Consider the following 144,179-nt stretch of genomic DNA (forward strand, 5'->3'; position numbering starts at 1 on the left):
ATGGGAAGGGCTCTGAAAATATATAGGAGTTTCTCTTTTGTGAGAAACTCCATTTTAAGGGGAATCTCCATTTTTAAGGGCAACTGTCTGTCTGTACCTGGAAGAGAAGGATGACCAATTCTCTAGAAACTGATCAATGGAGAAGGCAATGACCTAAATCCATATATCTTGTCCCTGTTTACTGTGCTTTTCCTGGTCACCTCCCATAACTGACTCTCCCCAACCTCCACATCCTCCTGCTGTTCAAGGTGAGGGTTTCAGCCATTTTGATGAGTTATTAATTTTTCCCAGTTTCTCTCACATACCTATGTTATTAAACTAAAATTTATTTATTTTTAATTGGCAGATAATGGCTTTACAATAGTTGTGTTGGTTTCTGTCATATCTCTTATTATTAAACTTTTATTTGATTTTTCCTCTGTTAACCTCTCCAATCTCAATTCAATTCTTAGACCAGCACGAAGAACCTAGAAGGGCAGAGTAAAAGACCTTCCTCCCCAGCACCACTCTTTGGGCATCTCCTGACACAGGTCTGGTTTTTATCAGTTTCAACCCAAAATACTGCACCTCTCCAGACTCCAAACTCAAGTTCTGATACGTCCCGCCTCAGCTCCACAGGGACTAGGTCCCCAGGTGACGCAACAATCCTACCACTTCAACTCCACAGACTCACAATCTCAGAGCAGCAATACAGCTCAGAAGTCATCACATCTTTACAGTCTTTGAATTTCTTCTGCCATAATGGAGGGTGACCTCCTTGAAAAGAAGTGTAGCCCCCACAGTCCCAGGGGGAACCAACCAACCACCCTTGCTGGACAGAAATGAGTCCCCCTGATATCCCATGTCATCCTTTGGATGACACGTTGTCCCTCAGTCCCCTCCTCCTCCTGAAGCAGCCTGTCCAGTGTCCAAGTGCTTACCTGCCTTCTCCTGTTCTTTCTCCTCTCCTCCTGGCTCCACATCCTCAATTTGTTTCACACCTGCTCAGATGCCTGTTTTGAATCCCCTCATTAGCTTCATTTCTCTTTAAATATACCCTGAGCTCCACATGCTTCTTGCACCTTGACTACATGAAAATCACCTGGCATCTCCCTAGCATTCCTGCTTGGGTTCCAAGGTCTGGGATCTCACTTGGGATGTTTCTACTCAGAATCAGCTGAAGCTTGTTAGAAATGTAACTCCCTGGCCCCATCCATACCTTTTGAATCAGGATCTGCATTTTAACAAGATCCAAATATGTATAGTATGCCATTAAGATTATGAAAAAAATATACGCTGGTAGCCATGACTGAACATTTCACTCATTGGAGAAACTGGAAAACCATCCCATGGTCCAGCAGTACCACAGACCACTTACATCAGAGGCTGGAATCCAGGCATCAATGATTTTAAACCTCCCCAAGTGATTGTAACATGCAGCAAGGATTGATAACTCTGCTATTGAGTATGTTAAAGTGCAGACCCTCTCTTTGGGACCACTGTCAGGGAATGCCAGGATGTGCTCTGCAACCTTGAACTCTTCAGATCCTGGCCAGAGGTCCCATTTGGTCAGGGCAGCCCTCCACACTAAGAGAGCAGGACCCCATGGTCCTTCCTCCCTATGTCCTCTGCCTGCCTTTTGTCTACAAAAGAATTAGTCGAAAATAATTTAATCAGAGAAATGAGAAAATGCAGAAGCAAAGGAAACAGGCAAACAAGACCAAGTAATAAAAGTTTATTCATTAAGCAAAGTCAAGGACCTTTAGTTCTTCCTCAACGGCCCTAGGTAGATAATATTCTGAGCAATATGCTTTGAGCTGTTCAGTAGATGATGAAACTCACACCAGGCAGAAGTTAACTACATGATAACCAAACTGTAGCCATGATGTAATCTGAGAACTACTACATAACTACTTTGTAATTAGTAGTTATTATAACTACTATGTAGTTATAACTACATGTAACTGAATACCTGTAATGTAATATAACTACTATGTAATCTGAATCATGCTACAAACTGAGAACTGGCTTCAAGGAAATGGAAACCAGTTAACTCTGGAACTAATGATTAACTGTACTTTAAAAAATCAAGATAATACTGATTAGACCATTGGATGATCAGTTTCAAGATGACCATCAGAGTTAACTGTGCTGTTTCTGAATGTAGCTCCCTCCCTCTGCCTACAACCTTGAGACTCTCCTTTAAAAGCTCTTGCCCACTGATTGTCAGGGGGAAACTAGCCGTTGGACATGAGTCTGCCATCCTCCCCATCTGTCCACCTCTGAAATAAAGCAACCCTGACTCTTAAGTATTGGCTTCTGAGGAGCGAGCAGATGGACCCAGTTTTGGTAACAACAATGCTGACTCTTTTTGAGGCAGTACAGAGAAATGATTAGGAGCACTATTCTGGAGTCAGGCAGACCTGGAATGAATCCGGAGTCCAACTTAATTAGCTGCATGATCTCAGAAAATGTACCTAATTTCTCTGGGCCTCATTTCTTTGTGAGTAAAGTGGAGCCAAGACAACTACCAACTAAAGTTGAATTAAATGAGAAGAGGCATGCACAGTTCTTAGCAGAGCACCAGCCCCACAAGTGATAGGCAGTGCTTCACTGCAGTTACTAACACTGATGCTAAAACTCTTAATATTTTGCATGTGTAGCTGCTACACCACAGGGACTCAAGGTATCCATGGAGGTTTCCATTCACAAGGAACTCCAGTTTAACCAATTCTGGCTAACCTAGGCAGAAGAGAAGTGTATCACAAGACATGCCCAAAACTAAACATGGGAATGGAGCCAGCTCCAGGGGTCTCACTGGGAAACTTTCAGTGGTGTCCTGGGAAGGATTCAGTCTCAACAGCATCCATGAGCCACTCAACCCGGGGTTCAGGTTTTCAAGCCAGTGTCTGCTCTGGTCAGCCAGGGTCACCTGCCCTCTATGTGGTAAGCAAGGGTCCCTGTAACTTAGACTCCCAACAGGACCACCAATAGGAAGCTCATTCTCCAGAGAAATCAGAGACTGTCACCTAGAGAAGTGGAGGCTGGCCAGACAAAAGGAGATGTACACTTCATCCCATTAAATCTTGGATCCAAAGGCAGGACCACACATTTATTCTTACTATATTTTTATATTATTTTAATATTTATTTTGTTATAGTTTTTTGGCTGTGGAGCATTTGGGATCTTAGTTGCCCAACCAGGAATTGAACTCATGTCCCCTGCAGTGGAAACTCAGAGTCTTAAATACTACACTATCAGGGAATTCCCACTACATTTTAAAAAATATTTTTTACTTATTTTTCTTTGTGCTGGGTCTTGGTTGCTGCATGAGGGCTTTCTCTAGTTGCAGAGAGCAGGGACTACTCTCTAGTTGCCATTCAGGGGCTTCCCACTGTGGTGGTTTCTCTTGTTATGGAGCACAGTCCCTAGGCTCACCAGCTTTTGTACCTGCAGCACGTCAGCTCAGTAGCTGTGACCTGTGGACTCCAGAGCAGGTGCTCAATCGTTCTGGCCCACAGAGCTAGCTGCTCTGCAGCCTGTGTTATCTTCCTGGACTAGGGATCAAACCCTTGTTCCCTGTACCAGCAGGAGGATTCTTATTCACTGAGCCGCCAAGGAAGTCACCCACTACATTTTTTAATGAAAGTATTTCTTTCTTCTTTGAGTGTTTTCTAGTGACAGCTTTCCTGAGATCTAATTCACTCTTAAAGTGTACAATTCAGGGGACTTCCCTGGCAGTCCAGTGGTTCCACTACAAGCGGCATGGGTTTAATCCCTTCTTGGGGGAACAAAGATAATGCAAGTTTTGTGGCACAGACAAAAAAAGAGAATGAAATGACAATTCAGTAGCTATTAATATATTTACTGAGTATCACCACCATCCAATTCCAGATCATTTCATCACCCCCCAAAAAAATCCCACCCCATTAGCCATCACTCCTCATTCCTTCTTCCCCACATACCCTGACAACCACCAATTTATTTTCTATCTCTAAAGATTTGCCTACTCAGGACATTTCATAGAGTGGAATCATATTTGTTTGTCCCTTTGAGTATCAAAATTTCATTCCATTTTTATGGCCAAACAATATCCCATTGTATCAATATACCACATTTTCTTTATCCATTCATCACTGGATGACCATTTGGATGTTTCCAAATTTTGTCTTTTATTAATAGTACTGTTATAGGGGACTTCCCTGGTGGTCCAGTGGTTAAGACTTTGCCTTCCAATGCAGGGGGTGCAGGTTCGATCCCTGGTCAGGGAGCTATGATCCCACATGCCTCATGGCCAATGCCAAACAGAAACAGTATTGTAACGAATTCAGTAAAGACTTTAAAAATGGTCCACATTAAAAAAAAAGAATCTTAAAAAAAAAATTAATAGTACTGTTATGAACATTATTGTACAGATTATTGTACAATAGAATGTACACTAAGCAACTATAAATATCCACATAAGACAGATATTAATTTATGTCAATCTTATTTCACCACCTCATCCCCTAGCAAGTGGAAGGGATTACGTGCAAGTTTACATAGCTATAGACCCAATTCAGCTTTTTGTACATATGAGTGGCTGTCTTTGATAGCGTGTCCACCTTTGTCCTATCAGCTGTGACCAGGGGCATAAACCATCGGGGCAGAAGATTGTGGGCAGAACCGTATCATGTAAAGAGTTGTGGCAAAGACGACACCCAAACTGACATTTCTAGAGTAATTCAGAGGTGATCAAGCTACAGAAGGACTCCTGAATGTAAATTTTTCAATAATGAGTGTTTCATATATTTAGTGTTGTTAATTTGCTGATGCTTCAAATAGAAACACCACCATCCACTTTTATATTTCAATACACGTTCAGTGGGCAAAGGCCCATCTAATCAAGGCAATGGTTTTTCCAGTAGTCATGTATGGATGTGAGAATTGGACTATAAAGAAAACTGAGCACCAAAGAATTGATGCTTTTGAACTGTGGTGTTGGAGAAGACTCTTGAGAGTCCCTTAGACTGCAAGGAGATCCAACCAGTCCATCCTAAAGGAGATCAGTCCTGGGTGTTCATTGAAAGGACTGATGTTGAAGCTGAAACTCCAATACTTTGGCCACCTGATGCGAAGAGTTGACTCATTGGAAAAAGCCCCGATGCTGGGAAAGATTGAAGGCGGAAGGAGAAGAGGACGACGGAGGATGAGATGGTTGCATGGCATCACCGACTCAATGGACATGAGTTTGAGTAAGCTCTGGGAGTTGGTGATGGACAGGGAGGCCTGGCGTGCTGCAGTACATGGGGTTGCAAAGAGTCAGACATGACTGAGCGACTGAACAACGATTTATCCAATAATACTTACTGATTACCTATTAATTACTTGTCCTTTTTTAGGCATTAGAACAAATTTATATTTTAAGAGGGATTCAGGGGGCTTCCCGGGTGGTTCAGTGGCTAAGACTCACAGCTTACAATGTAAGAGCCTCAGGTTCAATCCCTGATCAGGGAACTAGATCCCACATGCGGCAACTAAGAGTTCGCATGCTACAATTAAAGAATCCCTCATGTCCCAACTAACACTCAGTGTAGTCAAATAAATAAATAAATATTTCCTTAAAAAAATAAGGGAGTCAGGACTAAGGGGATGGGGAGGATCACCAGAAAGAAAGGACTTCTTACTATTAAAAAGCATTTTCAATCTGAGACTAATGACTACCTGCGAGGCTTTATTCAAAGGGCCAAGCACCTACAATGAGCTTCCCAGGTGGTTCAGTGGTAGAGAATTTGCCTGCCAAGCAGGAGACTTGGGTTAGATCCCTGGATTGGGAAGATCCCTGGAGAAGGAAATTACAACCCACTCCAGTATCTTGCCTGTGAAATCCCATGAACAGAGGGGCCTGGCGGGCTACATTCCATGGAGTCTCAAAGAGTCAGACACAACTTAGTGACTAAAAACAACAACAAAGAGTTTTCCTGTTTGTGTATAGCTCAGCAAAGTCCCCTCAAGGTCTCATGTAGAAGACCGAAGAGGGAGGGCTCAGGCCACAGCCACCTGGACACAGGATCCCCACCCTCTGCAGCCTCTGTCCTGTGTAGTTCTTGGCCTCACTCCCAGATACCGCCCAGGCTGGTAGAAGCCAGATTTGACTGGCAGACACCAGATCCACACCAGGACAGAAAGGGGAACAAAATAGGTGGAAAGAACGAGTGTAAGAAATAAGATCCAGAGAGCCAAGCTGCCAACACCTGTGAAGCTGCCCAGAGCCCAAACCTCTCCTTCCCAAATCTCCCTGCGTGGCTTCCCTCAGCTTCTCTTGCTCACTTCACAGGAGCAATGAACCCACACTGCTTGAAACAATGGACTCTAGTCCTTCCACACAAGGTCGTCATGGTGCTACCGTGCCCCTCCCCTTTCTAGAGCTGTTTCTATCTGAAGCACCAGGACACTCCAATCCGAGCTCCCCTTCTCTGGCTGGTGTGACATAACCACCTCGCAACTTCATTCCAGTCTTGGCCCCACCTCCCATATCTTGCTCCTCACGTTCACACATCATGCCCCAGAGCACAGCAGGACGGGCCTCAGGACTTTGGGAGTGGCTTAGAGGGTAAAGCGTCTGCCTGCAATGCAGGAGACCCGGGTTCAATCCGTGAGTTCGGGAAGATTCCCCTGCAGAAGGAAATGGCAACCCACTCCAGTACTCTTGCCTGGAGAAGGAAATGGCAACTCACTCCAGTACTCTTGCCTGGAAAATCCCATGGACAGAGGAGCCTGGGAGGCTGCAGTCCATGGGATCCCAAAGACTCGGACACGACTGAGCGACTTCACTTTGTGCTGGATTTGGAGGTGTCCAGAGTCTCCTCTCACACACTCCTGTGTGAAATGTGTCTCCCCTGTACGGAAGCTGAATTTGCCACCCTGTAATACATCTCTTTGACATATTAATTGTTCTAAGCTGCTCATTTTCTGAGAAATAACATGGGAAGGGCTCTGAAAAACAAATAGGAGTTGCTCTTTTGTGAGAAACACCGTTGTAAGAGAAATCCCCATTTTTATGGGCAACTGTCTGTCGGTACCTGGAAGAGGATGACCAATTCTCTAGAAACTGATCAATGGAGAAGGCAATGACCTAAGTCCATATACCTTGCCCCTGTTTACTGTGCTTTTCCTGGTCACTTCCCATAACTGACTCTCCCCACCCTCCACATCCTCCTGTGTCTTCAGCTGAAGATGCTACTCAAGGTGAGGGTTTCAGCCATTTTGATGAGTTACTCAATTTTCCCCAGTCTCTGCCACTTACACGTGTTACTAAACTTTTGTTTGATTTTTCTCCTGTTAATCTCTCCAATGACAATTCAATCCTTAGACCAGCCTGAAGAACCTAGAAGAGCAGAGTAAAAGGCCTTCCTCCCCAACACTGCTCTTTGGGCATCTCCTGACATAGGTTTGGTTTTTATCAGTTTCAACCCAAAACACTGCACTCCTCCAGACCCCAAACTCAGGTTCTGACATGTCTCATCTCAGTTTCACAGACACTAGGTCCCCAGGTGACCTAACAATCCTACCCACTTCAGCTCCACACTGACAATCTCAGAGCAGCAAGACAGCTCAGAAGTCATCACATCTTTACAGTCTTTGAATTCCTTCTGCCATAATGGAGGTTGACCACTTTGACAAGGGTAGCCCCCACAGTTACAGAGGAAACCAACCAACCACCCCCACTGGACAGAAATGAGTCCCTCTGACCTCCCAGGTCATACTTTGATGACACGTTGTCCCTCAGTACCCAGCCCCCCCCAAAGCAGTCTCTCCAGGATTGAAGTGTGCACCTGCCTCCTCCTGTTCTCTCTCCTCTCTTCCTGGCTCCACATCCTCAATTCCTTTCACACCTGCTCAGATGCCTCAGTTTTGAATCCCCTCATTAGCCTCATTGCTCTCTATTTAAATACACCCTGAGCTCCGCATGCTTCCCACTCCTTAACACGCATGAAATTCACCTGGCCTCTCCATGGTGTTCCTGCTGGGGTTCCATAGGTTTGGGTGGGGCCCAGGAGTCTAAATTACTAACAAGCTCCAGGCGAGTCTGCTGCTGCTGCTCACCACTCTGATTAAGAAGACTTCTACTTGGGATGGCATTTCTACTTGGAATTATCTGGCACTTGTTCGAAACCTGACTCCTGGACCCCATCCAGATCTCCTGAAGCAGAATCTGCATTTTAACAAGATCTACGCGTGTACATTATGCCCTTCAAATTTTGAGAAAATAGAAGTCAGCAACCACGCCTGCATAGTAGAATCACAGGAGAAATTGGAAAACCATCCGTGGCGCAGGAGTACTGCTGACACATTACATCAGTGTGTGGGATCCAGCCATCAGTGGTTTTAAACCTCCTCGGGTGGTTGTAACATACAGCCAGGATTGATAACTCTGCCATCGGGTGTCCTAAAGTGCAGGCTCTCCCTTGAGACCACTGCCAGGGAAAGGCTGGAAGTGCTCTGCCACCATGAACTTCTTGGGTCACAGCCTGAGGTCCCATTTGACTAGGGCAGCCCTCCACACTGAAACAGAACAAGACCCAGTGGTCCTTCCTCCCCAGTCCTCTGCCTGCCTTTTGCCTATGGAAAAGTGTTAATCAAAATAATTTAATCAGAGAAATGAGAAAGTGCAGAAGCAAAGCAAACAGTCAAACAAGACCAAATAATAAAAGTTTAGTCATTAAGCAAAGTATAGGATCTTTAGTTCTTCTACAAGGGCCCTAGATAATATTCTGTGCCATACGCTTTGAGCTATTTAGTAGATACTGAAAGCAGGCAGAAGTTAACTACATGATAACAAAACTGTATCCATGATGTGTAATTCTCAAAACTCCAACAAGTTGGGCTCCAGCAGTACGTGAATCGAGAACTCAACAGACATATAGGTTTAGTTTAGAAAAGACAGAGGAGCCAGAGATCAAATTGCCAACATTCACTGGATCATAGAGAAAGCAAGCATATTCCAGAAAAACATCTGCTTCTGCTTCATTGACTACAGATATGCCTTTAACTGTGTGGATCACAACAAATGGTGGAAAATTCTTCAAGAGATGGGAATACCAAACCACCTTACCTGCCTCCTGAGAATCTGTATGTGGGTCAAGAAGCTACAGTTAGAACTTTACAAGGAACAACTGACTGGTTTAAAATTAGGAAAGGAGTACAGTAAGCCTTCATATTGTCACATTGTTTATTTAACTTTTATGCAGGGTACATCATGCAAAATGCCAGGCTGGAGAATCACAAGCTGGAATAAAGATTACTGGGAGAAATATCAACAACCTCAGATACGCAGATGATATCACCCTGATGGTAGAAAGTGAAGAGGAACTAAAGAGCCTCTTGATGGGGGTGAAAGAGGAGAGCGAAAAAGTTGGCTTAAAACCCAACATTCAAAAAACTAAGATCATGGCATCTGGTCCCATCACTTCATGACAAGTAGAAGGGGAAAAGGTGAAAGCAGAGACAAATTTCATCTTCTGCGGCTCAAAAATCACTGTGGATAGTGGCTGTAGCCATGAAATTAAAAGATACTTGCTCCTTGGAAGAAAATATATGACAAACCTAGACAGTGTATTAAAAAGCAGAGACCACTTTGCCAACAAAGGTCTATATAGTCAAAACTATGGTTTTTACAGTAGTCATGCATGGATATGACAGCTGGACCATAAAGAAGGCTGAGCGTTGAAGAATTGATGTTTTTGAACTGTGGTGCTGGAGAAGACTCTTGAGAGTCCCTTGGACTGCAAGGAGATCAAACCAGTCAATCCTAGAGGAAGTCAACTCTGAATATTCATTGGAAGGACGGATGCTGAAGCTGAAGCTCCAATACTTTGGCTACCTGATGGGAGTGAAGAGTAAAAGTTAAAATTTGACATAACCTCCTGCTCATTCTGCCTCTGTAACTCAGCTTGCTCCTTGCAAAGTCTGGATCACGTAGGTCACATAGTCTCAGAAAGCAGGGACTTACAATACTAGGAACTGGAGTTTATCTCACTCACCCTTGTCCTGTTCTTTACAATTGCCCAGCCCCTGCAAACCTGCTTAATCATGACTGTTCATGTAAAGGTCAGGCATCCCCCTCTGCAATTTGACTGCTTTTCCCGCATGCATGAAACCCCTTAGTTTAAACCAGTGTATTAGCAGCTAGTGTTGCCCACTATAGTCTGTCTATAAGAACTGTTAACCCCTTTGTTCAGGGCTCACAGCTTACAGTGTTAACTCCTCTGGGCCCACCAGCGTAATAAACCTGAGTTCTCCAACTCTCCGAGTGTAGTGCTTGGTTTCTCAACTACTGGTTTCTACAACAGGAGGGCCAACCTACGGGAAAAGACCCTGATGCTGGGAAAGATCGAAGCCAAAGGAGAAGAGGGTGGTAGAGGATGAGATGGTTAAATAACATCACCAACTCAATGGACATGAATTTGAGCAAACTCTGGGAGGTAGTTCATAACAGGGAAGCCTGGCGTGCTGCAGTCCATGTGGTCACAAAAGAGTCAGACATGACTTAGTAACTGAACAACAAAAACAACAAAAAAGCTGCAACAGTTCTGAGAACTGTCTTCAAGGAAATGAAAAGAAATTGACTCTGGAACTTATGATTAACTAAACTTTAAAAAATCAAGATGACACTGATCTGACCATTGCACGATCAATTTCAAGATGACTGTCAGAGCTGACTCTGCTGTTTCTGTATGTAGTCACCTCCTGTCTACACCCCTTGTGGATGCGTGCCAGGTAGCTTCAGTCGTGTCCCACTGTGACCCCATGAACTATAGCCTGCAACCTCCAGTCTCCTCTGTCTATGGGATTCTCCCAGCAAGAATACTGGGGTGGGTTGCTGTGCCCTCCTCTAGGGGATCTTCCTGACCCAGGGATCGAACCCGAGTCTCTAATGTCTACTGCACTGGCGGGTGGGTTCTTTACCACTAGCGCCACCTGGGAAGCCCTCTACACTCCTGAGTCTCCCCTTTAAAAGCTCTTGTCCATTGATTATCAGGGAAAGTTAACCTTTGACATGAGTCTGCTGTCCGCCCCATCGGACTGACCGTCTCTGAAAAAAAGCAAACCTTCCTTTCTACCAAGCCTGCCTCTCAAGTATTGGCCTCTGAGCAGTGAGCAGCCAGACCCCACTTTCCATAACAACAATGCTGATTCTTTTTGAGGCAGTACAAAGAAGTGGTTAGGTGCACTACTCTGGAGTCAGACAGACCTGGATTGGATCCGGAGTTCAACATTAATTAGCTGCATGATCTCAGAAAAATGTACCTAATTTCTCTGGGCCTTATTTCCTCGTTGGTAAACTAGAGCTAAGACAGTACCTACCAACTAAAATCATTGTGAATGCTGAATTAAATGAGAAGAAGCAAGCACAGTTCTTAGCAGAGCACCAGCCCCACATGTGATAAGCAATGGTTCACTGCAGTTACTAACACTGATGCTAAAACTCCTGGTATTTTGCATGTGCAGCTGTTACACCACAAGGACTCAAGGTATCCATCGAGGTTTCCATTCACAAGGAACTCCAGTTTAACCAAATTTGGCTGATCTAGGCAGAAGAGAAGTGCATCATAAGACATGCCCAAAACTAAACACAGGAATGGAGCCAGCTCCAGGGGTCTCACTGGGAAACTTTCAGTGGTGTCCTGGGAAGGATTCAGCCTCAACGGCATCCATGAGCCACTCAGCTCGGGATTCAGGTTTCCAAGTCACAGACTGCTCTGGTCAGGGACAGAGGGAAGGGGCCCTGTAACTCAGGCTCCCAACAGGACCATCAGAAGGAAGCTCATTCTCCAGAGAAATCAGAGACTGTCACCTAGAGAAGGCGGAGGCTGGTCAGACAAAAGGAGATGTCTACTTTATCTCATTAATTCTTGGACCCGAAGGCAGGACCACACATTTACTCTTACTGCATATTTATATTATTTTTATTATTGTTTTTTTGACTGTGGGGCATTTGGGATCCTAGTTCCCCAACCAGGGATTAAACTCATGCCCCTGCAGTGGAAGCTCAGAGTCTTAACCACTGAACCACCTGGGAAGTCCCACTACATGTAGGAGGGAGGGCTGTGTTGGGTTAGCTGGGGCACATGGGCTCTTCTGTTGCTGTGAGCTGATCAGTAGTTGTGGCTTGAGGGCTTAGTTCCCCCTCGGTATGTGGGATCTTAGTTTCCCAACCTGGGATCAAACCCACATCCCCTGCATAGGAAGATGGATTTTTAACCAGTGCATCTCCAGAGAAGTCCCCCCACTACATTTTTTAATGGAAGCTATTATTTCTTTGAATGTTTTTTTAAATGACATATTTATTGAGGTCTAATTCACTCTTAAAGTTTACAATTCAGGGCACTTCCGTGGCAGTCCAGTGGTTAGGACTCTGTGCTTCCACCACAGTGGGCACAGGTTTCATCCCTGATTGGGGAACTAACTCCTGTTTGCCAAGTGGCACTGCCAAAAAAAAAAAAGTGTAGAATTCAGTGTTTTAATATATTTACTGAGTATCACCACCATCCAATTCCAGAACATTTCATCACCCCAAAAAGAAACCCCATTCCCATTAGCCATCACTCCTCATTCCTTCTCCCCAACAGCCCCTGACAACCACCCTACTCTGGACATTTCATATGAATAGAATAAGAATATTTGTCCTTTCATGTATCAAAATTCTGTTCCTATTTTATGGCTAAACAATGTCCCATTGTACGGATACACCACATTTTGTTTATCCATTCAGCACTGGACAGCCATTTGGGTTTTTGTCCACCTTCTGGCTATTATGACTAATACTGCAATGAATATTCTTGTACAGATTTCTATACAATAGAATCTATACTAAGCAGCTGTAAATATCCATATAACCCAGATATTAGCTAATTTATGTCAATCTTTCTTCACCACTTCATCCCCTAGCAAGCGGAAGGGATTACATGCAAGTTTAAATAGCTATAGACTCAACTCAGCTTTGTTCACCTGTGGTTGACTGTCTTTGATAGGGTGTCCATCTTTGGTCCAATCGGCTATGACCAGGGGCACAAGTTATCTGGGCAAAATATTGTGTGCAGAATTATTTCATTTAAAGAGTTGTGGTCAAAGTACTCACCAAAACTGACATTTCTAGAATAATTCAGAAGGTGACCAAGTCACATAAAGATTCCTGATTGTAAACTTTAGGATAATGAGTGTTCCATATATTTAGTGTTATTTGTTAATTTGCTGATGCTTCAAATAGAAACACTACCATCCAGTCTTATATTTCAGTATGTGTTCATTTATCCAACAGTGCTTACTGAGTGTCACTTGTCCTTTTTCTAGGCATTAGAATACGTTTATATTAAGAGGGATCTTCCCTGATGGTCCAGTGGCTATGCTTTGAATGCTTTGAATGTAGGGGGTCCTGGTTCAATCCCAGGTCAGGGAGCAAGATCACATATGCTGCAACTAAGAGTTCATATGCCATAACTAAAGATCCCCTATGCTGCAACTAAGACCCAGTGTAGTCAAATAAATAAATAAATATTAAAAAAAAGGTATTCAGGACTACGGGAGTGGGGAGGATCACCATGTAAAGAAAGGACTTCTTACTACCAAAAAGCATTTTCAATCTGAGAGTAATGAGCACCCACGAGGTTTTATTCAAGGAGTCAAGCCACCTACAGCTACCTACAACTGGCAGGAGAAAACTAGCAAAAGGAGGTGTTACAAAAATATCTGAGAAAGGCAGCAGGAAAAGTGAGACAAAGGGAGAGGAATTTTTTTTCAGGCTGAACCACCTGTGTTTTTCACACTGATGCTATAACGGAAACTTCTCCTTTTTCATTCTCCCTTCCTCCCCTCTACATGTTTGCAGGGCTGTGAGATGCAGAGCTAAGTGAATCTGTGCAGAAGGCTCTGACACACGAATTCCTCCCCCAGAAGCTTGAGGGATGTAATAGGTTGTAGTAGGAAATGCATTAAACCTGGCATCAAAGAATGTATGGGTGCTCAGCCTTCCTCTGCCAGCTGTATGACCTTGACCAAACTTCTCTGAGGTTTATTAACAGGTTCCCTATTTGTGAGATGGAAATAGTAATCTCTTACTCATTAGATTGTGGTCATAATAAATGCGACAAACAATTTTAAAGTGTCCAGCACATAGCAGATGTTCAATTAAAATGACCAACTTTGCTCTTTTTTAAATCTAAGAATGAGGATAATAATAGTAACAGTAATACAGGGGAATTATGAGGGCTAAGTATTTTAGACAGTGTTTTGTAAATTACGAAGTCCTACACATGTAATCAGGTCATCATTCTTTAAGAAATTTGACAGTTGGGGTGGTAGTTATGGGGTGTTAGTTTTTCTTTGTTGCTTCTTTAAAATCTACCTTATTGCTCCATCTAGTAATAGATTTTACAGCTCTATAATTTCTATAGTTTAGAAAAAGAGCCAAAATGAGGTTGAGCTGAAATGATTTCTTGAGTCTTGAGCCAGAGAAATTTATACTGTCTGGCTTTCAGAATGCCTGTTTAAGACAGGTCTGCCATAAAATTTATTTTTCACAGTGTTCAGAAATAACAGTAAATGAGATAATGTTCAAAAGTCACTTTCCATAGAGCAAGTGCTCAATGAATGACTAACACAGTTGATCCCCCAAATTTTTGCCTTCCATTTAGAATTTTACCCCAGACACAGACCCTTTAGAAAGACTAGGTTTTTAAAAGTTCATTAGTGTCCAGTGGTAAAGAATCTACTGCCAATGCAGGGGACACAAGTTCAATCCCTGGTCCAGGAAGATGACACATGCCTCAGGACAACTAGGCCCATATGCTGCCAACTAGAGAAAACCCACGCAGAGCAACAAAGATCCAGTGCAGCCAAAAATAAATAAATGTTTTTTGAAAAAAGAAAGATGATTTTAAAAGTACATTAATTAAAGTTAATTCATTTCACTTTTCATTCATCAAAGACCCTAGCCCATCTGGAACTATTCATTGGAATTTCTTAACTAGTCTATAGCAGGAAGCTGCCCTACAAGGAGCTGTTATAATGGGAGACAATATAAGAAAGCCGAAAAAGTTAGTAAATCCACACATCTTCTCATAATTAGCATCTGACTTCTCTCAGACATTTTGAGGTATCTGGGGAAATGTGACAATGCCTTCAAGTAGATCAAAGTCTGGAGTATATCCAGGTATATGTAATGGGATAATACTCTGAAATAAGCTAATTTACTAACTGTGTCATTTGCATATCCTTACATTTCACCTGTCCCCTCTTCTACAGAAGTATCCATTGGCCAAAGAGGGAACTGGGACAGTGATAGCAAGGATGCCAAGAGAAAGCAGTCCACATTGAGTTTTGAGACCCAGAATAGCTATCTCGAACACCCAGACAACTCTCAAAAACCAGGCTTTGTTATGAGAAAGAGTTTTCTAAATTTAACTCTTAGTAGGAGCATGGGCCATGGACTTGGTCATAAAGCAAACTGGCCTCCATGGCACAGAAAGAATATGCCTTCTACCATCTGGCCTGGAGTGAGGAAGATGAGGCTGAGTGGGGACCCGGTCCGGATAGGAAGCAGATACAGGAAGCGCAGCGCTCTCTTTCATCCCAGGGTTGGGGGGTGGTGTGAGGAGGAAAGGGGACAGCTAACAAACATGCCATCCCTTTTCTCCCTCTTGGGGTGAAACCTAGAGGTGGAAAACTGGCCCAAATGCCCACATGTGTTTGAGGAAGCTGAGAACACTGTGGTGATAGCAGACGAGACTGAGGTCTGTGAACTGAAAAAAAAAACCCACAACCTAAAATTTATGTTTTTAAGTGTTGATTTATTTACTTATTTTTGGTGTGCTGGATCTTCATGCTGCATGGGCTTTTCTCTAGCTGTGGTGAGCCAGCTTCTCATCACAGTGGCTTCTCTCGTTGTGGAGCACGGGCTCTAGGACATGCGGGCTTCAGTGGGTGTAACACAGGCGCTCAGGACTTGAGCTTCCCCGGCTCTAGAGCACAGGCTCAGTAGTTGTGGCACAGAGCTTAGCTGCCTCACAGCACATGGGACCTTCCTGCATCAGGGGCTGAGCCGTGTCCCCTGCACTGGCAGGAGAAATACCACTCAGCCACCAGGAAGCCCAAGAGTTACGTTTTACTTGGTGGACAAAACTGAGGACTTAAGCCTGGGACATAACATCTCAGATAACTGAGAGACTGTTCCAAAGAGGCAAGGAGGGGAGCCAGGATATATAGGAGTTTTTGACCAGGTAATCAGAACATCAAAACATTACTGTAAGTTAAGGAAAACCAGGTATCTCAAAGGAATTTAGCACTTTTCTATGTATGGGAAGACACAGAGCCTGGGCTTTTTGAAACCTTTCCTTTGCTGTGCACCTCAGCTCTCTGCAGCCAGGATTCTGTTCGTATCCAGACTCTCCTCGGGGTGCACTGACAAGGACACCCCCAGTGGCCGACTGCTAGACGGGGCTGGGGGGCGGGGGGATCGTGCCTCCTTCCCGAGTCCCGTCAGGGCTCTCCTTCTGGGTGGATGCAATGTAAAGGTTTGGTGGCTGCAACATTCTGACATGGCAGGCAATATTTTTCATTCACAGGTTCTTCCATAAGAAACTCATCATGTGGCCCTGTCCAACATGGTTTGGGAAGCAACAGAGCAGCTGTTGGACAGCTCCTGGCTAGATGCTAGAGTGCTCAGCTGAGGGAACTGCTGGGAGACCTGCCGCGGGGGGCAGGGACATAGGGACTGCTCTGTCCAGACTTCTGGGCAGATACAAGCATCAGCCTGATGTGGGACACACCCAAACAATCTTAGCTAATAGAGGTGGTGTTGGCTTATCAGCAAGCACAAGCCCGGAAGTTCCAAACGTCGATGCAAATACTCAATCGACGATCTATGAAAGAAACAGAAGAAAAGAGTTTCATTCAGCCTGACTGAGGACTACAGCCCAGGAGTGCAGGCTCTACCTAGAAAGACAGCCCTCTGGAGAAGCATGGTTTTCTGTAGAGCTTTATATCTTGTCAGAATGAAGAACATCAACGATGGTAGAGGTATTAACATATTCTTTAAAGGTTTCAAATGAAACAGATTAGCACATATACAGCAAGTCAGTGTGATCTCGATACCTGGGAAAGGAATCTTGTCTTTGAAGGAGTACTAGCCTGGACACTGTCTGGGGGGCATTCATCCTTACCTTCACAGTGGACATACTTTAGTTCCAGATCACGCATTCTTCTCTGAATGGCTAAAGCAGATGTAGAATGCATTATAAAAAGGCTATAAGACAGGCCATTCTCAATACCCGAATTCAATGGTAAACATTTCTTCCATCACAAAGATCTTCATGGCACTGGAGGAGAAGCATACCTGAATTCAAGCCAGACCATGTGTAAACCAGAATGAATTCCCCATACCTCACTGGGTGAACATTTCTTCCATCGCAAAGATCCTCATGGCACTGCAGAAGCACATCCAAATTCAAGCCAAACCATGTATAATCCAGAATGAATTCCCCATATCTTCAATGCGTGAACACTTCTTCCTTCACAAAGATCTTCATGGCACTGGAGGAAAAACACACGTATGATGGGGCAGAGCACGTAATGATCCCAGGTGCAATTTACTCCTTACGCATTACGTCAGCGTGGCACCATTTGGGAAGACAGAAGCCTGCCTAGGATATATATTTCATGCACAGAATTTACTACAGAGAACTGGTCATCCATGGTATGGAAACTGAGAGGCCAAAATAGGGAACAATGAGGCAATCAGAGATGATAAAGCATGAAAAATAAAAAAGCTACTATTTAGCCAGAAGGCCAACACATTAGTAGCTAGATGGGTATGGAATGCCCGAATTGTATAAAAATAAGAAGATATAGGTGAATTCTTCCCCTGGGTAGCTGCCTGGCTTCCTGCTTATTTCCATCAGGCCTTTGCATCTGAGCAAGGCCTTCCCTGGCCATCCTCTTTTAACTGGCATCTCCCTTCCTGGAACTCCCTATTCCCAGCCGCTGCTTTATTTCCCTCCAAAGTGCTCACCATCAACCGACCAGCTTGGCATTCACTTGCCTGTTGTTTTTTTTCTCCCCAGCCTCACCACACACTAGGCTTGAAACTTTATAAGGGCAGAATTTTTGGTCTGTCGCATCCACTGCCACATCCCAGCAAGTGCAGAGTTGGCCCTGAGTCACCATTAAGGTTACAGCTTGTCTACAGGAGTCATGTGTCCTCACCTGCAAAGCCTACTTCTAATTTCTCTGGTTTCCTGTTCTAGAAAATGAGCGCTGAGCTCAAGGATCTCCAAGGGCTCCTCCACAGAGGCATTCCTTGGTTCTGGGTTCTTCCGATTGGAACACATTCCCTACGTGTGGAATCTAAAAAATAAAACAAACATGACTATAACAAAGCAGAAACAGACTTACAGATATAGAGAACAAACTAAGCAGTTACTAGTGGTGAGAGAGACCAGGGAATTCCCTGGTGGTCCAGCGGTTATGGCTCCATGCTTTCACTACTGAAGGCCCAGGTTCAATCCCTGGTCAAGGAACTAAGATGGGCTTCCCTGATAGCTCAATTGGTAAAGAATCCGCCTATAATGCAGGAATGTTCGATTCCTGGGTTGGGAAGATCTGCTGGACAAGGGATAGGCTACCCACTTCAGTATTCTTAGGCTTCCCTTGTGGCTCAGCTGGTAAAGAATCCACCTGCAATGCAGGAGACCTGGGTTCGACCCCTGGCTTGGGAAGATTCCCTGGAAAAGGGAAAGGCTGCCCACTCCAGTATTCTGGCCTAGAGAATTCCATGGACTGTATAGTCCATGGGGTTGCAAAGAGTCAGACATGACTGAGCAAGTTTCACTTTCATTTTCAGTGGGGAAAGGGGAAGGGCAAGATAGGGGTAGGGAATTAAGAGGTACAAACTACTATGTACAAAATAAATAAGCTACAGGGATATATTGGACAGCAAGGGAATACAGCCAATGTTTTATAATAAACATAAATGGAGTATAATCTTGAAACATTTTGAAACACTATGTGTACACTTGAAACTAATATTGTAAATAAACTATAGTGAAAGTGAAGTCGCTCAGTTGTGTCCGACTCCTTGCGACCCCATGGACTGTAGCCTACCAGGCTCCTCCGTCCACGGGGTTTTCCAGGCAAGAGTACTGGAGTGGGTTGCCATATACTACAATTTAAAAACAAAGTTTTCCAAAAGTTATTCTATTAGAAAAGACCATGATGCTAGGAAAGACTGAAGGCTAAAGGAGAAGAAGGCAGCTGAGGATGAGATGGTTGGATAGCATTACTGGCTCCATGGGCATGAGTGTGGGCAAACTCCAGGAGATAATGGAGGATGGAGGAGCCTGGCCTGTTGTAGTCCACAAGGTGGCAGGGTCAGACACAATTTATCAACTTATCGGCAACAAGAAGTTTCTATTCCTTCCACATGGAGGCAGCAAAGGACAGTGAAGGGCTGGCCAGGTGGTAAGCTCTGTCTAGGATGCCAGCAAGTGATGAGACAGCAAACATTTTCATCCCCTTCCATCCCGCTCCCCTAGGGCCTCCGGAGTCTCAGAAAGGAGTCAGAGCTTAGCTTTCTTTGTGTCCCCATCCTATCACCAAGGAAACTGGGTCACAAGTTTAAAAATTAGACCAAGCATGACAATTAGGGATAAAAACAGACCAGAGCCCCCTAAAGCAATCAGACGAGCCTGAGATAAGCTAATAACAATCTTTGAGAAGTGAATTTAGCCACAAATTTCTAGACATCTGGGCAGGGCTGGGCTTAGGATGAGGTAAGTGAGCCCTCATCTCACTCACCAAATGTAAGGAGAAGAGCAGCCCAAAGATAATAGTACTTTTGTGCAATATTTCTAAAAATAAAAATTAACCAAAAACAACAAAAACACCATGATGCACAAACGTAAAATATTTAAATAAAACTACATAAAACATGTATATGGGGCACATAATTTTCTTTCTGCCTTGGTTCCAAAATAGCTTCAGACAGCATGGTTTGAGAGGGCTTGAAATTTTGTTCATTGTGCATTTTTTGGCATTATTTTTGACTTTTAAAAAATATTGCATTAACATACTATTTATCTTAATTACAGAGATTTTGGTTTCCCTTTATATTTTCCACTTTGGCTCACCCTAATTCCAGGCCTGCCAGGGGCTTCCCAGATAGTGCTAGTGGTAAGAACTAGCCTGCCATGCAGGAGATGTAAAGAGATGCAGGTTCCATCACTGGGTCAGGAAGATCCCCCTGGAGAAGGAAATGGCAACCCACTCCAGTATTCTTGCCTGGGAAATCTCATGGACAGAGGAGCCTGGAGGACTACAGTCCTCGGGGTCACAAAGAGTTGCAAACGACTAGAGCGACTTAGCATGCATGCAGGTAAGCGAGGCCTGCCAGGGCTGTCTCCCTAGGGGGCATCAGAGTCACTCAAGCCTCCTGGCTGGCAACTCTTGCAGCGCATCCTCCATGCCTGGGATGTCCTGGTGAGGACCTGTCAGAGGCGCAGCACCCAGACGGCAGCCCTGTCCGTTGGCTCACATGCCTTGCCTCTTCCCCTAGAGTCCAGCATCAGCCTCTGGATCCTTCTTGACTCAGTCCAGGCAGCAGTATCTACTGATCAGAATGGCCAGATGAGACAAAACCTTAAAAGGACCTGGGAAATCATCTCTATCAGGGACAACTGACATAACGTTGTAAAGATGAGGCTGGAGGAAAGTTCCAGATCCAAAGCTCATTTCAGGCTGACCAATGAAGGTACAGAGTTGTGGACAGAGATGTCAGTTGAAAAGATGAGGAAATTATTGCTGTAGATCAGGGCTGTCTGATAAAACTTTCTGTGACAATATAAATATTCTATATCTGCACAGGACAATACTACAGCCACTAACAACAGGCGGTTACTGAGCATGTAAAACAGGGCAAGTGCAATTGAACAACTGAGTTTTTAAATTTATTTAATTTGGACTAATTTACACTTAAATTTGGGCTTCCCTTGTGGCTCAGCAGTAAACAATCCACCTGCCAATGCAGGACACTTGGGTTCAATTCCTGGGTCAGGAAGATCCCCTGGAGAAGAAAATGGCAACTCACTCCAGCATTCTTGCTTGGGAAATCCCATGGACAGAGGAGCCTGGTGGGCTACAGTCCATGGGGTCACAAAAGAGTTGCACACAACTTAGCAACTAAACCACAACACATTTAAATTTAAATGGTTGACGTGACTAATGGCTATTGTATTACAGCGCAGTTCTAGAGCAGCGATCCTCAAACTTCACTTGCTTTGGATCTTCTGCAGGACTTTACTTAAAGTAGACTGCTGAGTCCATCTTAGAGTTTCTGATGCAGTAGGAGGTCTGGGGTGGGGCGCCGGAGGTTACATTTCTAACAACTTCCCAGGTGATGCCAGGTGATGCTGCTAGTCTGGAGACACATTGAGACCACAGACCCAGAGAGAATTATGATTCCAATAAGCTATGGGATTATTAAACCAATCACATTATGTTGTGGGTGTTGGCTTGCACATGTGCGTGCTAACTCGCTTCAGTTCAGTCACTCAGTCATGTCCGACTCTTTGCAACCCTATGGACTGCAGCACGCCAGGCCTCCCTGTCCATCACCAATTCTCGGAGTTTACCCAAACTCATGTCCAATAATGGAGAAGGCAATGGCAACCCACTCCAGTACTCTTGCCTGGAAAATCCCATGGATGCAGGAGCCTGGTAGGCTGCAGTCCATGGGGTCGCGAAGAGTCGGACACGACTGAGCAACTTCACTTTCACTTTTCACTTTCATGCATTGGAGAAGGAAACGGCAACCCACTCCAGTGTTCTTACCTGGAGAATCCCAGGGACGTCAGAGCCTGGTGGGCTGCCGTCTATGGGGTCACACAGAGTCAGACACAACTGAAGCGACTTAGCAGCAGCAGCATGTCCAATAAGTCAGTGATGCCATCCAACCATCTCATCCCCCGTTGTCCCCTTCTCCTCCTGCCTTCAATCTTTCCCAGCATCAGGGTCTTTTCAAATGAGTCAGTTCTTCGCATCAGATGGCCAAAGTATCGGGAGTTTCAGCTTCAGCATCAGTCCTTCCAATGAATATTCAGGACTGATTTTCTTTAGGATGGACTGGTTGGATCTCTTCGCAGTTCAAGGGACTCAAGAGTCGCTTCAGTCGTGTCCAATTTTTTTCAACCCTATGGACTGTAGCCCGCCAGGCTCCTCTGTCCATGGGATTCTCCAGGCAAGAATACTAGAGTGGGTTGCCATTTCCTCTTCCAGGGGATCTTCCTGATCCAGGAATCAAACCTGTGTCTCTTACATCTCCTGCACTGGCAAGCGGGTTATTTACCACTAGGGCCACCTTGGAAGCCTTGGAGCAAAATGGCAGCCTGGGCTTTGGAGAAAGATAAGACTCAAATCCCTGCTCCTGCTCTAATAAGCTGTATGACCTTCCATAATCACTCCATCACAAATGGAAATAATAGTACATACCTAATAGGGTAATTACAAAGATTAAACACGATAAGGTATATATGTCATTTGAAGTTTTCAAGGTCATTCCCTGCTCTGAAAGATACTAACAAGATTATATATGTGGACAATGCAATTTGTAACATAATTTGTGACATTTCCACAAAATAATTCTGTCAAGATTTCTGAGTGTTGTTAATTATTGTGTAAAACAAATTACCCTAAAATGCAGTGACTTCAAAAAGCACATATTTATTACCTGGTAGTTTCTGTGGGTCAAAAACTCGGATGTGGTTTAGTTGGGTATTTCTGACTCACTGTCTCCCTTGAGACTGTAATAAAACTGCTAGGGCTGAACTCTTACCTGAAGTCTTTATTCAGTGGTTGAGGAATCCATTTTTTTAAAAAATATTCTTGTGGTAACTATACATAAAATTTACTATTTTAATCAGCTTTAAGGGTACTGTTCTGTGTCATTAAATACATTCACATTGCTGTGTGACCATCTCCACCATCCAACTCCAGAACTTTTTCATATTCCCCACCTGAGACTCTGTGCGGATTAGATATTAACTCTGTTTTCCCCACCGCACCCCTCAGCCCCTGGAAACTATGATGCTACTCTCTGTCCCTTGGACTTTGACTTCTCTAGGTGGCACAGTGGTAAAGAATCCGCCTGCCAACGCAAGAGATACAGGAGACACAGTTTCAATCCCTGGGTAGGGAAGATCCCCGAGAAGGAAATGGCAACCCACTCCAGTATTCTTGCTTGGGGAATCCCCATGGACAAAGGAGCCTGGTGGGCTACAGTCCATGGGGTCACAAAGAGTCTGACATGACTGAGCATGTACACAGGTACCTCAAACAAGTGGGATCATAGGATATTAGCCCTTTTGTGACTGGTTTATTGCAGTTAGCAAAATGTCCATGTGGTAGCATGTGTCAGAACTGTCTCCCTTCTTATGGCTGAATAGTATTTCATTGTCTGCAAACACCAGGTTTTACTTATCCATTCAAGTGTCAGTGGACACTTGGGCTGATACAATCTATATACAAACAAGTCTCAAATGCCAACCAGCCATCTGGGCGCAGCCCCGCCTGTTCTGCTTCTCAATTCCCGACTAGAACTCTGGGCTCTGCACCCTCAGCCTCCCCATCTACCTTCACCCTTCCTCACCTGGAGTGTGTCCTTCCCAAGCTCTGATCCATGGGTAAGACCAACTAACTTAAGGATCTGCCCAGCCCTTCCCTACATTTAGAGATTGTCCCTATGCTGATCCTGGGTACTTAACATCTTCACCCTGGTTGTACTGTTTTTTCCTGTCTCAGGCTAGGATATCACTTTCTTTGGAGATTAATCACTGCCCATACAGTCCCCACAGATAATAGGACACTTTGGACCAAACAGGGATCCCCATATATTTCCTGTCTCACCACCAATATTAATCCCCCAGGCCCATTCTTCACCGCTTGATACCCAATGTTGCATAAATTACTTCAGCATTTTGAAAGTGATAAACCAGCTCCTTCTTTTAAATTATTATAATGCCCACTCTACAGATAAGAAAAATGAGGCTCAGTGAGGTTAAGAGACCTGCCCAAGGTCACATAGCAGTAAGAGAAAAACTCCACATAGTTACCACTGAGTTTCCAGGATGTCCTGAGTGGTATGTGATCTTTTTTTTTTTTTCCAGGCTGAAAGCCTACTGGGATGACCACAATTTACAGGGATCTGTCTTTCTTACTCTGCTCTGTACTCACCCAATACAACCCATCCCCAAATGCACAGAGCCACTACCTAGGACAGCTAAAGACAGGAGATGAAATGCCTGTGATACTATAGTCCTGTGGCATCAACTACCCCACCTTCACTGAAACAACCAGAGGAAGATATCTGACCAAGCAAAGGTAGTAAGACTGCCTCTCTTGTGGGCTCTGCTCTCCGAATCTGTGACCCCCATGGACTGGGGCCCACCAGGCTACTCTGTCCATAGAAATTTTCTAGGTAAGAATATTGGAACAGGTTGCCATTTCCTACTCTACAGGACCTTCCCAACCCAGGGATCAAACCTGTATCTCTTCCATCTCCTGCATTGGCAGGTGGATTCTTTATCACTGAGCCACCTAGGAAGCCCTTGGAATTGGAGCATTAATATGCAAAAGGACTCAGATGGCAGAACTGTAAGGTTACACAGAGATGGGGTTGGAGTTAGGTCTGGCAAGTCCAAGTTATGTGGGAAGCAGGGCTGTATCTTGATAGAGGTACGGGAGTGCACTGGTTAGGTATCCAGACTGTGGAAGTAAGCTGCCTGGTTTGGATCATGGCTCCCACTTACCAGCTGCAGGATTTGGGAGAGGTAGCTTCGCCTTTACATGACTCAGTTTTCTCATCTGTAAAATGGGGAAACAAACAGTATTCAACTCCATGCACTGTTGTTATAATGAAATGAATGAATACCCACCAAGGTCGCAATGTGGGCACACCACACACGCTGGGAACGCCCACTGCCATCATTCCAGAGCTGAGATGGCACCCCGAGCTCCGGAGACCCAAGGATGGAGCAGCTCCCTGCGACTTTCCAGGTCCCAGCAGGTCTGCCAGGACTCAGAGCACTTTATTTCAGCCACCAAAATGTTTCCCCAGAAAGCAAGAGATTTCCTACCATATTTTACCTAATTTACCTCCCACGAAAGGGCTTTTAAGAATCATACACCACATTGATTTGGAAGTTTTATTCTTTTTATTGCAAATTTCTGGTAAAGGAAAGTACAAGGAATCTGATTCTCATTTAAACTTTGGTGAAGAGAGGACATGGAGCTTGGGGACTCAACACGTGAGTCACCTGGGGGCCTCTGACACGTGAGGCTGCCTGCATCCCCTTCCAGAGGTTCTGACTTAGTTGGTCTGGGGGAGCAGCCCAGGCACTGGTAGCTTTTCGAAGTGCCCAGGTGATTTCAATCAGCCAGAGGGGAGAATCCCTGCCGAACTCCCGACATAGGGGGACAGAAGCATCACCCAGTCACGTCACCCCTTGACCTTAGTCCTGCCAGTTCCCCTCCTCCCAGATGTGACATGTGCGAATTCCTCCTCCTCAGGGCCCCCAGAGGAGAGAGATGCTTGAGGAGCCGTGGCTGTCTGTGCTGTGGTCTGTGCTTAAGCCAGGAGAACTATATAAACACGGTTACTCGATCACAAAGAGAAACTCACTTTCTGATTGCAAAAGAGCATTAACCTTTTTGTTTTTTCATTGTTAAGTGGAAGCAGTCTTCCTGAATAGAGATGGGGAGATTTGTGACAAAATAAGGACATATATGTTGGATGACATATTCTTTGTATGACTTCTCAGGTACATATTAAAAAAAAATTTTTGTCAAGCCAATGAGGGTAAACTATTATGTACTTTAGCAGCATAATTTATATGGGTAAACAGTAATAGCCAGTTACAGATTTCATTTACAATTTATTCTAAAATAGAAAATGCTTTAATTTTCCTGAGTCCTTGGCAGACAAAAAAAAGTTTTCAAAATTTTCAAAGTATTCCTGTTTCCTTCTTCTTGGGCACCCTCACAGTTTGGAACGGCATGTGTCTCACTGTTAGTTTTTACATATATAGGTGAACAGATACCACTGGTGCCAATTTCCAACGACTAATCAAATATGGCGACTGAAAATAAAACACCCATCATCTACGAAATTGCTCAAAAGGAACATTTCTTGACATCATTATAAATGCAGTATCAATTTGATTTTCTGGACATACAAAAGTATGAATTTCTATTCCATTAATGATACTGAATGATTAACATCTTAACAGTGATAAAATTTTTAAAACATTTAAAAAATACATAGGATCCCATTTTTACATCATAATTCTGATGTACTATTGTGCCTTCTATTTTGTCTGCAAAACTTCTATAGGGTACAGTGCACTGATGTGATAAAACCAAGGCACAAGAATACAGTTACAATAATTGTATATAAACCTTTAGCACTCTGTGCCAATTTTGGAAAAATTTAGAGAGGAGATCAAAAAGCTTGAAAAATTTTCACATCCCATGTGATTAATGAACAATCAATTACATAATAAACAAGCTATTACCACCATTCCATTATTGAATATATGGCTATCACTATATAGGCTGTGGATAATTGAAAAAAGCTTTCAGTATTAAAACCTGGTATAACTAGGTGGTTGATACAGATAATTGTGCCTTGCATTATCTAGATAACTGTCTTAAGTTTCCATTTTAATTTGTAATCTATATGGCAGTTATCAATTTTTAAACTATTTTCACTGCATAAGTGGTAGATTCTTTTCCCAAATGTTAAATCCCCTCCCTCTACAAAAGACAAAAGATTTACAAGAAGAGAACCAATATAAGAAATGCAAAGACAACAATAATAAAATCCAAATATGGACTCAAAGGTTGAATTCTAATCCATCAAAACATTCTCTTAATTTAGAGTGAGGAGCAACACATTCCCAAGATGATTCATTAGTTTCTTAATTTAAAAAAATCACCATGACATTTTCAAGAGTAAAGTCTTGGCTAGAGAGCATCACGAATCAAAGGGAAACTGTTAAGTCTTTTCATTCATAAAATGAAGGGGATAAAAGCCTTTTAAAATCCAGGGAGGGGAGGCTATTTGCTTGAATTTAGGTAAGTGGAATAAAGTGGTAAAAACTGTATGTAATACTTTTAAAGAAGAGTGTTTTCAAGACTCAAGGTAAACATTTAGACCCATGAAAACACATTTCTTGGCACATGCACGCCATGAACGGAACAATCCTGAATGTAGTGACAGCCTGGCTACAGAGGTATCCAGCTTCTGGCCCCACTGGCAAAACCACCTTTGAAGTCCATGTCCCGAGTCCCTTCACATGGGAGCTTCTGGCTTCTGCATCTGTTGGATTTGCTTCTGTAGCTGGTCCTTGTCCAGCTTCATCTTGGCTTCGAGAACTTGCCTGAGGGATCCTATGCTTTCATAGATGGCGGTAAACCCTTTAAGAAAGGGTAAATTTCACAAGAGTTAATATTAAAAAAAAAAACAAAAAACGCTGTATCAAATCCTATAGCAGATAGCACTGCTTGATTTGGGCAAAAATTATCAATAGATTCTCAAAGTACTGGAATAAAAGGTTAATAGGAAACAGGATAGTTACAGGGTTTCACAGTGTCTCCCTACAGATACAAAGGGAAACATGAAATATTACCATAGGGAAATATGACAGACACCACTTTAACCAAGGGTCAAAGCTATCTTCACCAACACTGGGAGGATCCAACATTATGTACCCCCGATGAGAAAACCCCAGGAAGAAGCCCTGGGCTCTGCACACTAACACAGATCACTTCAGCACTGTCTGCACATAAGTGCTCTCTGACCCAAGAAGCTAAATTCTGTGACTCCATTAGTAGGATGCTCATGGTTTTCTTTCTTCACATTGATTTTGGAGGAGGGATTTCAGTACTACCTCATGACATCATTACTGGAAGCAGAGTCCTTCAGTTTCAATCTGCTAAAAAAGATCAAGTCCTGAGCCTCTGGAGTGGGGGCACTGACTCTAAGACCCTAGACTATCAGAGAACTCCTAACCCTAGCGAGTATCAAATAGTGAGAACTCCCACAAAGGAAACCACTTGAACACAAGACCTGACATCACCCAACCACCAGTAGCACCCTGTGCAGGACGCCTCATCCAAACAACAGACAAGACAAAAATACAAACCCAATCATCAGCAGGCAAGATTACCACCTCACTCAGCCCTGCCCATCACAGAGGGGGAAAAAAAACAACCAACTCAGCACAAATCTCACCCTATGTGAAGCTTACACAAAACACTGGACCAAACTTAGGAGGGGAGAAACCAAAAGGAAGAAAGAATTCAACCTTGAAACCTAGGAAAAAGAGACCTCAAACAATAAGTTTAAAAAAAAAAAAATAATGAAAAGCAGAGAAATACCGCACAATTGAAGGGACAAACATGAAACAGAGAAGTCCAAATAAATGAAGAGGAAACAAGCAAACTCCCTGGAAAAGAACTCAGACTAACGAGGGTAAAGATGATCAGAAACCTTGAAAACAGAAAGGAGAAAAGGCAAGAATCAGTTAACAAAGACCTAGAAGAACTGAAGAACAAGCATACAGAGACAGACAACACAATTACTGAAATTAAAAATTCTCTAGAAGGAATCACTAGCAGACTGTCTGAAGCAGAAGGATGGATCAGTGAGCTGGAAGATAAAATGGTGGAAATAACTGCTGAAGAGCAGAATAAAGTAAAAAGAATGAAAAGAGCTAAGGATAGTCTCAGAGACCTCTGGTAAGATATTAAAGGCACCAACATTCGAATTATAGGGGTCCCAGAAGAAGAAGAGAATAAGAAATTGTATCAGAAAATTTTTGAAGACATTATAGTTAAAAATTTTCCCAACATGGAAAAGGAAATAGTCAATCAAGTCCAAAAAGCCAAAGAGTCCCATACAGGATAAACCCAAGGAGAAACACGCCAAAACACATACTAGTCAAACTAACAAAGGTCAAACACAAAGAAAGAATATTAAAAGCATCAAGGGAAAAGCAACAAGTAACATACAAGGGAAACCCCATACACTTAACAGCTGATCTTTCAGCAGAAACCCTGCAGGCCAGAAGGGAATGGCAGGATATATTTAAAGTACTGAAAGAAAAAACCCTGGGAAGGACATACCACTTCTGCAGCATGTCTGTCCAAAACACACAACCTGAGTCGAATTAAAAAGAAGCAAAAAGACCCAAACGGTGGGACGTTTTACAAAATACTGGCCTCTGTTCTTTAATGATGACAACCTTACTGTGAAACTGATCCAGATTAAAAGAGACTAAATAAGAAACATGGTAACTAAATACAATGCAAGTGATTCTGGATGAGAACCTGGACTGGGGATGGCTTGCTGTAAAGGAAACATGGTGAAATTTGAAAATTTAATATTGAAAAATGTTTCATAAATAGTACATTGTACTATACTTGTTTAGGGCTTCCCCTAGTGGCTCAGTGGTAAAGAATCTGCCTGGCAATGCAGGATATGAAAGTTCCATCCCAGTGTTGGGAAGATCCACTGAAGAAGGAAATGGAAACCCACTCCTGTATTCTTGCCTGAGAAATCCCATGGACAGAGAAAACTGGCAGACTACAGTCCATAGAGTCAGAAAAGAGTCGGATACAACTTAGTGACTGAACAACAACATAGTTGTTTAAGAGAATGTCCTTGGCTGATTTATGTTGATGTATGGCAAAAACCACCACAATATTGTAAAGTAATTATCCCCCAATTAAAATAAATAAATAAACTTTTTAAAAAAGAGAATGTCCTTGTTCTGAGGGTATATACTTTGAAATAGTAAAGGGGTAAAAAGGTATTCTGGTTTCTGCAACTTACTCACAAATGATTCAGGGAAAATTATATTCATTCACATTCACACATACATATACATTAAGCAAATTTCAAAATGTTAACAATTGCTGAATCTCCACTCCAGTGGGAGTGCAACCCACTCCAGTATTCTTGCCTGGAAAATCCCATGGACTGAGGAGCCTGGTAGGCTACAGTCCATGGGGTCGCAAAGAGTCGGACACGACTGAGCTACTTCACTTCACTTTACTACGGTTTTTATAAATTTGAAATTACTTCAAAATAAAAAGCAAAATAGAAAAAAAAATTCTCAATAAAATTTATATTATTCTGTATTTCTATTGCTTTTTAACATCTTATTTACTAGAGAGGTATTAATATGTCTTTTGTTACCCAAATATTACAGACTGAAGACATATCAATATTCACTTACTTAACAAATCACCAGCCACAAGTGTTAGTTTCTGCAAAACACTCCTGGTCAATAATATGTTAAAATAAATGTCAAAATTATCTTGTCTTCCTTAGCAAATTCAGAATTTTCTCTCAGAAAATTTTCTTTATGCAACAATTCAAGAAAAAGAAGTATAAAAATTACTTATTAAATATTCCCTAGCAGACCCGTAGTTAGGACTGGACACTTTCACTGCAGAGGGCCCCAGATTAATCCCTGGTCGGAGAATTAAGGTACCCCAAGTCATGTGGCACAGCCAAAATAATATATATATCCTTTATGTATAGAAAGATAATATACATAAAAAAGACTTCTGGATAATAGAAAGGTTTTTTAAAATACACTTTGTGTTTTAAGATTTTCCACTAAGATATCTGTTTTCATAACAAGAAAATGTTTTTAATTTTTAAAAGGCTCATATGTATTTCTTATCACCATCTCATTAACCACCAATGAAATAGTCAAATATCATATTCTACTAGCCCAAAATACCAAGAAAGAAAATTCACTTTTATCTCCACAAAGTTCTAAAATTCATAAATTTAATGGCAGCTTCTCCTTAAATAAAATAATTAACCTGCAATGGTTAAATAAATATTAGCTGTTTAGTTGTGCCCAACTCTTTGAGACCCCATGGTGGTTACAACAAAATTATTCTTGGGATGGGGCTACTTTTCTTCTTATGGGGCCAAAATAGAACAACTCCATGAAGAAAATTCACAGAACCAGAGGGACAGGAAGGAATCAGGAGATAATTTAGCTCCCCTTCCCACACTACCCAACTGTCTTCTCTTTCCTGACCATGGTCAAATGGCCTTCACTTAAATACTTTCAGTAAAGAACTCCCAGGCTCACAAAGCACCCGTGTCTTTCCAAGACTTCTAATGGTAGATACTTCTGCTTCATAATATGTCTTCAGGTAACTTCTGATTATTGGTCCCAGTTCTGTATTCTAGAGTTCAGAGTATTAATCTAATCCCTCTTGGGACTTCCCTGATGGTGCAGTGGCTAAGACTCCGAACTCCCAATGCAGGTGGCCTGGGTTCAATTCCTTGTCAGGGAACCGTATGCCACAACTAAAAGATACTGCAAGCTGCCACCAAGACTTAGGGCAGCCAAGTAAATACATATTTAAAATGTAAATCTAATCCCTCCTTTATCTGGCAGCACTTTAGAACTTGAAATCAGCTCTGACACTGTCTTCCAAACATGTGTGAAGAATGAGGCCTGTGGGCTTCTGAGCAGAGGAACACCATTCACTGCCATGGTGGGATACTGCCAGCAGTATAAAATAAGCCTTCAAAGGCCTCTCAAAGATATATGCTTATTTCTGAGGCATACTGACCTTGGTTATGATCAGAAAAGAATCTGCAGATGGTACTAAAGCTATGTATGCAAGCTAAGCGATTTTAGGTTTGTTCGCCTGTCTCTCGAGGTCTATCTGTCTTCATGTCCTTGCAGTTGAAGCAACATTTTAGTCCTACTTGGAAAATTACCTAAGGACATTCCATTATCCAGGTCTGTAGGTAGTTATAGGGGGAATACTAATTAGCTGACTTTGAGATGATACAGAAAATGAAGCACGAGAGCTGTTTTCTTATCGACCTACCCGCATCAACCTCGGCTTTCATCTCCTTCAGGTCTTCGGTCATCTGTAACTCAAGCTTGCTGATCCGCCCATGCACCTTCTCCTCCTCCTGTTTTGTCCTCTGTACCTCCATATTTTTCTTCTGACTCTCTTCTATTTTGTCCAGTCTGGCTGACATCTGGCTGAGCTTTTTCTCCATGTCCCTTTCACTGGCTCCCTGAGATCCATGATAAGAATGGCACGTGATTACTCCAAAGAGTCTGTATTGCATTCACATCAGTCATAATATCATTTAAGAGCAATCTGCAGAGAACAGAATCAAAAAGGTTGCTTGATGCTCACCCCAATATCCACTCTCCCCTTTTTCCATAACAGATCTCCAGTTTTCTGCTGGGTATAAGGTCACTCAGAATACAGATTACCTTTTCTATTGTCTCTTGAGTTTGGTGTAGCCATATGATTAAGTTATGGGTAATGAGATATAAGTATAAACATATGTGGCAACTTCTAGGAAAAGTTAAAAAAACACAAATAGCTGAGACATAAATAAAAAACCTCTTTCTTTCTTCTGTTCCTGGAATTCAGATGTAATGGCTGGAGCTCCAGCAGCCATCTTGAACTATGTATGTGAGGGTCACTCTCTAGCACTGGTAGAGACTTAAGCCAGAAAGATCATGGGTCACTGAGGATTGATGAGCTACCATAACAGCCCTGCAATCCCTGTACCCAGACTTCTTTTATGTGAAAGATAAATAAGCTTCTATCATATTAAAGTCACCATTATCCTGGAGTTTGTTAGTTATTAAGCCAACTCAGAAGTAAAAATAGTGAACCAAAGACACGGAAGACTACAAATCAATCAGTAGATCTGACAAAAATATGGAGACATGTAAAGAAATAGTTGAAATAGAACATTTTCTTTCCTTTTCTCTCCATCATGCTTGGTTCTTATGAGAATCTGGGTCTGCAGGCAAGCTTTAGAGGCCAGGACTACAAACACCAAGCTGTAAGTGGGCTAAAGCATAACAAAACTCTCATGATGCGCCCAGTGAACAGTCTGCAATTCAACAGCTCGGCATCAAGAGACAGCAGAGCCAGAGATACAATCTACACCAGTCACTTATGCTCCATCCAAGTCCAAGGGAGAGGAAGCAGTGCAAGAAAAGAGAAGGAGAGGGAGGTCAGGCTAGATAACCAAATCAAAAAACATTTGCTTTCCAAGTACTGACACTGAACACTATAAATGCAAGGCTTTCTCGGTATGGTTTTTGAGGACTTCTGCAAACCTTAGGCCTACAGGAGAGTGGGGTGAGATGAGAAGGAACACAGAAAAGAAAACTGGATTCTGCTTAGATATTGTCCTGTGACACCTCATGCTGGGTTTATTGTGTGATGGAGGGGCCTAGAGGGAGAAATCTAGTCAAAGCGGCTTTTACCAGACCATGAAATTAAAACTAAGATGAAGTATGTAACTGCTATTTTTATTTAGAAATGCAGCTGGACAACTTGGTTCTTTAAGATCTTGATTTGGATTTGTCTTAGTTGAAAGTACTGAAATTTTCTATTATTTTTCTTTGTTAACCAAAACAAGTCAAAGTGCTCTCTCTCTTTTTAACAAAGAATCAGTATGAACCATGGAGAGAGATTATAAGGCAAGAAACAACCATTAACAGCTTAATGTAATGCTAAATAAATCAAACATAAGTTACGAGGTATTATTCAAACATTGCAGGTCTCACCGAATAACTTAACTATGTTATGGTTGAACATCAACACCTACACTGTTTTCCTTAACAACCAAGGAAAGCTGATCGATTTTCTGCAAAAGTTCTTTTTCTATCCGTTCTTGTTCCTGTTGCAACCAATTCCGTGCAGATAAAATCTGGTTACTGAGTTCCTCAACTGTACCTTTAAATCTAAAATAAGAAAAATTAGCTGTTAGATATAAAACAACTTTAAAATGACATCAAACAACCTCAGTATCTATCAAATCTCTTGGAAATATGTAAGCATTAAATTCAGTTCACTCAGAATTACATGTTTACCTTTTTCATAGACTTGCACTTGGCACTAAATTGAGAAGGAAGGAGAAGAGGAGGATGTAACAGAAAAGCACCTGATAATACTCCCACCTATATGGACCTGGTAGCGTGAGTACCAAGGTATCACATACAGAGCCACTCCGAATGCTGACGTTTGCAGTTTAAAAGGTCAGGCTACTCCTGGCTCAAAGGACACAGTAGCCTGGCTCTCTTCTAGGCTCCTCCTTGCCCAGGACTCTTCCTCCTTCTCCGTCTTTTCTCCCAGGACTGGAGTCTGGATCCCTTTCTCTCTTATGTTCTGCAAATTGCTCTTGGCCCATACAGATATTTCTTAGTTTAAATCAAACAGAAACTTTTTTAAAAACTCAAATTTCCATTCCTATAGTCCTCTCCCTTTCCAAATATCTTAAAATAACATCCCACACTTGCTGCCTCCCCATTTAAATTATTTTTATTATGAAAACAATAAAAGTACACAAGAATATATGTGACTTAACAATAAAAATAATAAAATGTACCCCCTCCCCATGGTTCAGTTCAGTTCAATTCAGTCACTCAGTCGTGTCCGACTCTTTGCGACCCCATGAATCGCAGCACGCCAGGCCTCCCTGTCCATCACAAACTCCCGGAGTTTACTCAAACTCATGCCCATAGAGTCAGTGATGCCATCCAGCCATCTTATCCTCTGTCGTCCCCTTCTCCTCCTGCCCCCAATCCCTCCCAGGATCAGGGTCGTTTCCAATGAGTCAACTCTTCGCATGAGGTGGCCAAAGTACTGGAGTTTCAGCTTCAGCATCAGTCCTTCCAATGAACACCCAGGACTGATCTCCTTCAGGATGGACTGGTTGGATCTCCTTGCAGTCCGAGGGACTCTCAGGAGTCTTCAACACCACAGTTCAAAAGCATCAATTTTTCGGCACTCAGCTTTCTTCACAGTCCAACTCTCCCATCCATACATGATCACTGGAAAAACCATAGCCTTGACCAGACGGACCTGTGTTGGCAAAGTAATGTCTCTACTTTTTTTTTTTATGTCTCTGCTTTTTAATATGCTATCTAGGTTGGTCATAACTTTCCTTCCAAGGAGTAAGCGTCTTTTAATTTCATGGCTGCAGTCACTATCTGCAGTGATTATGGTATTAGTCCCCAATTCTCTGCAATATCTGTTCTCCTCTTCTTCCCTACTAAGAAACCCTCAAATGTGATCTGAGTCTGCAACTACCTAGTTAAGACTACACTTTGCCCTCCTGGCAGCTGTGTGTGGCCATATGACTAAGTCAGGCAATGGAACATGTATTAAAGTGATAAGTACACTTTCTGGTCATATCATCAAAAACAAAGCTTCTCAGTCTTACATGGGCAGGAAGTCAAGCCAGCAGCCCTGCCCAACTGTGGAGACCCACCTGACCTAGGGGCCTGACCACAGAGCACAGCAACTTTTATGAATTCATTTATTCTAACAGTTCTTTGAGGGAGTCTTTAGAGTTTTCTCTATAATATCTGCAAGCAGGGATAACTTCGCTTCTTTTTTTGTTTTGAATGTCTTTCATTTCTTTTTCTTACTTAACTGCTCTGGCCAGGACTTCCAGCATGATGTTGAACAGAAGTGCTGACAATGGGTATCCTTGTCTTCTGATATTAGAGAATAACTTTCAGAATATCATCACTGAGTATTATATTAGTTGTGGGCTTGCCATATGTGTCTTTATTATGTTGAGATACGTTCTTTCTATTAATATACTCAAATTGTTGAGAGTCTTTATTATGGTGTTGAATTTTGTCAAATGCTTCTTCTGCATCTGAGATGATATCGTTTTTATCCTTCATTCTGTTAATGTGATGTATCACACTGATTGACCTGTATACATTGAAACATCCTTGCATCTCAGGAATAAATTCCACTTGATCATGGTGTATGATTCTTTTAAAATGCTGTTGAATTGGTTTGTTAGCATTTGCATCTATGTTCATCAGAGATATTGGTCAGTAATTTTCTTTTCTTGTAGTGTCTATCTGGTTTTGTTATCAGAATAATGCTCCTCATAAAATGAGTTTGGAAGTGTTTTCTTCAACTTTTTGGAAGAGTTTGAGAATGATTGGTATTAATTCTTCTTTAAATGTTTGACATAATTCACTCATGAAGCTATCCAGTCCTTGACTTTTTCTTTGTTGAGAGGTTTTAGATTGTTGATTTAATCTCCTTACTCATCATTGGTCTGTTCAGATTTTCTATTTCTTCATGATTCAGTCTTAGAAGGTTGTTTCAGAAGTTTATTCATTTCTTCTAAGTTATCCAGTTTGTTGACATACAATTGTTCATAGCAGTCTCTTATGATCCTCTGTATTTCTGTGTTGTCTGTTGTAGTATTTCCTTTTTCATTTATAATTTTATTTATTTGAACCTTCTTTTTGTTTTGGTTAGTCTAGAGAAAGTTTTGTCTGTTTGGCTTGATCGTTACTTTTTTAAATTTTCCCCCAATTTTTTCCTGTTGTTTACTATTCTCTCATTTATTTCTGGTCTATCTTAATCATTTCCTTCTTCCAGCTATCTTGGGCTTAATTTGTTCTTCTTTTTCTAAAATTCCTTGAGGTATAAAGTCAGGTTGTTTATTCAAGGTCTTTCTTTTTTCTTAATGTAAGGATTTAACACTGCAGATTTCCTCACAGAACTGCCTCTGTGGCATCCCATAAGTTTTGGTGGACTTCCCTGGTAGCTCAGATGCCTGCAACGCAGGAGACCTGGATTCAATCCTGGGGTTGGGAAGATCCCCTGGAGGAGGGAATGGCAACCCACTCCAGTATTCTTGCCTGGAGAATTCCCCTGGTGGGCTACAGTCTATATATGCTGGGTTTCCATTTTCATTTGTTTCAAGATTTTTTAAAATCTCCCTTTTGATCTTCTTTGACCCACTAGTTGTTCAGGAATGTGTTGTTTAATTCCACATATTTGTGAGTTTTTCAAATTTACTCCTGTCATTAATTTTTAGTTTCATACAACTTTAGTTTGAAAAGCTACTTGACATGATTTCAATCTAATTTCTTAAGACTTGTTTTGTTGCCTAATATATTATCTATCCTGGGAATGTTCTATGTGTACTCCAGAAGAATATGTATTCTGCTGCTGTTGGATGAGATGTTCTATATCTGTCTGTTAGGTCTCTAGTTGGGCAGGGCTATTGCCCATGCTCTGAAGTACAGGTGGAAGGAGACTGTTGGCTGGGCTCAATGGTCAAGTGATTCTACTAGCTGGACTCCGAGGGTAGGCAGGGCTGCTGGCTGGGTTGCACAGTCAAATGGAGCCACTAACTGAACTCTGCCATTCCCTCTGGTCAGGTGGGGTCACTGTGTTCCCTGGTAGGGTGGTTGGACCCCCATGATAGGGCTTCAGGCTCCACAATTGGGCAGCCTGCTAGTTGTGCACCACTGGTAAGGAAGGTCACTGGCCAGAAGCCCTGGTCAGGCAGGGCCACCAGCTGTCCTGTGAAGTCAAGTGAATCTGGAGGCTGTGCTTGTGGTCGAGTGGGATTGCTGTCTGGGCTCCCTAGTTAGGCAAGGTCACAGGCTATGCTCTGCTTTTAGGAAGTGTTGTTTGTTGAGTTCCTTGCTAGGGCAAGGCCAAAGGCTCTGCTAAGCAATAAAGTGGGGTAATAGGCTAGGTTCCACTTCTAGGTAGAGTTCTAGGCTGGACTCCAAGGCACCTGGGTCACTGTTAGGCTCCCTGGTCAGGGAAGTTACATTTTATTTTCAATGACTATATTTTCTATAGTCATTTGGTTGTTTGTCAATTCTGACTTTTTATTTTTTGGCCACACCATGTGGCTTGTGGGATTTTAGTTCCCTAACTAGAGATTGAACCCAGGCACTCAGCAGCAAGAGGACAGAGCCCTAAACACTGGGCTACCAAGAAATCGCCCTGACTGTTCATTTTTGGTAAGCTCTTATTCCTTAGCCATATTTTCAAAAAGTGTGTGTGTGAATACTCACACATACACATACATACATATATACACACACATCCATTTTATCCTATAATTCCTATATATGCAGTATTTAAGAGTCTGATTCTGCTTATTGTTGCTTCTTCTCACTCTATTACTTATGTGATTTTTTTTTCCTTGTGTTGGTCTATAATTTCTGATTTACATTTATGTTTCTTAGAACTTAATCTGCCTGTGGGGAGCCTTGAAGACTGCATATTTGTATTTGCTTCTGCCAGGCATCTTAGGCTACTACCAAATAGAGATCATTCTAAGATAAAATATCTATTCTGGTTTCTTCAAGGTGGTTGGGTAATGTGAATTCCAAGTCTAAATCCACATAAAGGTTGTACTGTGGTTTAGAATTTTTTAGAAATATCTCTTATACTTCTACTCAGAATCAAGACTAAGACAGGTAAGCTTCTTTATGAATTCTCTGCAGAATGTTTTTTTCCCCTAGTTCATCCAACCAGGGTTCTATCTTTGGGTCTCTAATCTGTCTTTCTCCCCCACAAAGGCCCCAGGCTTAGTAACCTTTCCTCTGTGAACAGCCTTTGTGTCTAGACTTCTGGACTTTAAATTGTAAGAAGAAAAATGAAGATGTTCATGTCTGCTGACTAGTAATATCTGCTAAGGAGAAAATTCACAGAGAAAAAAAATACTAATATGTTTATTTTCTTCCTGTATGAAGGAAGGAAGGGGACGGGAGATCATTCTGCACTTGGGAAGCTTGTAGGATCTATGAGAAAGAGTGACATAACTCAGGAATGATATAAATACAGACAAATAGAGGAAAGGAAACATGGTTTCTGTAAGGGAATTCCTGTTAAATCATCAATGACCTTGAAGTAGTATTAAGCATGGAGATAATGAGATAGAAGAACCACAGAATGATTAATTTAAAATTTCCAGAGACTTCCCCTGGCAGTGCAGTGGTTAAGACTCTGAGCTTCCACCGCAGAGGTAACAGGTTCGACCCCTGGTCAGGGAGCTAAGGTATCATATGCCGCATGGTGTGGCCATAAGAATAATAATGATAATAAAAAATTGTCACAAATCTCTAACAAAGTCATCTTCTAAAAACTATAATAGTCAAATACAAACACACACAAATAAACATATATGGTCACTAGGGGCTCTGCTTTGGCAGGAAATTTGCCAAGCTTGCGAAGATTCATGACAGGGAAAAGTTTATGGTTCTATGATTGAGCAGAAGAGCAGCAGATGAGTTTCACTGGGGGCAAATCCAGTTTAAAGTGTCACTGAAACACAATGCAAAGTATAACACCATACAGTGTCCTAACTAGACAGCTCAGCTTCCCCGAGCACAGACCTCTCTCATCTAAACGCCTACAGTGCCCCCAGTCCACAACTCGGCTTCAGCCCTTGTGATCCATCTTCCAACTGCAATCAAGACCATTTTAAAAAATAACATAAATTTGACTATATCACCCTACCTGCTTAAAATCCTTCAATGGCTTCTTGTTGCTCTAGGGAAAGAAACAGGAAGTCCTGACTGTGTGAAGTCCTGTATGCTGGCCTGCCTCCTCTCTGGCCTCATTCCCCACCCTCAGGCTCTGTCCCAGCCCCCTCTACACTGTGCATATCCTGCACGTCACACTTCTCCCATGACAGGCTCTTCTGCCTCCTGGGTCCTCACTGCACTGTTCACTTTGTTGTTCAGTCACTAAGTCAAACCCAACTCTTTGCGACCCTATGGACTGTAGCATGCCAGGCTCCTCTGCCCTCCACTGTCTCCTGGAGTTTGCTTAAACTCTGTCCATTGAATTGGTGATGCTATCTAACCATCTCCTCCTCTGCCGCCCCCTTCTCCTTTTGCCTTCAATCCTTCCCAGCATCAGGGTCTTTTCCAGTGAGCTGGCTCTTCACTTCAGGTGGCCAACTACTGGAGCTTCAGCTTCAGCATCAGTCCTTACAATGAATACTCAGGATTGATTTCCTTTAGGATTGACAGGTTTGATCTTGCAGTCCAAGGGCTACTGAATGCCATTCATTCTTCAGCTCTCACTCAGACCACCACCTCCTCAGGAAGGCCCTACAACCAGGCCTCTGTCACTCACCCCAGCAGCACTACTATATTCGTTTCCCCCAGCTGCTGTGACAAATCACCACACACTTGGTGGCTTAAAACAACACATTTATTCCCTTTTGGTTCTGAAGGCCAGAAGTCTAAATTCAGTCTCACTGGACTAAAGTTGGGGTGTGAGCAGAGGTGGTCCCTTCTGAAGGCTCTGAGAGGAGAATCATTCCCTTGCTTTCTTCAGCTTCTAGTGACTGCCTGTCTTCCATGGCTTGTGGCCCTCCCCCATCTTCAAAGCACATCACACTACAATCTCCGCTTTCATTGTCACATGGCCTTCTCTCCTGATTCTGACCCTCCTGCCTCCCTCTTATAGGGACTCTAGAGTTACATCAATAATGATGATATAGATAACATTGTATCATCTACTCATCTTAAGACCCTTAATCACATTTGCAAAGTTCCTATTTGCCATTTAATGTGCCATAATCCAGCAGTGGCCACAGGACTGGAAAAGGTCAGTTTTCATTCCATTCCCAAAGAAGGACAATGGCAAAGAATGTACAAACTACTACACAATTGCACTCATTTCACATACTAGCAAAATAATGCTCAAAATTCTCCAAGCTAGGCTTCATTACTACGTGAACTGAGAATTTCCAGATGTTCAAGCTGGATTTAGAAAAGGCAGAGGAACCAGAGATCAAATTGCCAACATCTGCTGGATCATAGAAAAACCAAGAGAATTCCAGAAAAACATCTACTTCTGCTTCATTGGTAATGCTAAAGTCTTTGACTGTGTGATTCACAACAAACTGTGGAAAATTCTTAAAGAGATGGGAATACGAGACCACCTGACCTGCCTCTTGAGAAATCTGAATGCAGGTCAGGAAGCAACAGTTAGAACTGGACATGGAACAAAAGACCAGTTCCAAATCGGGAAAGGAGTACATCAAGGCTGTATATTGTCACCCTGACTATTTAACTTATATGCAGAGTACATCATGAAAAATGCTGGACTGGATGAAGCACAAGCTGGAATCAAGATTGTGGGAGAAATATCAATAACCTCAGCTATGCAGATGGCACCACCCTTATGGCAGAAAGTGAAGAACTAAAGAACCTCTTGATGAAAGTGAAAGACGAGAGTGAAAAAGCTGGCTTAAAACTCAACATTTAAAAAATAAAGATCATGGCACCTAATCCATCACTTCACGGCAAATAGATGGGAAACAAAGGAAACAGTGACAGACCTGATTTTCTTAGGCTCCAAAAACACTGCAGACGGTGACTACAGCCATGAAATTAAAAGAAGCTTGCTCCTTGGAAGAAAAGCTACAACAAAACTAGACAGCGTATTAAAAAGCAGACATTACTTGCTGACAAAGGTCTGTATAGACAAAGCTATGATTTTTCCAGTAGTTATGTATGGATGTGAGAGCTGGACCATAAAGAAGCTGACGGCAAAGAATTGACACTTTCAAACTGTGGTGTTGTAGAAGACTCTTGAGAGTCCCTACAACTGCAAGGAGATCAAACCAGTCAATCCTAAAGGAAACCAATCCTGAATATTCACTGGAAGGACTGATGCTAAAATTGAAGTTTCAATACTTTGGCACCTGATGTGAAGAACTGACTCATTGGAAAAGACCCTGATGCAGGAAAAGATTGAAGGCAGGAGAAGGGGATGACAGACGATGAGATGGTTGAATGACATCACCAACTCAATGGACATGAGTTTGAGCAAGCTCTGGGAGATGGTGAAGAACAGGGAAGCCTGGTGTGCTGCAGTCCATGGGGTCACAAACAGTTGGAATGGTTGAGTGATGGAACAACAACAATGCCATAACATATTCACAGGAATTAGAACATGGTGATATTTGCAGGAACCATTAATCAGCCTGCCGCAACCATGTACCTTTCCTTTAAAGCATGTATCACCGTTTAGTAATAACATAGCATGCACTCATTTAAGTGATTATTCCATTGCTGCTGCTACTCTAAGTTGCTTCAGTCATGTCCGATTCTGTGCGACCCCATAGACGGCAGCCCACCAGGCTCCCCCATCCCTGGGATTCTCCAGGCAAGAACACTGGAGTGGGTTGCCATTTCCTTCTCCTGATTATTCCATTAACAATCATCAACTCCCTAGACTATCAGCTCCACAAGGGCAAGAACAAAGCCTGTTCTTCTTCAGATTCTTAGCACCCAGGCCATGTTCATCTAGGCCCAGAAATATTTATTGGATGAATAGATGGATTATTATCCAGTCACTAAAAATAATAATTAGGAAGGTAAAGTGGTAACAGGCTACAAGGAAATCTTCCCTGTGAACTTCCATTATGGTTTTCACCTTGTACAATAAATAAAAATCAAAAGGGAAAAAACTATAGTAAAAAGAACATCAACCAAAACAGATTTTTCTAGGTTGATTACTCACTTAGTATCCAAAAGCTGAAGTTGGTGGTTACTATCTCTGTGGGACATCTTCAGTTTGGTGCTCTGCTCTGATATTGACAAGTCCACTCTGTTTAAAAGCTGAGAGATCTGGAAAAGAAACTTTGCTTGTAAATACCACATCAAACCTTTTCAGAGGTAATTCCAGAAAACATTAGTGATGTGTATTCTCATCCATGGCATTAAATTCAATCTAATGTGATATTCATTTAGGAGTCCACCTAATCTCACCACTTCCATTTCTTTATACAAACCCATCAAAAATCAAGACCAGGGGAGTTCCCTGGTGACCTAGTGGTTAAGATTCTGGGCTTTCACTGCTGTGGTCCAGGTTCAATCTTTGGTCAGGAAACTGAGATCCAAACAAGCCACAGGGCACAGCAAAAAAAAAAAATCAAGACCAGAAGCACTGCCAAGCTATTCATCATGCAGTGAGCACTCAACCACAGGTCTCTGTTGAGCAAGCCCAGCTCCTGCCCAGGACCAATACTTCCACCTGCTGGCACAAAATAGAAGTCATTTTTACCTTGGAATTTCTATCATTAGTGTGGCTACTAGTCATAGAGGATGGAATTCTTATCACTTACAAAACCCATTAGGTCTCAGATTTACCTCCAGATGCAGGCTAAGTTATCAGGAAACATAATTTTTCGGCTTTCCAGGTGGAGCTAGTGGTAAAGAACCCACCTGCCAATGTTGCTGGCATTGGCATGTAAGAGATGCAGGTTCAATCCCTGAGTCGGAAAGATCCCCTGGAGGAGCGCATGGCAAACCACTCCAACATTCTTGCCTGCAGAATCCCCATGGACAGAGAAGCCTGGTGGGCTACAGTCCATGGGGTTGCAAAAAGTCAGACATGATTGAGTGACTAACACTTTTTCTTTTTCTTTTTTTTCATTCTAATAAAAGGGGGTACCTAGTCAATTTATTGGATTAGACATATTTGTGTCCTAGCTGCCTCCGATAAGGATCCAAAGCTGTTTCTGTAAAAAAAATTAATTATTATAAAACTATGAAGCGGAATTCTCCAGGCAAGAATACTGGAGTGGTCTCTCTTCAAATGAAGAACAGCAAGTAAAACAGACATTGTAGAGAAAGTCCTAGAAGACAGGCCCCATTATGGCAAAGGAAAACTTCTAAGTAGCCAAAAAACAAACTGTGAAATGCCAAGAGTTTTGCTTTAAGAAATTAACCTGTGAATTGCAAGGTGGAATACTCTGAAATTTATTAGCTAGCCAGTCCTCTAGCTTTGTTCTAATCTTTCCCCGTATACAAACTATGCGATGAGGCAGCCCATAAATCCTATGAGTAAACTATTTTCTGAATCAAAAATTGGGATTAGTGGCCTGTAAAAGCCTGTAAAACAACACTTCTATCACTTACCTGTCTAAGACATGGTTTTGGAGATATAAGTTAGAATTTCTGGAACATATTGTTTGAAGAATGAGGGAAAAGAATACTTAAAATTAGGAGCGTACTGACAAATCTTGGCATTTTGGTTGCATTCTTACAAAGGGCCACTCCAGTGAAATAGAAGGAGGAAGAAGAAGAGGGATGCTTATGCTGAGTGCCCTGACTAGTTTCTCCTGCAGGAAATAATTAAACCCATGTTATTCTTAGATAAGAACAAATACCCACTTTCAAAAAGCTACCTAAAAAAAAGCTACCTGAAACAGGTCATACCTGTCCCTCTGCGTCTTTGATTTTTGTTTCCAAGATAAGTTTGGCAGCTTGCTGCTCTTTGTTCAAGTGCTGGAGGCCCTCATAGGTCGTTTTGTGCTCGGCAGAGAGTCTGGCTATGCTGGCGTCACATCTATCCAGATAAACAACAAAGGAAATTCTTATCAAAGTTTTAAAACATGTGTTGAAGCTTCCTTGCATACTATAAAGTGTATGACCCCACTGAGAGAAACTACACTATGAATCATCCCTTTTAACAGAGATTTGGATGAATTCAGAGAGCTGCTCACATTATGGTTTTTAAGTTAAACCACAGGGATGTTGCTCAATAAGACTAGAGATGTAACCACTAACACAACAAAGGCTTTACGATGCTCATCAGTACAAAATTGAATATGCAGTGAAAGCCCAGTAACAAAAAGCTTACAGAGTGAGCCAGATGCGGTCTGTCCCTCTATAACGCCACCTCCACCTCTCAAGTTCGGGGTCTCTGGATTTTGGAGGCAACTTCTACCACATCTGAAAGTACTATTCCCATTTTACCAAACCACCTATAAGGCTGTGTGCTTTGAGTGTGCTCCAGAGCATGGGAAAGTTCTGCAGCTGGTCCCAGGTGCTCTGCCCTTGAGCCTTATGACTCGGCAGTTCTAAAGGTATGCAAGGTATCTGTGGTAGATAATCTAGGCTATGAAGCCTCTGTCAAACCCTAATAGGGGAGTCACAGAATGACCTCCTAGGAATTGAGAGCAAAGTCATGTCCTGTTCCAACACAATCATTCCTGCTTTGAGAAAGACCTGCCAGCTTGCTACTGGGCTCCAGTAGACACGACACCCCTAAGCAGGGGTCACTGGGGGACCAGGCAATCTGGGCAGCCCATTACGAACACCAAGCCACAGACGTGAGCACATGGGCAGGACGCCATCTTGGAGGGGAAGGGATATGTAGACATCAAGCCTAATGGTCCTAAAGGCAGAAGTAAATTACATGAGCCTGGACTCCTGTGGCTTCTATTCTTACTACTGCCAGTTTTCCTTCAACTCACATGTATGGCCTCGGACCAAATGACCTTAAAATATATACATGTTAGGTACTCAAAAATGAAAAATAGATTAACATCCATCAAGAGAACTCTATTTTTTTTAAGTAGAGATAAAAAAAGAACAAGGGGTTAAGAGAAAAAAATGAGAAATCCTAAAAGTAAGCTAAAATTTTCTTAGTAGACCTGACAAACTCTAGACTAAACATGATTGAAGATAAAATCAGCAAATTATAAGAAAGTAGCAAGGAGCCTGCTCAGAATGAACCAAAGCCAGACAGAGATGCAAAACATGAAAAAATAGTGAAGGAAGATAGAGGAAAAGCAAAGAGATGCTAACATAAGTCAAAGGGAGGTTGAAGAATTTCAAAAGAAAAAATGGAGAGAATGGCAAAGAAGCAATATTTCAGGTGTGAGTGCTGTAGATTTTCTAAGACTGAAGAAAGACATGAGTTTTAAAGTATTCAATGAATACCAAGTGGCATAAGTAAAACTAAACAGACTATGGTGAAATTCATATAACCCAAGATAAAGATAAAATCTTAAAAGCTACCAGATACCAAAGACAAAATGATTTTTTTGACTGACTATAAGATTGATAGCACACAATAGACACCAGAAGACAATAAATATCAGAAGATATTGGAGAAACAGCTTCTAAGGATTGAGGGGAACAAATCTATCATCCAAGGATAAGTGCAAAATAAAGACGTTTCAGACATACAAAGATTAAGAAATGTATCGCCCACACACTCATATTGAAAAAGTCATTAAGTAATGTACTTCAGTAAGAAGAAAAGAACACCCAGAGAGAAGGAGTAGGATGCAAGAAACAACAAACTGAGAAAATTTCTGGAAAATTTAATTTTTTGTAGACTCTGAAAAAAGTAAGCTACCAGCTCAATTACTTCAAACTTGTTGAGATTTTACTTGGTAATGACTCACATTTTCTCCAAGTTGAACAGCCTGTTTAGTAATCATTTGGCTAAAATGCTATAATCCTCTTTGGAAATAACAGAAAATGTATTAGGATAAAAAATTTTTAATATTGATGGAAATATTTTTAATATTTTGAAATACAACCTGAAAAACTGCATATATACATGTGTAAATTTCAACATTCATAATAAAATAGACACAAAGCAGCAATCATGTCACTATCCATCTATACTGGAAATATTTTTAACATTTACTGCCCAACATTGGAGTTTGTAGAATTAAGCTACATCACGGATTGCAGGTGAATAGTGAATTTTACAAGCTTTCTTGAGGGCAACTTGGCAGTATATACTGCAAATCTTGAAACATGAATATATTTCAATGTACCTTGTAATCTAGGTATTAACCCCAAGGAAACAAAAGTGTGAGCAAAGAAAAATCAAACTAAATTCTGTATAAACTCCTTGTACAATTTCCTGCTATTCTAGGATAAAACCAAAATCCTTTAAAATGCTTAGAAAGAGTCGGTCCCAAGCCACCTACCTCTCTGCATCATCTTATATATTCTGTCCCTTTTTCCCTCTGTACTCAGCCACACCATTACACTGCAGGCCTTTGAACTTACTTCACTCCTTCCCCACTTTAAGGCCTTGACCCAGGCTGTTCTCTCTGGATGAAGTCTTCTTCCTTGACCTTGTCACCTGATTAGGTACTATACATCCCTCAAGCTAAGCACAATAGTCACTTCCTTACGGAACCCTTCCTGGAGATCAGGTATAGCAATTAAACACTTTCCAGATACCCCACATTTTTCTTTTGCTGAACTTCTTATAATTAAAATGTATTACTATTACTATTACTACCACTATTATTATCATTTTCTACTTGCTGTTGTTGTCCAGTCATTCAGTTGTGTCTGTCTCTTTGCAACCCCACGGACTGCACCATGCCAGGCTTCCCTGTCCTCCACCAACTCCCAGAGCTTGCTCAAACTCATGTCCATTGAGTCCATGATGCCATCCAACCATCTTATCCTCTGTCATCCCCTTCTCCTCCTACCTTCAATCTTTTCCATCATCAGAGTCTTTTCTAACAAGTCAGGTCTTCGCATCAGGTGGCCAAAGTATTGGAGTTTCAGCTTAAGCATCAGTCCTGCCAATGAATATTCAGGACTGACTTCCTTTAGGATTGACTGGTTTGATCTCCTTGCAGTTCAATGGACTCTCAAGAGTCTTCTCCAACACCACAGTTCAAAAACATAAATTCTTCGGTGCTCAGATTTCTTTATGGTCCAACTCTCACACCCATACATGACTACTGGAAAAAACATAGCTTTGACAAGATAGACTTTTGTCAGCAAAGTAATGTCTCTGCTTTTTAATATGCTGTCTAGGTTGGTCATAGCTTTTCTTCCAAGAAGCAAGTGTCTTTTAATTTCAAGGCTGCAGTCACCATTCATGGTGATTTTGGAGCCCAAGAAAATCAAGTCTATCACTGTTTCCTTTGTTTCCCCATCTATTTGCCATGAAATGATGGGATCAGATGCCATGATCTTTGTTTTTTAAATGTTGAGTTTTAAGCCAGCTTGTTCACTCTCCTCTTTCACCTTCATCAAGAGGCTCTTTAGTTCCTATTCGCTTTCTACCATGAGGGCGGTGTCATCTGCATATCTAAGGTTATTGATATTTCTCCCAGCAATCTTGATTCCAGCTTGTGCTTCATCCAGCCCAGCATTTCCCATGATGTACTCTGCGTATAAGTTAAAGAAGCAGGGTGACAATATACAGCCTTGATGTACTCCTTTCCCAACTTGGAACCAGTTCATTGTTCCACGTCTGGTTCTAACTATTGCTTCTTGACCTGCATACAGGTTTCACAGGAGGCAGGTAAGGTCGTCTGGTATTCCCATCTCTTAAAAGAATTACTATATTATCATTTATCTCTAATTCCTGTTTCATGACATGCACTCATCATTGGCCCCTGTATGGCTCACTTTCAGTTCAGTTCAGTTGCTCAGCCATGTCCAACTCTGCAACCCCATGGACTGCAACATATCAGACCTCCCTGTCCATCAGCAACTCCCGGAGTTTACTCAAACTCATGTCCATTGAGTCGGTGATGCCATCCAACCATCTCATCCTCTATCGTCCCCTTCTCATCCTGCCTTCAATGCTTCCCAGCATCAGGGTCTTTACCAATGAGTCAGTTCTTTGCATGAGGTGGCCAAAGTGTTGTAGTTTCAGCTTTAGCATCAGTCCTTCCAATGAATACTCAGGATTGATTTCCTTTAGGATGGACTGGTTGGATCTCCTTGCAGTCCAAGGGACTCTCAAGAGTCTTCTCCAACACCACAGTTCAAAAGCATCAGTTCTTCGGCACTCAGCTTTCTTTATAGTCCAACTCTCACATCCATACATGACTACTAGAAAAACCATAGCTTTGACTAGACAGACCTTTGTTGGCAAAGTAATGTCTCTGATTTTTAAAATGCTGTCTAGGTTGGTCATAACTTTTCTTCCAAGGAGCAAGCATCTTTTAATTTCATGGCCACAATCACCATCTGCAGCTCACTTTATTCATGGCTCACTTTATTCAGTTAATTATTTTTAAATAACTGCTCCTATTTTAAATCCTGTATCATCATTCCCTTGTTCTCCTTTTAAGACTGTATTGCACACACATATACATGTCTATGTATCAATATATATACACGTATATATTTCTTAAAAGTATGTGTATGTATTAGTTGAATTCAACTTTTACAAAAGCCCTTATGTCATATGTAATATTTTGATACTTATTGTTTTCACTTATTGCTAAGCTTCAACTATATTGTTAAACACTACAGTAATTACTCATTTTAACTACAAAATAACATTCTATTGTTTGTTACAATTTATTTTCCAAACTTCCACTAATGGGCACTTTGGGTTATTGCAAGACTGCTATTTTGAACAATGCTGCTATGAACATACCCTCCTGGGGTACAAGTTCAACAATTTATCTTGGGCATAAACTGATGGATCTCAAAGTATGTGGATGTTCAGCACTGAGAGGCAATATCAGACCTCACTAGTTTATACTCCCACTAACAATAGGTAAGAGATCTTGGGCACCTACACCCTCTCTGATGCTTGGCATTTTCAGATATTTTAGATGCTAATCTACTGGGAGTGAGAAAGCATATATTGCTGCTTTTTAAAATTTTTATTTCAATATCAACCAATGACACTGAATCTCCTCACATGTTTATTGGCCATATCTGTTTCTTCTTTGGTGTCAGTTCATGTCTCTTACCCATTGTTACATTGGATTGTTTGCATTATTCTTAACTTGTACATATATTCTTGATACAACTTTTTACTATACAATGTCTTCCTCCATTTGTAACTTCTCATTTTCTTATTTCAGAATGATGAGCAACACTTTAAATTTTAACATAATCAAACTTCTGAATGCCTTTTATATCAAGAAGAAATCCTCCCCTACCAAAAGGTCTAAAAGATATTTCTCTATATGTTTCTATTAAAAGTTTTAAGTCTTATGTTTAGCATTTAAGTCCTTTAATCATCTGGTATGAGATAGGGAAAAAAATGAATCTTTTTTGAAATGGACAATAAATTTTCTAGCTCCATTTACTTAACAGTCTCTCCTTTCTCCACGGATCTGCTATGCCATCTACGACATATATCAAAGTCCCATACATGTGTGATTCAATTCCTGGACTTTCTATCCTATTCCATTGTTCAATTTCTCTATCACTAAGCCACCAACATAACATCTTAATAACTACAGTTTCATAGCAAGTCTTGGTATCTAGTAGGGTAATTCTCCCCTCTTTGGTCACCTTCATAAGTATCTTGAATGATTCTGACTCTTAACTCTGATCACAAACATTAGGATCATCTTATCAAGTTTCTCTATAACACTCTGGAATCTAATTGGAATTTCATTGATTCTAAAGATTAATTTGTGAAAACTGATATTTTTAAATATATTAAAGACTTTCTAACCTTGAATATAATACCTGTTTCTATTTATTTATGTTTTCTTCTTATTTCTTAACCAATTTTTTTTTAATTTTCAAGAAGTCTTGAACAATTTTTGTTAGATAAATGCCTAGTTATTATACATTCTCTGATTTTATTTTAAATAACATCTTCATTTTAAGTATGTTTTCTAGTTGTTTCCTATTGGTTTATAGTAAGGAAACTGATCTTTGTACCTTAATATAAGTAACCACCTTGCTAAATTTACATTAACAGATTAAGAGAGAAAAATAATCTGTGATTTGAATAGATGCAAAAACATTTGAGAAAACTCAATACAAATTATAAAGATTCTTAGTAAATCTGGAGTGCAATAAAACTTCCTGAATCTGATGAATCCATGATTAATCATCATCCAAAAAATGGAAAAACTCTGGGAGTATTCTCATTAAAGTTGAAAACAAGAGAAAGATGCCTATTGTTACAATTTCTAATTAACTGTACTGAAGATTTTACCTAGTACAAGATGACAAAAAAAAGAGACTAAGGATATGAGGATCAGAAAAGAAGAAATTAAACTGCCAATATATGCAGATGATGTGATTATTTCTATAGAAACGTCCCCAAAATCTACAAACCAGAATCATAAGTGAAATAAATAATTATTTTGCAACAATTTGCTTAATGTCTATCTCTCCTATTAGAAGGAATATAAACCACATTTAAAGAAGAAGGGCAACTGCCTTTTCTATCATTAAAACCCTAGTGCCAAGCACATTGCCTTGCTTGTAGGAGGGGCTCAATAAATACTTGCCAATGTATGACTATAAGGAATATTTACTATGTACCATGCACTGTCCAAGACGCATAATATTATGCATGAATTAAACATGAATTTATGCACGAACTAAATGTTAGTTCATTTAGTCCTCAAAATCATCCCCACTCACAAACGATGCTTAAAAACAACATCAAATACAGACCCCTCTTTTTAATTTTGAGCTCAAAATTTTTAAGCAAAACATTATCTAAATTATATTTGGGGAAATCTGAAGTTTTAAATTACCATGAAACAAAAAAATATTATTTTCCAATTCAAATAGCAGCTTATTGGATGGAAATTCGTCAGGTTGGAAATCTGTCACATGGAAATTTACATCATACCAGTTCATCATCTTCACAAAGCAGTTCAAGGGACAGACTCTGTTTAAAGAAGTTACTTGAAAAGGTCTCAAAATGATCCTAAAGCCCACGGCTCACAGATTTGCACCAGCTTTAGCTTGGCTGCCATATTTTGTCTCACTTGGAAACACAAACACTACAACATTGTTGTCGTTCAGTCACTCAGTCGTGTCCGACTATTTGCAACCCCACGGACTACAGCACACCAGGCTTCCCTGTCCATCATATCCTGGAGCTTGCTCAAACTCATGTCCATTGAGTCGATGATGCCATCCAAGCATCTCATCCTCTGTCTCTCCTTCTCCTCCTGCCCTCAATCTTTCCCAGCATCAGGATCTTTTCCAATGAGTCAGCTCTTCACATCAGGTGGTCAAAGTATCGGAGCTACAACATACATTTCCATTAATACAGGAGTGGCTAAATATCTTAAATTATGATACATACATGGAACAGAATATCCCATATCTAATTAAAAAGTAAGTCAGATCCATGTGCATACTGGAAAGAGGCCCACAATATACTGTCATGAAGAAACAAGTGACAGAATAGTATGTAAAAGTGCAGGTGCAGTAGTTGTGGCACACGAGCTTAGTTGCATGTGGGATCCTCCTGAACCAGGGATCAAACCTGTGTCCCCTTCATACAGCACATTTCACAATTCATATGGAAACACCAAAGACCCCGAATAACCAAAGCAGTCCTGAGAAAGAAGAATGGAGCTGGGGGAATCAAGCTTCCTGACTTCAGATTATACTACAAAGCTACAGTCATCAAGACAGTATGGTACTGAAACAAAACCAGAAATACAGACCAACAGAACAAGATAGAAAGCCCAGAAACAAACCCACACACCTATGGGTACTTTATTTTTGACAAAGGAGGCAAGAATATACAGTGGGTCAAAGACAGCCTCTTCAATAAATGGTGCTGGGAAAACTGGACAGCTACATGTAAAAGAATGAAATTAGAACACTTCCTAACACCACATACAAAGATAAACTCAAAATGGATTAAAGAGCTAAATATAAGACCAGAAACTGTAAAACTCTTGGAGGAAAACATAGGCAGAACACTTGATGACATAAATCAAAAAAAGATCCTCTATGACCCATCTCCTAGAGTAACAGAAATAAAAAGTAAACAAGTGGGATCTGATTAAACTTAAAAGCTTTTGCACAGCAAAGGAAACACTAAGCAAGGTGAAAAGACAACCCTCAGAATGGGAGAAAATAATAGCACATGAAACAACTGACAAAGGATTAATTCCCCAAATATACAAGCAGTTCATACAACTCAATACCAGAAAAACAAACAACCCAATCAAAGAGAGGGAAAAAGACCTAAACAGACATTTCTCCAAAGAAGACATACAGATGGCTAACAAACACATGAAAACATGCTCAACATCACTCATTATTAGAGAAATGCAAATCAAAACTACAATGAGAAATCACCTCACACCGGTCAGAATGGCCATTATCAAAAATAAATGCTACAAACAATAAATGCTGGAGAGGATGTGGAGAAAAGGGAATACTCTTGCACTGTTGGAGGGAATGTAAACTGATACAGCCACTATGGAAGACAGTATGGAGATTCCTTAAAAAATTAGGAATAAAACCACCATATGAGCCAGCAATCTCACCCCTAGGCAGATACCTTGAGGAAACCAAAACTGAAAAAGACACATGTATCCCATTGTTCACTGCAGCACTATTTACAATAGCTAGATGTCCATGGAAGCACGCTAGATGTCCATCAACAGATGAATGGATAAAGAAGTTGTAGTACATATACACAATGGAATATTACTCAGCCATAAAAATGGATGCATTTGAGTCAGTTCTAATGAGGTGGATGAACCTAAAACCTAATATACAGAATGAAGTCAGTCAGAAAGAAAAAGATAAATACCGTATTCTAAGGCATATATATGGAATCTAGAGAAATGGTACTGAAGAATTTATTTACAGGGCAGCAGTGGAGAAACAGACATAGAGAATAGACTTATGGACATGGGGAGAGGGGAGGAGAGGGTGAGGTGTATGGAAAGAGTAACATGGAAACTTACATTACCATACGTAAAATAGATAGCCAATGGGAACTTGCTGTATGGCTCAGGGAACTCAAACAGGGGCTCTGTATCAGCCCAGAGGGGTGGGGTGGGGAGGGAGGTGGGAGGGAGGTTCAGAAGGGAGGGGACATAGGTATACCTAAGGCTGATTCATGTTGAGGTTTGAGAGAAAACAACAAAATTCTGTAAAGCAATTATCCTTCAATTAAAAAATAAATAAATTTTTTTTTTTTTTTTTGATAGTGGAGTGCAGTTTATTACACCGGCGGGCCCCAGGCAGAGTCTCCTCTTAGCCAAGGACCCTGACCAGCATTTGTGAAAATCTTTTATACCCCATGTGTCCAAACCCACTACCCCAATTCCCTTGAGACTTACATAAACAAAGGAAGGGTAAATACAACTACAATAACCCCATCATTCACGTGTTATGTGTTCAAACAGTCAATAATCAATAAGCCCGCAGTTACATTCCAAATAGTTAATAACTGATAAGCCTGTGCTTACATTCTGATAGATAGTGTCCAGAGGCAGGGGTGATTAGTGTCTGTTCTTCAAGATTCCCCTGCCCAGAGCGGGGTCTTATCCTTCCATTGTCATTCCCACAGGCGCTAAGCACAGAGTTCAGAGTCCACTGGAGAAGTGGCCGCGCACGATCAGCACAGACAGGCCTGAGATGGAGTCCAGGCCCTATGAATTCCTTCTTCATTCGCCCCTCTTGATGCTCTTAGTTTCCATAACAAGCATCATTTATTGAGATATGTTGTACCTTAGCCCTCCTGCCACCCACATGAGAGAATGCTGTCAACCTCTGGGTTACAAAATTCACAAGGCATTGTAGGAAGCAGGGCCCACAAAGCAGTATGATCAAGATTGCTATAACAACAGTTCATTAGACACGGCTTTCACTTGATTTTGCATATCCTCCAAGGCAGCAGATACATCTTCAGACAGGTCAGGGATGTACACACCATTCACCAAAGTCCCTCCTTGGGCTGCTGTGAGTATGTCTAATGCCATCCTATTTTGAATTACTGCCTTCCTCATCTGAATCTGTTCTTCGTTCAAAGCTTGAATGGCTTTACTACTGTCTAAGAGGGCCTGTTTAGTAAAATTAGTTAAGGCCTCTACCTTAACCATGATATCCGTTGTCCCTACAGAGGGTATAAACAAGGCAGCAAGATAGTCATACCATTGGAACACAGATCGTGTCCATCTTGCATGCAGATAAGGCAGGTTTACTGGAGGCTGGTGTAGGCTAGGCTTAATTCTGCCATGGGCGAAAGCAAATCGTAATGTGCAACGCCGCACCCAGCCAACTGGTAACCATGGCCATAAGTTAACATTACAGCATACTAACACATATATATGGAATTTAGAAAGATGGTAACGATAACCCTATATGCAAAACAGAAAAAGAGACACAGAAATACAGAACAGACTTTTGAACTCTGTGGGAGAATGTGAGGGTGGGATATTTCAAAAGAACAGCATGTATACTATTTATGGTGAAACAGATCACCAGCCCAGGTGGGATGCATGAGACAAGTGCTCCGGCCTGGTGCACTGGGAAGACCCAGAGGAATCGGGTGGAGAGGGAGGTGGGAGGGGGGATTGGGATGGGGAATACGTGTAAATCCATGGCTGATTCATATCAATGTATGACAAAAAATAAATAAATAAATAAATAAACAAACTTAAATTCCCAGGTGCCCATGAATGCATACATACTGATAGAGTGCTTTGGGTTTTGGGGTTTGGCTTTGCTTTCTGCTAGTTATTAAATTGCAGTGAAAGGCATTTGCATGAGCTCTAGTTCCAGTTTGATCTCTTTCAATCAACAGCAATAAAGCTAATGTAAAGTTGAAAAACAACAAAGGCAATGAAACTTAAAACACTGATTTCCCATCATCCATGTTATGGTAATTATTATATATAATTATTATATGTATACATCATTAGCCCTTAAATGCTGGTGATGATTTAACTGAATCAGACTATACAGCAATTTACATCCTAGGACATTGTCAAAAACAGTAGAGCATAATGGATATATACTACTATATATAAATAGGGCGCCCCTGGGGACTCAGGTGGTAAAGAAACTGCCTGCCAATGCAGGAGACTCAAGAGATGCAGGTTCGATCCCTGGGTAGGGAAGATCCCCTGGAGAAGGAAATGGCAACTTATTCCAATATTCTTGCCTGGGAAATTCTATGGACAGAGGAGCCTGGCAGGCTATATATAGTCCATGGGGGTCACAAAGAATCCCACATGACTGAGCACGCATGCATCGAGATATATAAAATAGATAACCAACAAGACCTACTGTATAGCACAGGGAACTATACTCAATATTTTGTAATAATCTGTAAGGGAAAATAATCTGAAAAATATACATATATATATACACACATATGTATAACTGAATCACTGTGCTATACATTTGAAACAAGCATAATATTATAAATCAATTATACTACAACTTAAAAAAGAAATATATTGGGGATACTGGGTTGTATAATAATACAATAAAAGCAATTTTTAAAATGATTAAATTGCAAAGAAGAAAAAAGTAAGTAACCAAAGGAGAGAAAAAAACAGAGCAATCTGCAAGGAATCAGTGGAGCCTAAGATTTGGGTGTGTTACCAACAGAGGCAGGCAGCTTAAATAAAATGTGAAGGAAAGAGATGGTCACAGAGAGCCTTGTGAAAACTGCTATCATCACAGGCTGACTGTGCAGCCTCTGAGGATCGGCATCAATCCTGATGTGAGAGGCTTCATGTTGTGGGAGAAACAGACATCACTAACATAGTGCAGCTAAGTCACTTAACCAAACAAACAAAAACAAGCCCAAGGGCATCACCTTCCAGGACTGCTACAATATACTACCTAAACGTCCAGTTTTTAGTAAAAGTTATAATATATACAAAGCATATTACTCAACAGCTATACTCCTAGGTATACACATCCACGAGAAATGAAAACATATAACCACACAACCTCACATGTGAATGTTCATAACAGCATTATTTATAACAGCCAAAAAATTTTAACTTGATGATGTCCAATCTGTTTTTTTTTTCTTTGCACCTGGACTTAATCTGAGGGAACCTGCACGCCTGCCTCCGTACACAGGTGTTTTTCCTCTAAAATTCTGATACCATGCAAACAGATCTCAGAGAAGAAAGTGGAGGGAGCCACTGAGTCTTGGACAAATAAAGATGGTAAGCCAAAAAATGGACCAAATGTCCCAGTAGGAACAGAAAAGCTAGACTCCAGGCTTTGGCTTAGGGAAGAATGGGAAACTCTGAGAGAGTCCTGCTCAGGTGTGTTCTGCTTAGTGAAGTAAGGGTGTCTATCATTTCCGTAGAGAATTATCTTTGCTCTTTCCTGTTGGCTCTCCAGGGAGGTTATCAGGGTCTGTTTCGTATCAATTACTTCACCAGTGGATCCATGAACACTATAGACTAAAACCTGAAATAATACTGCAGCCTGGTAATCCAAGACTATCACTTAAAGAGTTCATATCCTTTCAACACCATGACACAATTATAGCAAGAAAGTTAAAACTTTCCCAAGGAATTATTTCACATGAGTTTGTTTCAACAATCAAAGTCTCATTAGCATTCCAGAAGAAAGATGAATAGAGCCACAAAATAAAGCAAAAATATGTGGTGCTCACAACACATTATTTTGACTGTTTCAGAGTAAAAGCATTTGTTACAGAGAAGGAACAAGCTGGGTAGAGATGTTAATAAGAAACTGCAGAGGAAAAATGTAAAATTCCTGAAAGTATTTCAAAACAATTTCTCCATTTTGTAATTAGAACCAGTGTTGCAAGGATAATTTCATGGCCACTGCCCCTGAGACAATAACAAGTCCTATCTGCTCTATATTCACTCCATCTCACGTACACACTAAGCCTCCTCCATATATCACCTCACTCAATCCTTATCTGCAACTCGAGTGACTAGGAAAATTTCTAGAGTTCTGAAGTTCCTACTCTGCCTTGCAGCTCTGAAGCTCTTTAGATCCTCCCAATTCTGAGAGGTATAACTGAGCTGGGGTTTCTTTTCAGCTGATCTCCACAAAAAAAAGCTTCGAGTCCAGTTAACAGTGATTTTCCAAATCTTTAATTCATCCAAATAAACATTTATTGAGTATCTACTGTCTTCCAGAGACTGTTCTATGCACTGAGGTTACAAAAAGATAAAGTACTCCACCCCAAGGTAACAGAGAGACTCAACAGCACAGAGAGTGGTAGGTAAGTTCAGGAGAAAGGGATCTGGGAAAACTTCCTGGAGGAGGTAAAACTCAAGCTGAACTTTAAAGGCTGACTAGAAATTAGAAAAGAAGGGGAGAGGGCAGGTATAAGAACAGCAATCACAAAGGCACAGATGTAGGAGAGCCTGATCCAATCAGGGAATAACAAGCAGTTGATTACTGCTGAAAAATACAGTGCAAGGGGAGAGAGACATAAGGCGGTCAAGGGGGTGTCTGTCACCAAGGGCCTTTACAGAGACTGGAGTTCACCCAGATGAGGAGAGAAATCACACAAAAGTGGCAACCAGGAGCCCTCTGCTATAAGACTGACGTTCATCCAGCAAACCTGAATTCACAGGCCCAATATTCAGAGTCCTTTAAGTTTTGTTGGCACAAATACCCCCTAAAACCCTGCCTGGTCCAAAGAGACCTTGGATCCTTTCCTCCCCACTCTGCAGACCACCCTCACTTTCACGGCAAGCTGATTCAAATTGCCTGTTAACTCCACGGCTCCCGTGTACACTCATGCTTGACTCTTAATATCAGCAGAGGGCAGAAGAGGCCCGAGAATGCTTCAGAGACTGTGCATTTCTGACAAGCCCCCGGTGACAGGGACGCTGCTGGTCAGTCCATGGGGCACTTTTTCAGTAGTGAGTCCCTGGAACAGCACTCTTCCTACTACCTTAGAGGAAACGTCTCTTTTTCAAGTGTACAATCTACCATGGACCAATACTTTCAGAAAAGGTAGTAAAAAAGAATAATGAAAAGATTAAAAATTTTTATTTATTTTTTATTGAAGGATAATTGCTTTACAATATTGTGTTGATTTCTGCCATACCTCAGAGAAAGTGAAATTTTAAAAAGACACACCAACTACTGTAAAGCAACTATAGTCCAATAAAAATTAATTTAAAATAAGAAAAAATAGATGTTAGATTTACTTTATTAATAAAATTTTTTAAATCAGTTAGTCCTGATCATCTTAGCTAATAAATGAGATATGTAAAACGCCCCCCTCCAAAAAAAGACACACAAACTTTAAGTTCCAACACTGTATTATTGGGCTCAATAAATATAACATTAATCTAGCAAATAACACAGGTCAACTGAGCCCTCCGCTCATCACCTCCCATACACACAGCTCCAACTACAGAAGTACAGTTGAATCAGGGCTACTCAAAACAAGGTCTAACTTCCACCAGTAGATTTTATGGGCAAAGGAGACAATGTACTAGAAGACAAAGATTCTGCTTTGGCGCTTCATAAATATATTCCCTATTAAAATGAAGTTGATGGAAAATCACTCTTGATACACAGAGATACAAATACCTGACTACCCACCTGGCCACTCTTCCCCGGAGATCTCCCAGGCCAGAGAGCTGCCTCATCTCCAGGGTCTTTAAGGCAGAATTAGTTCCGTAGCTAATGTTGTCCCGGGCACGGATCTGCTCCTGGAGTACCTGGGCAACACACAAAAACACCAACGAGGTCAGCCGGGAACTCACAAGGTACCACAGACGCATTTGATACTCCTGGCAAAAATAAGAATGTTTATCTCCTTTCAGAAGAGGCTCCTTGGTAAGCATCACCTGATGTACACATCCACAGAGAACCAGGGGCTTAGAAAGAGACCTCAGAGATGTCACTCAGACCAAGGTCCTGCAATTATCAGTAAAAACACTGAGACTCAGATGTCAGGTGACTGGATGGATCTCCCACCATAGGCAGAAGCAAAGCTGAGACTAGGAGCCTGGACTCGTGGAAGGTGGTACAGAGGTCTTACCCCACTCCAGTGTGCTTTTTGATTGTCATTGTTTTAGGCAAACAATCCCTAAATCTGCGAAGTAATAAATCAAGAAAAAGGGGCAAACAGTAACAGCAGACAAAGAAGTTCAAATGTCAGTCCCTCTAGCTGTGTCATCCTGAGCAAGTGTCTAGAGCTTTCTGAGCTTCCTTTTCCTCATCTGTTGATAGTAACGGTGACTATACTCTTAAGGCCACTTTATGGGAAATTACATAAGATAATGCATATAAAGCACTTAGCACAATGCTTACTACACGGTAAATACAACAAATGCTAATGATTCTTTCTAGTACCTATTCGGTAACAATATTTATACTGGAATGGTAGAATGCATCTCAGAGAAAAGACATTAAATGAAAGCAGAACTGCTGAAAGATGGAGTGACCCAGCACAAAAGCATGACTTCAAGGAGCATCCATCCCGGGAAATCTGCAAAGGAATGATGGCGATGAAGAGGACACCCCTGAAGTTTATTGAGCACGTCCTGGGAGGAGCCTGGGGCCGCACTACATGCTGATATGCACAAATCCACACAGAATTATGAGGGAGGTACCCTCAGGATCCCCGTGCTATCCACCAGGAAGTGAGGCACCAACGGCTGAACTGATACATCTGGAGAGCAAGTGGCTAGCTGGGACTGGCCCAGGCCTCCTGGCTCCAGAATCCATGCTCCCAACCATGCTGCAATGCTGCCTGCCAAACCAGCAAAGAATCTGAGACTGAAGCACTAAAGAGAGACAGACAAGAAAACTTGGATCTGAGGGACAGGAGATCCCTCAAAAGCAAAAGCCTCTATCAGATGTTTCTCTGAACATTTCGTTATCCTTTTGCTCATCCCTTTCTTTCCCTTCCCTCCTCCACTCCCCACATTCTGTCCTCCACACTCCCTGCCCCACTAACCACTCTCTTTCTGTCTTTCTAGAGAAAGCTTTTGACTTCTCAGAGTATTCTTCCCCTTTCAGTCATTTTTTAAAAAATTTCCAATTTGTCTGATGTCAGCCTAAGTATTTATGAATTCTCTTTAGCTTTCTTTTTTAACTTTTGGTTTTAAATTTTAAAAGATGAGCACCACGTTCCTTTAACTATTTCTTCCCTAATAATGAAGATATTTTCCCTTTAGTATAGCATTTGCTGTGTGCATAGTTTGGGTGTAAAGTGTTTTTACTCTTTTAATTTCAGTTTTGAATTCCTCTTTGGTCTAAGGATATCTAAGTACCTTTAGAATTACTTAGAATTTCTTCATTTTCAAGTTTTCTTTTCATCACTTTTATTATTTATTTCTAATTGTATTAGTTTATGATCAAAATTATGGTCTGTAATATAACTAATTTTTTAATGTATTAAAATTTTCTTTGTCACATATAACTGATTTTTCAAAAGTTCCAGGCAAAAAAAACTACTCGAAGAACAAAAGTTTCAATATTGCATATTAGACTGAGTTTCCTGATTCCATTACTCATTTTCTTTTTTTGTTTTAAAGCTTTTATTTATGTGGCTGCACCTGGTCTTTGTTGCAGCATGTGAACTTTTGGTTGCAGCATGTGGGATCTGATTCCTTGATCAGGGATGGAACCCAGGCCCCCTGCACTGGGAGCATGGAGTAGTCTTAGCCAGTGGACCACCAAGAAAGTACTCATTATTCATTTTCTCTAAATCTTACCTATTTTTGCCTACTAGATCTTGAATTCTCTCACTGTAAAATGTCTTCCTCATGTTCTCCTTTCATTTGTAATGCCGTTTACTTTATTTAGCTGCCATTTTATTTGGCACATACAGATTTAAGATCAAAGTGGCCATGGCCATTATATAATAACCTTCCTGATCTGATTTAGGTATGCAATATTGCTTCATCTTACCTAATATTAAAATTGCTACTATACTTGATAAATAATAAAGCAAATACTTGCTTGGTCTAATTACACTAGGCACTGTTCTAAGTGCTGTAGGTATGTTAACTCGTTTAATCTTCGCAACACCCTAGGAAGGAGGGACTGTTATTCTCATTTCACAGATGATGAAATCTCTAAGTGGTCAAGTAACTTGCCCAAAGCCACAGTCAACACATGAGGGAGCTGGGATTGGCACCAGGAGTCTGGATCCACTGACTGTGCTCTCCATCATGACGTTACGCTGCTTTCTGTGTTTGTTTGTCCCTCCATCTCACTTAAAAAAAAAAAATTGTAGTTGATTTACAATGTTACATTAATTTCTGTTACACAGCAAAGTGACTCAGTTATACAAACATACATATATACATATTTATACATATTAATACATACACACATATATATAACGTGTTCATATTCTTTTCCATTATGGCTTATCATAGGATATTGAATATAGTTCCCTGTGCTATACAGCAGGACCTTATCGTTACATCTCACTTTATATTTACAATTTACGTTGCTTTTTGTTGTTGTTTCCTTTCTCCTTTCCCCTGTTTGGCCTGGTTTAATCAAGTTACCAAGCATTACCTTTTCTCCCCTTGTTATCTGGGGAGTGTCCCTGGCCATCGATGGTCATGAATGGCTCAGCTCACCTTTCCCAACCTTTGTAACCATATCTGTACCTACTCCTGGCTCCTTCCCTGCACAGCACTGCTCTCCTCCACATAAGGCACACCCACCCTCCTTCACCCTTCACCCAGGATGACTTACGTGGAAGGATTCTTACTTTTGTCCCCTCTTGTTCTTCCCCACACCAACCATTCTTTGCTAAAATAATTCAGTACTTCTAGTTGTGATACAATTAGAATTTTGCTTGAATGGCCCTTCTCTATTATCTTTTTTTTCTTCTTCTTTCTCTTTTTAAGGCTTCTGTTAAATTTATCAATACCCATTTACATGAAGTGATACGGGTTTGGGGTTTTTTTGAGTATAGTTGCTTTACAATGTTAGTTTCAGCAAGATGAATCGGCCACACCACACAGCACTGAGTAGAGTTCCCTGTGCTATACATTTAGTTCTCATTAGAAATGATAGGTCTTTTTCTAAAGATCACCAATTATCTTTCGTGTTTCTCCTTTTCTTTTCCCCCATCTTAGGATCTCTGAGCACCATCAGAGATGTGTTTTGGTTAGAGCCCTTCCTCCAGCATTTTCCTTAGACCAGACACTTGGATGAAAGACCCTCTGGATCCCTGCTGTGTCTGTTCTCTTCCTCCCTCATGGTGAAGGATGGGTGATAAACTGAAAGGGTATGAAATTCTTGACATAAATGCCTTTCCTCCTGGTGAACTGTGAAGCTGACAGGAAGTCTAATGCTTCGTTCCCTAAAAGTACCTTGGCTCCTTATGCCTAGATGCTCGTTTTTCATCTTCGGAGTTGAGGATTTTTATCAGGAAAAAAACTGTGGATTTTTAAAAAAATTCATTTCTACCTAGAACTCATTGAACATTTCAGTTTGTAGTCTCAGATTTACCTTCAACTCAGGTAAACATTCTTCTTCTATTATTGTTTTTTCTCCCTCTGCTTTTTGTCTCATTCTGCAATTCCTATTATTCACATGCTGGCTGTCCTGGATCCGTCCTCCAAGTCTTGTATCTTCCCCCTCATGATTTCTCTCTCCTTGTGTCTGGCACTGATTTTTCAACACTTCATCTACTTTTCCTTGTAGGCAACTAATTCAATTCATAAAAGCAGTATCTGTGTCTCTACTGACTTTTACAAATTTAAGTTCAAGGAAGAAATTTTATGTTGTATTCAGATCTCCTTAATCTCTGTCTTCTTACTCAATTGGGGCTGTTATAACAAAATACCTTATAAATAATAAACAGACTGAGTAACTTATAAATAAACAATAAATATTTTTTTTTTTGCAGTTCTGAAGACTAGGAAGTCTGAGATCTGGGTGCCAGCATGTACTATGAGGGCTCTCTTCCTGGCTTCCTGACAGTTACCTTCTCACTGGGTCCTCACATGCCAGAAAAACGGAGCTCTACTTCTTCTTATAAGAGCACTAATCCCATAAGGGCCCCACACTCATGATCTCATCTTAAACCCAGTTACTGCTCAAAGGCCCCACCTCTAAATACCATCACGCTGAGGTTAGAGCTTCAAACATGAATTTGGTGGGGGCCACAAACATGCCCTGATTATTTTTCACTCAAGATCCACCTGTTTCCTACTTCATTTAGGTCTGTTCTAATGACTGCGCTTATTCTTCCTCCCTCTGGGTGCTGGGCCCCCTTAAGTGTGACATCTCTTTTTGTTCTCCACTCACTGGAGTAAGGTTAGTGCAAGGGTATGGTGGAAGAAGCTGAAGAGCTAGAGGTGCAGCCAGGGCCCTCACAGAGCCAGCATCCAGGTGAGGAGCCAGGAGGAAGCATCTCTGCATCCTCCTCTCCGAAGCCTGCTTAGCCTGTGAGGGCAGAAGACCAGCTCAGTCACAGGGTGCACAAGCCCAGGGAGACTGGCCTTCTCTCTCTGACTCCTAAACCACCGTGTCCAGGACCTCACTCTCGCGCTCTCTCAGGCCAGGTCTCTACTGGCTCCCTCAGGCCTTCCTGCCTGCCCATCCCAGCTGTTCAGGAAGGTGGCCCTAAAATTGGGGATAGGAAAGAAGGCACACCAAGTCACTGACCTTCCTATTACCTCCTGCACCAATCTAGACATTTAAAGATACATTCATGTATAACTACTCGGTTGCTACCATTTCTGGAAATTTGATGGTTTCTGGTATCCTGACAATTTGCAGTCTAATTTGCAAGTAAACAGGCAAGCTTCATTAGAAAATATGTTTATGCCTTGCATAAACTGCTTCTGTGCTCCCTTCTATCAACTATTTTTTAAATTCAATTTATTTATTTATTGGCCACACCATGAGGCATGGGAGATCTTAGTTCCCCAACCAGGGATCAAACCTGTGCTCCCTGAAGTGGAAGCATAGAGTTTAGCCACTGGACCACCAGGGAAGTCCCACTATCAACTATTTTTCAAGTATAACATATATGCAGAAAAGTACACTTACATACATGTTTTTAAGGATTTTCAAACTTCCTTGTAAAAAACAGAAATAAGGAATATAAGGATTCTGCATTTTCTTTATTGGAAATCTGGCTGAAGTCACTATAGACTGAGTAACACTGATAGTGACAGTAAAAAAAATTTTCACTGAAAGGAATTTGGAACTGCTAGACCTATCTTATTTGCTGTAGCTTCCAGCTTTTTCTGAATGAACCTGCTCAACAGAATAGAAGAACGCAAACCCAGTTACAATCACCTGTGAATAATAAAATGTTAGTCATCAGAACACATTCTTGCAAGAAAACTTGAGATCTGACTAATCTGGATCTGACACTCTCCCACTGATGAGAATGTGCTGGTAAGCTCCTTCTCGTTTAAGAGGAAATAATGCTTATTGTTACAGTTAATAGAAAGTTAATACTTATTTTTTGGTACATAATGCTTCAAATCTTTGCTTCTAATAAGGCTTATGACTATGGATTCTCAGCCATCTTTGGGGTGTGTAAGGATGCCCATGTGGCCTGTTAAACACACATGTTTCTGGACCCCACTCCCAGGAAACCAAAGCAAGGGCCCAGAAATGTAGAAGGTCATGGTTCAGAGACCCCTCCTGGAGAAACACTGCTTTAGACACTGTACAAATGACAAAGGCTCCAACCAATAATTTTATTTGTTTCTCAATCAAAAAAGTCACCAAGCAGGGCTTCCCTGGTGGTCCAGTGGCTAAGAATCTGCCTTGCAATGCAAGAGACACAGGTTCAATCCCTGGTCTGGGAAGATCCCATGTGTCACAGAGCAACTAAGCCGCTGTGCCACAACTACTGAAGCCTGTGCTCCACAACAAGAGAAGCCACCGCAAGGAGAAACCTCCACACCACAATGGAGAGTAGCCCCACTAGTCAAAATTAAAGAAAGCCTGTATGCAGCAATGAAGACCCAGCACAGCCAAAAAATAAAACACATAAATAAATCTTTTTTAAAAAATCACTAAGCAAAGAACATGAGTGCAATTCGCAAAACAGGTGCTAAAAATAAATGACACTTTTTTTTTAAACATCCAGTCTTTCCATAAGCAAAGAAACAGGAAATAAAACCATACCATTATCATGCACCACTATGCTGCCGATAAGGACAGTGCAGGAGGCTGTGCTTATGCGGGGACAGGGGGTATGTAAGTCAGAACTCTGCACTTTCTGCTCAAGTTTGCTGTGAACCTAAAGTGGCTCTAAAAAGTGATATCTACTTAAAAATAAAAAAATTTAAATCATACCATTTCCATCTATTAAAGAAGTAAATACTTTAGTAAATTTATAATTTTAAAATGTATATCAAAAATTGAAAATGCACAGTTGGCCCTCATGCTACAACTTTTCCAGAGCACAGTCCTTCAAAAATATATTCATAATGTTCATAATCTTTGACAAGTTCTTGAAATAAATCTTAAAACAAACAATCAGTATTATGACAAAAATGAATGCACAAAGATGTCTTCATGGTGTGATGCACAGACCAAGTACTTTACAAGGTATCTACACGGTATATTATTATGCAACCGGTAAGAGGTTCATGGAGTGCTCTTAGAAACCAGAGAAAATGTGTACAATTTACTATTAAGCAAAAAGAAAGAGTATACATAAATACACAGCATGATTCCTGCTGTGTATAAGGTACATAAAAAATAATACTAGAATATTAACACCTCACTTATCTCTAGGGTTAGATTATGGGTGATTCCTTTTTTTGTGTTTTCCACAATGTGCTTACATTATTTTTATAACCAGAAAAAAAGTGAGTGTATGTGTGTGGGTGTTAATGCTTAGAGTATATGTGTGTGTGCTTTAATGCTTAGAAAAGCCCATTTAACTTTCATAATTCTTATGCAGATGAATGAGATATTATATTAGAAGTGTTTTCTTTGAATAATACAGAGAAGAATTACGTCTGAAATTAACACAATATTCACATTACTGAAAAGTTAAGTGAAAACAGAAGACATTTGAGAGCTTATTACTTAAAAAAATTTTATGATGAAGTCTAAGAGTCAGACATGACTGAACAACTGAGCACCCACACATGATGAAGCCTTAGAAAAACAATCCTTCTGTAAAGCCAGAAACATTCTCTAATTTGTCATTTGGGGACAATATATCATCATGATATGTTTACTTTAAAAAGCATATCATCAGCTCTCCATTATTGCCAATTCAATTCAAGAAACTCTTTTCTGCAGGCCTACTATGTGCTGAGCACCAACCCTGTCTTCAGGAAGCTCAGTTGTAGCAAGTAAGACTACAGGGTGGGAAGTACATGGCCTAAATCCACATGAGTAGAGAGAAGAGGCCAGTCACCTGGAAAAAGTGATGTCCTGAGTCTTCATGTATTTTTTCTAATATGTGGCCTATCTTTAAGGATGATCCCTTGCCAGAGGCAGTAGGAAAGGCCTGCCCTCACAGCATTCTATCATGCCTTTTATGCAAAGGAGATACAGACCCCTGACCAGGGATCTCACCACAGACGGGCTAGGGGTGCCTAGGAATGACCAAGAAGAACAGCCCTCCATGTTTTTCTTTCTTCAACTCTCCTCAGATTTGTGACAACTTGGAAATGAAAATATAACTCCAAAATCCCATGAAGAAGGACCCAATTACAGTAGTACAGAGCCTTATAAGACAGCATCTCCTGACAATGGCTCTTTAATTTTCACACTAGGACTTAAAAATCCCCAGAGTTCCAGCCTCGTATATCAACTGCCTTCTTGGCACGTCCACCCGGATATCTGATGCGTGTGTGCTCAGTCAGTCATGTCTGACTCTTTGTGACCCCCACGGACTGCAGCCCTCTAGGCCTCTCTGTCCATTCTCCAGGCAAGAATACTGGAGCAGGTGCCATTTCCTCCTCCAGGGGATCTTCCCGACCCAGGGACTGAACCTTCATCTCCTGCGACTCCTGCATTGCAGGCGGCTTCTTTACCACTGAGCCACAGGGGAAGCCCTGATGAACCCCTAAAACTTGCCAAGTCCTAAGCAGAAGTCTTTCTAACTCTAATGTACAGGAAGTCCTATCAGCGCCACTTCCAAGACAGACACAGCACCCATCCACTTCTCTCCATCTCTACCCTGGCTCCCTAATCCAAGCCACTCTGGATGCCCCCTGCCCCCATTCTAGCTTCCCTACATTCCCTTCTCCAGGCAGCAGTCAGAGTGATCTTTCTGAAACACAAATTAGTCTGTGAGCAACATGAGGGCAAAGGTTTTTCATCTGTTTTATTCACTAGTGTGTCCTCAGTACCAAACATATGAATGATTTCTCTAAATTCTTTTGTTTAAAATTAAGTAACGGCTTCCCATCACCCACTTCCTCCCACCCCCAGCTCATGACACTCCAGTCCCATTGGTCCTCTTTCTGCTCCTCTAACATGCCAAGCTTCTTACACCTAATGCCTTGGAACCTGCAGCGCCTCCTCTCTGGAACTCCTCTGTGGGTGTCTCCTCCCCCCACCCCATCACCTTGGCTGGGCTGGCTCTCCTGTCAGTCCAGTCTCAGTTCACATGTCACCTCATACCCCCACCTAAAACAGCCCCACCATCACTCTCCACCAAATTACCTTTTCAGAGCCCCAGACTCAGGCTGAAATTACCTTGGCCACTTAGGGTTTACACCTATAAACCCCACTAGAATGTGCAGCAGGCCTAAAAGCAGGGGTCTTGTATGCCTGAGTCACAGTTTTAGCCTTAGTCCCTCACATAAGGCCTGGCTCCCAGTAGATGGCTGAGTAATTTATTAATTATTTTACCTCCATGTTCCAGTATTTGATCATCTACACTGAAGGCTCAAAGACTCTATCTAACTTGTGCCTGGAGCTGATTAGGCCCTCAAAGATGGAGACAGACAAGCTAAAATGTATTACAGACAGGGCAGACACCAAAACACCAATTTGTTAATTTACATGGAAAATCTCTATCAAATATTCAGAACTAAACAAATATTCAAACTCCATTCACTATCTTCTCCCCCTAGAGTCAAGCCACATGACAAGCCAAGTCTAGTGGGTAGAGTTAAAAAAAAAAAAAAAAAGAATTTGGATAATGTGATAGTTAATTATGTCAGCTTAACTAGGCCAAGGGATGCCCAGATAGCTGGATAAACATTATTTCTGGGTGTGTCTGTGAGGGTGTTTCCAGAAGAGATTAGGATTTGGATTGGTGAACTCAGTAAAACAGAAGGTCTTCCCCAACTTGGGGAGGCATTATCCAATCCACTGAGTGTCATAATACAAAAAAAAGGAGAAGGAAGGTGGAATCTGCTTTCTGCCTAACTGAGCTGGGATACTGGCCTGCCCTCAGCACTGCTGACTGTCAGGTCTTCAGACCTGGACTGAAGTGAATCCACACTACTGTCTCTCTGGCTCCCGAGCCTTGGAATTACACCACCATCCTTCCCGTACCCCAGCTTACAGATGGCAGATTGGTGGAACTTCTCAGTCTCCATAATCATGAGAGCCAATACCTTATCATAAATATATGCTACTGGTTCTGTTTCTTTGGAAGTCACATACTAATACACATGACAATCATCAATGCTATTCTACTAATATGTCTGTTCCAATGGGACAAGATGATAGAGCTACAAGCCGAAATTCCCTTTTTAAGTAACTATATGAGGTCCAATGGCCAAGGTTCTCTCCTGTGAGGAGGTACACTAGTGAGGAGACGGTACACTAGATTCACAATGAACCAAGTTCCTGTCTGTTCATCCAACTATACGTTAACATCATTTGTCCACACCTCTGCTGTGACATGTTAATAAGGGCCCCTGTGCACTCATCACTTGACTTTAGCAAACTCTTCAACAGCCCATTTGCAATTTATTAAGACAGAAAATTATGTATCATCTAGTGAATTAAATGAGGGTTTGATACATTTTCCCATTTCCCAACTCAGTCAAAGAGAAACACTCCAAGTCAGCAGGACATTATGAAACCTGGGCACATGGAAACCAGAAGGTCTTCAGATTCTAACCAGCTGGGTAGCAGACCCCACTGCTTGGCTCCCCAAAGGCCAAAGACACAATGAAAGCCCCGAGGGGACACAGGGATCCCAAATACTTCCCTAAGCCATCAAATCAGCAGGAAAGGGAAAGCTCACCCTCCCCTCCCAAAAAAAGGTCCACGGACTGCTTACCAGGACTTGGCTCCCAGGGACTGATTTGAGCTTAAATCAAAAACAGTATAGATAATCCAGACATGTATAATTCATAGTTGACTACATTACCTCTTCTGAATTTATGATGATCATAATTTGTGGAAAGTTTCTGAGGAATACATAATTGATAACATACTCCATATAGCAATGCAAACTGCCAATGGAGACAATGAGTCAGGATGTATTAAAACAATAGATCCTTTTAGTCAATATTTATCAGGCACCCACTAGATACTAGACCACAGGAGTCATCTGTTTTGATATTGGTATCTGCTGAAAGAAAATGGGCAATAACTATAGGGTTCTCAAAGAACCAAGGACCCCAGAGCCTTTGATTATGAAAGATTTCTTGAGCTCCTACAATGTGCTAGACACTATAGAGGTGCTAAAAATAAATTAAGATTCATTTCTAGTTCCTGAGGATCACATAAGCCAGTGGTTTAACAATATATTTTACTTTTCTTCTTGTATATAACTGTGTACAGAGCCACATGATAATCATAAAGACTTATTGAGCCAAACTTACCAAGATAGAGTATTTTCTTAATATTTATTTATTTATTGGGTTGTGCTGGGTCTTGGCTGCAAAACACAGAATCTCAGATCTGCATTGCAGCATGTAGGATCTTTAGTTGTGACATGTGGGATCTAATTTCCTGACCAGGGCCTCTTGCATTGGGAGCACACAGTTATAGCCACTGACCACCAGGGAAGTCCCAGAAGGCAGTATTAACATATCTCAATTCAACTAGCTCCATCAGGAGCCTGAAGTGAGCTGTACCTGTTGAGAATGGTTTCAGCTTTAGTTTTCTAATACAAAATCACTCTGTGGGACATATTTTTACAAAACAAATACCCAGTAGATTTTACTGAGTGAACTGGAAAACCAGTGTGAACCAGTGATGAAAATAACCTAAAAACCAGGCAAGGACTTCCCTGGTAGTCCAGTGGCTAAGAATCTGCCTTCCAATACAGTGGTGGTTGTTGTTAGTCACTAAGTCATGTCTGACTCTTTTGTGACCCCATGGATTGCAGCCCACCAGGCTCTTCTGTCCACAGGATTTCCCAGGCAAGAACACCAGAGTGGGTTGCCAAGCTCTCCTCCAGGGGATCTTCCTGACCCAGGGATCGAACCTGTGCCTCCTGCTTGGCAGGTAGATTCTTCAACACTGGGCCACAGGGGACATGGGTTCAATCCTTGGCCCAGGAAGATCCCACATGCTTGGGGTCAACTAAGCCCATGCACCACAACTACTGAGTCCATGCTCTAGAGCCCAAGCTCTGTAAACAAGCAACTACCGTGAGAAGCCCGTGCAACACAACTCGAGATCTTGTAGCCCCTGTTTGCAACAACTAGAGAAAACCCACACACAGCAATGAAGACCCAGGGAAGCCAAAAGAGTATTTTTTAAAAAGGCAATTTACAGAACAAATTCATTAAGGATCTACAGACAAAAAATATACCTTTCATATCATTTAAATACAATTTGAGTATCTTCACATCTCTTTGCTTTAAATGTGCATATCGCCTTTACATAGCCTCCATGCTTCCAATTTTATGTTGCTTATAAATAAAGACTTACTTTTAGTACTTTAAAAATTTTAATCTACACTATGATTTCATTTTAACAGAGTGTGGCTACAATGTGGCAATTCTGATGTCTCATTAAGCATCTTAATTTTAGTTATGTTTGGGTAAACATGCTTAGGCTCACAATATATAAAAACTATGTAATTAGTGTTTCATATAAAAGTCTATTAAATTTCCAAACTATCTTCTGTTACTTCATAATGATATACAGTTATTACTAGTTATAAAAAAGTAAGTGCTCATATATGCAAAGTAAAATTTTTTTCCAGAAATAGATTATCTTCAGACTTCCCTCTCTAAAATGGAAATCATCTATTCATTTGCAAACTACACACTCCAAAAATATATGTAAATGGAAGAGTGCTGTCTGGTTAAGGAAAGAATAATCATTACTCAAAATGTGTTTCAGATGGAAAAAACAGAAGAACTGAAATTACCATAAACCCCCATTGTAAATTATTTAAAAAATCATCTTAAATACACATTAAAGAAAAATCATGTTAAAAACATATCTTAAAGAAAAACAATTAGCAAAAGCCTAAATGATTGATGATTTTGGATTTCTAGGTATGCTTGCTATTAACTCTAATTATCTAAGCAGTTCAATGAACTCACACCAAAGGAAAGAGAGGGTAGGGTATAACTCAGTGAGAACTTCATCTTTAATTACTTAGATTTATGAAGAAATTCTTCCTGGGGGTGGGAGGGGGAGCCAAGGGTAGAAATACTCAGAAACCAAAAAATGACTGAATAGCACTGCCTGTCACATTTGCGAGTTAGTTACCTAAGATCAGAGTTTTAGAGGAGCTTTCAAGAGGCAAAGTAGAGAAGTGAAAGGAGCTCATTTTTAGAGTTTAACAGTCTGGGTTTAGATCCGGAGATCTAAGAGAAAGAAAGGCAGAGGAACCAGAGACCAAATTGCCAACATCTGCTGGATTATAGAGAAAGCAAGGGGATTCCAGAAAACATCGACCTGTTTCATTGACTACACTAAGGCCTTTGACAGTGTGGATCATGACAAACTGTGGAAAACTCTTGGAGAGATGGGAATACCAGACCATCTTACCTATCTTCTGAGAAACCTGTATGTGGGTCAAGAAGCAACACAGAATCTTATGTGAAACAACTGACTGGTTCAAAATTGAGAAAGCAGTACAACAAGGTTGTTTACTGTCACCCTGCTTACTTAACTTATACACAGAGCACATCATGAGAAATGTCGGGCTGGATGACTTACAAGCTGGAATCAAGGTTTCAGGGAAAAATATCGACAACCTCAGATATGCATATGATACCACTTTAATAGCAAAAAGCGAAGAGGAACTAAAGAACCTCTTGATGAGGGTGAAACAGGAGAATGAGAAAGCCAGCTTAAAACTCAATATTAAAAAAACTAAGATAATGGCATCCAGTCCCATCAGTTCAGTTCAGTTCAGTCGCTCAGTCGTGTCCAACTCTTTGTGACCCCATGAACCACAGCACGCCAGGCCTCCCTATCCATCACCAACTGCCGGAGTTTACCCAAACCCATGTCCATTGAGTCGGTGATGCCATCCAACCATCTCATCCTCTGTCTTCCCCTTCTCCTCCGGCCCTCAATCTTTCCCAACATTAGAGTCTTCTCAAATAAGTCATCTCTTCACATCAGATGGCCAAAGTATTGCAGTTTCAGCTTCAACATCCGGTCCCATCACTTTATGGCAAATACAAGGGGAAAAGGTGGAAGCAGTGACAGATTTCCTCTTCCTGGGCTCTTAAATCACTGTGGATTGTGATTGCAGCCATGAAATTAGAAGATGATTGCTTCTTGGCAGGAAAGCTATGACAAACCTAAACAGTGTATTAAAAAGCAAAGACACCACTTTGCCAACACAGGTCCATAAAGTAAAGGCTGTGGTCTTTCCAGTAGTCATGTATGGATATGAGAGCTGGATCATAAAGAAGGCAGAGTGCTAAAGAATTGATGCTTTCAAACTCTTGAGAGTCCCTTGGACAACAGGGAGATCAAACCAGTCAGTCTTAAAGGAAATCAACCCTGAACACTTAATGGAAGGACTGATGCTGAAGCTCCAATACTTTGGCCGACTGGTTAGAAAAGACCCTGATGCTGGGAAAGAGTGAGGGCAGGAGGAGAAGGGGGTGACAGAGGATGTGATGGTTGGATGGCATCACCAATTTAATGGACATGAACTTGGGCAAACTCTGAGAGATGGTGAGGGACAGCAAGGCCTGACGTGCTGCAGTCCATGGGGTCACAAGAGTCGGACATGACTTGGCAACTGAACAACAACAGAGATCTCAGAGAAGTCTCTTCACTTCCCAGGGCCTTGGATGCATCACTTGAAAAGGACACAGTTTGCACAAAGGACCTCAGGGTCTCTTCTAGTTCTTTTTGCTACCAGAAGATCTGCAATGGGCTTCCATCTGAACTGGGCATTTATTCACTTAAAAAACATTCATGGCATTTTGCTCCAAACATTGTGCTGGACAATGTAAAGATGAGAAAGACAAAGTTCCTTTCTTTTTGAAGGGCTCCCACTCTATCAAGTGATATAGACATGCAAAGAAACAATGCCAGACTTATTCAGTAAATGCTGTGATAACAGTGCCAAGTGCTGCATGCCCAGGGTAAATTAAGGGAAAAAGAATTGAGGCCAGGGAGGGAACTGGTGGTGAAGGCTTCCTAGAATGAAGAAACTATTAAACAGCACCGGGGGCTCAGCTGAGGTTGGAAATTACATATTTGAAATGGTTCTGATTGTTGGATTAGTACACAGCAGCTAACAAAGGGGAAGTTATCCCCCAGATATCCCATAGCTGCAGCTTAAGTACTATCACCTCTTTTGCAGACAGAAAAAATTCTAATGGTAGAGTTATACTCTCTGCTTTTACCTGAGGATAGTACTGCAGAATGGATGGTTTTCAGTCTCTGGTCTGTCCACCACCCACATAAGCAAAGAGAACCAAGCAGAGTACCCACAGCAAAATGAGGGGTATGGGAAGAATGGGGAGGTCACACCATCTTCTAACATGAAACATGAGGGTTTGCAATTTTTTGCAACACATTTCTCACCACTGGTAGAAGGATCAGGGATCTGAGCATCATTGTTTCTCCCCAATCACTTTGATTTTATCCATCACCCTTTATAGAATGGAGTACAGCAGGGCAATCAGCCTCCTAATATATCTCTCTCTTTTCAAAATGGAAATGTTTAAGTTGGGGTTCTTCAATCTTGAGAAGATGCCAACTTGGGCCTGCCAAATTATTCAGTCTCAGGGATAAAACTGCTTTAGCACTCAAATATAATACTGGAAAGATCATTCTAAATATAGACACCACTTTCTGAAAACAAGTAAATTATCTGCAGCAATCTCTTACATGTTCTATGCCTCTTGGATACCATTAGAGTTCTTTGGCTGCCAGCAACTGAACCTGATTCTGGCTTAGGTGAAAAATCTGGAATTTACTGGAAGGCTATAGGGGAGAAGTGCATACAATCAACAGGGCAGCTGGGGATCCAGACTGAGAAAAAGACACAAAAGGCAACTCCTAGGGTCCAGGCAGTAGGACCACTACCTAACATCCTACAGGTACAGCTGCTGGAAAGATACTCATGTCCTTGGAACACTCTGTTCAGGTTTCAGACTCCAGGAAGTGAGAGTCTCAATGCTCTGGTCTGTGTTATGGACTCCAGTCCTCATTATCTAAAAATGTGATAAGGCACTCTGATTAACAGCCATCTTAGCCTGTATCCAATGGAATAAAGGTAAACTCCAAAGGGAAAATAAAATGCTATGATCCAAAGAAATTGAAACGGATGCCATCAGTCACCAAAGCAACAAAGATCAACTCCATCCCCTTATAAAAAAAAAACACATGGTCCTTTTCTTTAAACATCAAAACAAGCATAGACCAGAAATTTTAGAACCCTGAAGACAAATGTACTCCAATAGGATACAACTCTGAGTAAACCTCTGTCTTTAGTAAAGGTGTGCTGTAATCTGCAAAGACAGTAAAAATTGTTAATCATGTGGTACTCTAGGTTCTCCCTTGGGTATAAGCTGAGTGAGACGTCTCAAAAAAGGAAATCAACTATGCACACAATAGTCATAAGGAGTTGGAACAGCTATATTAATATCAGACAAAAGAGACTTGAAGACAAGAAATATTGCTAGAGACATCTTATAATGACAGAAGAATCACTGTATCAGGAAAATGTACACATTATAAATGCATGCACATATAACAACAAAGCCCTGAAATTCCTGAAGCAAAACTGACAGAACTGAAAGGAGTAATAGGCAATTCAACAATAAAAACTGGAAAAAAGTCTCAGGACTTCCCTGGTGGCCCAGTAGCTAAGACTTCACCTTTCAACGCAGGGGGTGCAGGTTTGATCCCAAGTCAGGGAGCTAAGATCTCACATGCCTTGTAGCCAAAAAACCCAAAACATAAAACAGAAGCAATATTGTAACAAATTCAATAAAGACTTAAAAAAAAAAAGAAGATGCACATCAAAAAAATCTCTAAAAAAAAGTCTAAATAAATTTAAAGAGATTAAAGATATACAAAGTTGTTCTCTGCCCACATTAAATTAGAAATCCACAAAATATCCACTAAATATAGGGAAACCCCAAACATTCAGAAATTAAATAACATACTTCTAAGTAACACATGTACTAAAAAAAGAAATCACAAGGTAAATTTTACGATACTTTAAATTGAATGAAAACAAAACCACAAAATACCAAAACTCATGGAAGCAGCCGAATCAGTGCTCAGAGGCCACATTATGGCTTTTAACACCATTATCAGAAAAGAAAGATCTCAAACCAATTCTCTAAGCTTCTACCTGAAGAAACTAGAAAAGCAAACTAACCTAAAATAAGCAGAGAAAAATGAAATAACCTAGAGTTGAAAGCAATGAAATAGAAAACAAAAAAGCAAATATGAAAAAAATAAAACCAAGAGCTAATGCTTTGAAACACTGAAGACAATATTAACACAGCAATTCTCCCCAAACCGATCTATACATTCAAAGCAATCTCTGTCAAAATCTCGGCAGAGTTTTTAATGGAGCTAATCCTGAAATTTATAAGGAAATACAAAGGACCTAAAATAACTGAGACAATTTTGACAAGAGCAAAGTTGGAGGGCTTACACTGTATGATTTCAAAATGTACTCTTAAGCTAAAAATTAAGACAATGTGGTATTGGCATAGGAAAGCCATACAAATCAATGGCATTCAGAAATTAACCTTTAAATTTCATGATCCATTCATTTTTGACAAAGGGGCAAACAGGAAAATGATCGATTTTCCTTGGATACCCATGTGAAAAAAAAAAATTAACTTAGATCTTTAACCTCACTTCATACATGAAAATTAATTCAAAGTAACTCACAGACCTGAAAATAAAAACTAAAATTAACTTTTGAAGAAAACAGAGCACAAAAGCCTTATGACCTTGTGTTAAGCAAACAGTTCTCAAGACACACCACCAAAAACGTAAACCTTTTTTAAAAAAAAACTTGTAAGTTGGACTTCATTAAAATTTGTGCTTCAAAAGACACCATTGGGAGAATGAAAATAGAAGCCACAGAATGGGAGAAAATATTTTGCAAATCTCCTATCTGATATGGGACCTGTATCTGTAATATACAAAGAAATCTTACAATTCAATAATAAAACAAATAACCTAATTTTAAAATGGGTTCTGACAAATGTTACAACATGGATAAATCTGGAAATCATTATGATAAGTGAAATGACCGAGACCAAAAGGACAAATACTGTATGACTGCACTTATGTGATATACCTAGAAAAGGGACAGAAAGCAGAATAGAAGTTACCCAGGGCTGAGGTGAAAGTGCAGTGGAGAGTTATTGTTTATATTTACAGAATAGAGTTTCTGTTTGGGATAATCAAAAAGTTTTGAAAATCAACAGAGGTCATGGTTTGCATATAACATTGTGAATGTAATTAACGTCAGTAAACTGCACACTTTAAAATGGTTAAAACAATAAAAATCTTACCACAATAAAAACTAATTTTAAAAAATGGCAGAAGACTTGGGTAGACACTTCACCAAAGAAGACGCACAAATGACTAATAAGGACATGAAAACATCATTAATTATTAGGGAAATGCAAATTAATAGCACAATGAAATACCACTACACGGCCACCATAATGACTACAATCAAAAACAGAGAAGATAGCAAGTGCTGAGGATGAAATAGGGAAACTGGAATCCTCACACATTCCTGGTGGGATTGTAAAATGGCAGAGCCACTTTGGAAAATTGTTTGGCTACATTTTAAAAAGTTAAACATAAGCTTACTGCAAGACCCAGCAATTCCACACCTAGTCATCTACTGAAGAAAAATTAAAATACATCTCCATACAAAGACATGTTCACATGTTCACAGTACCTTTAGTCACAACAGCTAAAAACTGGAAACAATCCAAATGTCGATCAGCTGATAAGTGGAAAAACAGAAAGCTGTATATCCATATAATAGGATATTATTAGGTAGGTTTAGTCACTAAGTCATTTCCGACTCTTGCAACCCCACAGACTGTAGCCCGCCAGGCTCCTCTGTCCATGGGATTTCCCAGGCAAGAATACTGGAGTGGGTTGCCATTTCCTTCTCCAGGGGATCTTCCTGACCCAGGGATCGAACCCAGATATCGAACCCAGGTCTCCCACATTGCAGGCAGACTCTTTACCATTGAGCCACCAGGGAAGTCCAATAGGATACCACTCAGACATAAAGAGAAACGAAATACATATTTCAGATACATGCTAGAACATGGTTGCACCTCAAAAAGATTATGCTAAGTGAAAGAAGCTGGATGCAAAAGACTTCATATTGTAAGATTCTATTCATAGGAAATGTCCAGAAAAGACAAATTATCTATAGAGACAGAAAGCACACTAGTGGCTGCCTGGGTCTGGGGTAGAAGGAAGGATTACCCGCGAACAGGCTGATAGAAATCTGGGGAGTGATTGAAATGTTCTATAACTGAACTGTGTTGATGGTTGCACAATTCTATTAATTTACTACAAATCATTGAATTGTACACTTACAATGGGTAGACTTCTGTGGCTTTTAAATTGTACTTCAGTAAAGCTCTTAAAATAAATAAATACAAATCTGAAACTGAAAAAAAATCTTGATTTCAGGAAGCATAATTAAAATACTATCTCCATGACATAATACAAAGGTTTTCCTTAATCTAGCCATATAACTTTTATTTGTATATTTTCAAACTACATGTGTAAGATACTGACATTGTTCAGTGATGTTAGCCCGGGCCCTAAATGATCTTAAGCTTTCTGAATTAAATTCTGTGGTCCCTGTGATTGCTCAATAAACAGCAGTAAATTTACAAACTCTAAAAATAGACAATACTGGCCTTTTCTTGGGCTCATTTCAGAGAAAAATAGAGCAATAAAAGCGAGCCTGAGAAGCAATTCAAATCCCCAGATTGTCTGAGTAATCAACTGTATTATATATAATCATTATGACCTAGAAACATTTCATCTGAAGCAGCAAAGGCTGACCCAGTAATTGATTTAATAGCTGTCTTCAACGACATGAAGGGTTTTACAGGGAAACTATCCGACGAGTTCTCCTCTCTTTCCATTGAGAGCCAAACAAAACAAAGTGATTTAGTAATCAGCAAGGTACACAGAGATTAAACACAAATAACACTGACAGTAACTGCTACCAGATACTGGAATATACTTAACATATTTGTTCAAGCTGTTTCCTTGGCAATCATTAAGACTGGACAAGACAGATGGCTGTGGTGTGATGGCAGAAATGCCTGTGAGGGGTCATCAGGTGTGGGCAGATCTGTCTGTGGGAATGCACCATACTTCCGCATGCCATACCTCGATATCCCGATTCAGTTGCTTCACTATGGCAGTGATGTTTCTGATGTGCTCCTCCAAGAAAAGCCTGGCCAAGCGGTCGCCTCCCCCTTTGTTCTGCATTTTCTGCAAGCTGCTGACGATGTCGTCTTTGATCCGGAAGGCGTGCTCCACGAGCGCGGCCGTGGTTTTCTCGTGGCAGAGGATCCTGTCTTCCAGTTGCTCCACTAGGCTAACGGATGAGTAAGGTGCCATGGTCAGGGACTGGCTGTGTCGGGGCATCGTTCGAACTCGCCTACAGAAGGGAGCCCCACATTACTAGGTTGTCAGTTGGGGAAAAAGTCATTTTTAAAGCCAGATTCAAGACTTCCCAGGAAAGGCAGATTATCTATCCTTACAAACTAAATGAAGATTTGCAGCAGAGTTTCTGCCCCAAAGAGTTTTCTTTGTGAGACAGGCAGCATCTTTAATCAACGGTCCACAGAGAGTCAAGTGTGCTGGTAGCAGGCTCCATGCCCTCCCATGCAGCAAGAGGCTGCAGGATCAAAGCTTATTAACAAAATCACTGGACCTGCTTTCCTTCCCCCTTCCCCTAGAGCAGTGGCTACAAACTCAAATGCCTACAAGGGTCAAGCTGTGGATATAAATGAGTGAAGCATACCACACAGGATACACTAGGGCATGGCAGGGACTTTGGAAAACTGAAAGGGGCATTCCTCACCTAAGGGAGCCACAATTCTGTTCCACCTGTGAATAACCATTTGGGAATGCAGATTCATTCTTCCAGATCATCTGATATTTCAAGAAGAACAAGGAAATTTGGGCTTGTATGTGAAGTCACCTGATTTTTATTTTATTTATGTATTTTTGGCCACGCCACAAGGCATGTGGGATCTTAGTTCCCCGACCAGGGATCGAACCCGTGCCCCCTGCATCGGAAGCACAGAGTCTTAACCACTGGACCACCAGGGAAGTCCCCACCTGATTTTTAAAATGTTAACAACTCATTTAAAAAGTATTTAAGATGATCCAGGCCAAAAAATGTACTACTTCTATGAGCCAGTTTTAGCCTATGGACACCCAATTTGCAACTTCTCATTTAAAAGTTTTAGTGGAGATATCAGCCCATAAGCCTCCAGAGGTACATTTTATTGTTAATCAGAAGTACGACCGTAATGCCGGGCTGCCGTGAAATCTCCACCGGTCACAATCACTGAACGGTCCATAGTGTCCTACAAGTCAGAAGCTGGAGAGGGGACACAACAGTACTACTCTTGCCCTTAAGAAAACTCATTCTTGGATATAAAAGAAGCTGCAAGGCTTCTTTTATAATGACCATCATGCCCACTATCAGCCCTCATGGAATTGGTGGAAAGAAAAAGTATACCTTAGATGCATATTTTCCATATATTATACCTTTCCTCGGTGACAAGAGAAGGAAATACAGTGCTCCGTTGGGCCATTTTCTTTTTAATAATTCACATCTGTTGAAAAAATAAGCATTAAATTATTTAACAGTTTATATCTAGAACATAAACGACCTTGGAGATTTCCCTGGTGGCTCAGACAATAAAGAATCTGCCTGCAATGCTGGAGACCCAGGTTCACTTCTTGGGTGGGGAAAATTCCCTGGAGAAGGGAATGACAACCCACTTGCCTGGAGGTATTCCTGCCTGGAGAATTCCATGGACAAAGGAGCCTGGTAGGCTATAGTCCATGGGGTAGCAAAGTGTTGGACATGACTAAGTGACTAACACATACATACACACAAATCTTATTATTAAGTTACTAAAGGCATCAAAAATTATGCTGACATGCTGATCAATTATATTATTAAATATCTTACATATGATAGAAACAGAAGATGTCCTAAAATTAGGAGAAAAGAATCAAGAATCAAAATGCTTTTGAACTTAATACCATAAGCCCTGCTGGACAGATCAACATGCGTGCGTACATGCTAAGTCAAGTTTCCTAAAGTTTTCTCACCCCATATCTGCATCTCAAGTTTGAAAAACCACTTTTATAGATACAAGATAGTTTCTTCAACAGACTTAAGTCAATCTTGTACTTCTCCATAGAGCCATACAGAAAACTATCTTAGGAATTTATCTCAGCAAATTTAGTAAATTCCATAGCAAATTACAAGCATTATTTTAAAAAATAATCTTAATAGAATAATGCATGATCAACGAGGTCTAATTTGGGCGAATTTATCTATCTACTAAGAGGATGAAATGATACTCTTCATTAAAACTTTAAAGCTGTTATAAGATATGATCATTCACATTACATCAGGGGTATAAAAGGAACATTTGATCATCACAATGCATTAGAAATCTGAAAAAATTAGAGGTTTTAAAAATATTTCATTACTTAGGTTTCTCAATACTGCTGTTAATTGCCTTAAAACAGTGAAAGTCTAGTAACTATGATAAGATTCAGTAATTAGTTCTCATTTAGATGCTGGATTGAGAAATGCTTTTCTGATTAAAACCATTGTTTTGGCATCATCTACCCAGTATGTTATTTTTAGAGTTTCAAAATGTGAACTTTTCCCTTTCCTAGACAAATAACTTTGAATTTAAACAAATTACATTTAAGAAAAAAAAGTGTTCAATGCCAAACAAGCTATGATGCCAAAAGAGCTCTTCAGTATTAAAGAAAATAATTTGTCATTTAAACTACAAAAATTAGGCCAGTGTGAAATATGTAGAATCACAGAATCTTTACAATTTTAAAGTTGTAAAATATCTTAGTTGAGATATTAATCTAAAGAATAACCCAACCTAAGAGACATTCATTCATCAGAAGGACTGATGCTGAAGCTCCAATACTCTGGCCACCTGATGCGAAGAGTCAACTCACTGGAAAAGACCTTGATGCTGGGAAAGACTGAAGGCAGGAGGAGAAGGGGATGAAAGAGGATGAGATAGTTAAATGGCATCACTGATTCAGTGGACACGAGTTTGAGCAAGCTCCAGGAAATGGTGAAGGACAGGGAAGCCTGGTGTGCTGTGGTCCATGGGGTCGCAAAGAGTCAGACAAGACTGAGCCACTGAACAACAACAAAAAAGAGACATTTGGCATCTACTATATAGCCAACTAACCTAGATAGAAACAACAAAAATCCCCTCCCCGAAGGGCTGTCTAGGCTACAGAAACAGTAGACATCTAAAGCAACTTGGAAACAAAGAAGCAAGTGGCCAACTAACCACAAGAACAAAAAAGCACAGGTAGAAAACACTTAACTCATAACGTTATATTCAGGGACTTCCCAGGTGTTCTAATGGTTAAGAATCCACCTGCCAATGCAGGGGACATTGGTCGATCCCTGGTCTGGGAAGATCCCACATGCCTTGAGGCAACTAAGTCCATGCAACACAACTACTGAAGCCCATGACCTCTAGGGCCCACAAGCTGCAACTATTAAACCTGTGCACCCTAGAGCCAATACTCTACAACGAGAGAAACCACCGCAATGAGAAACTCACACACCACAACTAGACAGTAGCCCTCGCTCAATACAACTGGAGAAAACCCCCGCAAAGAAGACTCAGCACGACTATAAATAAATATATAAACAAATATTTTTAAGTTATAGTCACCGTCATGTTTAGTTCAGTTCAGTTGCTCAGTTGTGTCTGACTCTGCAACCCCATGAACTGCAGCACACCAGGCCTCCCTGTCCATCACCAACGCCCGGAGTTTACCCAAATTCATGTCCATTGAGTCAGTGATGCCATCCAACCATCTCATCCTCTGTCGTCCCCTTCTCCTGCCCTCAAATCTTTCCCAGCATCAGGGTCTTTTAAAATGAGTCAGTTCTTTGCATCAGGTGGCCAAAGTATTGGAGTTTCAGCTTCAACATCAGTCCTTCCAATGAACACCCAAGACTGATCTCCTTTAGGATGGACTGGTTGGATCTTCTTGCAGTCCAAGGGACTCTCAAGAGTCTTCTCCAACACCACAGTTCAAAAGGATCAATTCTTTGGTGCTCAGCTTTCTTTATAGTCCAACTTTCACATCCATACATGACTACTGGAAAAACCATAGCCTTGACTAGACTGACCTTAGTTGACAAAGTAATGTCTCTGCTTTTTAATATGCTGTCTAGGTTGGTCATAACTTTCCTCCCAAGGAGTAAGGGTCTTTTAATTTCATGGCTGCAGTCACCATCTGCAGTGATTTTGGAGCCCAAAAAAATGAAGGCTAACACTGTTTCCATTGTTTCCCCATCTATCTGCCATGAAGTGATGGAACCAGACGCTATGATCTTAGTTTTCTGAATGTTGAGCTTTAAGCCAACTTTTTCACTCTCCTCTTTCACTTTCAGCAAGAGGCTTTTTAGTTCCTCTTCACTTTCTGCCATAAGGGTGGTGTCATCTGCATATCTGAGGTTATTGATATCTCTCCCGGCAATCTTGATTCCAGCTTGTGCTTCTTCCAGCCCAGCGTTTCTCATGATGTACTCTGCATATAAGTTAAATAAGCAGGGTGACAATATACAGCCTTGACGTACTCCTTTTCCTATCTGGAAGCAGTCTGTTGTCCCATGTCCAGTTCTAACTGTTGCTTCCTGACCTGCATACAGGTTTCTCAAGAGGCAGGTCAGGTGGTCTGGTTTCCCATCTCTTTCAGAATTTTCCAGTTTATTGTGATCCACACAGTCAAAGGCTTTGGCATAGTCAAGAAAGCAGAAATAGATGTTTTTCTGGAACTCTCTTGCTTTTTTGATGATCCAGCGGATGTTGGCAATTGGATCTCTAGTTCCTTTGCCTTTTCTAAAACCAGCTTGAACATCTGGAAGTTCTCGGTTCACATATTGTTGAAGCCTAGCTTGGAGAATTTTGAGCATTACTTTACTAGCATGTGAGATGAGTGCAATTGTGTGGTAGTTTGAGCATTCTTTGGGATTGGAATGAAAACCGACCTTTTCCAGTCCTGTGGCCACTGCTGAGTTTTCCAAATTTGCTGGCATATTGAGTGCAGCACTTTCACAGCATCATCTTTCAGGATTTGAAATAGCTCAACTGGAATTCCATCAGCTCCACTAGCTTTATTCATAATGATGCTTCCTAAGGCCAACTTGACTTCACATTCCAGGATGTCTGGCTCTAGGTGGGTGATCACACCATCGTGATTATCTGGGTCGTGAAGATCTTTTTTGTACAGTTCTTCTGTGTATTCTTGCCACCTCTTCTTAATACCTTCTGCTTCTGTTAGGTCCATACCATTTCTGTCCTTTATTGTGCCCATCTTTGCATGAAATGTTCCCTTGGTATCTCTAATTTTCTTGAAGAGATCTCTAGTCTTTCCCATTCTGTTGTTTTCCTCAATTTCTTTGCACTGATCGCTGAGGAAGGCTTTCTTATCTCTCCTTGCTATTCTTTGGAATTCTGCATTCAAATGGGTATAGCTTTCCTTTTCTCCTTTGCTTTTTGCTTCTCTTCTTTTCATGGCTATTTGTAAGTCCTCCTCAGACAGTCATTTTGCTTTTTTTGCATTTCTTTTTCTTGGCAATGGTCTTGATTCCTGTCTTCTGTACACTGCAGTATTATTAAAATAATGAAGATATGGACACTACCTAAGTGTGATTAATAAATAAAATGTGAAATACACACACACACACACATATATGTATGTGCAGTGAAATACTATTCGGCCAGAAAAAAGGATAAAATCTTGCCATTTGCTACAACACGGATGGACTTTGAGGGCATTAAGCTAAGAAATAAGTCAGAAGGTGAAAGACAAAAACTATATGGTCTTTAAATCTTAAAAAACAAAACACATAAAAATCATACCAAACTTACAGATACAGAAAACGGAATGATGGTTGCCAGAGGTAGGCACTTGGGAGCAGGCAAAATGGATGAAAGGGTCTAAAGGGTTAAACTTCCAGCTATAAAATAAATAAGTCATAGGAATGTAATGTTAGCGTGGTGACTGCAGTTAATAATACAGTACTGCATACTTGAATGATCCTAACAAAGTAAATCTTAAAAGTTCTCATCACATACATACAAAACTTTGTAACTATGTGTGTTGATACATAAGACTTATTATGGTGATCATTTTGCAATATATACAAATACCAAATCATTTTATTATGTACCTAAAGTTAATATAATGTTCTATGTCAATAAAACCTCAATTTGCAAGTTTTTAACAAAAAAAAAAAAACCATGGGGAGGAAAAAAGGGAGAGCTGTTTGTTTTCTTCCTGGGTAGCAGCCAGGTCAGCAAAGAACTGATGAGAATGGATAGGATTTCCCAAAGTAGAGAACAGAGAGACTGTGCCACACTTTCTCTCCTCCACATTCCAGCATTATCTCTACGTCCTTTATTCTCAACATACTCTGGCCTAACTCCTTCTTCAGCCTTATCCTAGGCCACTTCATACCATAGTCGTCTCCTCCAGCCAACTCTAACCTTCTGCATGGCCACACTCCCCACCACTGTCCTTTAGCATGTAATGCACTTCACTACCACCATAACTTTGCCTGTGTGCTATATCAGAAATGCCCTTCCCATCCCTGCCTGCCTAGAAAACTCACCCCCATCCTGAAAGATCCCACCTGCCGTTCAAGTCATGAAATGGCTTGTCTGTATTCTTCAGCTCTTTATCCTATGAGTTTTATGTTTTATTATTTTCAGCTGTTAGGCAGTCTGTCTCCCCTACTTATACGCCACTTAAGGGCATGTATCAAACCCTTTTTTCTTTTTTAAAGATCGTTTGATGTGGACCATTTTTAAAGTCTTTATTGAATTTTTTGCAATATTGTTTCTGCTTTATGTTTTGGTTTTCTGGCCATAATGCACGTGGGACCTTAGCTCTCCGACCAGAGATCGAACCCGAATCCCCTGCATCAGAAGGTTAAGTCTTAACCACTGGACCACCAGGGAAGTAAGTAGCTGACCTACAAGAATCTACACAAAGAGAGTATGACTAGCACTGCAGTATCAGAAACTGCAGCAAGTCAGGCATTAGAGTGGAGGTGATGGCAACCCACTCTAGTATTCTTGCATGGAGAATTCCATGGACAAATAAACCTGGCAGGCTACAGTCCATAAGGTCGCACAGAGTCAGACAGGACTACAGCAACTTAGCGGGCATGCACGCACGCAAGGCATTAAAGAATACGGTTCAGTTAAACGTACAGTTGGCTTCTCTGGTGGCTCAGTGGTAAAGAATCTGCCTGCAATGCAGGAGACCTGGGTTCAAACCCTGGGTCAGGAAGATCCCCTGGAGAAGGAAATGGCAACCCACTCCAGTATTCTTGCCTGGAGAATTCCAAGGACAGAGGAGCCTCACAGGCCTCAGTCCATGGGGTCGCAACGAGTCGGACATGACTGAGCGACTAAAACATAACACACACAATCCTCAGGACTCCCCTGGTGGTCCACTGGAAGTTCCCTTCCAACGCAATGGACTCAGGTTTGTTCCCTGGTTGGGGAACTAAGACCCCACGTGCCATGGAGCAACTAAGCCCACTCACAGCTACGAAGCCCACGCACCACAACGAAGACCCCGAATGCCACAGTGAAAATCCTGTGTGCCGCAGCCAAATAAATAAATATTTTTTTAAAAAAAGAATCGTTCTCTACTGAGACTCCACCCCCAACATTAGTCACTCAGTATATTACCTGTGAATGAATGGAGACCTTTGCAAGGCCCTTTTCCGAAGGTCATTTCATTCACCTGGAATTATCCTGCCTGAGCAGACCCCGTCCATCATACACCCTTTCCGAAAAACAAGTCTATCCACCACTCATTGCCTGAGATTGCTTTTCAATAACACACCTCCCTGTAACAACCCAAGCACTGTGCACTCTCCATGACAGAAAATGTCACGAGGCATGAGCCTACAACACATACTGGGGTCTGTTCAGAACTGGGGCCCCTTTCATGAGTGTGGCAGATGTGTTTATCTGTCAGGTCTCTTGGTTGGTTAGTGTTCTTTTTGGAACAATGCGATCTGTATTGCCAATAAGTAAGAATTCAAAATAAACACTGGATTTTGAATTGGATTCAAAGTCATTGAATTGTGACATCTCAAATATTCTTCCCAGATCTTCCCACTGTCAGTTCTGCCCACTGCCTGAAGTTTTCAGCTCCTGTGCATTTTATAAATCTGCCCTCTGGCACCACGAGTGGGTCTGCAATATGAACAGGCAGGTCTAGGTGGTACACTGTTTTGATTGTGCCATGTTTCATTGTTACAGTAACAAACTCCAGTTTATGAGGTTAGAAACTTGGGAAAATTTAGGGAAGGGACAGGTAGGTGAAGCAAGGACAGGAGAATTAAAAGAAATAAGAAAAAACAAATGTCAATGCCTAAAATGTGCAATATATCAATAGAATTTGGAGGTTCACACAAGAGTAAAGGAAAATGCTGCTATCTAAACCAAAACACTTACTTGTGGTTAGGAAGATTCTGGGTATATACATATGTGTATATAGTCTCAGATACATATATATGATATTTTAATGACAAAAGGAGACATTAATGCCAAGCAATAGTTCTATTTTTCTAAGCAAGATGACACTAGAGTATTATTTTAATGCAAAATGATACATGAACAAAAATGACAATTTTTACAGAAAAATTAAGTTTTTCAGTTTACTATTAAAATACAGCACTGATATGTTCTACCAAGCGTCAGAATTTTTTAAAAAAAAAGGGCAAAGCATTTATGAATAAAGTGGTTGTAATGTGGTGGTGGAAAAAAAAAAAACCCTGATTTTCTTATAGTTAAAAATAGTGAAAGGATAGAGGGCGGAGAACAGTGGAAGGCATGTCTAGGCAGATAGGTGGGAGTATTCCCTAACTGATCTCAGAGGCCAGGCTCAAGCAAGGACTCTGTCCTGGTGCAGCGAGGAGTGATCAGGGACAGAAGACTCAAGGGTGGTGAACGGGCAGCTGCGAGAGCATCTCAAATAGGGGAGAGGTCACAGTAGTAGATGCTGTACCAGAATCCAGACTAGGAGGCATGGGATGGGGCCAGGGAGGGAGCAGGGATGGAGGATCCCCCCAGAGCCCCTTTCCTCCTTTCTCCCCTCTGCCTCCTGTCCTTGGATTTTCTTTCTCTTTTTTCCCACTCATCCCTCTCCCTTCATCTTCCTTGTTTCTCTTTTCCCCTTCTTCACGTCCCCTTTCCAGGGGCCATTTTCCTCCCCTCCATATCTCTCCTCTCCCCTCTCCCTTCCCACAACTACAGTCTGACATACCTTTCCATCACGGGAGACAAGAGTGATGGGGTCAGGATGGTCCTTACTTGAAGCCTGGCTCCCCCAATAACTATATGATCCTAGCAGGCTGGCCTCGGCTTATCGGCTTGGGGACACAGAATAGCTGCTCCCTTTTTGGGGTGTTGACCCCTAGTCAAGCACTCAAGCAGCGTGTTTATGGACATTAATGGAATTCACCCTAACAATCACTCCTGAACGGACTGACCTTATTGCCTCCATTTAACCAGAGGGAACTGAGACCTACAAATGTTCAGCAACTGGCTTGACGTCACAGGAAGGAAGACAGCAGGGATCTGGGCCTAAGGCCCCCGCCTCTTCATCAGCAGGCATCATCCACAAGGAGGTGGCAGGGTGTCAGGAACAGTCTGGCCTCAGGGCACTTGATATGCTTCCAGAAAGGGCTCTTCCTTTCTCTTCCATAGTTAATATCACTTCGTCACATCTGATAGAAAACATATCTATCTTTAAAACTAAAACATATAAAAAGTTCAGCAAATAGTATTCATATGCTTAAAGTAATGCTGTTTATTTTGGGGAGATTGTGGGGGAAATCATCAGGTACTTGCTATCACTCTTTCATTTGGCCAAAGCTATTTCTCCTGGCACAAATATATGCTGAGGTTACAGCTGGACAGACACCATGCCACCATCACTTGTATTTTCAAAACCAGACCAATACACACACACACAGAATGCCATGCAACACACATACTTTCTGTGAAGAAATTTGGATAATTTCAAAGAACATCTTTCCTTAATGTGAAAAGATGCTTTTCATGGTTAATAAAATAATTTTAAAATATCAGTTCAGTTCAGTCACTCAGTTGTGTCCGACTCTTTGCGACCCCATGAACCACAGTATGCCAGGCCTCCTTGTCCATCACCAACTCCCAGAGTCCACCCAAACCCATGTCCATTGTATTGGTGATGCCATCCAACCATCTCACCCTCTGTCATCCCCTTCTCCTCCTGCCCTCAATCTTTCCCAGCATCAGGATCTTTTAAAATGAGTCAGCTCTCCGTATCAGGTGGCCAAAGTATTGGAGTTTCAGCTTCAGCATCAGTCCTTCCAATCAAGATTCAGGACTGATCTCCTTTAGGATGGACTGGTTGGATCTCCCTGCAGTCCAAGGGACTCTCAAGAGTCTTCTCCAACACCATAGTTCAAAAGCATCAATTCTTTGGCGCTCAGCTTTCTTTACAGTCCAACTTTCACATCCATACATGACTACTGGAAAAACCATAGCCTTGACTAGATGGAACTTGTTGGCAAAGTAATATCCCTGCTTTTTAATATGCTGTCTAGGTTGGTCATAACTTCCAAGGAGCAAGTGTCTTTTAATTTCATGGCTGCAACCACCATCCACAGTGATTTTGGAGCCCATAAAAATAAAGTCAGCCACTGTTTCCACTGTTTCCCCATCTATTTCCCATGAAGTGATGGAACCAGATGCCATGATCTTAGTTTTCTGAATGTTGAGCTTTAAGTCAACTTTTTCACTCTCCTCTTTCACTTTCATCAAGAGGCTCTTTAGTTCTTCTTCACTCTCTGCCATAAGCGTGGTGTCATCTGCATATCTGAGGTTAGATATTTTTCTTGGCAATCTTGATTCCAGCTTGTGCTTCTTCCAGCCCAGCATTTCTCATGATGTACTCTGCATATAAGTTAAATAGGCAAGGTGACAATATACAGCCTTGATGTACTCCTTTTCCTATTTGGAACCAGTGTGTTGTTCCATGTCCAGTTCTAACTGTTGCTTCCTGACCTGCATACAGGTTTCTCAAAAGGCAGGTCAGGTGATCTGGCATTCCCATCTCTTTCAGAATTTTCCAGTTTATTGTGATCCACACAGTCAAAGGCTTTGGCATAGTCAATAAAGCAGAAATAGATGCTTTTCTGGAACTCTCTTGCTTTTTCGATGATCCAGTGGATGTTGGCAATTTGATCTCTGGTTCCTCTGCCTTTTCTAAATCCAGCTTGAACATATGGAAGTTCATGGTTCACATATTGCTGAAGACTGACTTGGAGAATTTTGAGCATTACTAGCGTGTGAGATGAGCGCAATTGTGTGGTAGTTTGAGGATTCTTTGGCATTGCCTTTCTTTGGGATTGGAATGAAAACTGACCTTTTCCAGCCCTGTGGCCACTGCTGAGTTTTCCCAATTTGCTGGCATATTGAGTGCAGCACTTTCACAGCATCATCTTTCAGGACTTGAAATAGCTCAACTGGAATTCCATCAGCTCCACTAGCTTTGTTCGTAGTGATGCTCCTAAGGCCCACCTGGCTTCACATTCCAGGATGTCTGGCTCTAGGTGAGTGGGAGTGATGACACCTTTGTGATTATCTGGGTCATGAAGATCTTTTTTGTACAGTTCTGTGTATTCTTGCCACCTCTTCTTAATACCTTCTGCTTCTGTTAGGTCCATACCATTTCTGTCCTTTATTGTGCCCATCTTTGCATGAAAAGTTCCCTTGGTATCTCTAATTTTCTTGAAGAGATCTCTAGTCTTTCCCATTCTGTTGTTTTCCTCAATTTCTTTGCACTGATCGCTGAAGAAGGCTTTCTTATCTCTCCTTGCTATTCTTTGGAACTCTGCATTCAAATGGGTATATCTTCCCTTTTCTCCTTTGCTTTTCACTTCTCTCCTTTTCACAGCTATATGTAAGGCCTCCTCAGACAGCCATTTTGTTTTGCATTTGTTTTTCTTGGGGATGGTCTTGCTCCCTGTCTCCTGTAAAATGTCACGAACCTCCGTCCATAGTTCATCAGGCACTCTATCAGGTCTAGTCCCTTAAATCTATTTCTCACTTCCACTGTATAGTCATAAGGGATTTGATTTAGGTCATACCTGAATGGTCTAGTGGTTTTCCCCACTTTCTTCAATCTAAGTCTGAATTTGGCAATAAGGAGTTCATGATCTGAGCCACAGTCTGCTACATAAATGCATGAAGAACAAATTGAAAATCACCACTCAGTAACTGCCAATGTTTATGTCAGCTTACCTTTTTTTGAGATCTATTTTCAGGATATATATAATTTTTCCTTTTTGAAAAAAATGACATCCTACTCTATAAGTACCCTGCATTTCCTAAATGATACTATATCCTGAACATTTTTGTATCAATATATGAAGATACATATCAAAATTTCTAATGCCTGCATAATATTCCATTAAATGGACATACTGTCATTGTTAGGCAGCTCCTGACTGATGGATATTTACACTGAAATACTATTTCTAATTAGGGTTTGGTTCAACTTTTTGGTCTCTTATTTTCCCTTGTTCTGTGAAATAACACAGTTAGTATTAAAAAGTCAGTGGGGCAAATTGCAAGCTACTTCCAAAACTGAAGTTTAGATGAGACTCTGACCATGAAACCTGAAGAATCAAGAAGGGATGAAGTCAGCAGATCTGTCAGAACAACCCAAGATCCTGCCAACGCTTACAAGTGAAACATGGCAAACAGTCACCACACCTGTGATCACTGGCTCACTGTCAGTCTTGGGCTCTATGCTGTGAGCTCCATGGGAAGCTGTGCTGTCCACAGCTCAATCCCCAGCACCCGGCGCGTAGCTGATCAATAAGTGTTTGCCGGGTGAATGAATCTCAAGGATAGGGGACTAAAACGAAGTCATTTCAAAATGCTGAATTTAATCAATTGAATTATATTCTGACAAAAGAAGGAATGTGCAACCAGAAAGGGAGATGGTACACACAGCATGTCTAGGAAAAGCAGAGTACAGAGGCAAAACTGATCAGTGTTCCCAAGAACCTGGGGCAGCAGGAAGAACCCTCTTATGGAGAGGGATGCATTAAGCTCTCAGGGCTCAGTGACATGGACCACTAAGAAGATCCTGCTCATTCCTCCTGCCCTGAGCCCACACTCATCAAGCACATCATTTAGTTTCCAGTGTGGACGTGCATAAAAGGAAAAGACACAGGAATCAGCAAACTCGAGGCCCAGGCTAACAGCCAGTTACTCTTATCATGAATTAATACTCTGACATGACACCTTTGATGAGACTTGGACTTGGGTAAGTCAGTCGTCAGTCTTCTGAAATCTGAACGTCTCTGACTGTCCTAACAGGGCTGAATATTTAAACCACGATGCTGAAACATGCTGATCACAACATGGTACCTATTGTGAAAGCCAGGCTTCAATGAAGGTGGCCCCCACACTCCTCACTTTCAGGAATTCATACCAGTGTAAACCCTCCCCTGAGTGTGGAGGAACCTGGGACTTGCTCTTAACCAACAGAATACAGCAGAGACCAGCTGAGTGGCAATTACCTGGTCTCCACCAGCAGGTGTAGTCACCTGGGATTATGACACCAAATTATATAGGGTGTGGTTCTGCTTACTGGGAAGAGAATAACTATGTCATAATCTAACGTTTAAGTCTGTTAATAGATATCTAAATGGTTTCCTTGCTTAGAATAATCTCAAAAGGATACTGTAGAAAGAATAAGAATTTTAACAGGTTTTTTTTCTAACATTGGCTCTGTTGTGGCCAGTAGAAGCAAATTATGAAATAAATCTAGTTTGCTGCAAGAGATGAAAACACAAGAAATACCAATTTATCCCATCAGATTGGCAGGTGAAGTGTGAACAGGAACACATGGGACACACTAGGGACAACGGGAACACCACGTGGGAATGTGAGTCAGTACCATGACTTTGGAAAGTAATCTTCAAGATCTAGGAAAGCTGAAGATACACAAACCTCATGGCCCAACAATTTCACTGCTAAGAACTGCCCCAAAAGCTTCTCACACATGTCCACAGGAGACCTTTAGAAGAATACTTGAGGCAGCACTGTCTTCTAAAAGCAAAAAAGTGGGCAGAGAGGGGAACTAAACACCCATCATTAGGCAAGTGGATGGATAAACTGTGATAGTCATGGAATGAAAGAACTAGTAGTTGTGGAAAAATTGGATTACAATGACAAGTCCAAAATGAGTGAATCTCACAAGCATATTAAAAAAGCAAGCTGAAGAAGGATATGGACACGATGATGACATTTTAAAGGTTGACATTTATGACATCATAAAGGTTTAAAATGTGCCAATTAACCTGCCAAATCTATAATATCTAAAGATGAACAAGGAAATGACCAACGCCAAATCAGGGTCATATTCATCTCTGAGTGGGAGACAGAGGACGACAGGAGGCTTCAACTCAATGTATAACATTTTACTTCTTCAATTTATTTGCCATTATATCACTGAAAAAGAAAGTACTTCCTCCTGCCCCCTCCTTAAAAAAACACAAATCTGTAAAGATCATGAGCTTGAAGGGAGTCAAACTGTTAGTCCTTCAAGGACATGCACAGAACTCAAACTTGCCCTATACATTCTGGGGAGCACCAGATTAGAATTACAAGGCAATGGTATCTAATCTCCATCAACTCTCTACCCTTCATGCCTTTTTCCATACTTAATATGTGATCTTATTTAGACATTAACATTTCTATAAACACCTATTGGTTAAATGTCCACCTATAAAAGAGCAGTAAATTAAAATGAACTGTGGTGTTGGAGAATACTCTTGAGAGTCACTTGGACTGCAAGGAGATCCAACCAGTCAATCCTAAAGGAAATCAATCCTGAATATTCATTGGAAGGACTGATGCTGAAGCTGAAGCTCCAATACTTTAGCCACCTGATGGGAAGAACTGACTCACTGAAAAAGACCCTGATGCTGGGAAAGACTGAAGGCAGGAGAAGGGGATGACAGAGGATGAGATGGTTGGATGGCATCACCAACTCGATGGACATGAGTTTGAGCAAACTCTGGAAGCTGGTGATGGACAGGGAAGCCTAGCGTGCTGCAGTCCATGGGGTTTCAAAGAGTCGGACATGACTGAGCAACTGAACTGAAATGAAAATTAAAATATGGCACATCCACACAAAAGGATATCTATAGCTATTTAAAATAATGGTTACAAAGAGTATGAAGTAACACGGAAAAGATTTACTACCTATCATGTTAGGGTTTTTTTTTTTTTTAAAAAAAGAACAAGATTTGAAAATGGATTTTCAGTACTATATAGAACCATAACCAGGGCCTAGAAACCGAGCTTTACTCCATGGCACCACAATTTAGGTGGTGCAAACAGTTTATTTAGAGGACCCCATAAATTTTTAAGTTCTACCCCTGCCACCTCCCTCTCCTCTACCTCCCCAAAGTGGGGCACTTGCCCAACCTGGGGCCAGCAGAGATAGATAAGTCATCAAGGACAAGACACCTACTGCCCCTCCCGGTGCACAGGCCACCCTCACCTGCCTCCATCCCTCTCCCATCGGACACCCCGGGCCCCTCTCTGCACGCCTGCATGCTCCTGTGAATTGGGGCTGCTTTCCCAACCCACACCTGTGGCCACCCTGTGCCACATCACTAATACTGTTCTGTGGTGTGAAGAGCCCGTATCTGAGCAAACAAAGTGTTTTCAGTAAAAGGAAGAGGAAGAGGGCTGTGCAACTGAGGCCAGAGATGATGACTTTCAAAGCCAAAGTATCCAGATTGATAGGAGGGTCAAAGAGCTTTCCATAAATTAAGACAGGGTGCAGACTGGGGGAATGTCTCTGAATTATGTGCATAAATAAGCACCCCCTGTCTCCTACTTAAAGACAGGCAGTTTCCCTCTCCCAACACCTGGCCAGAATTTTGGAGAAGAAATGAGCATCTTTACTAAAATATACTGGGTTGGCATACTTTAGGAGGTAGATGCAATATGGTTTTGAGATGGATCTGGGGGAAATCTGGGTAAGTCACAAAGGATGGAATGTTATAAGGCTTTGCATGTGTGCATGCTAAGTCACTTCAGTGGTGTCTGACTCTTTGCAACCCTATGGACTATAACTCACCAGGCTCCTCTGTCCAAGGATTCTCCAGGCAAGAATACTGGAGTGGGTTGCCATACCCTCCTCCAGGGAACTTCCTGACCAGGGGTCGAACCTGTGTCTCCAGCACCTCCTGCATTGGCTTGTGGGTTCTTTACCACTAGTGCCACCTGGGAAGCCCATCAAAAAGCCTTACATAGCCTCTAGGATGCTGGGCATCCTCACACCAAAACGTCCCTCTTTGGACACATTAGGTCAAGGGCAAATGAAGCTTACCTTACACAGCCTAACATTTTTTTCAATAGCACATTACCCCAGCAACCCAGAAATCCCTCAGTTATTCTGCAGACTGTGGCAGGGGTTCCAATTAGAAGTCCTATTGCAATAATGTTTTGTTTTTTTTTTTAAATAGTGGAAAGAAATAAATCAATATATAAACAATGGCACTGGGTACATTTCTATTCTACTTTTCCTTCTTTTCAAAATACTTCAATGAGTATGCTATTTTCAAGACAAAACTTTAAGTAAAAATTTGTTGCATAAAAGAATGAACCAATGAGAAGACACACAGACAAAAACTGCAGAAATTGCCCATTTCCAGCTATCAAAACCAAGGAAACATACCTGATCCTGCATTTAAAAGACAAAATGGTTTAGTTAAAGTAAGTTTACTGTTAAATTTTTATTGTGGTTAAAAACATATTAAAATTTTACCTTAAACATTTGTAAGTTTACAGCACAGCGTTAACTACTCACACAGTGCTATACAACAAATCTCTAGAACTTTTTCATCTTCTAAAACTAAAATTCTGTATCAACTGAATAACTCCCAGTTTGCTAATTTGTACCCATTCCCTGTGGGCCAACGCAGGAAACTTAAGAGACCTGGCTCAATTCCTGGGTTGGGAAGATCCCCTTGAAGAAGGAAATGGCAATCCACTTCAGTATTTTTGCCTAGAGAATCCCACGAGAGGAGCCTGGCAGGCTACAGTCCATGGGGTCACAAAGAGTCGGACACAACTGAAGTGACTTAGCACACACCTGTGGGCACCAAATGAGACTTGAGCCCAGGACCCTCATTAAAGCCCTCATGGAGCCCATGATCACCTGTATTTCAGGCTTTGGGCTGCCCAGGGAGAACCACCAGCACAGCATTCCAAATGCATTAGGCTCCAGGGAGAGGATGAGATTTCCCCCCTACCTAACTCTGCCACAGGGTCCCAAGGCAGATATTTCCAATTGCTTTTGTGCAAAAGGCCTTGATTCCACTTCGCAAGAATTCTTCCTTTCCCCTCCACGCTAGTGCATTCACCAGAATTCTGTTGAGAGTGGAAAGGTGAAACGTGGCTGTATTTCTGACCCCTGCAAAAACGAACTTCAAAATGTTCAAAGCATTTACAGTGGCCTTCTGGTCAAGGCAGGGACCACTGCATAACTGATGGGATCCCGTAAATATGCAGCACACATGTGACCTCTGGCAGGTCCAGTGGGGATTATGAGTGGAAACTGAAATCACCAGGACCCCTGGAACCCAAGGAATGGCCATGATGCTGCTCTAGTCACTCTGCACAGCTTAAAATGATGCTAACAATTTTAGGAGATCCCCTGCAAAAACAGATTGGTTTCTGTTCCCATCTATTAATAACAGCTATTTTGAAATGCTATTTAAATCTTCTATTGTTATTTGAACTTCTCCTGGATTCTGGCTCCCCAGCTGAGCTGCTGGGGGGCACCAAAGACTACATACCCTGTAAGTCTGTAACCCCCGGAAGTCCAGTACAGTGTCCCTCCACAGATGCTGATAAACATTTCTTCATTTGCTGGTTCTTCCTTTGTAAGGCCCATCGTTCTAATTAGCCGGTGGCCCTGCCCAAGTGACATATCGATTGCTGACTCAAGATCCCTTCCAGCTGTGAGCTCGGCAGGCTGCTCAGGGTGCCCTGCAATGAGGATGGGCTCTCACCCATGCCCACACCCACACCACAAGTGTGTTCGTATCACCTTTCAGGTGTTTTAGTATGATCAACAGCTATATTTGGCAACTTTTCTTTCTAGCATTACAGAAGGCATTAGAGAAGACACATTACCAAGTGTTAAAAAGGGAATCTGCCAAATGCACCAGCTAGAACAGAAAAAGTATTATTAAAAACCAGCGTAAACTCCCTCCCTCCTAAACCACCTCCACCCCCGATGCATCCAGGATCGAACAGAAGAAGGGAAGGCATCATGACTCTATACTCACGCAGACACAACGCTAGTCGTGACTCCAGGGTTCTACCCGACACGAATCTCTGGCTGAAGAGCTAAGGATTGGGGATGGGAAGAAAGATCCAGCCTCCGGTCTCTGCCCTTTTCCTCACACACAGCAGGAAGGGGCTGGACTTCTCTGCTGAACACAGGGGTCTGTGAGAGACTCTTTTATTTTGAGGAATGACTTGAGTTCAGCATATTAATATTATAACTATTTTAGAGAGAGCATGGGAGGCCTCCTGAGCTCTTCTAGAGATAATTAAAACCAGGGGGGGGAAAGAAAAATGAAATAAACAAAAAACGAGCTGAAGGCACCAGGGGTTTCTGAATAACATCTTCCTGGTAAAACAATTTTAAGAATTTCATAGTGCAAAAGCAACCCTACTCATTCTCTCCCACATAAACACGACTGTTATTCCAGCCCCACTCAGCCAAGCCGCAGGATCTCTTGCCTTCACTTCTGTAGCTACTCTGTCCAAAGACGTCATCCACACAAAAGCATTCTTAGGACAGAAAAAAGGCTGACCGCAGCCAGCCAGTGAGGCACACCACAGGGAGGAATCCTGTGGTTCCAGTAACCTCCAACTCACCATCCTGCAATCAGATTGTTAAGCACAAATACCAATTTTGCCTTAACAGAGACTGAAAACTTCAGGTCTTTCAATGTTTATCAACCAGTATGTTCCCGGTAATCTTCTTGCTGTAGCAGAAAGATAATCAAATAAACCATTTTTAGGACTTTCCTGGCAGTCCAGTGGTTAAGACTCCGTGCTTCCACTTCAAGGGCACAGGTTTGATTCGTGTTGGGGGAACTAAGGTCCCACATACTGTGTGGCAAAGAAAAACCAAAATTTCATTATCACTGATAACTACATTTTCAAATACCAAGAACTACCGACGCTTGGGGGTGTGTGTGTGCTCAATCACGTCCAACTCTTTGTGACCCCATGGACTGTAGCCTGCCAGGCTCCTCTGTCCATGGGATTTCCACTGAGTGGCCATTTCCTGTTCCTCAGGATCTCCCTTACCCAGGGGAAGAACCCGGGTCTCCTGCATTGGCAGGTGGATTCTTTACCACTGTGCCACCTGGGAAGCCTGACCCTTGAAGAGGAGGGGATAAAAAAAAAAAAAAAAAAAAAACTCCACTGAAGTACAAAGCCATTGTTTTATCCTTTTTCACCTGTTTTTATGTTAAAAACCCACGGAATGTCAAATGGTATCCAAGAAGTCAAAAAATAAAATCATCAAACTAGGGAGAGGGAAGAACACAGAAGATTTATTAAGAGATAGGAACAGGCAGAAAGAGTGAAATAAGGAAGAGGAGACAGTGAAGGGAGTGTGGAGGGAGAAAGCCAGTGCTGGCGGGAGCAGGGGAAAAGAGTCAGCCAGACAATAGGGAGGAGAGAACAGGTGGTTCCAGGGCTCGAGGGAGGATGTGAGCCTGAGAAACTGCTCCTCACACATTCCGCTGCTCACTTGGGGTGTGAAGAAATAGATGGGCCATTTTTAATACGCTGGTAGGTTTCTCTACTCTTTTTCAAGCCAATCTGCCCTCTGTTTGTCTTGACACGTAGATGCAAAGTTAAGATGTCATCGGGAGAGAATCATTTACTCCACTTACAACATGGAAATACCTTTCTGAATTATGTATCATTTTGCAAAGAGGCCTTATTTTGAGCCCACACCCACCTGACTCCTGGAGTAAAGCAGAGGTTTCACACCCACCACCGTGTACCACATGGCAGATAACTCTAAGGTCAGCCTGCGCCTTCGCTTAATGATTTTAATCAAGTCAGTTAGTCCAGTCAACAAATACTCATTGAGCCTCTGCAGTGCTGAATAAGACACAGCCCCCGCACGCAAGAGCTTCGCTTCAACAGGGAACTAGAACAGACAAGCCACCGCGCAGGAGTGAGGAGGCTCCTACTAGCTGAGGGGTGGGGCTGCCTTCAGGCAAGAGGCAGGATGGGTTTGAACTGGGCCAGCCAGAAATGCATTTGAGAATCAGGCAGGTGAGTGGAATATTCAAAGGGGTGGGTCAAGTGAAGGCAGGACAGGCTGAGAAAGGGTGGAGGGAGGAAAGAGCAGAGGAAGTACTGCCTGGTGAAAACTACCACGGACCTGGGCTCCTGGTGGTAAGCCATGCTAAACGGTCACCACGACCACGTACGGAGACCTTGACTCCACAACAGGATGGAAAGGAGGAATGGAAAGGAGGGGACACAAGGAGGGAGATGCTGCAGGGAGCACTGCAACACTCAACAACCGGCTGGATGTAGGGGTGTGAAGAGCAGAAAAGTCAGAATAACCCAAGAGAGCAAAAGCAGGTCACAGAGAGCGTGATGACAGCACGGAAATCATGTCAGTGCCCCAAGAGGGAGATGGTAAATCCCTTTAGGATGCTTCCCTGATGATGGATAACCTGGATCTACCCCCAAGAGAACTCCAAACCCAAGTTAAAGGATATTCTACAAAACCACCAGCCTTGCCCTTCCAAAGTGCCGAGATCACGAAAGACAAGAGAATGACTGAGAAACTGTCCAGAATAAAGGCAGTGAACAAGGCAAGACAACTAGAAAAGCACAGGGTCCTGGAATGGACCCTGGACAAGTAGGAGGCTTTTTTTTTTTTTTTTTTCTTAAGATTTTTCCCCTTCTTTTGCTCTAAAACATGTTATTAGGACTTTTGGTGACACTTGAATAAGGTCTATAGAATAGACAATAGTACCAATAGAATCAATGTTAATGTACTAATTCTGATGCTTGTTATGTCAGAAAATGTCTCTCTTTTAAGGAACTATACACTGACATATTGGAGAGGGACGTAAAGGGGCATCATGTCTATAACTTACTCTGAAATTTCAGGAAAAATGACATATATGTGCGAGTCTGTGCATGGTGTGTGTGTGTGTGTGTATGTGTGTAGAGAGACAGTGACTGCGTGAGAAAGAAAAAGCAAGTGTGGTAAACAGTTATATTTATAGAATTTTGGATGAAAAGTATACAGGAATTATTTAAATCTTTCTTGCGACTTTTCTGTAAATCTGAATTATTTCAAAATAAAAAGTTAAAAAAGGAAAAAAGATTAAGGAAGCTAGGAGGAAGAGCTCTTTATAAACAAAATAGCTGGGTTTCTGGGTATTATATTCTGAATGGGGCTTCCCTGGCGGCTCAGTGGTAAAGAATCCACCTGCCAATACAAGAGACACGGGTTCCATCCCTGATCTGGGAAGATTCCACATGCCGCGGGCAATTAAGACTGTGAATCACAACTACTGAGCCCGTGCTCTAGAGTCTGAAAGCCACAACTACTAAAGTCCGCACGCCCTAGAGCCTGTTGCTCCACAACAAGAGAAGCCACCGCAATGAGAAGCCCATGCACCGCAACTAGAGAGTAGCCCTCGATCTCCGCAACCTGGGAAAAGATCGTGCAGCGATGAAGAACCAGCACAGCTAAAAATAAACAAATAAAATCCTTTTTTAAAATTCTGAATGAAATTCAGAAGGCAGGGCTGGAAACGGAAGTCTGAAGGCATCTGGGGGAGCTGAGCAAAACCTGGCTAAAAGCGGAACTGGAAGGCTGGGACTGAGTAAGGAGGGACCAAAGAAATCAGAGAAAGGGAATAACAAATGGACCAAGTTCCCAAAAGAGGCAAGAAGGAATGGGGAAAATCCAGAGGATGGAGCATGCAGAGTACACAAGTTAATCGTGGGTAAGGGACTGATAGACATTTTCTTCCTCAGATGAAGAAAATAAAGAAGGTCAAAGAAGAATTAAGAAAGAATGCTTAAGGACTTCCCCAGTGGTCCAGCGGCTAAGACTTCACACTCCCAGTGCAGGGGGCTCAGCTCAGGGAACTAAATCCCACATGCCTCAATTAAAAGATCCCGCATGCTTCACTAAGACCTGATGCAGCCAAATAAATAACTAATATATATATATATTAAAAAAAAGAATGCTTGGGGTAGTGAAGAGGGTACAGTGGAAACTTACATTAAAGCAGAGGGCAGTTAGCTCCAATGTAAACATCCTTAATCTCATCAATGAAAAAAAAAAAAAAAGGAAGGAAACCGACTGGATGTTTAAGGAATGGAAAAGTCTGGCATCACCTCTAAAGAAATGCAGCTGGGATTTTATAAAAGATGGATTTCTTTTTTAGCAGAAAAGTAAGACCTAGGTGAAATTAGAGCTAGCATAAATCTGCAGTGGAACCAGTGCAAAGGTCTTTGTGATAACTTGGCAGATAACATGGCAGACTGGGAGAAGAAAAAGCAGATGATGAGGGTGATTTTGGACTGACGACTGGAATATGAGAAGCCCAACATGTTAAGAGAAAGGATTTGGGATTCCAGACAAAACCAAAATGGCTGGAAAGTATATCCTCCAAATAGAGAAACAGAGCCATAAAGGATTGGAACAGCAAGTGGCCAAGGGACCAGAGTCCTCAGTGATGGTTAGTCTGGTGTAGTAGGTGGGAAAAATCAGCCAAGAAATCCAAGTTGCAGATCTTGAAGGTGGAAAAAATTCCCCTGACTACACAAGTCCAAGAAGTGAGCCACTGATATGGAAACGAAAGCCACAGGAGTTGATATGAATGACCTTCAGGAACTCAGTGAATTAACAGAACCTCAACATAAACACCAAAATCACCGGCAAGAGACAAGGTAGAAAAGAGAATCAAGTAATTAATCATGTTTGTTTGTTAATTTTTTTGTAGCATCAAGTGAAATGATTCTGTCGACTTAGAAAAAATGTACAATGTGAGAGTTTCGAGTTGAGTTTTATTTGGCACAGAAAGAGGACAGCCCGGGAGACAGTACTTCAGATAGCTTTGAGAAACTATTCCAAAGAGGTCGTGGGAGAAGGTCAATATATGTGACTTTAGTGAAGTTTTCCTGGTGGTTCAGAAGGTAAAGGATCTGCCTGCAATGTGGGAAACCTGGGTTCGATCCCTAGGTCGGGAAGATCCCCTGGAGAAGGAAATAACAACCCCACTCCAGTATTCTTGCTTGAAGAATCCCATGAACAGAGGAGCTTTGCAGGCTACAGTCCATGGGGTCACAAAGAGTTGGACCCGACTGATCAACTGGCACATCAGTTCACTTTTTGGTAAAGGAGGAGTTCACACAAACAAAAACTTATCTTTGCAAAGGTTTTCTGCTAGTCACAAAGAGTTGATGTCACCATGAAGGGATTAAGTGCTTTTCTAAATATGAGGAGATGTAAGGATTAGGTCCATAAAATCAGTTCCTGAAAATATCTAACTATCCGAAGACCTGTTCTGCTAGTTTTCCCAAAGCACAGACTGCCTCATTCCTGTTCTCCACCACCACCACCACCACCCGCCCCCCCCCCCTCCACCAACTCCCTTTAGGGCATCTCGGAGGTCACATAGTTGCAGCAGCACTGGTTTCAATCCCTACAGGGGCCGATGGCAAGTGCCCTTGGCAAGCACCAATTTGTAGTTAATTCCCAAACTCCGGTGTATATCAGAATCACCTGGGGAGCTTTCTTTTCCCCTTCCCATCTCTCCTCCCCCTCCTCTTCCTTCTTTTAAGGTTTGTTTTTTGTTTTTTTATTTATTTATTTATTTATTTTTTAAGGTTTGTTTTTAAAATTAAAATGTTTAGGTCCTCCCAACCTTGATGATTCTAATGCGCTATGTTTGGGAGAGTCTGCAGTGCCATGTTTTTCAAAGTGCTCCAGGTGATCCTGAAGAGCCACTAGGCTGGGCAAGCACTGACCCAGACAAGAAGGAGGGTATGGAGCACAAGCATATGGCAGGAACTGTAGACAGAAGACTGTCAGGGATGGGTTAATGGTTTGGAGGCGGCACTGGGAAGCAAGAGAAAACCCAATCCCTGCCCCAGTGAGATGAGAGAGGGATGTTCTGAGGGTAGTTGTTCACTCAGCCTCTGGAGCTAGGGAAAGGACAGGAAATGGACTCAGCTGCAGCAAAATGACCACAAAGGCAGGTGGCTGCAGGAGGTACAAAAACAAGAGACTGAAAGGCAGGCTGGAGAGACACACAGGCTAGCAGCCTCAGGACAGGAGGCTGAATAGTTTGTTACTAAGGGATCCAAGGGTAATGAGGTGTGATTCATTTAAGGATTCCTAGGGCTTAGTGGCAGGATTCTTGGGCAGTAATGATTTGGTATCTGAATGCTATCAGATTTCTAATATGTAAACCATTTAAGATTACTAAACCTTCGGGTAAACAAGCTCGCAGAAGCGTATTCATTAACATTGAAAAATCTGTCTTCCCAGACCACATTTTTATACAGATGAAATCACACTGGAAGGAATATCAAGGTTTGCTTTGGAGCAGAAAGCCAGACAGGGCATTGCCTCCCTTCCCTCTCCCAGGAAGAGAGAAATTCGTGAACTGAGAATATAGAAAGGGGCCCCAGCCAACGTCAAGGACAGAAGAGGTGATAAAACTGACTGAGTCTCGGGAGCGCTACTACCCACCCACCCCCAACATACCCCGGTGGGCAAACGCTAGGGAGGTTTCTCAGTAAAAGCCTAGTTACCTTCACAAATCCAACTCATTAAAAGAACAAGCAGCAAACGTTCACCCTTGCTTCTCAGAGAGCTGCACTTTTGTGGATTCAAATCATTCCAGCATTATTTCTGCTTACTCCTATGAAATAATTTCTAACACTGACACACAGACTTTAAGATGAGGGCGTGAGCGCAGCCACACAAGCACGCGCGCGCACACACACAACCTCGTGCATACTGAACAAATGACTCACTTAATTTGCTGCTGCCTGCCACTATTGGGTTTTGATTCTACCTGTTCAAATACAAACTTTCCTATTAGATTAACTACAGGAAACAAGAACTCAGGAGCTTTAACCCTGCCTTTCTTCACGACTTTAGAGCACCCAAGAGGCTACCCGGGCATCATGAGAAGCCACTCTCTAATCAAGCCACTGCTTTCTCTCCACAATCTTTCACAAAACGATAACATATCTTACCACTGTGAGAGCAAATTAATGGAAACTCCTGGTAGAATTAGCGTGGCTAAGGCTTGTATGTCCGGCACCTGCAGTACTTGGGGGACCCTTCTCAGCTCACAGTACCATGGCAGCACCCCGGAACTGCAAAGAACCCGAGCCCCTCCTTTTAAAGATGAGAGAAGGGTGGGGAGGGGGCAGAGAGATGAAGCCACTGAAGGTCACTCAGCTCTGAGTAGCGGGACAGCTGACTGGGAACACTGCCCCCTGGCAATGTGTGCTCCACCCCAGCGCCCCCAAACAGTCCCTCGGGGCTTCTGCTGGTGTGCCAGCATGCAACCTCCCCCGGCCCCCGCAAAAATGCAATGCCAGTCGCGCCCGGTGCCCAACTTCATCCATTCGCGTCAGCATGCAGTTAACCCTCTCGGCGGCAGTAGGTCACATGGGCCACGCTCAGCTCTCTCTCGCCCAAGCCTGGCCCACCTCACCCCGGGGGCCGTCCCAAGGTCACCGGCGGGCCCCGGGCGCTCCCGCCACGGGGGACGGGAGGCGGCCGGGCGGCGGTCCGGGACGCCGCACTCACCGGCGCGGGGGGCGGGCGCGCCGCGGCTGCCCATGTCCTCGCCGGCGCGGCTGGGTGCGGCGGCCGCTGGCGCGGGCTGAGCGGGGCGCCCGGCTGCGGGCCCGCGCCGCGGGGAGCGCCGTCCAATCAGCGCGCGCCTGCCGCCTGGCCCGGCGCGCGGCCCGGCCGGGTTCGCGGCTCCCGGGGGGCGCGAGCCGCCGCGCGCCGCCCGAGCGGCTTCCGGGCGCGTTGCCTGGACGCGGTTGCCGTGGCAGCCAGAGCTGGAGGCTTTCCCCGCGCCCGCGCCCGGCCCCGCGGCGCCGCCCCTCCTCCCTCCGCGTTCCCACACCCAAAATAGCCTCTCCTCCGGCTGCTGTTCCCCACCCAGCTCGCAGCCCAGCGACTCCGAGTCGGCGGGCGGGGATTTCGCTTATTGGAAAATAAATCCTGTTGTAGGGCTGCTTGACTTGAAGGCAGAGGTGTTGAAATGGTGCCTGATTAAGATAATAGCCGTGGTGGCTGCAGTGTAATTCTCTTCAGAGCCCTCACGTCCCCTCTTTAAGAAACCTCTTTCCCACAAACAGCGTTATTATCTCCCCCCACCCTTTCTTCCACATCGGGGAGAAGTTATTTTATGAGGCCACTGTCTGGGAAACAGCTTGTGCGTTGACGCCCCACCTGTGCAGGGGAGCTAAGTAACCCTCGAGGCGGCCAAGTGACATCTTAATGAATCACCCTGACACTCGCCACTGGGACCAGGGATGGTGTCTCATTGCAGCAGACGCGAACCCAAGAAAGATCTGTCACCGCCCGTCTTCTTCACCTCCCTTCCTTCTCCCTTCTACCTCATCCCCTTCCCAGGGCGTCCTAACTCTTTCCAACCTTCCTCTCAATGTGGATTCTAAGCAGGATGCACAAGCTGATCCACTCAGAATTTTGCTTCCTGTCCGTGGGCGGGATGTAGCGGAGTTGGGGACCCCCACCTATGCCTGCCTCGCCACCTCCGGTTCACCTCTCTTTCGCGTCGCTAGTATTTACCTAGTACGGGTGTTCCTATCCGTCTACCCCACCAGTCGCAGCCTCTTCAATCCAGGGAAAGGAGTAGGACTTGGTAGACAGACCCTGGGCTGTGGAGTCAGGCTGGGCTATTCTGGAATCCTCTCTCCAGCAGTGATTTCTGTGTGGTCTTGGATATTCCGTTTCCGTACGTATAAAAAGGAATAATGTCCCCATAAAGGGTTAATGCATCCGTAACATTCAGGGAACAATGTTTATAGGATGCTTGTCAAATGCTGGAAACTGTGCTTAGTTAGCCCTGATACATAATGGTGAAGAAGAAAAAGAGAAACAGATTTCTGTTCTCATAGAGCCTACAGCAAGAGACACATCAGTCAAATAACAACAGACACCCTTGAAACTGCTATTGCCATAAGGAGAGTGCATGACCTTGAGACCTGTGGTGTGGAGATCTGACCTGGGAGAATTCTTTTAGCTCAGTGATTCTTCTTTCCTTTTTTCCCTTTGATTCCCACTGCCTGGCACATGGTATGTACTCAGTAAATACATATGGAATTCAATGCTATGTCATGGTGATAACAGTATCACGCAGTTTCACACTATGTTTTTGCCACTGAAAATATATTTGAAACATACATAACTGGCTGCTATGTCTGGAAAGATGTGCAGGTCTTATCGGAAAGTACTCATTCAAACCCAGAGCCCATCATGAAGAGTCTCAAGAAAGGTTCAAAGTGTTTCTCGCCTGTCCACATGGGGTTACCCGTAGTAAGGTGTGCATCTCAGATGGGCACTTGAAAGTCCTCTTTGCCTCATCCCTCTCCCCTTACTATTCCACTCTCTGCCCTGGTCCCAGCTCCATTCTACCACTTCCCTTTGATACAGAGCTGCAGGACACCCATTCCTGACTTCCTAGGAGAGAAGCTGCATCCTTAAAATCCTCAGAGTAGAGCATCTATAAAACAGAGAAAACTCTCTCCTGTACTTCTGCTGCCTTTGAAGTGTAACTGTGTTTTGTATTTGCCACAAGACCATCACTCTCAAGGGTAGAGAAGAGGACCTGGTAAGTGAGGGCCGTTGCTACATATAGACACCATTTTATTCTGACTTTTTAAAAATCATATCAATTAGCATAAATAGAATCCAAAATTTTAAAAGATTCATTAGTAAGAAGACACTTAATTGTAGCTCTTTCAAACTCTGAATTCCTCAGTAGGAATCCTGAAGTTTCATAGTAGCCTTGAATTAGCACCATGACTTCCCACTTCTGACCTTTTTTCACCCCTGTTCAGGTGACATGTTTTGAATCCTGAGGAGACACAGTGCACAATGATTTAAGCCTACCTTATTTTTTTCCCAGCTCAAATTATTTCTGTAGGATAAATTTCAAAGAACTATCTGTTTTTCCAGAATTGTTTGATTGTGACTCACTACAGGAAATGGATTTTTTGCATTAAAAAACTGTGTATTACAAATTATTTAATACTGGCAAAGATTACCAAAAATAATTTCATCAAAGAGGACAGTTTTATAAACTTCATGGCTAGCGTACTGTTCACCAAACAGTTATTAAATACATATAACAAGTGCAATATATTTTGCTAGATGCTGTGGAGATTTTTTTTAAGTGACTCATGGGATCTGAGTTTCCTGACCAGTGATTGAACCCATGTCCCCAGAAATGGAAGCGTGGAGTCCTAAACAGTGGACCACCAAGGAATTCTTATAACTGAGTTCTGGTCCTACCTGTGTTTTAGCATCCGAAAAAGTCATGAAGATACAATATAAGGGGCTTCTCTGAGGCCAGTGAACAGGCTCATCCAGGGACAGGTCACGGGATTGTATAGGTCAAAATTGGTATTTGTAAAAAGGCTGGAAAACCCGCCAAGTATATGGTGAGCCCTGCAGGGTGATTAACATTTTTATCTTCTAGGCAGCAATTCTCAACTAAGGCTTATAACTCAGTGGGGTGACAAGATCCATTGTGAGGTGTGTCACACAGTATTCTTCACCAATAATAAAGTGCCAAAGGATTTACCCACAAGCAATGGTCATATGTAGGAACCAGAAAGTGGACGAGGGTTCCCACAAAAAGAACAATGAGGAAGAATAAGAGACATTAGGGATGATCTCAGAGAGGCTCTGGGGGGAAAGGTTCAAGGTGACAAGTCCCACAGAAGTCAAGAAAATTTAGGGACTAGAAGGTCACTGATGACCTTCATGGGTATTTTTGAGTTATCAGACTGCTGTGGGTTAAGAAAAGGCTGGCTGCTAGAAAAATGCAGGAGCAGGTGTGGGTCACACTTTAGAGAAATTTGAAGTGCAGGGAGGGTGAGAAATAGGTCAGGAGAAGGGTTTTTGGTGCTAAGTGAACATTTTCATGATAGGAAAAAATAGTCTTTGCATATATGTATTATTGGACTCATGAAGAAATAGCACAATACATCACTTTGCACTAACTCAATCTAAATTCTGCCACTAATTTCATCATCACCATATCCATTTCCTTGTTAAAAATCTTTCATCAAATAAGAAAAATCTTACATTGAACAAAGGTGGGGTTCAGACCTTGGGACATTATTCTGTTAATAACCAGTTAATAAAATATGTGTTATTCCTGATGGCTTTTCTTTGGTGGCTTTCCTTGTTGATAATAATAACACCTTAGAATTAAGGAAATCCCTTGTTTTCCTCTTTTATATGTAAAAATAATGGATTTTTTATATGCTTTGAGTAAATTGTAACTGACATCTTTATTGCTAATAACTTCCCTTCATATGTTGGCTAATTCTCTCAAATATTATGTTTTGCTTCTGAATTCGTTGGTACCTATCCATCTCATAAGGGTTTTTAAAGTAATTATAATTAGAGTACAACCAGCAAGGAAGCATAAAATATTCGAAGATTCTTCCTAATAGTGTTAACTTAGGAGATATCATCTTTGTCTTAAGTAATTGCTGGTATACATAGAAGGGCAAAGGCAGCCTGGATTGTGTTGAAATAGCAAACAACTGAGCTTTAACATGATACGAACTCACTAGAAAGTGAAATCTGGAATAAAGGAAAATTTATCTAAAGAATTTATGGCCAGAAGCTCTACAATAATTCTATAATTAAACGGATTCATCCCAAACTCACTTCAGTGGCAAAGGGAGTCCTATAGAAAATTCCATCGCAAGGACTTCCCTGGTAGTCCAGTGGTTAAGAATCTGCCCTGGCAAAGGAGACACAGACATAGAGAATAGATTTATGGACACTGGGGCCAGGGGCGAGGAGGAGAGGGACGAGTAGGGAGGAGAGGGTGGCACAAATGGAGAAAGTAGCATAGCAACATATACACTACCACGTGTAAAATAGACAGCCAGTGGGAATTTGCTGCGTGACTCAGGGAACTCAAACTGAGGCTCTCTGATAACCTACAGGGGTGGGATGGGGTGGGAGGTGGGAGGGATGCTCAAGAGTGAGGGGACATATGTATAACTATGGCTGACTCACGTTGAGTGTATGACAGACACCAACACAATATTGTAATTATCCTTCAATCAGAAACAAACAAAAAAGAATCCACCCTGCAGTAGAGGAGACACAGGTTCAATCCCTGGTCAGGGAACTAAAGTCTCACATGCTATGAAGCAACTGAGCCCACACACTACAGCTACTGAGCCTGGGTACCAGACATGAAAATCCAACATGACGGGGTGAAGACCCCACAAGCCACAACTCAGACCTGATGCAGCCCGATAAATAAATCAGTTAGGTTCAGTCACTCAGTCGTGTCTGACTCTTTGCAACCCCATGGACTGCAGCAGGCCAGGCCCCCTGTCCATCACCAACTCCCAGAGCTTGCTCAAACTCATGTCCATCAAGTCGGTGATGCCATCCAACCATCTCATCCTCTGTTGTCCCTTTCTCCTCCTGCCATCAATCTTTCCCAGCATCAGGATCTTTTCCAAAGAGTCAGTCCTTCACATCAGGTGGCCAAAGTATTGGAGTTTCAGCTTCAGCATCAATCCTTCCAATGAATGTTCAGGACTGATTTCCTTTAGGATGGACTGGTTGGATCTCCTTGCAGTCCAAGGGACTCTGAAGAGTCTTCTCCAACACCACAATTCAGAAGCATCAATTCTTCAGTGCTCAGCTTTCTTTACGGTCCAACTGTCACATCCATACATGACACTGGAAAAATCATAGCTTTGACTAGACAGACCTTTGTTGGCAAAGTAATATCTCTGCTTTTTAGTATGCTGTCTGGGTTGGTCAGAGATTTTCTTCCAAGGAGCAAACATCTTTAAATTTCATGGCTGTCGTCACCATCTGCATCTCCATGCACCATGCACCAGTCACCATGGTGCATCTCCAAAAGCACCATCTGCTTTTGGAGCCCAAGAAAATCAAGTCTCTCACCATTTCCGTTGTTTCCCCATCTATTTGCCATGAAGTGATGGGACCCGATGCCATGGTCTTTGTTTTTTGAATGTCCAGTTTTAAGCCAGCTTTTTCACTCTCCTCTTTCACCTTCATCAAGAGGCTCTTCAGTTCCTATTCGCTTTCTACCATGAGGGCAGTGTAATCTTTAAGCTTTTCTGAAGTTTCGAGTCACAATGGTTCAGTTAAGTATAGTTGAGCAAACATGTTTATTTACTGTGTATTAACCAGTCAGGACAGCATAGTTAAGAAAATGGAACCCCACATAAGCTGACACTTGTTTCAGCTTCTCTGCCAAGTAGTACATTACTAGACAGTGATCCTCACAGGTAGGAGAATTAAGAGACAACTTTCGGTTCTGTTCAACAACGAAAAAGAAATGACAATACCTACTACTATATAACAATGCACACCACATACATGATACATTATACAGTACCATGCTAAGCCACATTGAAACGAGGCAAAAGAAAAATCAAGACTACCAATCCTATACTTGTTGAAACTTTTGATATTTTGTTCATCACTGATTTTTGGTGTTAATTGTCAATTTTCAAAGCATTGCATTAAAATTTTATTTATCTTCATTACTGAGTGTTTTGGGCATCCCCTTAAATTTCACACTTAAGTGCCTTACCTCACCTGGACACTATCTAGCTCTGATGCTATAATAGCCAGTGTTTATGTGTCAGGCCCTAGGCTAAATGCTTTACCTATAGTATTTAATTTATTCCTTGCAACAGCCATGAATAAAACTGAGACTTAAAGACATTACTAAGTCTTGTCCAAGTCCCAAAGCTGTTTACCACTAGAAAGAACAAATACACAGATAAAGATACGGAGGCTCTGTTTGCATGTAAGTTTCAGATAATTCATCTGTAACTCATGGGTAGATAGGAGTCATGGCTGAAAAGGTAGTTACTGTGTCTAATGTTTAGAGTATAACTAGAAAGACTCCTGTTGGGATTTGAAATATTAGATTTCTAACAGTGGAAATTTCATCATAATAAAATATTTGATAGGGCTCATAGATCAATAAATTAATTGGCAATAATCGTGATTCATGGGTGGGATTTTCAGATGTTGGTATTTGATGTTCCTTATTTGAAATATAATGACAATTTTTCATGTTATTGACCATAGTCAGATTTCATGTAAAAATAGTGATAGAGAAAACTAAATAGATACAGTATACATTTTAAGTACTATTCGTGTGGAATTTGAAGTAATATATGGTGGAATTTGAACCTGGGCACTTCTGATGCCACGGCGTGTTCTTTAATCAAATTCTGGATGGCCTCCCGATGACCACATCAGTCTGGAAGGGAACAATGCACCACAAACTTCAGTACATAAAGCATATGGAAAAGTGAATCATGAATAAATGCTGTTTTTGTTCCCCTTTTCTTCCCCCAAGGATTGCACATATTAGAGAATATGAAGAGTAACATAAAAAATTGTATTTGGGGGAGAACAAATTAATTTTAACACTCTAATTTCTTACACCTTCACCCAGGTCTACGCTGGAAAAGAATGAAGATTTAGTGTCATTTTCCAAATGAACCTGATAAAAGAATCTTTAGTTTGATATACAGAGAACCAAAAGCATTTTGGGATTTGAGCATCTTCTTAAATAATGAAACTCAACCAAGAGCTTTATGAGTGCATGCTTGCTAGCAAAAGGTACACAGAGTGATTTTTTTAAGTCCTAATTGATAGATAATACACATTCTGTACTTTAATATTATCTGATTGCTCTTAAAAGAGAAATATCAAGTATAGTCCTCTTTGTTTCCTCTCTAGCATTTAGATACTTTGTTTTCATGTACATATAGCAGATTTCCCAAGGTAACATAAATGAGTTTTAGGATTTTCTAACAAAAGCTGTAGCTCCCCCCACCCCACATAGTCATGTAGCAGGTTTTCATCACTACAGACTCAGGAAGCAACTGTCTACTCTCCTTAGAATCATAAATTGTAAACTTAACCCTTTTTTTCTTTAGGAGGATTCATGCTGTGAACTTCCTGAACACTATTGGTATGTGTTTAGACTAGTTACTTAACCTCTCTTTGACTCAGTTGCATCATCTGTAAAATGGGGGTAATGTAGTGCTTACCTCATTGGGTTCTAATTGAGATCAAAAGCACTAATTTATGTAAAAAAATTTAGAACATTTAAGTTACTATTTTAATGTTGTTTATTATACTTAATATCATACAAGTTTTATTATTACTATTTTTTCCAAGGACCCAATCAGAAGAGTGGAAGTCTAATTAATATTGGCTCAACTATTTTATCTTACATATGCAGACAGAAGTTGGTAATTAATCTGGTTGACTCACACCCCACACTGTTTTCTGATGTTGCTTGTCTTGGAACAATTCTAAGTTATCCTTCTAGTGTCAGCCACATCCCAAACCATCTCTTTCCCTTGCATGAAACTATCAAGCCCTAGTCAAGTGGATGGACAGTTCTAACATCCTAGATCATTTTTGGCTGCACCTAACGCAAATGCCAAGGTCTCCTCTAAGAACAATGAGTGAGATTGTCACAGTACAGTTTCTGCCTTATTTATCTGAATCCTTCCTGCCCCACCTATATGATTCAACCAAATTAAGCACACACCCAGGCCCTTGAAAATGGAAAGAGGCCTATGTATTTGGTGCCGTGGGAAAAGTACAAATGGCATCACTAGTCCATCCTCCTTCCTCCCACTGCAAATTGAAATCATTCTGCTCACAATGGACATCTCTGAGGCTGAATGTAGCCAGCAATGACTGAGGAGTTGACAAATACAAATTTCTTGCTAATTCATTATAAGTTTAAGACACAAGCATACATAGTACCGGATCTATTTTTTTTTTTTTAGTGCTCCCAGTTTATTACTACCAACCCATCTCCCTCCACCCCCACGCACGCATGCTCAGTCATGTAACCCCATGGACTGCAGCCCACCAGGCTCTTCTGTCCATGGACTTTTCCAGGTAAGAATACTGAAGTGGGTTGCCATTTCCTTCTCAACATAGTACCTAATCTTAATATAATAAGTTTGACATTTCTTTTTCCAAAGAAGAGCTTACTCTCTTTCCAAGGGGAGGAAATAATAATGGTATCTGTAGAAAATTTTTCACAAGAAATATCAGCTCTCCTTTTATTAAATTGAAAGAGAGAAAATTATAAGTAAAGCTTTAAAAAAAAACTTCAACACAGGCATTTTTATGACCAGTATTGGATGACAGGCCAACCAATCAGATATCCCATAGCAAGCCCTTTAAAGTTGCAGAAGTTACACAAGAAAATGTCTTATAACTGAAGGATGTGATCATCTAGATGAAAAGAGTCACCAAGTCCCTCCAAAGGCTTCCCTTGTGGCTCAACTGGTAAAGAATCCTCCAGCAATGCAGGAGACCTGGGTTCCATCCCTGGGTTGGGACAATCCTCTGGAGAAGGGAAAGGCTACCCACTCCAGTATTCTGGCCTGGAGAATTCCATGGACTATATATAGCCCATGGGATCGCAAAGAGTTGGACATAACTGAGCAACTTTCACCAAATTCCTGGGACAATGAATAAAAAAAGACTCATATCAAGGCAATTCATTGTGAAATATCAGGCCACCAAAGATAAAGACAAGATCCTAAAATCTTCCAGGCTGTAAGAACCACATACAAAGAATCAGAAGTCAGAAGCACATTTTGGTAGTACTATTATCAAGTCCAAGCTCATTCTGCTCACCACATGACAGGCCAATAAATTGGGAGACTCTGTTATTGGAACAAGGAATAACGACTTTAATTAGAAAGCTAGCAGATGGAGAAGATGGCAGACAGCAGCTCAGAAAACCATCTTCCCTCAGTCCGAATTCAGGCAACTTTTACAAACAAGGGGGGAAGGGGCGGGGCCCACTACGGCACCAACCAATGGCTGAGCAGGACCGCTAACGGTCACTTGTTGACAGTTGCTCACTAACTGTCGCTTACTTGGGGGAGGGGCCCACTGTGGCGCCAACCAGTTGCTGAGTGAGGCCGCTATAATAGCTGCCTCATTGCCTCTGCAGGACAAGCAGAAAGATGCAACTCCAGAAAGCGACTGGTCTGAAGGACCCTGCTGTTGCAGAACGTCCTCCTCCCGCCCTCCGTGGAGAGAGGCATGCAAGCGGCAGAGACCACAGTGACCATGCAGAGGCAGTTGACATGCTTGTTAACCAGGATCACTGTCTGAAGCTGCAGGTGTCGTGGGATCAGCTCACCAGTGGCCCCAGCGGTCAGCTTGTGCCAACGAGGAGGCCTGGAAGCTGGTGCCCTGGAGCAGAGCTCCCACCTGCCCGTTTGCATAGTGGGTGGGTGGTGGGAGCAGGTTGGCCTAGTGGGCTAGGTGGAGCCTAGGGTCAGCAGCTCCTGCCTCAACAGAGCACTGAGAGTGGCACCAGGGAGGGAGGAGGGAAGGGCCGTCACATCTGGGTTCAGGCTGAGGAAGCCACCTCTACAGTAACACCGGAAGCAAGATCAGTACCTGTAAAATTCCGAGAGATGCATATTTCCACTCTAGAATTCTACATCCAGATAAACTATCCATTGAGTCTGAGGGCAAGACAAAGACATTGTCATACATGCTTCTTCCCACAAATGTACCCCATCTGCACACTTTCTAAGGACTTTACTTAGAAACGTAAACCATGTGAGAAAGTAAACCAAAAATTCACACTATATATAAAATAAACAACAGGGATTTACTGTACAGCACAGAGAACTGTATTCAATATTTTGTAATAACTTATATGGGAAAGGGATCTAAATATATATATATATATATATATATATATATATATACACATACATATACACACACACATATATATATAACTGAATCACTTCATTGTACACCTAAAAAATTAATCAAATAAATAAAAATAATCTTAAAAGAAAGTAAACCAAAAAGAAATAGACATGGGTCCAAGAAGTGGAAAATCCACTCCAAAATAAAATTCTTAGGATTATGACAAAAGTTATCCCAGGACTGATGTCCACTGGGTCTTATGGAGACCAGTTAGTGAAGACTGAAGCAAGAAGTAGAACACCACAGGGAAGATATTTCCAAGAAAATGAAAGAGAGCTAGAGAGAATGTGTGAGAGAAAGACAAAACAGATTACCTAGTATGTTTGTACCACAGTGAAAGGACTTATAATTCTATCAAAAAGTTTATAGATGAATTAGAAATGCAAAAAGAACTAAAGCAATGGCCAAAGAAGGCAATTATTAATATGAAGAGAAGAAAAAAAGTTGTACAACCATACATAGCTCAGCTGTGAACAACAGACATAATGTAAACTTTGATTACCAGTTTAACCAAAACCTGGTACATTGCCAAATTGGGAAGATTGGAGGAAAAGCATATGTGGCAGAAAGTCCATAGACAATACCTAACTGTGAATAACCAAGAAACATCATATAAGCAACTTTTAAAAATTATTTTTATTGGAGTATAGTTGATTTACAATGTTGTGGTAGTTTCAGGTGGACAGCAAAGTGAATCAGTTATGCATATACATATATCCCCTCTTCTTTAAATTCTTTTCCTATATATGTCATTATAGAGTATTGAATAGCGTTCCCTGTGGTATATAGTAGGTGCTTATTATATATTTTATATATAGTAGTATGTATATACCAATCCAAATCTCCCAATTTATCCCTCTCTTCCTTCCCCTCCTGGTAACCAAAAGATGGTTTTCTACATCTGTGACTCTGTTCTGTTATGTAAATAAGTTTATCTGTACCATTTTTAAAGATTCCATATATAAGCGATATCATCCAGCCTGACAATCTCTAGGTCCATTTATGTTGCTGAAGCATCGTTGACTTTATAAACTAAGTACATATATTTCTTTGATGCAAAAAAGTTAAAGGAAAAAATCCAGAATTATGAGAAGAAAATTATATGGTATTTTAAAAATACATGTACCTATTATTTTGAAAATCTTCAGGTTATTTATTTAAGAGTCTTATTACCGCCTTTCTTCCTAGGACATAATTTCTGTATTTCTATTTCAGACACTTTCAAAATGTGTGGTTAGCAAACCACAATTCTCCCCTTTAAGAATGGCATTATGAAATCTTTTTCAGAGGACGTAAGACACTAATTTAAAAGCCAATTTTGTTCAAAAGAACATAAACCCATTGACTGCATAGTAAATTGTTTCAAATTTATTTTAATAACTTTCTGACAAAAACAATCAGTATATGGCTTTTCCTATCAGTTTTAGCCCATTAAAAATAGGCTAGTCAAGGTAAGACCTATTTTATTAACACAAAAACATTTTCCAGATACATAAGAGTATTCATTTAAGGTGTGTGTGTGAATATAATAATGTTTTACAGCAAAGAAAAAGGAAAAACTTATTTTAGTTAGCTTTTTATAAGCTTTACAAATAACAAAAAGCTAGGGGACTTTTTTCCATTACTCAGATAATGAAAATAATTGTGTTCTGAATGTATATTACATGCATTATCATGTAATAGAAGGGTTCCAGATTTCCATGTGAAAGACTTGGGTTCAAATTTTGGCTTCATCTCTTACTCACTGTATGATTTTGGACTCATCATTTAATTTTTTTGAGCCTTAATTGCTTCATCTGTTGAGAACCTAGACTGTAATAGGTACTATTTTAAGCATGGGGGTATAATAGTCATGTGTATTCTATACCGTCATGAAGTTTATATTTTAAATGGGGAAGATACTAAGCAAGCAAAGCAATTTTAGAGTAATGAGGCTCCTGGAGAAAATCAAAAGAGCCATAGGGAGACTTCCCTGGAAGTCCAGTGTCTAAAACTCTGCACTCCCAATGTAGGCCAGGGAACTAGATCCCACATACCTCAACTGAAAAAAAAAAAGATTCCACATGCCACAACTAAAAATCCCACATACAGCAACTAAGACCTTGTGCACCCACATATATAGATTTTTTTTTTAAGAGCCACAGGATAGTGACCGCTGTAAAGCAATGTCAGCCAATTTAAAAAGGAGGGCTAGCATGGCCTTCTCTGAGGAGCTGGTATTTGACACCTGGATGATCCAAAGTCGTGATTTCAAATCCTGAAAGACGATGCTGTGAAAGTGCTGCACTCAATATGCCAGCAAATTTGGAAAACTCAGCAGTGGCCACAGGACTGGAAAAGGTCAGTTTTCATTCCAATCCCAAAGAAAGGCAATGCCAAAGCATGCTGAAGCTACCGCACAATCTCACACGCTAGTAAAGTAATGCTCAAAATTCTCCAAGTCAGTCTTCAGCAATACGTGAACCGTGAACTTCCAGATGTTCAAGCTGGTTTTAGAAAAGACAGAGGAACTAGAGATCAAATTGCCAACATCCACTGGATCATAGAAAAAGCAAGAGAGTTCCAGAAAAACATCTATTTCTGCTTTATTGACTATGCCAAAGCCTTTGGCTGTGTGGATCACAATAAACTGTGGAAAATTCTGAAAGAGATGGGCATACCAGACCACCTGACCTGCCTCTTGAGAAATCTGTATGCACGTCAGGACGCAACAGTTAGAATTGGACATGGGACAACAGACTGCTTCCAGATAGGAAAAGGAGTACGTCAAGGCTGTATATTGTCACCCTGCTTATTTAACTTATGTGCAGAGTACATCATGAGAAACACTGGGCTGGAGGAAGCACAAGCTGGAATCAAGATTGCCGGGAGAAATATCAATAACCTCAGATATGCAGATGACACCACCCTTGCGGCAGAAAGTGAAGAAGAACTAAAGAGCCTCTTGATGAAAGTGAAAGAAGAGAGGGAAAAAGTTGGCTTAAAGCTCAACATTCATAAAACTCAGATCATGGCATCTGGTCCCATCACTTCATGGGAAATAGATGGGGAAACAGTGGAAACAGTGGCTGATTTTATTTTTCTGGACTCCAAAATCACTGCGGATGGTGATTGCAGCAATGAAATTAAAAGATGTTTACTCCTTGGAAGGAAAGTTATGACCAACCTAGACAGCATATTTAAAAGCAGAGACATTACTTTGCCAACAAAGGTCCATCCAGTCAAGGCTATGGTTTTTCCAGTGGTCATGTATGGTTGTGAGAGTTGGACTATAAAGAAAGTTGAGCACCGAAGAATTGATGCTTTTGAACTGTGGTGTTGGAGAAGACTCTTGAGAGGCCCTTGGACTGCAAGGAGATCCAACCACTCCATCCTAAAGGAGATCAGTCCTGGGTGTTCATTGGAGGGACTGATGTTGAAGCTGAAACTCCAATCCTTTGGCTACCTGACGTGAAGAGCTGACTCCTTGGAAAAGACCCTGATGCTGGGAAAGATTGAGGGCTGGAGGAAAAGGGGACGACAGAGGATGGGATGGTTGGATGGCATCACCGACTCGATGGACATGAGTTTGAGTAAACTCTGGGAGTTGTTGATGGACAGGGAGGCCTGGCGTGCTGCTGTTCATGGGGTTGCAAGGAGTCGGACATGACTGAGCGACTGAACTGAACTGAACTGAACTGATCCAAAGTCAGTTATGTGAAGATCTAGGGGAAGAGAATTCTAGGCAGAAGGAACAGACAGTCAAGAAGGGGCTTGGCAAGCTTGAGGCTAAAAGAAACCTGGAATGGCTTAAACGCAGAATGGGGGTAGGGGGGCAGGGAGGGTTGTTTACTGAATGAATTCAGAGGGCATTGTGTGCAGGAGCTTGAAAGCCACAGGAAAGAATTTGAGTTTTATCTGAGAAGAGAAACAAAGGACAGTTTTAAGTAGGGGAATAACCTGATATGATTTGCTCTGACGGCTGTTCTGAAAATGAATTACAGGAGGGCATAAGAGAAAGCAGAGAAACTATTTTAAGCTATTGTGTGTATTGTAATGAGGTAGGATGATGGGTGGATTACAATGGTTGCAGGGGAGATGGAGATAGGATTGTACTGATTTGGAATATAATGTAAAGATAGAGTTAAACTTATCATGAATTAGGGATGAAGGAAAGAAAAATTCAGTTCAGTCACTCAGTCATGTCTGACTCTTTGCGACCTCATGGACTGGAGCACGCCAGGCCTCCCTGTCCATAACCAACACCCAGAGCTTGCTCAAACTCATGTCCATCAAGTCAGTGATGCCATCCAACCATCTCATCCTCTGTCATCCCCTTCTCCTCCTGCCTTCAATCTTTCCCAGCATCAGGGTCTTTTCCAATGAGTCAGTTCTTCACATCAGGTGGCCAAAGTATTGGCACTTTAGCTTCAGCATCAATCCTTCCAATGAATATTCAGGACTGATTTCCTTTAGGACAGACTGGTTGGATCTCCTTGCAGTCCAAGGGACTCTTGAGAGTCTTCTCCAACACCACAGTTCAAAAGCATCAATTCTTCAGTGCTCAACTTTCTTCACAGTCCAACTCTCACATCCATACATGACCACTGGAAAAACCATAGCTGTGACTAGATGGACCTTTGTTGGCAAAGTAAGGTCTCTGCTTTTTAATAGGTTGGTCATAGCTTTTCTTCCAAAGAGCAAGCATCTTTTAATTCTGAAGGAAAAAAATTAAGGTTTTTTTTTTTTTTTCCCAAATCTGAGCAGATGGGTAAATTTTGATGCCATTTATAAGATGGATATCTCTGTGGGAGGATTAAGTTTAGGGGTAGAAATCAAGAGTTCAGTTTTAGTCATGTTAAGTATGACAAGCCTATTAGATCTCCAAGAAAGAACTATGCTGGAACTATGAGTTTCAACTCTGGGGGAGAGTTTGAGCAGAAAATATAATTGGATTAGCATTAGCATATGGGAGGTACCCACAGTCAAGGGACCAGATAAGATCATATAGGGAATACTGACAGGCAGATGAGGAATTGTCTGTGTTCTGGAACCAAGCCCTGAGACAGAGAAAAACAAACTATATGCTGGAATCAACAACCAAGAATCCAGAAAGGAGACTGAGAAGGAGGAGCCTGTGTAGATGAGAGTCAGGGAAGGATGGTGATGCAGAAGGCAAAGAGGAGTTTCAACGAGGGCCAAAAAGTTTCAGAAGGTGCCAAAAGAGAATGATGGGTTTGGCAACATGGAGGTCAAAGGAGAGAGACCTTGATGAAGGCTGTTTCAATGGAGTCAGGGGGATGGAATCTATTTGAGCAGGTTGACGAAAAGATGGGAGATGATTGAAGGAGTGACCACAGACAATGCTTTGAAGGAGGCTTGCAGCGAAGAGGAGAAGAAAAACAGGAAAGTAACCAGAATGACTTTTTATTTTGTTTTTTAAAACAGAAGACATTAGAACAAGTTTCCTTTCTGATAGTGGTGATCCAGGAAAAGATCACCTGGATGATGCAAGAGAATCATGATTTTAAAATCCTGACAGGACTTCCCTGGTAGTCCAGCTTAACCACTTCCCAACACAGTGAGAGTGGGATCAATCCCTGGTTGGGGAATTAAGATCCCACATGCTGTGGGGTACAATCAAAGAAAAGTTTAAAAAAAAAAAAAAGACTCCTAACAGTTGAATAATTAAATAGAAGTCCAATAAATTGTATGAAAAACCTCCAGCAAAACTCCCTTTGAACAGTTCCATGAAGATTTCTAGGGCTTCCCTGATGTCTTGCTGGGTAAAGAATCCACCTGCACTGCAGGAGACACAGGAGACTCGGGTTTGATCTCTGGATTGGGAAGATCTCCTGGAGGAAGATATGGCAATCCACTCCAGTACTTGCCTGAAAATTCCCGCAGACAGAGGAGCCTGGAGGGCTACAGTCCAAAAGGGTGGCAAAGAGTCAGACATGACTGAGTAATCACATGCACACAAGAAGATTTCTGGTGTTTTGTTAGCTTTTTCTCATTCCTTGTTTTTAAGCATTTAAACTTGAGTTTACATGTATCTAGTTTACATGTATCTAGTTTTTTTGAGAGTTTAACTTTCTTTATAATCCATACTTGTCACAGATAATAAGTCTGTGTCCACATGAGGTATTATTTTGTTGTGATTAAGAGATCGAGTCCTGGAGTGAGATTGGCTTGGATTAAGCCTCAGCTCTGCCACTTGGTAGAAAGAGGAGCCTGGCCGGCTACAGTGCATGGGGTCACAAAGAGTCGGACACAACTGACCAGCTAAGCACAACACAGCACTGGACTGGGTAGCTGTGTGGCCTTGACACACGTTAACTAAAATCTCTGAGCTTCAGGGGTATTTTCTATCACTAATAATAATACCTAGTTCATTAGGTTATTCTGAGCTTAAATAAGAAACTATATGAAAAGTGTCTGGCATGTAGTAGGCATTCCATAAATAATAGCTAATATTATCATTACCACCTAGGCAAATAAAAAACAAAATGAAAAAATATTCATCTAGTTAAAATGTTTACAATATTCAGAGTTAATAATTTGCCTAAAGAATTCAATAAATGACAGGAATTTCTTCTGAATCACCCAAGTAATCTTTACTTTCACACAGCTTTCAAAAGGTAAGTGTTAATTGTTTTGGGGACTAGACAGAGGTGGTTTCACCAAGCATGAATGTACACATATATTGTACACTTTAATACATGAATCACACACTTTCAAATGCTTGATTTTGCTTTCATGAATTTTACCTCAATGTTTTTAAGAGTGTGCAGTGAATACCTGCTATGTGCAAAGCACATACTGTGTGCCTCTATCTTATTTTGTTTATGAAAATGTAGCCACAATGTGGGCTTCCCTGGTGGTGGCTCAGATGGTAAAGAATCTACCTGCAATGCGGGAGACCCAGGTTTGATCCCTGGGTCGGGAAGATCCCCTGGAGAAGCCACAATGAACTTTCTTTTCCTTTCTTGGTCAAGAACATCAAATAAAAGCAGAATGGGTGATACATAGGTGGATGGATGGATAGATGGATAGATAGGTAGAAGATAGACAGGAGACAGACAAATGATCAGGGTTTAATGGTTTAGAGTCTATCCCCAAGGAAAGAGCTGAAAGACCTCAATATTTTTTTCCCAGGCAGGACCAAAGGCCCCAGATGTTAGCTAGAAATAAACATGAGGGATAGTCAAGCATAAAGTCCAAGAAGGGCACATTTTCAAACAAGGATTTAGATTGATGTTTTGGATAAGAGCTAAAATTCAGGAGGGAATCCTGCAAGGAAAGGAGACTTGGGAAAAGTCTCAAGCAGCACCAGGGAGAGCTCCCAGCCAGTAGGCACTTCTGCCTACTTAAGAACAAGCTACCCATTTTCCTTCAGAAACTCAGGTCTTCCTCAGCTTGCTCTGCTTTCAGTACAGGGCTATCCTTAAATGGGAAGGAAATCTACAGAAGAGGGAATATATAAGTATGACTGATTTACTTTGCTATATATAGCAGAAAGTGACACAGCAGTGTAGAACAGCTATACTCCTTTTTTTTTTTAATGGCAATTAAGAACAAGCTACCATTTTTTTAATGGCAATTAAAAAAAAAAAAAAAACTGGGTCACCTAAAACCTTTCTGATCTCCAATCATAGGGACCACATCTGCTTGCGCACAAGAAACTTCAGTCAAGCTTTCAAGGACCTGCCTCTCCACAGAGACCTAACTCTATTTAGAACATTGCTTCCATGGTGTGGTCTGTGGACCAGGAGCACCAGCACCATTTCTGTGTTAGAATGGAGACCCACACGCCGATGAAACTGAATCTGCATCTTAACAAGATTCCCAGTTGATTCACATGTTATCTCAAACACTGAGAAGCATTTGTCTGGCAAACATGACTCCAGCAGAATCAGGGAGACTCTTGAAGACCTTTGCTTTTTTCACTGGATAAGAAACAGTGGTTCAAGAGGCAGGAACCCTGGTCATTGGAACCACTGGAAAAAATCTAGAATTTTTGTTCCAAAAGAATCCTAGTGATGTCTTGCCATTTGGAATTTATAAGGAATATCTATTTGATTATATAATAACTCATATAAACAACCAGGAAGACATGATTAAAAGGAAGAAACAAATGGGAAAATTCTCTCTAGGCTGATATTCAGCATGCAACAATATGCAACAGATATTCAGTACAAAACATATTTATTTTTCCATTAAACTCAGCTGTACTAATTTAAGAGACTTTCCAAAAATATCAGTTGCTATTTAGCCTCCCTTGGTTAAGAGTTGTTTAATTTTTCTATAGACAATGGAGTTGATTCTCATCACCACAGAAGGGAGAACAGAGTGTCATAAAGTTGCAGAAGGATGTCCCCACTTACACATGGTTACAGTGCTATGAGTAGGGGACACTGTGACTAAAGGCATGTTCTGGTCATATAAACTTAGAGGGATATGATGGGGATTGCTAGAATCTGAACCAGAAGCTGTATAAAGTGATGTGTCTGCTGCTTGTGTTTGCTTTTTGCATTTCAGTTTCCCAGCAGGAGCATTTTTGTCCTGTTTCTTAGATGCCAGTCCCCAAGGAGTGATTCTCCATTTTTATCTTGCAATGGACTTTCTAGGTCATCATTTCAGGGAAACTCTCTGTGAATCAATCAAATATGCACCAGGCACTTGCTCTGAGTCCAGTTCCAGGCTGAGGAGTGTGAAGGAGGGAGAAGGGGTTTGGGGAGTGAGACCAAAAGTGTATTTTTTTTTTTTTTCTCATTTGTAATTTTAATCGAAGCGTTGCTATTCATTTTTAAAGTCTTTCCTCATAAGCACCAAATTTTAATATCTATATCAATTTGGGGGGAAAGAAACTCCATGAAGAACTCCCCTCCAGAAGAAAACAATGATGTGCACTCCTCCAAACAACCAAATTCAAAGTCTACCAAAATGAAAACAAAACAAAACAAAACAAAACAAAAAAGCCCACACAGAAAAACAGAAACAAAAACAAAAATCACATTCTAGGGGTTCAGTGCATTTAGCAGCCTTCACTGTGCTGTCTAATCATCCTAGTTCATCAAAATATACATTTTTTCCATTTGATTTTTTAAATTAAAAAAATAATTAAAAAGAGGAAACGTGAAGGAATTCACAATCAATTGCCTGACTTGTTTCGATTTCACGCACAGCATAGAAAGGTCAGGAAGGCTATTTGCAGCACACGTGACTCGGGGACACTGATTTTCAAGGTTTAGCTTTCTTCCAAACAGTGTAAAATTTGAGTTCCACGATTCCTAGCCTTGACAGGTTTCTTGTCTTGCTGGACTGAGTTAAAATAAAAAAGATACACACACACACACACACACAAATGACACACACAAACAAAAAAACCCAGAAACCACTGGGAAGAAATGAAAGAGTAATACAGTACTAAATTACATGGTTCACACTTTGAGTGCTAGAGAAGGTCAGAAACGATGGAGTTCTTTTCTTCTGAAAAGGGAAAAAGAAAGCTTAAAGTGGGCTCTGATGAATGCGTGGCATTTTAGTGTATAGAAGTGGGATTAGAGAAGTTCCTAGAGAGAAAAAAGGAGAGTAAAAATGAGCTATTTAATATCTCTCCATCTGCCTTTTCACTTCCCTAAATGGGAAAAAAAAAATGATAGTATTCGTTTTGATTGATTCTTAGGTTTTTATGTGAATTAAATGAGATTATGCTTATAAATGTTTACATCCAAATAGTTAATCAAACAGATGAAATTATTTCAGTAACTGAATTATCAGTGGTGATTTGAAACCAGAATATCAATTTCTCATGACTAACTAGAGAAAAAATAACCCAAAGACTTGTATCAGTCTTCTACACAAGGTTTTTTCCTGCAGTCAGTATATCCAGAAATCAAATTACAAATCAAAAGGAGAGTGATGATCCTGATAATATTGACCACCATTTATTGTGTCCCAGCGTCTTGGGCTCTTTGTCCTCATGACCTTGCTGATTCATCACAGCAGTTCTGTGAGGAGGAAGCGTCACCTCTACTCTGCGTTGGCCAAGTTTCACAGCTTGTAAGTGATGGCCCAGTGGTTAAGGCTCTGCACTCCCAAGGCAGGGGGCCTGGGGTCAATTCCTGGTCACTGAACTAGATTCCACGTGCCACAACTAAGAGTTCATATGCCACAACTAGGACCTGGCACAGCCAAATAAGTAAATAAAATAACTTTTGAAAGGAATCATTGAAAGAAATGGGCTTTCCTGGTAGCTCAGCTGGTAAAGAATCCACCTGCAATGCAGGAGACCCCAGATCAATTCCTGGGTCAGGAAGATCCCCTGGAGAAGGGATATGGTACCCACTCCAGTATTTTTGGGCTTCTCTGGTGGCTCAGCTGGTAAAGAATCTGCCTGCAATGCAGGAGACCTGGATTTGATCCCGGGGTTGGGCAGATCCCCTGGAGAAGGGAACGGTTACTGACTCCAGTATTCTGACCTGGAGAATTCCATGGACTGTTTGTCCCATGGAGTCGCAAAGAGTCAGACACAACTGAGCAACTTTCACTGTATTTCATAGAGAAAGAAACATTATTTATTAAAGTTTTCCCTACCTTGCCTCTTGTTAGCATAAACAACATTTGGAGGAAAAAATAGCTGAAAAAGTGAGGTGGTCCTTATACTAGTCTTGAGAAGCACTTTTGCAACTTATGAGCTATCAATCAGACTACATTCTAACAACCTGTTTCAGCTTTCTTAACTCACTCTTGGCAAGACTAGATTCCAGAGAGATCACAGAACTACTGTGCTTATCCCTGTGAAGTAGAGAATATTGTTTTCTAAAAGAGGAAACATTTTTAAGTTACAGCTCATGAATTTGATGGATTGTGAAAATCAGTTTGGGTAAGTTACCAGGCACCTTTTCCCTGCATTAGGTAGGTTTTCTGTTGCCACTGTTCACTGCCTCACCTCTGCAACTAGTCCATCAGCCCAGTCTTAGAACTACCTCCAAGCTCGTATTGTATCTTCGATGTATCATGAAGTTTATACTAGAATGTTCATTTGGTTCCCTAGAAGAGAAAGGCTTAATGGCTTTCTGGTAAAGCAGAATGAGTTTTTGGCTTTTTTTTTTTTTTTTTCCTATAGCTAGGTTTATCACAGAATAAATTTAACACTTAGAACTTGAGGAGATGATATTTAGAAAATCAAGTAAATATGAAAGGGGAGATGAGGGAATTCTCTAGTGGTTCATCGGTTGGGACTCCAAGCTTCCACTGCAGGCGGCACGGGTTTGGTCCCTGGGTAGGGGGACTAAGAGCCTGCATGCTGCACTGCTTGGCCAAAAAAAAGTGGAGAGGGAGATGACAAGTTGAAATGATGATGGAGCCACTAACTCATCATCCACAGAATTTGGGGGATGGGAAACTACTGAATCGAGATGCTGGAGATCTCAGCATTCATCCATTTGGAACTGCAGTGAGCTCCACTCATGTTTTCAACCTATAAAGTCTCCAGTTTTGATTTTCCTTTAAGTTATTTCCCAAGATTCTTCAAGTGTAATGACAGAAGCTCCTCTAGCCGCTTCACTACACACTCCCCGCCCCACCCCCCATCAACTCTTTCAGTGGTTCTGGGCACATCACTTGGGAAGACACACATACAGAAGCCTAGGACAGTGGTTTACAGGCTCTTCAACTGCTTACAAAGAATTTTGAAAAACTACAAAACCCCACATACATTTTAAAGTTGACATCTCAAAATTTTCACCATAAATTCAAATAGTTGCAAAAGATATAATTTCTGGCACAATAACATTTTAGAACTGAACTGTTCCAACACACTTTGGAATGATTCCAATATCCTCTAAGCACTAAAGCTGTTTGAAATGTACCCGATAGGGTCATTATAAAGACTCAAGGACTTAAGAGATGACAGTGCCCTGGACATGATGAATACTATGCATTTGCTATGTGTATGTGGGTGTGGAGAGAGGTGGAGAGGGGTGGCAAGATGTTAGCTGTTAGTCTTAGGAGGGGTGGTAGCAGGTGATTTCGATGTTTCACACCACATCTCCTCAGCCCATGTTTGAGTTCATGCACTCCTGTGGGGCATAGTGTGCTGTGCTGAAGACTTTTATCTCTCACATGGTACACAGCTCTGCTTCACTACCAGAAAGCTCTTTCCAGCTCAAAGGAGTTTGCTAAACTGATGCTTAGACACAACCTGCAACCTGAGGCTGCTGACTTCCTCGGATTCAACATTCAACCAATGGGAGACAGGAAGCAGTGGAACAAAGCCCCAGTCCCCCCCTCCATTCTCTGATGAGACAACTGTGAAATGTGTTGTACAATTTCCCAGATGGTCCCCCAGCAGGACTGAGCCCAAGTGGCCCACTGTCTTATTAAAACACACATTATTGCTATTTTTCCTTTCCTGTCTTTTCAAAGTAAATAAATAGATTTTTAAAAAATGTTTTAGAAAAGCAGCCCCATGGTATGGTTGGGCATTGTTCCTGGTTGTATGCTCTCTAGCCTGTTCTATGGCCCTCCTAGAGTCTCTGTAAGCTACAGAATGTCTGTTTATAAATCTATTTCTGCTTAAAGAGAAATCTTCGGTATGTAGTAACAAGAGGTACAGAAGAATGGTTCTGAAGGGGTAATCATTCTGTCATTTAAGGATACCTCCTCTTTCCACCATTAAAAAATTACCATGAATTTGGTGGCTTATCATGACACAGATTATTATCTCACAAGTCTATAGGTAAGAGGTCCTATATAGATTTCACAAATGGAGGTGTTGGCAGAGCTGCATTCCTTTCTGGAGTCTTCAGAAAAGGCTCCCTTCCATTGTCCTTTCCAGCTTCTAGGGGCTGCCCACACTCCTTGGCATGTGGCCACTTCCTCTACTTTCAAAGCCAGCAACAAATGGGTTGAGTCTTTTTCACATGACACCTCTCTGGTCCTCTCTCTGCCTCCCTCCTTCACTTTGAATAACTCCTATGACTAGATTGGCCCCATCTCAAGATTAATTGACTAGCAATCTTAACTGCACCTGCAACCTTAATTCTCTTTTGCCATGTAACACATTTTAAAGTTCTGGGATCAAGAACATCTTTGGACATCTTTGAGAGCACCACTGTTCTACCTATCAGAGCCTCAAGACAGCTTGATCCCCATCTCCCTAAGAATGACAGGATCACCTGGGAGGAAGCTGTGGCTTCCCAAACCAATGAGTTTCCAGGTCTTTTCCTGAGAAATGAGCATAACCATCTACCTGTGACCTAAGTAAGAACTCCTGCATGCAAATAAGGAAGAGCAGGTAATGGCTTAGAACTCTTCAAATTTAGGCTTAGATAGAGAGATTTTGGGGTGTTCTCAGGTAACTCAGTGGTAAAGAATCTGCCTGCAGTGAAGGAGACCCAGGTTTGACCCTGGGTAGGGAAGATCCCCTGGAGGAGGGCATGGCAACCCACTCCAGTATTCTTGCCTGGAGAATCCCATGGACAGAAGAGTCTGGAAGGCTACAGTCCATAGGGTCGCAAGGAGTCAGACAGAACTGAGCAACTAATGTGTTCACTTCTTTCACTTCAGAGAGACTTTTGTATGCTTCCAGGTTTATATGTCCCCTAAAATAAGGAAATGAAGCTTGCATCCTTAGGTTCATAAAGTGTAATATGGTTTATTCAAATACTGACAACTCAGTTTTGAGGGCCTGGCTACAGTTCAGTCACCTCCTCTCTCTGAGCAGTCAATTAAGTCCACACCCCAACCACTTCCCCTATCAGGTGTTCACGCTCCAAGCTGCTATGTACCATACTAGTCACTCCAGGGCCAGGTACCAGACAATCAGGGACAGCCCCTGTGCCCCAGAACCTGCTGAAATTATTCACGTCAGCCAATGTTAGCCTCGCTTGTTCCTTCTCACAGAATCCACAATAAGGTGCTTGCACATGGTTCTGCTTTCCTATGTCTGTGGCCGGCCCCAGTATTTCCCCTGAGTGGCCCTGGAACGGCTTCTCATTTCTCCCCAGGGAGCTGTGAGTGCAGCAAAACTGTAACACTCTTTCCAGTTGCTCTCATGATCCCTGTCTGGCTTCACTCAAGGTAATACAGTTAAAACAAGGGGTAAGTGTGTTTAATCGATTTTTATCACTTTAAATTTTGATTGGGTCTTCCTTGGAAATCCAATGCAGAGGGGACAGGTTCATCCCTGATGGGGGAACTAAGATCCCACATGCCGCACGGCTGAGCCAAAGAAAAAAAAATTTTTTTAATTGATTTTTCTCTCCACAAAACGTTCAGAAAAGATCTTTCTCACTGGGTTCAAGGCAAATTTTAATACCAAAAAAGGGAAGTCCAGAAAGCCTCAGCAGTTCTACTGAGGGCACCCGTCTGTTCTCTCACCCCTGATGCTAGGAGATCTGCTCAGGCCACTCCATAGCAGATGGCAGGAAAGAAAGTGCAGGGAAGGATACTGACTGCAAAGCGGTTCTTTGGAACTAGCTTTTAATTGGTCCACAAATCAGCCTCCAGGGTAGGAACAGGAATTCTGACTGGAAGAAATGTCTCCTCTTCACAAAGAACCCAGACTGCTTCTAAGATCCACGATATTCCAGCAAGTCTTTCCAACAAAACTCCTACAGTTCCTTCCCCATCACAAATGCTGTACCATCTGCCCCAAACTTCCAACCTTTTCTCTTCACCTTGCATATCACAGGCCTCTTTCCACTCAGGAGCCCTAACTCTCTCCAACATCATCTCCATACTCAGGGGGCAGCAGAAAGCTAAATCCGTGTACACGTCTAGGCAACCAGGCCGTGAATTCAAAGCCCTCCCCCTGATTGCTCCCCTCCTATCTCACTCTGTCCCATTCTCCTCCTTCCTCTTCCTCAGTGTAGTCTCTTCTCTCTCATTTTTCTCCTACCCACTCAAGCAAGGGCAGCAGCAGATTCCACCCAGAGGCAGGGACCCAGGAGGGACACAGACAAAGCACTTGATTCCTCTGGTGGAGAGAAGTAGAGAGATGGTCACTTTTCCTACACTTGTGTCTCTACCTTGCTCTGAAGGAGACGTGGTGCAGTTGTGACAAATCTGTTATGTTTGAGGACTGCTATAGAAATTCCCTAAGGGACTTCCCTGGTGTTCCAGTGGCTAAGACTCCCAAGGCAGGGAGTCCAGGTTTGATCCTTGGTCAGGGAACTAGATGCCACATGCTGCAATTAAAGATCTCACAGGCCACAAGAGAAATGGTAGATCCCACGAGCTGCAACTAAAACCTGTCGCAAATAAATAAACAAATATTTTTAAAACAAGAAATTATCATTAATACTTGGAGTAATTTCCCTCCCCTAGTCTTGCTTCCAGCTGAATTCTTACTGGGAATGCCAGTGTTCTCTATGGGAAGATACATACATAACACTATTTCTGCTGAGGACCTAGGTTCATTCTGCTTCTTCCAGGCCTCCAAATCCAGTTCCGGGCTCCCCACAACCTCACAGCTCCAGACACCCCTCGCTCCCGTGTGTCCCCTGCCCCAGTTACCCTTCCCAAAGCAAATCCCAGCCATGTTCTGTGCTCTGTCCATGCCCCTCCCTACCTGTGGGACTGAGATTTGTGTTCATTCATACAGCAGAACTCATTTCTAACTTTCAAGATGGTTTCTTTCTTCCCCACACAGGATGTGGGAACATTTCCCAGGTTAATTAGTTACCTATTTCACTGCAGGTCCTGGGTTACCAGAAAATACCTGAAATTCTTTCTCCTTCAGCTACTGTGATGGATTCTCAAAGTCCCATCTCAGATCCTCCTTCCCCTGTGCACATTCATCCCCTGCCCTGGGCGGGGGAAGCTGGAGGTGGGGAGAGTATTGCCTCACCCTGCTTATTTAACTTATATGCAGAGTACATCATGAGAAACGCTGGGCTGGAGGAAGCACAAGCTGGAATCAAGATTGCCAGGAGAAATATCAATAACCTCAGATATGCAGATGACACCACCCTTATGGCAGAAAGTGAAGAAGAACTAAAGAGCCTCTTGATGAAAGTGAAAGAGGAGAGTGAAAAGGTTGGCTTAAAGCTCAACATTCAGAAAACTAAGATCATGGCATCTGGTCCCATCACTTCATGGGAAATAGATGGGGAAACGGTGGAACAGTGGCTGACTTTATTTTTCTGGGCTCCAAAATCACTGCAGATGGTGACTGCAGCCATGAAATTAAAAGACATTTACTCCTTGGAAGGAAAGTTATGACCAACCTAGATAGCATATTAAAAAGCAGAGACATTACTTTGTCAACAAAGGTCCATCTAGTCAAAGCTATGGTTTTTCCAGTGGTCATGTATGGATGTGAGAGTTGGATTATAAAGAAAACTGAGCGCTGAAGAATTGATACTTTTGAACTGTGGTGTTGGAGAAGGCTCCCTTGGAGTGCAAGGAGATCCAACCAGTCCATCCTAAAGGAGATCAGTCCTAAGTGTTCATTGGGAGGACTGATGTTGAAGCTGAACTCCAATACTTCAGCCACCTGATGCGAAGAGCTGACTCATTTGAAAAGCCCCTGATGCTGGGAAAGATTGAGGGCAGGAGGAGAAGGGGACGACAGAGGGTGAGATTGTTGGATGGCATCACCAACTCAATGGATATGAGTTTGAGTAAACTTCAGAAGATGGTGATGGATGGGGAGGCCTGGTGTGCTGCGGTTCATGGGGTTGCAAAGAGTTGGACATGACTGAGCAATTGTACTGACCTGAACTGAAGAGCTGAGCAGGTTCAGCTAGCTCCATTGCCAACTCTGTAACCTTAGATCAGTTCACTTAACCTTTCCAAACCTCACTTTCCCAAAAAAATGGGGCCAGTGATAATAGTACTGATACTATTTTCTGTACTAATAACAGTATGATATTGTTTTTGTAATAATTTATGTCCTACAGTAATAGTATTTTTTCACACCGTGTGACTTGTGTGATCTTAGTTCCCCATCCAGGGGTCACAGCAGTGAAGGTACCGAGTTCTAACCAGAGGACTGCCAAGGAATTCCCCCACTACAGTAACAGTGAATAATTTCTGTACTATAGTAATAGTACTGATACTATTTTCTGTACTAAGGATTTCTACTCTTACAGATATAATTAAAAGCTGCACTACTATTAATTTAATAATAATAATTCTATATAACTTCTATGCTAATAATATCTGTACTAATAATACTGTTTTCAGTAGAGTGGGGCTAATAATACCACTGATTTTATACAGTTATTCTGAGCAATATATGAGATATACAGAGCATGACAGAGTGATGCTTAATAAATGCCAGCTACTATTATTGCTGTTCTTGTTAGGCTTCTAGTCAGTCTCCCTGCAGTTCCTGCACTAGAGAAGCTTATGAATAAAACTTAAAACTGCCTTGTTCATTTGAGCAACATGGATGGGCCTAGAGATTATCATACTAAGTTAAATAAGTCAGATAGAGAACACAAATATCACACGACCTTATATATATAGAGCCTCAAAAAATAATACAAATGAACTTATTTACAAAGCAGAAAGTCTCACAGACTTAGAAAACAAACTAATTCCCCAGAAGGGGAATGAGGGGGAGAAACAGTCAGGGAGGAATGAGGGGAGGAATGAGGAGGAGATACAGATAACAAATAATAAATATTTGTTATTTGGGGTTAACAAATACACAGTTCTCTATATAAGATAGATAAACAGCAAGGACCTACTGTATAGCACAGGGAATTATATTCAACATCTTATAATAACCTATAATGGAAAAGAATATATTCTTTTTAGAGTCATTCCATTATAGTTTATTATTAAGACATTGCATATAGTGTGTGTGTGTATATATGTGTGTGAAGTGAAGTGAAGTTGCTCACTCCTGTCCGACTCTTTGCGACCCCATGGACTGTAGCCTACCAGGATCCTCAGTCCATGGGATTTTCCAGGCAAGAATACTGGAGTGGGCTGCCATTTCCTTCTCCAGGGGATCTTCCCGACACAGGGATGAAACCCGGGTCTCCCACATTGTAGGCAGACGCTTTACCATCTGAGCTACCAGGGAAGCCCATATATGTGTGTGTATATATATGTATATATATATATATATATATGTATGTATTTAGTCATGTCCAACTCTTCACAACCCCATGGACAGTAGCCCACTAGGCTCCTCTGTCCGTGGGATTCTTCAGGAAAGAATACTGGAGTGAGTTGCCATTTCCTTCTCCAGGGGATCTTCTTGACCCAGGGATTGAAGCTGGATCTCCTTCGTCTTCTGCTTTGGCAGGTGGATTCTTTACCACTCAGTTCAGTTCAGTTGCTCAGTCGTGTCTGATTCTTTGCAACCCCATGGCCTGCATGGACTGCACTCCAGGCTTCTCTGTCCATCACTAACTCCCAGAGCTTGCTCAAACTCATGTCCATCAAGTTGATGATGACATCCAACCATCTCATCCTCTGTCATCCCCTTCTCCTCCCTCCTTCAATCTTTCCCAGCATCAGGGTCTTTTCAAATGAGTCAGTTTTTTGCATTATGTGGCCAAAGTATTGGATCTTCAGTTTCAGCATCAGTCCTTCCAATGAATATTCAGGACTGATTTCCTTTAGGATTGATTGGTTGGATCTCCTTGCAATCCAAGGGACTCTCAAGAGTCTTCTCCAACACCACAGTTCAAATGCATCAATTCTTCAGTGCTCAGCTTTCTTTATGGTCCAGCTCTCACATCCATACATGACTATTGGAAAAACCATAACTTTGACTAGACAGACCTTTGTTAGCAAAGTAATGTCTCTGCTTTTTAATATGCTATCTAGGTTGGTCATAACATTCCTTCCAAGGAGCAAGCGTCTTTTAATTTCATGGTTGCAGTCACCATCTGCAGTGATTCTGGAGCCCAAAAAAATAAACTCTCTCACTGTTTCTACTGTTTCCCCATTTATTTGCCATGAAGTGATGGGACCAGATGCCATGATCTTAGTTTTCTGAATGTTGAGCTTTAAGCCAACTTTTTCACTCTCCTCTTTCATTTTCACCAAGAGGCTCTTTAGTTCTTCTTCACTTTCTGCCATAAGGGTGGTGTCATCTGCATATCTGAGGTTATTGATATTTCTCCCAGCAATCTTGATTCCAGCTTGTGCTTCTTCCAGCCCAGAGTTTCTCATGATGCGCTCTGCATATAAGTTAAATAAGCAGGGTGACAATATACAGCCTTGATATACTCCTTTTCCTATTTGGACCAGTCTGTAGTTCCATGTCTGGTTCTAACTGTTGCTTCTTGACCTCATACATATTTCTCAGGAGTCAGGTAAGGTGGTCTGGTATTCCCATCTCTTGAAGAATTTTCCACAGTTTGTTGTGATCCACACAGTCAAAGGCTTTGGCATAGTCAATAAAGCAAAAGTAGATGTTTTTCTGGAACTCTCTTGCTTTTTTGATGACCCAACAGATGTTGGCAATTTGATCTCTGGTTCCTCTGCCTTTTCTAAAACCAGCTTGAACATCTGGAAGTTCACGGTTCATGTACTATTGAAGCCTGGCTTGGAGAATTTTGAGCATTACTTTACTAGCATGTGAGATGAGTGCAATTGTGCAGTAGTTTGAACATTCTGTGGGACTGGAATGAAAACTGACCTTTTCCAGTCCTGTGGCCACCTCTGAGTTTTCCAAATTTGCTGGCATATTGAGTACAGCACTTTCACAGCATAATCTTTTAGGATTTGAAAGAGCTCCACTGGAGTTCCATCACCTCCACTAGCTTTGTTCGTAGTGATGCTTCCTAAGGCCCCCTTGACTTCGCATTCCAAGATGTCTGGCTCTAGGTGAGTGATCACACCATCGTGGTTATCTGGGTCATGAAGATCTTTTTTGTATAGTTCTTCCAGGTATTCTTGCCACTTCTTAATAACTTCTGCTTCTGTTAGGTCCATACCATTTCTGTCATTTATTGTGCCCAACTTTGCATGGAATGTTCCCTTGGTATCTCTAATTTTCTTGAAGAGATCTCTAGTCTTTCCCATTCTATTGTTTTCCTCTAGTTCTTTGCATTGATCCCTAAGGAAGGCTTTCTTATCTCTCCTTGCTATTCTTTGGAACTCTGCATTCAAATGGGTATATTTTCCTTTCCTCCTTTGCCTTTAGCTTCTCTTCTTTTCTGTCTTTTTAGCTTCTCTCTTTTTTGTGAGGCCTCCTCAGACAACCATTTTGCCTTTTTGTGTTTCTTTTTCTTGGGGATGGTCTTGATCACTGCCTCCTGTACAATGTCACGAACCTCCATCCATAGTTCTTCAGGCATTCTATCAGATCTAATCCCTTGAATCTCTTTGTCACTTTCCCTGTATAATTGTAAGGTATTTGATTGTAAGGGATTTCAGTCATACCTGAATGGTCTAGTGGTTTTCCCTGTTTTCTTCAATTTATGTCTGAATTTGGCAATAAGGAGTTCATGATCTGAGCCACAGTCTGCTCCCAGTCGTATTTTTGCTGACTGTATAGAGCTTCTCCATCTTTGGCTGCAAAAATATAATCAGTCTTATTTCAGTATTGACCATCTGGTGATGTCCATGTGTAGTCTTCTCTTGTGTTGTTGGAAGAGGGTATTTGCTATGACCAGTTCATTCTCTTGGCAAAACTCTGTTAGCCTTTGCTTGCTTCATTTTATACTCCAAGGCCCACCTAATCACTTTTCTGTTTACCTGAAATTTTGTAAATCAATTATACTTCAAAAAAACTGGCTTGTTTTCAGGTCTTGGAAAAGAAAGGAACACCTCTGAGAGATGGGGGAAGAGGAGAGCATCACCTTGCCCTGAGGGCTTCATGAACTCACTTACTTCCTTTCCACCTCTGGAGAGAATTCATTCTTGGAGAGAGAAGTGGATATGAGAGGGGGTCGGAAATGACTAAGTGGTCATTGGCAGGGTTTTTTTTCTCTCCCTGGGGGGAACGGAAGTTTCATTCAGAGGAACAGGGATGGTATTGGGAGAAAGGAAAGGGTTCAGCTCCCTCGTTTCTCTCTCCACCCGGGAAAGGAATTTAGGTCTTCGCCCCAGAGAAAGACGTCTCAGGAGTAATGGAGGGTCTGGAAGCAGTGGAGCAAGATCCCTAGGGAGACCGAGGTCTGGAGTAGAAATAAACGTTACAAGTGTTTATGGCCATAGTGGGTGGGAATTGGGGAGAGAGTCAGAGGAATTGACTCTTTGCTATTGTCTTTCATGCTTCCGCTTCCAGGGAGGAGCTTCCTTACTGGGTACATGCTGGGCTGGTGCACTGTAGTTTGGTCCCCTGGATTATGTTTTTCCAATAAGATTTGTAGGGTTTCATTTCACTCTCTGCATTTTATTTAAAATGGAAACTTTCCTGAAACTGTTTCGAGTAGAATTTCATGAATTAAGATCAAAGATTCCACTTGTTTGAAGAAATAAGAAAACAGAAAAATCAACACATATGATTCCCCTACTTTGATTTTCTGCTCCCAGCCTGGCAGCACCCAGGTCTGCCTCCTTAGAAGCCAGGACCAGTTAACAAACATACACTTCCCCTCCAGGCCTGCTGCAGAAGTGGAGGTACCATGCCTTCCTTCTTGGGTTTATCCTCAGCACACCTCTGAACTGAATGTTGAGAAATGATAACCAGTCTTCACAAAACAAGTGTGTTTTTTCATAAAAGATAATGCAGGATGATTTCATTTATACAAAGTATCTAGAGAAGCAAATTTTTAGAGATGAAAAACAGATCAGTGGTTGCCCAGTGCAGAGGGTGGGAGGGGGATTACCTGCAAATAGGGATGAGGAAACATTTGGGGCAGTGGAAACATTCTGCAACTGTGGTATGGTGATGGCTGCATTCAATTGCCAACTTACAGTGGGTGAATTTTATGATATGCAAATCTTACCTCAATAAAGCTGTTTTTAAAATAGTGTAGGTAACTGATTTAAATTAGTGTACCAAATAACAGTGGTTAGTATCCACATTATGGTCCTGACTCCTTGCAAACCATGTGAGTTGGAGAAAAGTAGTTCACATCCCTCAGCTTCAACCTCCCCACGGGTAACCCAGAAGGTGACAGTGCATGTCTCTTAAACAGAACAGCAATTAAATGGGACAATTTGCAGAAAACATTTAGTTCTGCAGCTGGCACAAAGCTACTGCTTTTTTTTTCAACCTTTCATTTTGTGTTGTTGCTGTTGTCCAGGTGCTAAGTCACATCCAACTCCGAGACCCCGTGGACTGCAGCATGGCAATCTTTCCTGTCTTTCACTATCTCCCAGAGTTTTCTCAAACTCATGTCCGTTGAGTCTGGGATGCCATCCAACCATCTCATCCTCTGTCATCCCTTTCTGCTCCTGCCCTCAATCTTTCCCACCACCATGGCCTTTTTTTGTTTTGGGGTATAGCTGATTAACAATGTTGTGATAGTTTCAGGCAAACAGCAAAAGATTTCAGCCATACATATACATGTATCCATTCTCCCCCAAACTCCCCTCCCATCTAGACCGCCACATAACACTGAGCATAATTCCATGTGCTATATAGTAGGTCCTTGTTGGTTGCCCCATTTTAAATATAGAAGCCACTGCTTCTTGAATATTATATGTTATCCAGAACTAGAAAGGTAGGGAATGCCCTACAGGTAAGTGTGAATATTAATCTCTTCTTGACTTGGGAGGGAAGTTCATTCTGGATAATTTAATGAGAATGATCTAGAAAGATCTACCATAGCATTGTCTCCAGTCTCTTAGGCCCACCAATGCCTCTGTGTCCAATGGTTCCTCAGTTCCACCCTCCCTTTCCAGGAGTACCTGGACATTCTTTCACTTTGTCGTGGGTCATGTTGTGAAGGAGACAGGAACGAGATTTCTGACCAGGCATGCAGAGAGAGCAGATGCTCTAGGTTCCTTGCTGACTATCCCAAGCTGTTTGCCCTACCAGGTGCTCTGAGGGAGATGAGATTGAGGCAACGAGATGTGCACAGAGTCCTTATCTCCTGAGAGATGCCTAAAGGAGCCCAGAAAAGTCATATCTGATTTGACTGCTGAGCTCAAAATAAGATAACTGGAGTTTGCCTCTAGAAGAGGCAGTGCAGGAGGAAAGTGGGTGGTCCCAAGACCAGTTGGGAGGGCTTGTTCTCTCCTTGCGTGTGGAGGACACTTTTTCCTAAAGTTCTTAGGGACAATGGACAGAATGAAGCAGCAGACATTCTTGGACAAAAGAGGCATATGGTTGCATCACGCACACCTTCACGTTTCTCATTCCCACTCTGCAGCTAGAGTGGAGTAAGAGGAAGGCATGGTGACAAGAGACGAGTTTGGGGCAGTGGTCAGGGCCCAGACCAGTTGGCCTCACTGGCCACAGGAAACATGAATTTCATTCGCGGTATGATGGGAAGCCATTTGGAGGAGTGTTTTGGGGGCAGGGGAGACAAGTGATGTGACGTATAGAAGCTCATTCTGGCTATGGAGAGAACAGACTTCTAGGTGCCGGGATATTCTCACGGAACTACTAGTACAGAATTCCACACCAGAGTGGACAACCCCTTCTACCAAGAAACCCTAGTGACTCTCTCTGAGGGGGGAAGAAATATGAACCATGGGTCTCACATTGCTGGAATAATGAGATCTCTCCTGCTTTCTTGTCCCAGTGGGTCTTCCATTTCCTATTTAGGTTCTCCAATGGATGTGTCTCTCACCTCCTCTCCAGCCTCAAGAATAAATGGGTTATTTGTTTGTAAAGATTTACCTTTAGAAACAATCTAATCCCCATTAATTCTCTGGTATTGAGTCTTGAAGAAATTGAAGAAAACTTTTATTGTGATTTGGAGTAAATTTACCATATAAAATGTTTTAACATGGAAAGAATTAATTTTTTCCCCAAGTGCCATGCATGCTAAATCTTTCCTTTTTTTTTTTTTTTTGAAACATCTCTACAACTCTAATCAGATCTTCATTGCTGGACTAAAAGAAGACCGTGGGTAAGGTTTCCTGTGGATGTGTGCTAAGTCACTTCTGTCATATCTGATTCTTTGCAACCCCATGGACTGTAGCCACCAGGCTCCTCTGTCCATGGGATTCTCCAGGCAAGAATAGTGGAGTGGGTAGCCATTTCCTTTCCAGGGGATCTTTCTGACCCAAAGATTGAACCCTAGTTTCTTTTGTCTCCTGCACTGGTAAGTGGATTCTTTATCACTAGCACCCCTGGGAAGCCCAGGGCTTTCTAGCCAGATGCATTTGTCCATAAAATAACCCAGAGAAAGGTGCCTGTTAGTTTGCTAAGGTGGCCATAACAAAATACTGTGTGGCTTTAACAACAGAAGTCATACAAATATACATAAAGGCATACAAACTGTGTGGCTTTAACAACAGAAATTTCTTTGTTCACAGTTCTAAAGGCTGGAAGTCCAAGATCAAGTTGCCATCATGGTTGGGTTCTGGTAAGACCTGTCCCCTTCACTTGCAGATGGCCGCTTCTTGCCATGTCCTCACATGGTCTTTTTTCCTATGTACAAGCATAGAGGGGGAGCTCTGGTATCTCACCTGGGGACCCTATGTCTGTGGCCTCCAATTTTCAACCACATTTTCATCTAACCCAAGGTCACATGCCTCACACTTGAGAAGTCCTCATGTTGTCAATGCCACCTCCATGAGGGTCTCAAACTCAGTGTTCCCAAGGGAACAGAAGACATATATATCAACAGAAGTGAACTTTATAAGCCAAAAAACATTCAAATGCATTTAACATTTTCAAATGGTAAAAAATGTTGAACATCCTTTTAGCCAATCAAAACACTTTTAAAGTACTAATGCGGACTGTAGGCCATTAATTTGTAACCTCTGATGGGCATAATGGATGTGAAGCTTGTTTCCAAGTGTAGGCTGTTGGAACAGAAGAATTCAAGCAAACCCGTCTTCCTGAAGGTAGCTCTCCATGGGCAGCTCGCCTGAGACCCTTAACCCTCAAATCCCTGCTGGAGCTTGAGGCAGAAATGTTCTGGGTCTGCAAAACAGTTAAGAGATGTTAAGATAACAGCACCACTGTTGATGTTTAGTTGCTAAGTCATGTCTGACTCCTTTGCGACTCCATGGACTGTAGTATCCTGAAGACCCAAGAGACTCCAGCACAAAAGCTTTTATTGCCTGACTAGAGTTAGGGGTTGAGATGAAAAACTGGTCTGAAGTCCCTTCCTGCTTGTCTTCCTCAAAAGAAGCAGACTTCTTTATGTTCTGCGGATTTATCTCTGTCTTTATAATATTAAATTCTCCCTAGTGCCTCCCTAGTATTTCCATTTTTCATTGTGGCCACATATTGAGACACAGAGTAAACTAGTTAATGAAAAGGTAAAATCAGGAAAAACTCCCCCAGTCTTAGGGTTTCATAATAAATAGAACCAGATACTTTATCACATTATATTTGACCAGTGGTACAGAGCACAGTTTTGAGTACTACTTTCTTTGTCATGATTTGATGCTTGTGCTTCTGGTTCTAGAGCAGGGGTGGACTTGTGGACCCCTATGGGTGATCCAGCTGGGGAGACTGTTGATGGAACTGCAGCAAGTGTGAAATCACAAGGCAACACGTGTATAAAAGGGAAGAAATAAGGGAGGATGGTTCTTGGCAGACTGAGAGCTTAGGAACAACCTCCCCAAGAGAGCCACCAGAGCAGAGAAGGGAAAGATGACGGGCATCCACCGGGAGAAAGCAGGAGCACACAGCTTGCAGGAAAGCGCTGAGACAGGAGGCAGGGCAGAGGGTTGTCCAACCCAACTGTTGACCTAAGTGGCTGGACTGAAGGGAGATGGGAGGGAATGGCTCTTGGGTGGTGGGAGTGGTGTGGACTTGAGAACCCAGCGCTGCACTGAACACAGGAAGAAAACCCCAGCAGGGACAAAAGTGGCGAGGAAGGGGGACTATGATCACTTCATGCTGTGAATGATGACAGTGCCTGTGACATGTTCAGGTAGTAGAGGGTCCAAGTAGGTTCAGGGCAACCAGATTGATAAGCACTGCAGTAAGTCAGGAGCACTTGGCAGTAACTTGGACTAGCCTGGGGTAGTGAAGCTGGAGAGGAGGAGGCAGATGTGAGAGCTATGGGGTGGGTGAGCTGTTGGATGTGAGGGGCAGGCAAAAGTGGGAAGCTCAAGTAACTCTCCATTTTCTCACAGAGAAACGGAGTATCTCAAGTGAGGAGACACTTCGAAGGTACATTCCTGGATACAGGAGACATTGAAGAGGAGTGAACTTGGGCAGTAAAAGCATGAGTCAGTCTTGGACAAGTTGACTGGTAAGTGGCTTTGCATCCCCCAGTGACCCCCTGTCACCCAATTCACAGATCCTGTTGGTCATGGCTGTGACAGTAATGGAAGGAGGTTATCTCCTAGGTGTGGAGGGGCAGACCAGAGCCTCTTGGGGAGCTCTCTCCCTCAACCCCTCACACACTCTGGAGCCTTGTCAAGGAGTCCACTGAGGACTCACTTCTCATTCTTAATTTTTCTGCTCTGAGGGGAAAACAAAAGTCCTTCACAAGGATATTGTGTTTTGTCTGCTCTTCCCTTTCCTGCCCTGGAGGGGATGGCCACTCAAGGCAAACTTGGAGAATCAGACAAAGCAGGAGACACGGGAGAAAGCCAGGCCTCTGGGAACGTCACTGGAGAATGAGGACAGGCCTGGGGGTGGAGTGTCTTTCAATCCCTCCAACATGACCAGCTTCCTCTCCCTTATAGCCTCTTACATGCAGTCCCTTCCTCTGAAACACTCTTCCCTTCCTCCTCTCCTACATCCCTTTTGTCTGGAAGAGTCCCTAATCATATTTCATTCACTCTGTGCTCAGACATCCTCTTTTTCAGAAGGCCTTTTGTGATGTCCATGGTTCAGTGTCTGTGGCCAAGACTGCTAATAATATCACCCAGTATCCATTCTCTTCTTTCTTTCTTGGTCCCAAAACCCCTAATTTTTAAGTATAGGGTGCTTGGGCTAAAGACTATTTCCCAGCATCGTTTTGCAGTTAGATGTGGCCACCTGGCTAAGTTTTGGCCATGGACACGAAGGTGGAAATGTTTGCAACTTCCCAAATGTGATCTTATAGAAAGGGAATATGCCTTTCTTCTCCTCCCTCCATTTGATGGAGGGTATGATGGCTGATTCTGTGCCACCAAACTGTACCATGAAGACAAGTAAGCCAGGCTTACTTATCCAAACACAATGCTGAGAACCACTTCAAAGGAGGCTTTCCAGTCTTGGGTTCACAGCGTCTAAGTGAGGTACTGATTAAGACTAGGTCCATTTCTTCTAGTGCAATTTCTCTCTCATAATATCTGCCTGCAATGCAGGAGACATAGGAGGAGTGGGCTTGATCCCTGGGTTGGGAAGATCCCCTGGAGGAGGGCATGGAAACCCACTCCAGTATTCTTGCCTAAGAATCCCACGGACAGAGAAGCCTGGTGGGCAACGGTCCGTGGGGTCACAAAGAGTCAGACAGGATTGAAGCAATTGTGCACACACAGCACACCACCAATAAACCCACAGACCCCGAGGGGAAAAGTGCACACACAAATGTTGTTATAACTGACATCTCCTACTCTACATGTCCTGATGTAGCATTTGGCAGATCAAAAATAATTTTTAAAACTCTGACGGTTTGGCATTTGGGACATCGAAAGCAATCTGGAAAATCCTGGTAGCGTTTGTGTCTCTATCACTAGCTTCAGAAACAGATTGTCAGGATGGTGTTCAGTAAGATCAGAGGAGTGAGTGTCTCCAGTTAGATCAGCTCAGCGGTAGCAGCGTTAATGAGAGTTTGGTGATACACTCTTTCTCAGACTCTAGCAATAAGTCTATGCTGAAAATTCAGCTTTTTCCCGCAGAGCCTTTCAGTGGTCAAATACGATGTAATGGTGTTTCACACCCTTACACCAAGGGTTTATGCTTTAATTGGCTCACTTGCTATTGATGAAGGCTTCAAAGCATAAGCAAAAGTAGTAATGGCCAAGACCTAGATAGAAGCACTAAACCTGGAGACTATCTTAGAAATCTGAAAAATAATTGCACATTATCAACAGAATAATGCCCAAATATCTAGACAAATCTGATAATCTTAAAGGTTGAGGTCCCAATTACGCTGCATTTTGGGGCTTCCCTGAGCCAGCAGAAGCTTCAATAACTCTTATCAGAGGACAAATGTTTATTAGCTTAAATGACTAGTTAATTCAACATGTAATAGCCCATCTGATTCTCCTTTTCCAGCTCCAAAACCATAGTCACATGCCATGGCTTGGAACAAGCATCTCTTGTTTACAGCTCTGGCCAAAGGACCTCCCTAGTAGCCTCACTCCCCAGAGTATGGCCACGAGACTTTTGCAAGTTTATCCTCGAGCCCAAGGGTCAGAGAGTCCAACTTGGCAATATCTACTGATATACAGTCATCAGAAAATTCAAGTAAAAATAAAAAAAAGGAAGGCAAAATAATAATGCTGCAGGAACCCAAATAAAATGACTTATCTCCCTTACATTACATGAAATCTTCCTTTCCCCAGCAACAGATTGTGCTCCTATTACTCTGGTTAACAACCCTCTGCCTACCTGGCTCCAGAGATCACCCTGTAACCCTTGCGACAGGGCTCTCCTTTCCCCATAACTGATAAAGAGAAAAGTGGGAGGGTAGAAATTTTGTGCTCATTCCTCCATTTATCTCTCCAACCTTGAATTTGCAGTGAGGCAGTGGGGCGGGCGCTCCTCTCTGTGAGGAATCTATGGCTTCAGCACCACTGAACAGAGACTAGATTCACCATAGTGGTACAAAGGCCAGACATGCCTATTTGACTGGCTAGAAGTCTCTCTTAGAGCATGCTCAGCAAGAACCAAGTGTTTCCTGGAGGTAAGATTGAGATAGTTTTGGCTAAAGCTGTTTCTCTGGTTACATGTCAGCTCCTGGGAGTAATTTGCATGAAACTTGTAAGAAGTGCATTTTCAAGCCCTGAAAACACAATATTTGCCAGATTTAAGGTAAGGACTTTGGTCAACCAGATTTCTGCCTGCTG

General features: G+C 41.8%; 1 protein-coding gene and 1 non-coding gene across 9 annotated transcripts; both read right to left on the reverse strand.

The window, feature by feature from the left end:
• Positions 1–25,198: 25,198 nt before the first annotated feature.
• On the reverse strand, positions 25,199–105,024 carry FAM81A (family with sequence similarity 81 member A). Of its 8 annotated transcripts, none has more exons than XM_043471811.1 (9): positions 104,934–105,024; positions 80,454–80,521; positions 79,059–79,332; positions 58,938–59,056; positions 44,115–44,244; positions 42,415–42,521; positions 33,695–33,830; positions 31,936–32,131; positions 25,199–27,480 (listed from the first exon to the last, which is right to left on the reverse strand). In XM_043471811.1, the coding sequence occupies exons 2-9, from the start codon at positions 80,498–80,500 to the stop codon at positions 27,356–27,358; spliced, it is 1,134 nt and encodes a 377-aa protein (XP_043327746.1). In that variant the 5' UTR covers positions 80,501–80,521; positions 104,934–105,024; the 3' UTR covers positions 25,199–27,355. The 8 variants fall into 8 exon arrangements, with proteins under 8 accessions (XP_043327746.1, XP_043327748.1, XP_043327743.1 ...); XM_043471813.1 differs by having other exon boundaries at positions 80,425–80,521; positions 104,934–105,009; XM_043471808.1 differs by lacking the exon at positions 104,934–105,024 and adding an exon at positions 97,381–97,603.
• Positions 79,937–80,009, reverse strand: TRNAG-UCC. Its single transcript has one exon. It is a non-coding gene; the product is annotated as a tRNA-Gly (tRNA).
• Positions 105,025–144,179: the final 39,155 nt, after the last annotated feature.

Source organism: Cervus canadensis, chromosome 6, assembly GCF_019320065.1.
Source record: "Cervus canadensis isolate Bull #8, Minnesota chromosome 6, ASM1932006v1, whole genome shotgun sequence".
NCBI lineage: Eukaryota > Metazoa > Chordata > Mammalia > Artiodactyla > Cervidae > Cervus > Cervus canadensis.

Coding starts and splice junctions, on each gene's coding strand:
- FAM81A (XM_043471811.1), bottom strand. CDS start 80,500: ATGGCCCAACGGAGCACTGTATTTCCTTCTCTTGTCACCGAGGAAAG. Junction 59,057..79,058: donor AACTGAATCGGGATATCGAG/GTATGGCATGCG, acceptor TGTGTTGCCCAG/GTACTCCAGGAGCAGATCCG. Junction 42,522..44,114: donor TCAAAGACGCAGAGGGACAG/GTATGACCTGTT, acceptor TTTCTTTTCCAG/ATCTCTCAGCTTTTAAACAG.